Genomic DNA, 115,562 nt, shown 5'->3' with positions numbered 1-115,562 from the left:
AGATAGAGACCGACTGTTAGTAATCCACAATGAAGGTAGATTTACTGTATTTTGTATAGGTCGAGTGTGACCTACCATGATCTGTGTAGGTAGAGGCTGACTGTAAGTAATCTGCAATGAAGGTAGATTTACTGTGTTTTGTATAGGTCGAGTTTGACCTACCATGAACTGAAGGTAAAGGCTGACTGTTAGTAATCCACAATAATGGTAGATTTACGGTATTTTGTACAGGTGTAGTGTGACGTACCATGATCTGTGTTGATAGAGACTGACTGTTAGTAATCCACAATGAAAGTAGATGGACTGTATTTTGTATAGGTCGAGTTTGACCTACCATGATCTGAAGGTAGAGACTGACTGTTAGTAATCCACAATGAAGGTAGATTTACTGTGTTTTGTATAGGTCGAGTTTGACCTACCATGATCTGAAGGTAAAAGCTGACTGTTAGTAATCCATAATAATGGTAGATTTACTGTATTTTGTACAGGTGTAGTGTGACCTACCATGATCTGTGTAGGTAGAGACTGACTGTCAGTAATCCACAATGAAAGTAGATTTACTGTATTTTGTATAGGTCGAGTTTGACCTCCAATGATCTGTATAGGTTAAGGCTGACTTTAAGTTATCCACAATGAAGGTAGATTTACTGTGTTTTGTACAGGTGTAGTGTGAACTACCATGATCTGTGTAGGTAGAGACTGACTGTTAGTAATCCACAATGAAGGTAGATTTACTGTATTTTGTATAGGTCGAGTTTGACCTCCAATGATCTGTATAGGTTAAGGCTGACTTTAAGTTATCCACAATGAAGGTAGATTTACTGTGTTTTGTACAGGTGTGGGGTGACCTACCATGATCTCTGTAGGTAGAGACTGACTGTAAGTAATCCACAACGAAGGTAAATTTACTGTATTTTGTATAGGTCGAGTTTGACCTCCAATGATCTGTATAGGTTAAGGCTGACTTTAAGTTATCCACAATGAAGGTAGATTTACTGTGTTTTGTACAGGTGTAGTGTGACCTACCATGAACTGTGTAGGTAAAGGCTGACTGTTAGTAATCCACAATGAATGTAGATTTACTGTATTTTGTATAGGTCGAGTTTGACCTACCATGATCTATGTAGGTAGAGGCTGAATGTTGGTAATCTGCAATGAAGGTAGATTTACTGTATTTTGTATAGGTCGAGTTTGACCTCTAATGATCTGTATAGGTTAAGGTCGACTTTAAGTTATCTGCAATGAAGGTAGATTTACTGTGTTTTGTACAGGTCGAGTTTGACCTCTACTGATCTGTATAGGTAAAGGCTGACTGTTAGCAATCCACAATGAAGGTAGATTTACTGAGTTTTGTACAGGTTTAGTTTGACCTACCATGATCTAAAGGTAAAGGCTGACTGTTAGTAATCTGCAATGAAGGTATATTTACTGTGTTTTGTACAGGTCGAGTGTGACCTACCATGATCTGTGTAGATAGAGGCTGACTGTAAGTTATCTGCAATGAAGGTAGATTTGCTGTGTTTTGTACAGGTGTAGTGTGACCTACCATGATCTGTGTAGATAAAGGCTGACTGTTAGTAAGCCATAATAATGGTAGATTTACTGTATTTTGTACAGGTGTAGTTTGACCTACCATGATCTGAAGGTAAAGGCTGACTGTTAGTAATCTGCAATGAAGGTAGATTTACTGTATTTTGTACAGGTGTAGTGTGACCTACCATGATCTGTGTAGGTAGAGGCTGACTGTTAGTAATCCACAATGAATGTAGATTTACTGTATTTTGTATAGTCGAGTTTGACCTACCATGATCTGTGTAGGCAGAGGCTGACTGTAGTAATCTGCAATGAAAGTAGATTTACTGTATTTTGTATAGGTCGAGTGTGACCTACCATGATCTGTGTAGGTAGAGGCTGACGGTTAGTAATCCACAATGAAAGTAGATTTACTGTATTTTGTATAGGTCGAGTGTGACCTACCATGATCTGTGTAGGTAGTGGCTGACTGTTAGTTATCCACAATGAATGTAGATTTACTGAGTTTTGTACAGGTCGAGTTTGACCTCTACTGATCTGTATAGGTTAAGGCTGACTGTTAGTTATCCACAATGAATGTAGATTTACTGAGTTTTGTACAGGTGTAGTGTGACGTACCATGATCTGTGTAGATAGAGACTGACGGTTAGTAATCCACAATGAAAGTAGATTGACTGTATTTTGTATAGGTCGAGTTTGACCTACCATGATCTGAAGGTAGAGACTGACTGTTAGTAATCCACAATGAAGGTAGATTTACTGTGTTTTGTAAAGGTCGAGTTTGACCTACCATGATCTGAAGGTAAAGGCTGACTGTTAGTAATCCATAATAATGGTAGATTTACTGTGTTTTGTACAGGTGTAGTGTGACCTACCGTGATCTGTGTAGGTAGAGACTGACTGTTAGTAATCCACAATGAAAGTAGATTTACTGTATTTTGTATAGGTCGAGTGTGACCTACCATGATCTGTGTAGGTAAAGGCTGACTGTAAGTAATCTGCAATGAAGGTAAATTTACTGTGTTTTGTACAGGTCGAGTTTGACCTACCATGATCTGTGTAGATAGAGGCTGACTTTAAGTTATTTGCAATGAAGGTAGATTTACTTTGTTTTGTACAGGTGTAGTGTGACCTACCATGATCTCTGTAGGTAGAGACTGACTGTAAGTAATCCACAATGAAGGTAGATTTACTGTATTTTGTATAGGTCGAGTTTGACCTACCCTAATCTGAAGGTAGAGACTGACTGTTAGTAATCCACAATAAAAGTAGATTTACTGTATTTTGTATAGGTCGAGTTTGACCTACCATGATCTGAAGGTAAAGGCTGACTGTTAGTAACCTGCAATGAAGGTAGATTTACTGAGTTTTGTACAGTTGGAGTTTGCTCTACCATGATATGTGTATGAAGACTGTGACTTTTAGTAATCTGGAATTCAGTAACCACAAAAAGTTGACTTACAGGACTGTGTACAGTTAGAGGTTGGTGACCTGGGTATTTGGTGGCTAAATCAAAGCACCCAGGGCATACAGCAAGCGGGCAGCCATATTTAACCTCTGGATAAGAACTTATCCGAACCCCTAGACACTGGACAAAATGTGTCCATGGTTAAGCTATTTTAACCACTGGACAACTTTTGAACAACATAATTTGTCAAATGGACATGAGTTATCCACTGGATACAGAATTTATCCAGTGGATAACTTTATCCGGCATTTTGAACAACCGGGCCCAGCAAGCAGTTGACCCATAATATTCATATATCACAATTACATGTTGTCGTCTGGCTGTGCTTTTAAGGTGGTACCCAACACTTTCACTAAAATTAATTTGGCTCGTTTAATTTTCATAAAATTTTGACAAAGTATTTACTTTGACCCTTTAACAAGTATATAAAAATTTCAAAAATTTTGAACCAACCGTTTTGTCAGAAAAATTACACTGGTTATGTGCACTTTGACAAACAACAATTTTGATGATTGAGAAGATTAATATTCCTTTTACAACACAACGTAATTAAAACGTTTAGCTGATTTTACAGAGTTATCTCCCTGTAGTGTTAGGTACCACCTTAAGTTGCCGCTGGATGTTACACCCTAACAGCCACCAATGCTTGTACAATGTTCATAAAACATAGTGTAAAAATGGAACTAAAATTATATGTTACGACAGAAGCTTATACTCATGACCGTCACACACTGGTATATATCTCCCAATTGATACGATATTCCCGTGCTTGCATTTCCTATCATGATTTTCTTGATAGAGGGTTGCTGCTCACAAGGAAGCTATTAAACCAAGAGTTCCAAATGGTGAAGTTGAAATCATCCCTTCGTAAATTTTACGGTCGCCATCACGAGTTGGTTGACCGTTATGGAATAACCGTTTCACAAATGATATCGGATATGTTCCTTACGTCGTAACTACAATCCCCTTACCTTTCATGAATGTGACCTACCGAATTAGACTATTCTACCGGATTTGTTATCACATAAGCAACACGACGGGTGCCGCATGTAGAGCAGGATTTGCTTACCCTTCCGGAGCACCTGAGATCACCCCTAGTTTTTTGGTGGGGTTCGTGTTGTTTATTCTTTAGTTTTCTATGTTGTGTCGTGTGTGCTGTTGTTTGTTTGTCTTTTTCAATTTTAGCCATGGCGTTGTCAGTTTGTTTTAGATTTATGAGTTTGACTGTCCCTTTGGTATCTTTCGTCCCTCTTTGATTATCAGAAGTTGTACAATTGTGTGTACGAAAATAGAACAGAGGTTTGAATAAAAGTTTAAATTCGGTTACATGTCAATGTGATATCAAAAAAAAAAAAAAAGAAAGACGACCACACAAATGATTATATTTATGCAATATGACATGCACTTGTTTAACCATGACTTACACATTGGTGAATTAATTTTACAAAGACTATGAAAGACCTACTGGCAAAGCCAGATACTATGAATATCTTGTAACATGTAACTAGCAAACATTCCTTATGATCATTCAGCATGGTAAACCTTTCTCAATCCTACTGGTTTTTTTCTTATTCACAGAGGAATAATCAAAAGCATATGAATAGATCCAAAACCATTATTTGATGAAGGATGGCGTTTTTAAATTAAACATGTGTTTTATCTTCATTCATTTCAACTACAGATTTCAGGAAGGGGAATATTTTTTCCTTACACTACTTTCGTTATTAATTACAGAAAACGCAGAGTATGTAATTCTAGATTTGGAACACAAGATGATTAATTATATACATTACCACATATCTACTTGAAACATATGGTTTCTGGGAAATAGCTGAAACTATAAAATTGTCGCCATTTATGTAAAACTGTTTTCAATTAAGAACTCAAATTGCATTGATCATTTATATTTAATCTTAGGAGAGGGAAGGGGATATGTATTAGTGGAAGAAGAGTAGGGGGAAAGGCAGTATGAGGACTCAAAAAGGACCAAGGGGACAATTCACAAAGATGAAAAGATGATGAGTAGACAATACCAATCAAAACCAAGGAGTAAACAAAGACTCAAAAAACCAAAGCAGTCATAAATAACAAATAAGAAACAACACGAGCTCCACTAAAAACCGGGAGTGAAATCAGGTGCTCCGGAAGGGTAAGCATTTCCTGCACCGTATACGGCACCTGTCGTGTTATTTCTTTGTTCAGTTCGGTAATGAGGGAAGGGTTATTATGACTGAGGAAGAATATCAGATATGATTTCTGACACACTTTTGTTATAATGGCCAATCAACTCATGTTGGCGACCGTTAAATTTCTTGAGTGATGACCTTAATTTGATTGATTCATAGCCCTGTCTTAGCAACTTTTGAGAAAGCAGTAGTCCTCGTTCAACAAAGTCAACGTACTTTGTGCTAGCTCTAAGGTAACGTATCAATTGAGACACATATACTCAATATGCTGGTGCCGCTGTAATGTTGCTACACAGAAATGGAATGTTGACTATAGGAAAATTAAAATCATCGCGTTTGTCATGAATTTTTAGTATTCAACCAACCATCAGTAGTCATTCCGAGAGAAAAAAGGTCTAAATATGAAGCAGATTTATCTGTGTCGGTAGTATCTTCAATTTCAAGTTCACTTGGATATTTTAAATGTAAGTGATCACTGAATCTTTTATTATTAAGAGACAGTACATCATCAATATACCGAAAGGTGAAATTAAAAGACTGGGCTAATTTCTTTTCTCCTTTCTGTTCAAGCCCTTGGATAAATTATGCTTCATAGGAATACAAAAACAAATCTGCAAGTAGAGGAGCGCAATTGGTACCCATTGGGATTCCAATAGTCTGTAGGAAGACCAATCCTCCAAATTCAACAAATATGTCGTCAATTAAAAAGTCCAGCATGGCAGTGATATCCTTTTCGGTGTATTTTTTCCTTGACTGTATGATTTTTCACAAAGTAAGCTGAATTTCTGCCCAAAACTAGATATTTGAAACGTCTAGTGCACTTTTTGTTAAAGTAGGAGTGAACAAGGTACAGGGAGGCATATTTTAATCTTGGCATTCCTATGGGAACGAACTGCGCGCCTCTCCTTGCTGACCTCTTCTTATTTTCATATGAATCGTAGTTCCTTCAGACACTTGTCAAAAACAAGAAGATCAAAGCAGCCAGGTTATTTAATTTCACTTTCAGATATATTGATGATGTTCTTTCCATTAACAATCCGAACTTTTCTGATTGGGTTCCATTAATATATCCACCAGAACTAGAAATTAAAGAGACAACAGACACGGCTTCCTCCGCCTCATTTTTAGACTTATACCTCGAATTTGACATACACAGTCATCTTAGTACCAGAATCTATGACAAACGAGACGATTTCGATTTTGAAATTATCAATTCCCCCCATCTTAGTAGCAATATAACAACTTCACCTGCATATGGAATATACATTTCCCAACTTATTCGGTATTCAAGAGCTTGCAGCTTCTTCTCAGACTTTGTAAAACGTCACCAATGTCTGAGCAGAAAGTTGATGAACCAGGGGGTGTCAAAGAACGTCTCGTACTTTTTCTAAAAAAGTTCATCGGAAGGTACCCAGATCTTGTTGATAAATATTCCGTATCAACTTCACAAATAATACACGATGGTCTTGAAGTATAGATTTTGCGTACTGACGTTGTTTATCATCTTAATAACGTGTTATATTATTCTTTTATTTGTCTTTATTAATATTACTTTTACTGTTAAGTCTGTTTTTTTTAGATATCCTTTTTGACTTAACTCTGTGCTTATGTATCCCATCATACTTTGAACGACAAAATTATTTTATGATGTGACTCTGTACCTATGTATCTTGTCATACTTTGAATGACAAAATTATTTTATTTATTAAAAATACTTTTACTGTTAACCCACTTTTTTGTGATATACATTTGACGTGACTCTGTACTTATGTATCCCGTCATACTTTGAACCACACTTTATTTTATTTATTATTACTTTATACTGTTTAGTCAGTTTTTGTTATATCTATTTTGCGTGACTGTATTTATGCATCCCGTCATACTTTGAACGACAAAATTATTTCATGTCTACCTGTGCGAATTTCAAACGCGCAATTTTACACTAGTACTCAAAACCCTCCTTCCTTGATGGGTGCATTTTACATAGAGAAATAAAATCGTATTATATAATCAAAATGAGGATGTTAATTTGATGTGTGCTTCTTCGTTACATTTGTTGTTTTTATAGTGATTAATATGATAACACAATGTTGACTGCTGTACCCCTATTTTTGACATTTTTAACTATTGTGTCTGTTTGTTTTGTTCAAGCATCGGTGACAATATAATGGAATGTGATACGACTGTCATACAAGTGAGAGGTTTAGCTAGCTATAAAACCAGGTTCAATCCACCATTTTCTACATTTGAAAATGCCTTTACCAAGTCAGGAATATGACAGTTCTTGTCCATTCGTTTTTGATACGTTTTGTTATTTGATTTTGCCATGTGATTATGGACTTTCCGAATTGATTTTCCTCTGAGTTCAGTATTTTTGTGATTTTACTTTTTAATCAAAAGAAACACAGTTGTCTTATCAATATCCAAACCATCATATTTTGCACGACCTGTTCAAGAATTTCCCGAGAAGAGACAATATACCGAGTCTGATTTCGACAAGAATTTGCTTCTGGTCAACATTAAATTGGTCCATGGTATCCCTATCGGTCATAAAACTGGGAAAACAATTCAATCCAAGAACGAGAAATATGATCGTATCGGAAAATCTGATGTCGACCACGACAAAAGATTTCAGAATTAATTAATTGTTTACGGAAGAAAGGCATCGTAGAAAGTTGTAGTGGTATTAAATAAAAACTTATATTTTGGTCCTTATACAGAGACTTAAATGTCATAAAGACTCTTAACAACCATTTTACCTCTCAGAATGCAGATGTACCTGTCTCAACTAAACTTCTTGCAAGAAAATTCGATGAGGTAACAAAGACAACGTTCGGCATTCTCTTGGTTAATCTGAAAACTAGAATGGCGGAATATTTAAGACTTATGACTTATGCTTATGTCTTAAACCGACAGAAGACTCGATATACCCCTATTACAGTCGTAGATTGGAATGCTGATATAAAAAATACGTCGGATACATTAGGATATCTTATTACCGTGAAAATATAAACTTAATATTAAAGCGCTGACGGGATTTTGCTAAATAGCAATGGAAGATTCACAATTGGAAAATTGTCATCTCTTATCGTAAAATTTTGTTCTCAAATACAAGTCAAGACATAAGACAGACGTTACTCCTGTTTCTGTTGTGTCTTTTATTTGATTAATATGTATTTTCGCAATTCATTTATCCATGTATTGGGTACATCATTGAAACAACTAATCATAAAATTGTCTACGTGTTTTGTGTAAATTTATGAAACAGGTAACTGAGGTACTGCATAGACTTTCGGATGATAAATGAAGTCACATTGACAGATGCATTTCCAATTTCAAAAAAAAAAATTCAAAAAGAGGAATCGTTTTATGTCGATCAATACGTTTCGATAACTGAATCAAAGACATCATATAGAGCAATGAGTTTCGATAACTGAATCAAAAGACATCATATCGATCAATGAGTTTCGATAACTGGATAAAAGACATCATATCGATCAATGATTTTTGTAAATGGATCAAAGACATCATATCGATCAATGAATTTGGATAACTGGATCAAAAACATCATATCAAGCAATAAGTTTGGGTAGATGGATAAAGACATCATATCGATCCATAAGTGTGGATAACTGGATCAAAGACATCATATCGATCAATGAGTTTCGTTAACTGGATCAAAGACATCATATCGATCAATAAGTTTGGATAACTTGATCAAAGGCATCATATTGATCAATGAGTTTGGATAACTGGATCAAAGACATCATATCGATCCATGAGTTTGGATAACAGGCCGAAAGACATCATATCGATCAATGAGTTTGGTAACTGGATGAAAGACATAATATCGATCCATGAGTTTGGATGACTGTGTCAAAGACATCATATTGATTGAGTTTGGATAACTGGATCAAAAACATCATATCGATCCATGAGTTTGGTAACTGGATCAGAAAAATCATATCGATCCATGAGTTTGGTAACTGGATCAAAGACATCATATAGCTCCATTAGTTTGGGTAACTGGACTAAAGACATCATATAGATCAATGAGTGTGGATAACTGGATCAAAGACACCATATAGATCAATGAGTTTGAATAACTGGATCAAAGACATCATATAGATCCATGAGTTTTGATAACAGGATGAAAGACATCATATCGATCAATGAGTTTGGTAACTGGATGAAAGACATCATATCGATCCATGAGTTTGGATGACTGGGTCAAAGACATCATATTGATCAATGAGTTTGGATAACTGGATCAAAGACATCATATTGATCAATGAGTTTGGATAACTGGATCAAAGACATCATATTGATACATGAGTTTGGTAACTGGATCAAAAACATTATATTGATCAATGAGTTTCGATAACTGGATCAAAAACATCATATTGATCAATGAGTTTCGATAACTGGATCAAAAACATCATATTGATCAATGAGTTTCGATAACTGGATCAAAAATATCATATCGATCAACGAGTTTGGTCACTGGATCAAAGACATCATATCAATCAATGAGTTTTGATAACTGGATCAAAAACATCATATCCATCCATGAGTTTGGTATCTGGGTGAAAGACATCATATCGATCAATAAATTTTGATAACTGGATCAACAAGAATGTGTCCATAGTACACGGATGCCCCACTCGCACTATCATTTTCTATGTTCAGTGGACCGTGAAATTGGGGTCAAAATTATAATTTGGAATTATAATTAGAAAGATCATATCATAGGGAACATGTGTACTAAGTTTCAAGTCGATGTAACTTTAACTTCATCAAAAACTACCTTGACCAAAAACTTTAACCTGAACTTCGCACTATCATTTTCTATGTTCAGTGGACCATGAAATTGGGGGTCAAAACTATAATTTGGATTTAAAATTAAAAAGATCATATCATGGGGAACATGTGTACTAAGTTTCAAGTTGATTGGACTTCAACTTCTTCAAAAACAACCTTGACCAAAAACTTTAACCTGAAGCGAACGGACGGACGCACAGACGGACGCACGGACGAACGGAGGCACAGACCAGAAAACATAATGCCCCTCTACTATCGTAGGTGGGGCATAAAAACATCATATCGAGCAATGAGTTTGGGTAACTGCATCAAAGACAACATATCGATCTATGAATTTGGATAACTGGATGAAGACATCATATCGATCAATGAGTTTGGATAACTGGATCAAAGACATCATATCGATCCATGAGTTTGGATAACTGGATCAACGGCATCATATCGAGCAATAAGTTTGGGTAACTGGATCAAAGACACCATATCGATCAATAAGTTTCGATAACTAGATCAAAGACATCATATAAATCAATAAATTTTGATAACTGGATGAAAGACATCATATAGATCAATGAGTTTCGATAACTGGATGAAAGACATCATATCGATCCATGAGTTTGTTAACTGGATGAAAGACATCATATCGATCAATGAGTTGGGATAACTGGGTCAAAGACATCATATTGATCAATGAGTTTGGATAACTGGATCAAATACATCATATTGATCCATGAGTTTGGTAACTGGATCAAAAACATCATATCGATCAATGTGTTTCAATAACTGGATCAAAAACATCATATCGATCAATGAGTTTGGATAACTGGATGAAAGACATCATATCGATCAATGAGTTTAGTAACTGGATGAAAGACATCATATCGATCAATGAGTTTGGATAACTGGATCAAAGACATCATATTGATCAATGAGTTTGGATAACTGGATCAAAAACATCATATCGATCCATGAGTTTGTTAACTGGATCAAAGACATCTTATCGATCCATGAGTTTCGATAACTGGACTAGACATCATATTGATCAATGGGTTTGGTCACTGGATCAAAGACATCATATCAATCAATGAGTTTTGATAACTGGATCAAAGACATCATATCGATCCATGAGTTTGGTAACTGGATGAAAGACTCATTGATCAATATTGATTAATGAGTTTGGATAACTGGATCAAAGACATCATATTGATCAATGAGTTTTGTAACTGGATAAAAGACATCATATCGATCCATGAGTTTGGTAACTGGACGAAAGACATCATATTGATTAATGAGTTTGGATAACTGAATGAAAGAAATCATATCGATCAATGAGTTTTGTTAACTGGATAAAAAGTAAAATCACAAAAATACTGAACTGGACTAAAGACATTATATTGGTCAATGAGTTTGGTCACTGGATCAAAGACATCATATCAATCAATGAGTTTTGATAACTGGATCAAAGACATCATATTGATCAATGAGTTTGGTAACTGGATGAAAGACATCATATCGATCCATGAGTTGGGATAACTGGGTCAAAGACATCATATTGATCAATGAGTTTGGATAACTGGGTCAAAGACATCATATTGATCAATGAGTTTGGATAACTGGATCAAAGACATCATATTGATCAATGAGTTTGGTAACTGGATGGAAGACATCATATTGATCAATGAGTTTAGTCACTGGATCAGTCATTGGATCGAAGACATCATATTAATCAATGAATTTTGATAACTGGATCAAAGACATCATATTGATCAATGAGTTTGGTAACTGGATGAAAGACATCATATCGATCCATGAGTTGGGATAACTGGGTCAAAAACATCATATTGATCAATGAGTTTGGATAACTGGATCAACAAGAATGTGTCCACAGTACACGGATGCCCCACTCGCACTATCATTTTCTATGTTTAAAGGACTGTGAAATTGGACTAAATTCTCTAATTTGGCATTAAAATTAGAATGATCTTATCAAAGGGAACATGTATACTAAGTTTCAAGTTGATTGGACTTCTACTTTATCAAAAACTACCTTGACCAAAAACTTTAACCTGAAATTTGCACTATCATTTTCTATGTTCAGTGAACCGTAAAATTGGGGTCAAAACTCTAATTTGGCATTTAAATTAGAAAGATCATATCATAGGGCACATGTATACTAAGTTTCAAGTTGATTGGACTTCAACTTCATCAAAAACTACCTTGACCAAAAACTTTAACCTGAAGCCAAAAACTTTAACCTGAAATTTGCACTATCATTTTCTATGTTCAGTGAACCGTAAAATTGGGGTCAAAACTCTAATTTGGCATTTAAATTAGAAAGATCATATCATAGGGCACATGTATACTAAGTTTCAAGTTGATTGGACTTCAACTTCATCAAAAACTACCTTGACCAAAAACTTTAACCTGAAGCGGGACAGACGGACGAACGAACGAACGAACGAACAGACGGACGGACGAACGGACGCACAGACCAGAAAACATAATGCCCCTCTACTATCGTAGGTGGGGCATAAAAACATCATATTGATCAATGAGTTTGGATAACTGGATCAAAAACATCATATTGATCAATGAGTTTGGATAACTGGATCAAAAACATCATATCGATCAATGAGTTTCAATAACTGGATCAAAAACATCATATCGATCAATGAGTTTGGATAACTGGATGAAACAAATCATATCGATCCCTGAGTTTGGTAACTGGATCAAAAACATCATATCGATCCATGAGTTTGGTAACTGGATGAAAGAAATCATATTGATCAATGAGTTTGGATAACTGGATCAAAAACATCATATTGATCCAGGAGTTTGTTAACTGGATGAAAGACATCATATAGATCAATAAATTTTGATAACTGGATCAAAGACATCATATCAATCAATGAGTTTTGTTAACTGGATGAAAAATAAAATCACAAAAGTACTGAACTTAGAGGAAAATCAATTCGGAAAGTCCATAATCACATGGCAAAATCAAATAATAAAACGAATCAAAAACGAATGGACAAGAACTGTCATATTCCTGACTTGGAACAGGCATTTTCAAATGTAGAAAATGGTGGATTAAACCTGACAGTCTCATCAAATTCAGTTATATTTACATTGAGGCGTTAACTTAACAGACATAATTAATAAAATAGTCAAAATATGGGTACAGCAGTCATCATCGTATAGCAATTTTAAAAGGAACAATTTAACAGAACACAAAAACATCTATCTACAAACACATTCATTGATTTGTGTGTCTGACGTCAGAAAATTTGAAAGACATCATATCGATCCATGAGTTTAGAAAACTGAATGAAAGACATCATATAGATCAATAAGTTTCGATAACTGGATGAATAATTGATATAAAATTCAACAAAATGTAACAGACTTTTATTATATAATTATATATGATCAACAAGACTGACTGTAAATAAATGTCTGTAATAATAAAGTATAAATCAATCACAGATTGTGTATAAATAGACTCAGATGTAAAATTTAACTATAAAATAGATAATACATTCATGTGATTGCTGAAGGCAAGGTTAATGGTAGAGACTTGTGTGAAATAAAAACTTAGTTTGTGTGCAGAAATGATGCAAAACGGTAACATATTGTACATTATTGTTGTAATTAAATTTTATCTTATACATTTTGAGCCGCTAGCTATCTTTACCATAATCTGCAACTTATTTCTGTTAAAATAGCCGTTTTAATTATACAAACCATGTAATTTCTATCAAGTCTAATAACAATTAATGTTTGTTAATATAAAAAAGAAGATGTGGTATGATTTCCAATGAGACAAATATCCACAAAAGACAAAAATGACACAGACATTAACAACTATAGGTCACAGTATGGCCTTCAACAATGAGCAAAGCCCATACCGCATAGTGAGCTATAAAAGGCCCCGATAAGACAATGTAAACTGTTTATATATAACTTGCTAGATCTAAGTCTAACTATTTAATTTATGAGGTAGATTTACATTCTCTAACATATTTAGATCAAAAGTTGGGACGGATTATTTTTCCTTTTACAGTTTAAAAATACAACTCATATCAATAATTTCAATGATGGACGGAAAATATTTAGACAAAAAATATAATTTTCTCATAATGACTAACAGAGAACAAAGAATATATCTGTATAAAAATAGAAAGAAGCTATAATTTGGGATACATTGACCCTTAAATCAAACATCTTATAAAATTCCTCCGATTTGCAGAATAATATGTTGAATATATGAACTTCATTGCAGTTTTGCAAAAAAAGTTTCTATATTAAGTTGGTATAGAGTTCCTGGTTATAGTCATTAAGTAAATTCAATAAAACTTTGACAAAACAAAACATAATGACTGTTTCACTCAAAGATGTTTAGAAATAATGAAGAGAACATCCTTCCACAAAACTTTATTAACACAGACAGTGTAGTTTATTATTATTTGCTCCCTTTTACGAAATCTGTTTTTTTACAGTTGTGCAGCTTTTAAAAAAAGTTCCTAATAATTGCCTATTTTATGTCAATATTTTGTGAATCTCCCAAATAAGGTCACTCAAATTAGATCAGGAGTTTAAGTTAATGCATTTTATTTTATTCCTTAAGGCATTATTTAGGCAAAACGGATAGTTCTCAATCAAAAATAAAATACCACAAAACATGTATGACAAGAATATATAACATATCCAGTTGTGCTATATATTTTCAAATACCCTAGATCAGAATATGTTTTGGTGTAAGGAAATTTGGGAACTCAAGTTTTTGAAATTTGTAGTTATATATATGTAGTTGGTTTGTAAATTAAATTTTTACATATTTGTTTTGACTACAAATAAAATTAAAAAAAACGAGGGAAAGTCTATATCAACTGAACTTCACATATTATAATTTTGCAACAGAAATTTCCTAACAATTCAAAAGGTAATAAATAATAGTTATGCTATGTTAGTTCTTATCATACTTAATGACAACCTTTTTTACCTCTAATATTCTGTAATCATTTCCTTATCTACATTATCATGAAATTTTAATTTAAAAATACAATAGTTATTGATAAATATCAAAATATAATGCTTCATTAGAAATCTCTTTTTTCAGTTCATAGCAATGTATAATAAGGTATTGACTATATAATATGTTCAGATTTGGTGATTCAGACTGCTGCCTGTGTTTTTGATCAAGCAAAGACCCCTCAAACTTTAATTGAGGAATGAATTTTACTTAAAGACATCACTGAGTTACTTCAAAAGTCATATTCTTTTGCAATATTGCTTTAACAAGAATGTGTCCATAGTACACGGATGCCCCACTCCCACTATCATTTTCTATGTTCAGTGGACCGTGAAATTGGGGTCAAAACTTTAATTTGGAATTAAAATTAGAAAGATCATATCATAGGGAACATGTGTACTAAGTTTCAAGTTGATGTAACTTTAACTTCATCAAAAACCACCTTGACCAAAAACTTTAACCTGAACTTTGCACTATCATTTTCTATGTTCAGTGGATTATGAAATTGGGGTCAAAACTATAATTTGGCATTAAAATTAGAAAGATCATATCATGGGGAACATGTGTATTAAGTTTCAAGTTGATTGGACTTCAGCTTCATCAAAAACTACCTCGACCAAAAACTTTAACCGGACGGACGGACGGACGAACGGAGGCACAGACCAGAAAATATAATGCCCCTCTACTATCGTAGGTGGGGCATAAAAATCATGATTTCTGCAGACTCTCACTATATTTGTTTGAGATTTACACATATACATTTTTTTCTTTCTGGATAATAACAAACAAATCTTTTCCAATTCTAGTCATTTCCTCCCCCCAAAAAAACTTCTTCCTGATACAGGAAAGTGGGGTTTTCCATGACAATACAACAAATCATCACAAATTACTAGAAATTACCAGAGGTTCCTGTACATTTTCTGTAAGTGACAAAAAAATATTTCCTGGCTACAAATTTGCTAGTAACAGTATTTACAATAATCAAACTAAACAGAAAATTAACAAACAAAAAGTGTATGAACAGTTCAACATAAGTAAAATAACAATAGGTATATAAATTCTGAATACTTGTGCATATAGGAAAGCTATATATTTATAATACTATACTAACTTATAAATGCAATCATCAAACACGATTGCGTGTATTATATATAATGGGTGTATAAAAATGTGAAGATTGTCATAAATAACAGATTATAAATAATATATTTCTATAGGACACAGTGCACTGCTCACACTTTCACATTTTCATGTTTAGAAAATGAAAATCTTGGTGAAATCCTTAATTTGGCTTATACTCAAAAGTTTCAATTCATAATGTACTATTTTTCAAATTGATGTGCTTCAACTTCATTGAAATCTTCCTTAAAAAACCTTACTTGATAAAGAAGGAGGAACAGACTGTCAGACTGGAAAACAGAATTCCCAGCTTCTGTAAACACCACAAACTGTTGGCCTATTTACAGGACATATTATGTCTAAAATTTAAAACTCTTAAATTTTGGAACCTTTCATTTTTCAAAGGTTTATTTTCTTGAACTATCTTGAACACTTGTTCTTGACCTAATCAATAAGTATAGCATGTGGTAGTTTTAAAATAGAAGAATCATTGATTCAAAACAAACTGATAAACATAAACTTGAACCATCAGAACAGCTGATTTTTCAAGGGAATAATTCATGAAAAATAGCAATCATCATTTAAAACCTGACATGTATTATGCTTAATAAGACTAAAATCCAGCATTGGTACTACAAATCACGACAAACTATTGAAAACATTTGTTTCTCAAACTACAAGCTACCATAGCAACAATTTCCTTTCCTAAATTAGTAGCTGAGAATATGGAAATACAAACTTTTGCAAAAAAAGTCAATTATAAAAAGAATATAAAATGTGTAGACAATATTTTTGATTGTAATTTTCTATCTTGCACCATTATATTGCATCCTTTAAACTGTAATACTGCTTACACAGCTAAATATAAACCTTTAAACTATATTTACACATATCAGCTAAATAAATTATTTCTTTTCACTGGAACTTCAATATATATATAGAAATTTACAGGACAAGTAGTGTTAAAAGAAATTCATAGTGAGTTTTCTGGTCTTCAGAAGAACAAAAATAAACTTTTATTTATAGATTCCACGGAACATTAAAAGATTTGGAGCTGATATGTGCATACACAATTATCTGTTAGGAGCTTACACACATATATACTACTTTATGTTGATTATATTTGAAATATATTATTGAGACTTTTGATTTGTAAAATTAAATCATGTATACGAAGAATAAATAGACATACATTGGTTATACACAATATTTCAAAATGCCCAACACCATTATGACATAAAATAACAAACATGAATGAAAAATACATCTATTAAGAGAAACCTACATGATAAAATCTTGCAATACTAACCTTTCAGGAGGGATAATGGTTATAAGGTATCCTATATTGTTCATTAATGATAAAGTCAGTTAGGACCAAGGAAATATACATCTCAACACTACAGTAACATTAATGAGAAAGTCAGTTAGGACCAATGAAATATACATCTCAACACTACAGTAACATTAATGAGAAAATCAGTTAGGACCAAGGAAATATACATCTCAACATCTCAAGTAGCTGATTCAATAAACTTCAGGATTGTACAAGAACCATTTCTTAGTTTTGACAAAATTAACACTTACCAGGTGAGAAATAAATCTTAAAAACAAAACAGACAATAAAACATTTATGCAAATCAAATTACTTTACAAGATTTAAACTGAACAAGAGTGCACACACTGAAATGTCTCGCCTTCTTTAGTAATCATTGATATTATGTTGATAGTCCTAAGTATAAAGCTTGATTACAACTGTCACATAAACTTAACATTAACCAAGATAGCTAAACAAAGACCAATGAACCATGAAAATGAGGTCAAGGTCAGATGAACCATGCCAGGCAGACATGTACAGCTAACAAAGCTTCCATACAACAAATATAGTTGACCTATTACTTATAGTTTAAGAAAAATAGACCAAAACACAAAAACTTAACACTGTGCAATGAACCATGCAATTGAGGTCATGGTCAAATAAAACCTGCAGGACTGACATATAGATCATAATATATTTCCATACACCAAATATAGTTGACCTTTGGCATATAATATTAGATAAAAAGATCAAAACTTAAAAACTTAACTTTGACCACTGAACCATGAAAATGAGGTCAAGGTCAGATGACATCTGCCCACTAGACATGTACACCTTACAACCATTCCATACAACAAATATAGTAGACCTATTGCATAAAGTATGAGAAAAACAGACCAAAACACAAAAACTTAACTATAACCACTGAACCATGAAAATGAGTCAAGGTCAGATGACACCCTCAGTTGGACAGGTACACCTTCCAGTCCTTCCATACACCAAATATACTAGCCCTATTACTTATAGTATCTGAGATATGGACTTGACCACCAAAACTTAACCTTGTTCACTGATCCATGAAATGAGGTCGAGGTCAAGTGAAAACTGTCTGAAGGGCATGAGGACCTTGCAAGGTACGCACATACCAAATATAGTTATCATATTACTTATAATAAGAGAGAATTCAACATTACAAAAATTTTGAATTCTTTTTCAAGTGGTCACCGAACCATGAAAATGAGGTCAAGGACATTGAACATGTGACTGACGGAAACTTCGTAACATGAGGCATCTATATACAAAGTATGAAGCATCCAGGTCTTTCACCGTCTAAAATATAAACCTTTTAAGAAGTTAGCTAACCCTGCCGCCGCCAGATCACTATCCCTATGTCGAGCTTTCTGCAACAAAAGTTGCAGGCTCGACAAAAACTAAGTAACATTTAATTATTTTATGAATTATACAGCACAAAGAATTATCACAGCTTAAATGATTGAAAGAAGTGGACTCTAATTTCTTGCAGAACACGTCTTTGTAAATCTTTAGTTGTACTCTAATTCCTTGTAGAACATGTCTTTGTTAATCTTTAGTTGTACTCTAATTCCTTGTAGAACATGTCTTTGTTAATCTTTAGTTGTACTCTAATTCCTTGTAGAACACGTCTTTGTTAATCTTTAGTTGTACTCTAATTCCTTGTAGAACATGTCTTTGTTAATCTTTAGTTGTACTCTAATTCCTTGTAGAACACGTCTTTGTTAATCTTTAGTTGTACTCTAATTCCTTGTAGAACATGTCTTTGTTAATCTTTAGTTGTACTCTAATTCCTTGTAGAACACGTCTTTGTTAATCTTTAGTTGTACTCTAATTCCTTGTAGAACACGTCTTTGTTAATCTTTAGTTGTACTCTAATTCCTTGTAGAACATGTGTTTGTAAATCTTTAGTTGTACTCTAATTCCTTGTAGAACATGTCTTTGTAAACTTTTAGTTGAATCCAGCTCATTTAATCTTCACAAAGACAAGTTCAACAATTTAAAAAAACAACTTATGGGTAATGAAAGTTATTTACTATTTCCTGAAATATATTATCCTATTTAGAACTAATATTGAAATATTGCAATTCATATTGAATGTAACATGAGCAGTAACATAGCTCCATTTTTCTGTATATTTAGTTGATTACTGTACAGTGCAGGCAGAGGAATTATTGCTTCCTCCTGACGGAACACTTCCTCCTAATAACGACTCTAAATCAGATATCTGAAAAATAACAATCAAATTATTTTTTGTTTTCATTTGATCACATATGTCCAGATTATAATAAAACTTTGACTTAATCAAGTATTATCTTTTATCATCATAAGACAACCAGTAAATAATATAAAATTTGATTACTTTGTCAGAAAACAACCAGTAATTTCATATCAACATTTCATATCAACATTGATTACTTTGTCAGAAAACAACCAGTAATTTCATACCAACTTTGATTACTTTGTCAGAAAACAACCAGTAATTTCATACCAACTTTGATTACTTTGTCAGAAAACAACCAGTAATTTCATATCAACTTTGATTACTTTGTCAGAAAACAACCAGTAATTTCATACCAACTTTGATTACTTTGTCAGAAAACAACCAGTAATTTCATACCAACTTTGATTACTTTGTCAGAAAACTACCAGTAATTTCATACCAACTTTGATTACTTTGTCAGAAAACAACCAGTAATTTCATATCAATTTTGATTACTTTGTCAGAAAGCAATGAGTAATTTCATATCAACTTTGATTACTTTGTCAGAAAACAACCAGGAATTTCATATCAACTTTAATTACTTTGTCAGAAAAAAACCAGTAATTTCATATCAATTTTGATTACTTTGTCAGAAAACAATGAGTAATTTCATATCAACTTTGATTACTTTGTCAGAAAACAACCAGTAATTTCATATCAACTTTAATTACTTTGTCAGGAAACAACCAGTAATTTCATATCAACTTGATTACTTTGTCAGAAAACAACCAGTAATTTCATATCAACTTGATTACTTTTGACAACTAATAATATTATGTTATCTTTGATTAATTTATGTGTTTGTCTAAGACAGAATGAAAGGTGAAGCACCATGTTTGAAATATGTATACAGGAAAAAGCTAATATGACACCAAAATATGATAATGGACCATTGGATGTTTTCAGCCCTCTTTTCTTTATAAAGACTCTCCGTAATTGTTTAATAAATTACTTACAGAAATTTGGGTAACTCCTTGGTTTTTCTTGTTAGCCAAGAACTGTTGAACCTCAGTCTGTAATAGAGACACATTACTACAATTACATTGTGAAAATATATAGATATAGACAGGTAGACTATATACCTCAATATCAAGTAAATAGGTTAATTGTGATGCAAATTACGAGTAATAAAAGTAATATTCACGGATGGCAGAAATGTTACTGAAGCATTATTATTGCATCCCTAACTCCAAGTGGTCTTAAATTTTGGGAATTCTGTAATCAAATAATGTTCTCTATTTTGCTGTAGAAACTGTTTCAAAAGATTTGAGTAACAATGTTCATGGAGAATTATATGACGGTGGGACAATTTGCCTAACAAAGTCATCGTTTGATATGACAGTGGGACAATATGCCTAAAATAAGACATTGTTTGATATGACGGCTTTCTAGTACTGTAAGTCTGAAACTTACCATTTTCTTTTCTGAGTCAGCAGCTTTCTTCTTGTACATGTTAACCTCATCTGCCATTTTCTTGTTCTGAGTATCATTGTTTGATACAGATGCAGAAGATGCTGCAACAGCAGGCTTGGCTGGTCCTACGTCCTTCTTTGTCTGCTGTTCTTTTTTCTGAATCAAAGTAAGATAGCTTAGTGCATTTTACAATCACATTTAAAATTTCAAAAGGTCAAAATTATGTAAACAAAAGTAATAATACAGAAATTTGATTAAAATTCTTCTTCAAACATAATAAATAATACAAACTTAATCAATGATGAAAACAAAGCATTTGCAGCATATCAGTATATGATAAATAAATCTAACCATGTTGGTAGGTGACAAAATGGTGATAAATAAATCTAACCATGTTGGTAGGTGACAAAATGGTGATAAATAAATCTAACCATGTTGGTAGGTGACAAAATGGTGATAAATAAATCTAACCATGTTGGTAGGTGACAAAATGGTGATAAATAAATCTAACCATGTTGGTAAGTGACAAAATGGCAATGTATAAAAAAAAAAGAGGACCGTTTATTTTATGGAAAATACTGATAAACAAGAATGTGTCCACAGTACACGGATGCCCCACTCGCACTATCATTTTCTATGTTTAAAGGACTGTGAAATTGGAATAAATTCTCTAATTTGGCATTAAAATTAGAATGATCTTATCAAAGGGAACATGTATACTAAGTTTCAAGTTGATTGGACTTCTACTTTATCAAAAACTACCTTGACCAAAAACTTTAACCTGAAATTTGCACTATCATTTTCTATGTTCAGTGAACCGTAAAATTGGGGTCAAAACTCTAATTTGGCATTTAAATTAGAAAGATCATATCATAGGGCACATGTATACTAAGTTTCAAGTTGATTGGACTTCAACTTCATCAGAAACTACCTTGACCAAAAACTTTAACCTGAAGCCAAAAACTTTAACCTAAAATTTGCACTATCATTTTCTATGTTCTATGAACCGTAAAATTGGGGTCAAAACTCTAATTTGGCATTTAAATTAGAAAGATCATATCATAGGGCACATGTATACTAAGTTTCAAGTTGATTGGACTTCAACTTCATCAAAAACTACCTTGACCAAAAACTTTAACCTGAAGCCAAAAACTTTAACCTGAAATTTGCACTATCATTTTCTATGTTCAGTGAACCGTAAAATTGGGGTCAAAACTCTAATTTGGCATTTAAATTAGAAAGATCATATCATAGGGCACATGTATACTAAGTTTCAAGTTGATTGGACTTCAACTTCATCATAAACTACCTCGACCAAAAACTTTAACCTGACATGGGACAGACAGACGGACGAACGAACAGACGGATGGACGAACCGACGGATGGACGCACAGACCAGAAAACATAATGCCCCTACTACTATCGTAGACGGGGCATAAAAATAACACTATATGTTAAAACTGTCTACTGAAACTTTCCCCAACTTAAATTGATTCTTCGTCTGGTGCAGAATATCCTAACTTCCCCTTCAAAATTCAGTCTAACTCAATTCTTACTTTAGCTGGTTTGTTCACCAGTGCAGATGACACATTACTTCTCTATTTATCATTCTTTCTACTTAAACTCTAACCATACCCTAACTTTAGCTGGTTTTTTCACCAGTGTAGATGACACCTTACCTCATATGACACCTTACTTCTCAAGCTATCATTCTATCTACTTAAACTCTAACCATACCCTTACTTTAGCTAGTTTGTTCACCAGTGCAGATGACACCTTACCTCTCAAGCTATCATTCTCACTACTTAAACTCTAACCATACCCTTACTTTAGCTGGTTTGTTCACCAGTGCAGATGACACCTTACCTCAGATGAGACCTTACTTCTCAAGCTATCATTCTGTCTACTTAAACTCTAACCATACCCTTACTTTAGCTGGTTTGTTCACCAGTATTGTTGACACCTTACCTCAGATGACACCTTTCTTCTCTAGTTATCATTCTATCTACTTAAACACTAACCATACCCTTACTTTAGTTGGTTTGTTCACCAGTGCAGATGACACCTTACTTCTCAAGCTATCATTCTCTCTACTTAAACTCTAACCATACCCTTACTTTAGCTGGTTTGTTCACCAGTGTAGATGACACCTTACCTCAGATAACACCTTACTTCTCAAGCTATCATTCTTTCTACTTAAACTCTAACCATAGCATTACTTTAGCTGGTTTGTTCACTAGTGCAGATGACACCTTACCTCAGATGACACTTATTTCTCTAGTTATCATTCTCTCTACTTAAACTCTAACCATACCCTTACTTTAGCTGGTTTGTTCGACAGTGCAGATGACACCTTACCTCAGATGAGACCTTACTTCACTAGTTATCATTCTTTCTACTTAAACTCTAACCATACCCTCACTTTAGCTGGTTTGTTCACTAGTGCAGATGACACCTTACCTCATATGATACCTTACTTCTCAAGTTATTCTTCTCTTTACTAAATCTCTAACCATACCCTTACTTGAGTTTAAGTATGTTCACCAGTGCAGATGCCACCATACTTCTTGAGCCTTCTCTCTGACTTCTTAAACTCTTATCATTCTGGAAATTAAGCAGATTTGCAAGATATCCTTCTTCCTCTTTCTCCTTTCTGTCTCCCCAGCTTTAATCTTACCTCAACTTTTGGTGGTGCTTTAATTGGTGCTGAAGATCCCTTAATTCCTCTTTCTCTTTTCTATCTCCCCCAGCTTTAATCTTACCTCATCTTTTGGTGGTGCTTTGATTGGTACTTTTATTGGTGCTGAAGATCCCTTACTTCCTCTTTCTCCTTTCTTTCTCCCCCAGCTTAAATCTTACCACAATTTTTGCTGGTGCTTTGATTGATGGTATGATTGGTGCTGAAGATCCCTTACTTCCTCCATCTCCTTTCTGTCTCCCCCAGCTTTAATCTTACCTCAATTTTTGCTGGTGCTTTGATTGGTGCTGAAGATCCCTTAATTTCCCCTTCTCCTTTCTGTCTACCATAGCTTTAATCTTACCTCAATTTTTGCTGGTGCTTTGATTGGTGGTTTGGTTGGTGCTGAAGATCCCTTAATTCCCCCTTCTCCTTTCTGTCTCCCCCAGCTTTAATCTTACCTCAATTTTTGCTGGTGCTTTGATTGGTGGTTTGGTTGGTGCTGAAGATCCCTTACTTCCTCCTTCTCCTTTCTGTCTTCCCCAGACTTCTATCACTATGGCTGAATCTTGGAGGTAGCCAACAAGCTATAGAAATACAGGTATGAATTAAAGATTTACGATGGTTACATATGGGAGTAGTTAAGATGCAGCCTTGTTTACCTTCAAAAGACTGTAATTATAAATACAAGAAGATATATTTCCCCTTATATCTATAAGCTACTTTATCTTTTCTACAAAATACTCTATAATCCAATCAATTCAAACATTCAAATTTATTTTCCAAATATTCAATTATTTTCATAAATCATTTTTTTTAATATTTCTCTACTTGTAGACAGTAAATTCATTATACATAAAGAATATTTCAATATAACTAGATGTCTTTAGTCTATAAATGTAGTGTTAGGTTGCTGTCTCATTTAATTTATCCAAGCTATTATTTTAGACGTATTATAAAACCTTGATTCCAGTGAATAATAAATACATGTTCCTATATACTTACTTGCTGAGTGACTGGTTTAAAATGGAAAAGTTTTTCATGAGTGAAGTTTGGATTCATGCTTTCTACTTCTGATGTTTTTACATATTCATTGTCAAGATAAACTTTGTATTGGCAATAACTCTGTAAGAGAAGGTGAAATAAATAAACTTAGTACTGGCAATAACTCTGTAACGGAAGGTGAAATAAATAAACATAGTACTGGCAATAACTCTGTAAGAGAAGGTGAAATAAATAAACTTAGTACTGGCAATAACTCTGTAACGGAAGGTGAAATAAATAAACATAGTACTGGCAATAACTCTGTAAGAGAAGGTGAAATAAATAAACTTAGTACTGGCAATAACTCTGTAAGAGAAGGTGAAATAAATAAACTTAGTACTGGCAATAACTCTGTAACGGAAGGTGAAATAAATAAACATAGTACTGGCAATAACTCTGTAAGAGAAGGTGAAATAAATAAACTTAGTACTGGCAATAACTCTGTAAGGGAAGGTGAAATAAATAAACTTAGTACTGGCAATAACTCTGTAAGAGAAGGTGAAATAAATAAACTTAGTACTGGAAATAACTCTGTAAGAGAAGGCGAAATAAATAAACTTAGTACTGGCAATAACTCTGTAAGGGAAGGTGAAATAAATTCATAATTGTATATAAACTTTGTATTGGCAATAACTCTGTAAGAGAAGGTGAAATAAATCCATAATTATATATAACTTTGTACTGGCAATAACTATGTAAGAGAAGGTGAAATAAATTCATAATTGTATAAAACTTTGTACTGGCAATAACTCTGTAAGAGAAGGTGAAATAAATCCATAATTGTATATGAACTTTGTACTGGCAAAAAAATTGTAAAAGAAGGTGAAATAAATTCACTTCATGGATAAACTTAGTACTGGCAATAACTATGTAAGGGAAGGTGAAATAAATTCATTGTCTAGATAAAGTTTGTACTGGCAATAACTCTGTAAGAGAAGGTGAAATAAATTCACTTTATGGATAAACTTTGTACTGGCAATAACTATGTAAGAGAAGGTGAAATAAATTCACTTTATGGATAAACTTAGTACTGGCAATAAATATGTAAGAGAAGGTGAAATAAATTCACTTTATGGATAAACTTAGTACTGGCAATAAATATGTAAGGGAAGGTGAAATAAATTCACTTTATGGATAAACTTTGTACTGGCAATAACTATGTAAGAGAAGGTGAAATAAATTCACTTTATGGATAAACTTAGTACTGGCAATAAATATGTAAGAGAAGGTGAAATAAATTCACTTTATGGATAAACTTAGTACTGGCAATAAATATGTAAGGGAAGGTGCAATAAATTCACTTTATGGATAAACTTAGTACTGGCAATAACTATATATGTAAGAGAAGGTGAAATAAATTCACTTTATGGATAAACTTAGTACTGGCAATAAATATGTAAGGGAAGGTGAAATAAATTCACTTTATGGATAAACTTTGTACTGGCAATAACTATATATGTAAGAGAAGGTGAAATAAATTCACTTTATGGATAAACTTAGTACTGGCAATAAATCTGTAAGGGAAGGTGAAATAAATTCACTTTATGGAAAAACTTAGTACTGGCAATCAATCTGAGTTGGAAGGTGAAATAAATTCACTTTATGGATAAACTTAGTATTGGCAATAACTATGTAAGAGAAGGTGAAATAAATTCACTTTATGGATAAACTTTGTACTGGCAATAACTATGTAAGAGAAGGTGAAATAAATTCATAATTGTATATAAACTTTGTATTGGCAATAACTCTGTAAGAGAAGGTGAAATAAATCCATAATTATATATAACTTTGTACTGGCAATAACTATGTAAGAGAAGGTGAAATAAATTCATAATTGTATAAAACTTTGTACTGGCAATAACTCTGTAAGAGAAGGTGAAATAAATCCATAATTGTATATGAACTTTGTACTGGCAAAAAAATTGTAAAAGAAGGTGAAATAAATTCACTTCATGGATAAACTTAGTACTGGCAATAACTATGTAAGGGAAGGTGAAATAAATTCATTGTCTAGATAAAGTTTGTACTGGCAATAACTCTGTAAGAGAAGGTGAAATAAATTCACTTTATGGATAAACTTTGTACTGGCAATAACTATGTAAGAGAAGGTGAAATAAATTCACTTTATGGATAAACTTAGTACTGGCAATAAATATGTAAGAGAAGGTGAAATAAATTCACTTTATGGATAAACTTAGTACTGGCAATAAATATGTAAGGGAAGGTGAAATAAATTCACTTTATGGATAAACTTTGTACTGGCAATAACTATGTAAGAGAAGGTGAAATAAATTCACTTTATGGATAAACTTAGTACTGGCAATAAATATGTAAGAGAAGGTGAAATAAATTCACTTTATGGATAAACTTAGTACTGGCAATAAATATGTAAGGGAAGGTGCAATAAATTCACTTTATGGATAAACTTAGTACTGGCAATAACTATATATGTAAGAGAAGGTGAAATAAATTCACTTTATGGATAAACTTAGTACTGGCAATAAATATGTAAGGGAAGGTGAAATAAATTCACTTTATGGATAAACTTTGTACTGGCAATAACTATATATGTAAGAGAAGGTGAAATAAATTCACTTTATGGATAAACTTAGTACTGGCAATAAATCTGTAAGGGAAGGTGAAATAAATTCACTTTATGGAAAAACTTAGTACTGGCAATCAATCTGAGTTGGAAGGTGAAATAAATTCACTTTATGGATAAACTTAGTATTGGCAATAACTATGTAAGAGAAGGTGAAATAAATTCACTTTATGGATAAACTTTGTACTGGCAATAACTATGTAAGAGAAGGTGAAATAAATTCATAATTGTATATAAACTTTGTATTGGCAATAACTCTGTAAGAGAAGGTGAAATAAATCCATAATTATATATAACTTTGTACTGGCAATAACTATGTAAGAGAAGGTGAAATAAATTCATAATTGTATAAAACTTTGTACTGGCAATAACTCTGTAAGAGAAGGTGAAATAAATCCATAATTGTATATGAACTTTGTACTGGCAAAAAAATTGTAAAAGAAGGTGAAATAAATTCACTTCATGGATAAACTTAGTACTGGCAATAACTATGTAAGGGAAGGTGAAATAAATTCATTGTCTAGATAAAGTTTGTACTGGCAATAACTCTGTAAGAGAAGGTGAAATAAATTCACTTTATGGATAAACTTTGTACTGGCAATAACTATGTAAGAGAAGGTGAAATAAATTCACTTTATGGATAAACTTAGTACTGGCAATAAATATGTAAGAGAAGGTGAAATAAATTCACTTTATGGATAAACTTAGTACTGGCAATAAATATGTAAGGGAAGGTGAAATAAATTCACTTTATGGATAAACTTTGTACTGGCAATAACTATGTAAGAGAAGGTGAAATAAATTCACTTTATGGATAAACTTAGTACTGGCAATAAATATGTAAGAGAAGGTGAAATAAATTCACTTTATGGATAAACTTAGTACTGGCAATAAATATGTAAGGGAAGGTGCAATAAATTCACTTTATGGATAAACTTAGTACTGGCAATAACTATATATGTAAGAGAAGGTGAAATAAAATTCACTTTATGGATAAACTTAGTACTGGCAATAAATATGTAAGGGAAGGTGAAATAAATTCACTTTATGGATAAACTTTGTACTGGCAATAACTATATATGTAAGAGAAGGTGAAATAAATTCACTTTATGGATAAACTTAGTACTGGCAATAAATATGTAAGGGAAGGTGAAATAAATTCACTTTATGGATAAACTTAGTATTGGCAATAACTATGTAAGAGAAGGTGAAATAAATTCACTTTATGGATAAACTTAGTACTGGCAATAACTATGTAAGAGAAGGTGAAATAAATTCACTTTATGGATAAACTTTGTACTGGCAATAACTATGTAAGAGAAGGTGAAATAAATTCACTTTATGGATAAACTTAGTACTGGCAATAAATATGTAAGAGAAGGTGAAATAAATTCACTTTATGGATAAACTTAGTACTGGCAATAAATATGTAAGGGAAGGTGAAATAAATTCACTTTATGGAAAAACTTAGTACTGGCAATAAATCTGAGTTGGAAGGTGAAATAAATTCACTTTATGGATAAACTTAGTATTGGCAATAACTATGTAAGAGAAGGTGAAATAAATTCACTTTATGGATAAACTTAGTACTGGCAATAACTATGTAAGAGAAGGTGAAATAAATTCACTTTATGGATAAACTTTGTACTGGCAATAACTATGTAAGAGAAGGTGAAATAAATTCACTTGATGGATAAACTTAGTACTGGCAATAAATATGTAAGGGAAGGTGAAATAAATTCACTTTATGGATAAACTTAGTACTGGCAATAACTCTGTAAGGGAAGGTGAAATAAATTCATAATTGTATATAAACTTTGTATTGGCAATAACTCTGTAAGAGAAGGTGAAATAAATCCATAATTATATATAACTTTGTACTGGCAATAACTATGTAAGAGAAGGTGAAATAAATTCATAATTGTATAAAACTTTGTACTGGCAATAACTATATATGTAAGAGAAGGTGAAATAAATTCACTTTATGGATAAACTTAGTACTGGCAATAAATCTGTAAGGGAAGGTGAAATAAATTCACTTTATGGAAAAACTTAGTACTGGCAATAAATCTGAGTTGGAAGGTGAAATAAATTCACTTGATGGATAAACTTAGTACTGGCAATAAATCTGAGTTGGAAGGTGAAATAAATTCATAATTGTATAAAACTTTGTACTGGCAATAACTATATATGTAAGAGAAGGTGAAATAAATTCACTTTATGGATAAACTTAGTACTGGCAATAAATCTGTAAGGGAAGGTGAAATAAATTCACTTTATGGAAAAACTTAGTACTGGCAATAAATCTGAGTTGGAAGGTGAAATAAATTCACTTGATGGATAAACTTAGTACTGGCAATAACTATGTAAGAGAAGGTGAAATAAATTCACTTTATGGATAAACTTAGTACTGGCAATAACTATGTAAGAGAAGGTGAAATAAATTCACTTTATGGATAAGCTTTGTACTGGCAATAACTATGTAAGAGAAGGTGAAATAAATTATTCACTTTATGGATAAACTTAGTACTGGCAATAAATATGTAAGAGAAGGTGAAATAAATTCACTTTATGGATAAACTTTGTACTGGCAATAACTATGTAAGAGAAGGTGAAATAAATTCACTTTATGGATAAACTTAGTACTGGCAATAAATATGTAAGGGAAGGTGCAATAAATTTACTTTATGGATAAACTTAGTACTGGCAATAACTATGTAAGGGAAGGTGCAATAAATTCACTTTATGGATAAACTTAGTACTGGCAATAACTATATATGTAAGAGAAGGTGAAATAAATTCACTTTATGGATAAACTTAGTACTGGCAATAAATATGTAAGGGAAGGTGAAATAAATTCACTTTATGGATAAACTTTGTACTGGCAATAACTATATATGTAAGAGAAGGTGAAATAAATTCACTTTATGGATAAACTTAGTACTGGCAATAAATATGTAAGGGAAGGTGAAATAAATTCACTTTATGGAAAAACTTAGTACTGGCAATAAATCTGAGTTGGAAGGTGAAATAAATTCACTTTATGGATAAACTTAGTATTGGCAATAACTATGTAAGAGAAGGTGAAATAAATTCACTTTATGGATAAACTTAGTACTGGCAATAAATATGTAAGGGAAGGTGAAATAAATTCACTTTATGGATAAACTTAGTACTGGCAATAAATATGTAAGAGAAGGTGAAATAAATTCACTTTATGGATAAACTTTGTACTGGCAATAACTATGTAAGAGAAGGTGAAATAAATTCACTTTATGGATAAACTTAGTACTGGCAATAAATATGTAAGAGAAGGTGAAATAAATTCACTTTATGGATAAACTTAGTACTGGCAATAAATATGTAAGGGAAGGTGAAATAAATTCACTTTATGGAAAAACTTAGTACTGGCAATAAATCTGAGTTGGAAGGTGAAATAAATTCACTTTATGGATAAACTTAGTATTGGCAATAACTATGTAAGAGAAGGTGAAATAAATTCACTTTATGGATAAACTTAGTACTGGCAATAACTATGTAAGAGAAGGTGAAATAAATTCACTTTATGGATAAACTTTGTACTGGCAATAACTATGTAAGAGAAGGTGAAATAAATTCACTTTATGGATAAACTTAGTACTGGCAATAAATATGTAAGGGAAGGTGAAATAAATTCACTTTATGGATAAACTTAGTACTGGCAATAACTCTGTAAGGGAAGGTGAAATAAATTCATAATTGTATATAAACTTTGTATTGGCAATAACTCTGTAAGAGAAGGTGAAATAAATCCATAATTATATATAACTTTGTACTGGCAATAACTATGTAAGAGAAGGTGAAATAAATTCATAATTGTATAAAACTTTGTACTGGCAATAACTATATATGTAAGAGAAGGTGAAATAAATTCACTTTATGGATAAACTTAGTACTGGCAATAAATCTGTAAGGGAAGGTGAAATAAATTCACTTTATGGAAAAACTTAGTACTGGCAATAAATCTGAGTTGGAAGGTGAAATAAATTCACTTGATGGATAAACTTAGTACTGGCAATAAATCTGAGTTGGAAGGTGAAATAAATTCATAATTGTATAAAACTTTGTACTGGCAATAACTATATATGTAAGAGAAGGTGAAATAAATTCACTTTATGGATAAACTTAGTACTGGCAATAAATCTGTAAGGGAAGGTGAAATAAATTCACTTTATGGAAAAACTTAGTACTGGCAATAAATCTGAGTTGGAAGGTGAAATAAATTCACTTGATGGATAAACTTAGTACTGGCAATAACTATGTAAGAGAAGGTGAAATAAATTCACTTTATGGATAAACTTAGTACTGGCAATAACTATGTAAGAGAAGGTGAAATAAATTCACTTTATGGATAAGCTTTGTACTGGCAATAACTATGTAAGAGAAGGTGAAATAAATTCACTTTATGGATAAACTTAGTACTGGCAATAAATATGTAAGAGAAGGTGAAATAAATTCACTTTATGGATAAACTTTGTACTGGCAATAACTATGTAAGAGAAGGTGAAATAAATTCACTTTATGGATAAACTTAGTACTGGCAATAAATATGTAAGGGAAGGTGCAATAAATTTACTTTATGGATAAACTTAGTACTGGCAATAACTATGTAAGGGAAGGTGCAATAAATTCACTTTATGGATAAACTTAGTACTGGCAATAACTATATATGTAAGAGAAGGTGAAATAAATTCACTTTATGGATAAACTTAGTACTGGCAATAAATATGTAAGGGAAGGTGAAATAAATTCACTTTATGGATAAACTTTGTACTGGCAATAACTATATATGTAAGAGAAGGTGAAATAAATTCACTTTATGGATAAACTTAGTACTGGCAATAAATATGTAAGGGAAGGTGAAATAAATTCACTTTATGGAAAAACTTAGTACTGGCAATAAATCTGAGTTGGAAGGTGAAATAAATTCACTTTATGGATAAACTTAGTATTGGCAATAAATATGTAAGGGAAGGTGAAATAAATTCACTTTATGGATAAACTTTGTACTGGCAATAACTATGTAAGAGAAGGTGAAATAAATTCACTTTATGGATAAACTTAGTACTGGCAATAAATATGTAAGGGAAGGTGAAATAAATTCATAATTGTAGATAAACCAATAAACAGTATCTTTGAAAATTTCATTTTCATTTTTCTATATTTTCCTGAAAAATGGACAGTTAAAGATACGTTCTAATGTTTTAGTTTTTCAATTACCAACAACTTTGTTAAACCTTCGTGGTATTCTACATAAGTTGGACAGAAGTTTTTTAATGACTAAATACAGTACCAAGATATAAATACAGGTCAAGGTCAAATAAAACATGCCAGACTGACATGTACATTGTGAAAACATATTCATACACCAAAAACTATTGCATACAGTATAGAACCAGGTGCTCTGCAGGGCACAGCTTTATACGACCGCAGAGGTCGAACCCTGAACAGTTGGGGCAAGTATGGACAAAACATTCTAGCGTGATACAGCTCTGAATTTGGATTGTGATCAAATTTTTGACATTACATGGTTTTTTTTTACACAAAACAAATGTCAAGATTTTACAAATTTTACAATTAAAGATTTCTTCTTCAAACTTTTTAAATCTAAAATTAAATAGTTGACACAGCATAGGTTTCTGACACAGAATGAATGTGGTCTAATGAACTTAAAAGGTTTTTTTTGCCTTTGAGCAATTCACTATGCTGTTGAATATTAATCCTGTCAAAAAAATGTTTGAAGAAATTTTCTTTTTATTTATGAAATCTGAAATGAGAAAAATTTACCCCCCCCCCTTTTTTCACATCCCCGTTTCCCTTTTTCCAAAACTGATATCAATTCAAATTTCTAATGGAGTTTGCAACAATAACTACTCTTTTAAATACATCATAAAATATTAAAATGTAAAATAAAGTGCTTGTTTTCACTGAATGGTAAAGATTGGTTGGTAGTAAAAGTGAATATACATTGTTTATTGTATAAAACAATAAAAAAAACTTCATCAGCAACATTTTATATTGGCAAATTTCCAATGAAGTTATTTACATAAAGTTATTGGCAAATAAAAATAGAAAATGACATCATAGTCATGTCTGGCAAATGTCCAACATACATTATCTAAAAACATTTTAGATAAGATAAGGAAATAAGATGTAAAAAAACTGCTTGTTATCACTGAATGGTAAAGATTATTTTAATTTATCAGTTGGTAGTAAAAAGTGAATATACATTGTATATTGTATATAACAAAGATTTAAGTTGATTCTGGACAAAGAAAGATAACTCCAATTAAAAAAAAATCTTGCTATTGCACAATATTTTGCAATTAGATATTTCTTGCTTACTATTCTGGACAAAGAAAGATAACTCTAATTAAAAAAAAATTTGCTATTTCACAATATTGTGCAATTAGATATTTCTTGCCATTGCGCAATACTGTGCAATTGAAAAGACTTGCTATTGCACAATACTTAATATAATAATTTTAGATCCTGATTTGGACCAACTTGAAAACTGGGCCCATAATAAAAAATCTAAGTACATTTTTGGATTCAGCATATCAAAGAACCCCAAGATTTCAATTTTTGTTAAAATCAGACTAAGTTTAATTTTGGACCCTTTAGACTTTAGTGTAGACCAATTTGAAAACAGGACCAAAAATGAAGAATCTACATACACAGTTAGATTTGGTATATCAAAGAACCCCATTTATTCAATTTTTGATGAAATCAAACAAAGTTTAATTTTGGACCCCGATTTGGACCAACTTGAAAACTGGGCCAATAATCAAGAATCTAAGTACATTTTTAGATTCAGCATATCAAAGAACCTACACGGGTAGTAAGGTCGTCATATCGAGGAGCGTTTAGTACAGTGATTTTGTCATAGTTTGGATAAGTTTGACATGGTTAATTTATGTTTCTTCCCTAAACTATTGCCTTAGTTCTATTCAAACAAGCTGATAAAAAGCAAATAAGATGCTTGAATCTATATTGTGAGTCAAACTATCTAAATTGTAATTGTTGTTTTTAAGAAATTAACGCAGGATAACCAAAATATCCAAATTGGTATGGTTTGGTTAAGCGATTGAAATGGTTCAGTTAAGAGTCTTGAAATTCGTCATGGTTTTGATTACATTTGTCATGGTTTAGATCCAAATTAATACATATTTGTTGCACCTTAATATTGATAATTTGTTTGAAGACGATTGTACAAAATTAAAGTAACACAATTAACTAATTGACTAAAGAGGGAAAAAAAGCCTTCTGACGAAATTTGGTGGGTGTAATCGGCAAATTGTACATTTTCAATTTGTTTATACCCCTCGTAACGCATTTCGGGGTAAATGGAAATATCAGGTGTCTGTCCTTCCGTCCGTCTGTTTGTGCGTTCATCCAACCGGTCTCGCGTTTACAATTATTGCTTCATTTTTTATGAAACTTATATCATAGTTTGTTAGTAATAATTTGGGCTTGTTTGAAAATCAGTGTCGATTATCCATTTTTAAAAGAGTTATGCCCCTTGGAAACATTAGTCATATTTAAATTGCATTGTTAGCACTCTCAAATGTACAATTCTTGCCAGAATTTTATGAAACTTACATCATAGGTTTATATTAGCAATTTCTTTGACGAATTCAAAAAATTAGTGCCTATCAATTAATTTTAAAAGAGTTGTGTCCCTTATCAATATATAATTATATGGAAAACTTCATTTTAAGCGCTCTCATATGTACAATTCATACCCGAATATTATGAAAGTTAAATCCTAGGTTCATATCTACAAAAGCGTATTTGCGCCACACTTTTTTTTAAATTATTTTTCTTCCTATCTTTGCGTTATAAAGCAAACCTTTGCGTAATAACGCAAACATCTTGATTTTAATTATAATTCATTAAGTTTGGCATATATGTCCGTCTGTCATTCATTTCGGTTGTGATTTACTAGTAGATAAAAAAAAAAGAAACCTAGTTACATACAAGGCAAAATTATTATAATAAATATGCATTGGAATAATGGAATACTTCAAGTGCAATTATACATAAATTAAGACTGTTTGTGCATCAGAAAAGTTTATGATAACATTAACGGTACCCTTTTTTTGCACCAGATGCGCATTTCGACAATACATGTCTCTTCAGTGATGCTCATGGCCAAAATATTTGAAATCCAAAACTTATATCAAACATGAAGAGCTATAATCCAAAAGGTCCAAAAAATATAGCCAAATCCGTGAAAGGAATCAGAGTTCTGCACGAGGGAGAGACATTTCTTAATTTGTAGTAATTTCTAACATTTTGTAACAGTAAATTTAACAAGAAAATAGATATAGTATGGTATATAGGCATATTTAAATTGAAAGATAAAAAATAATGTCATACAATTGTTAAATTTCCAAGTCAAATAGCATGACGATCTTTTTGCTTTAAAATGAATTATTAATTTAAGGAAACATTTATTTTTTAAAGATTCTTTGATAGAAAGTCATAGAATCTTCATTTCAATATAGTGAAGTATTTTTAAGATGCATGGGTAGCAATTTGAATGAAGAGAACATAGTTTTATTAATATTTTCATTTTATACATTTATTGCCAAAGGGTAACTTATTTGAATCTAACCAACTTTACACAGTTCTCAAACGAAAGCTTACAGTACTTTGGAAGTATATTTATATTCGGTTATAGCGATATCAGCAGGGTTGATTTTTTTTCTGCGGTAAAACCTCATTTTACTCAATTATCTTTGTAATATATACACTAGTAGTAACATGGATATCGGTTTTGGGGACCTTTATAGTTTGCTGCTTTGACCTTTGATGGTTTACTTTTACGAATAGTGACTTAGATGGAGAGTTTTCTTATTGGCACTCATGCCACATCTTCTTATATTATTCTGCTCATTATTAGTCAATGATATGTTCTAATTATTCTAGCATTTTACTTTGCAATGACTACAAAGCTGATAAATTTTAATATATACAGCCTCCTCCATTAATAACTGCTGAATTTTAAATAAGAAATTAGATAAAACAAATGTATGCGTTATTACGCCAATTTTTGCGTTATATCGCAAAAGTTTGCGTTATATCGTAAAGGTTTGCTCTATTTCGCAAATGTTTGCATTATAACGCAATGGTTTATAACGCAAACATAGGAAAAAATATTAAAAAAAAGTTGTGTGGCGCTAATACGCTTTCGTACATATCAGCAATGTTTTGGACTATATGAAAATTAGTACCGAAAGATTATTTTTTTACTTTCTCACTGTTACGTTTTGCAACTCTAAGAAGACGTCATTGATAATTTCTCACGATAATTATCCCTGGCAGAGTCCACCTACTTAGAAATGATACCGTCCATGATACAATAACTCATCTATAAAATTATACAAACAATATCCAGAGGACACCATACAGTCTTCAAACATTCACGAACAAACTGTTAAACTAAACAACAGTTTAAGTAAACTGTAAGTGAAATTAACATGAAATTATTAATATGTTGTTCTTAGTACAAGTACATTTAAACTGTGTTCAGTCTCATTTCTATAGTTTGTTGTGCTGTATCCTGTATGCCAAGATTAAGACAAGGGGCTAGTTGTGAGCCCGCAAACATTCAAACCACATCATATTCTGCATGACATTGTATAAAGTCTACAGTCTGTGATGCACTAGCTGTCGTTTTTCTTGTATAACATATTTATGTTTGGCTTATTGTTTTGAACATAAGTCAGACTGTAAGTTTTCTTATTTGAATTGCTGCACCTGAGATCATCCCCCCCCCCCTGTTTTGGTGGGGTTTGTGTTGCTTATTCTTGCGTTTTATATGTTGTGTCATGTGTACTATTGTTTGTCTGTTTGCCTTTTTCATTTTTAGCCATGGCGTGGTCAGTTACTTTTCGATCTATGAGTTTAACTGTCCCTCTGGTATCTTTCATCCCTCTTTGGTCTTTGGTTGATAGTTGTCTCATTGGAAATCATACTGTATTTACTAATTGTATATTACGATATGCTTTCTTGGGTCATATTCGAATTTTGAATACACCAACTTTTACAGAAATTTGCTATGATTGAAATTCATTAATACATTACTCTAGTTATCTCATTATACGTACTTGTTCTATTATTATAATGATAATATCTGAGCTTTACTGTAGACGACTTATTTTCTCGAGCGCCACGGTGTATTTTTGCGAGTAGAAGATCATCGTTAATATGTAAAACTCAGATCTACTCGTCTGGGAGCAAAACAACAACATAAGAAAATAACGACACTATATTGACTCAATATGGGATAGAATGGGTTAAACCCGAAAAAAAGTATCAGCGAAAATATTGTTAAACAATATTTTAATAGTTGTACATAATGTCTGTTTATTTTGATCGTAAACCTTCCATTATCACAACAGGAATCTCATAACTGAACCATGTCGAACATGGACTAAACCATGACACTTATGAACTAAACCATGACACCGAATTTTCTGCAATCTTTAATTGTGTGCAAATGTAGATTTTTGTCGGAATAATTGACGACAGATTCATACCATATCGAAATATGGGATGTAACAGACAGTAAATAAATAACTTTACTTTATGCATTAGCAACGAACAACAACATTTAAATTTTGACATACGCAAGCATTATTCTGTGTCAAATTATAACTATTTGACGAAAAATTTAGTGTACTATCATATTATCAATAAACAAAGATACTTACCAGCTTGAATTTATATTTAGAGGTTACTTTAGCGAAAAATCTGAATGTTTATATTTTGTCATTGATTGTCAATAAAAACTCTTAACACAACCATGTCTAACTTATCCAAACTATGACAAAATCACTGTACTAAACGGCCCTCGATATGACGACCTTACTACCCGTGACCTAACTGATTCATTTTTTGTCAAAATCAAACTAAGTTTAATTTTGGACCCTTTGGGCCTTAATGTAGACCAATTTGAAAACGGGACCAAAAGTTAAGAATCTACATACACAGTCATGACAGTTAGATTCGGCATATCAAAGAACCCCAATTATTCAATTTTGATGAAATCAAACAAAGTTTAATTTTGGACCCTTTGGGCCCCTTATTCTGTTGGGACCAAAACTCCCAAAATCAATACCAACCTTCCTTTTATGGTCATAAACCTTGTGTTTAAATTTCATAGATTTCTATTTACTTATACTAACGTTATGGTGCGAAAACCAAGAAAAATGCTTATTTGGGCCCCTTTTTGGCCCCTAATTCCTAAACTGTTGGGACCTAAACTCCCAAAATCAATACCAACCTTCCTTTTGTAGTCATTAACATTGTGTTTAAATTTCATTGATTTCTATTTACTTAAACTAAAGTTATTGTGCGAAAACCAAGAATAATGCTTATTTGGGCCCTTTTTTGGCCCCTAATTCCTAAACTGTTGAAACCAAAACTCCCAAAATCAATCCCAACCGTTCTTTTGTGGTCATAAACCTTGTGTCAAAATTTCATAGATTTCTATTAACTTGAACTAAAGTTATAGTGCGAAAACCAAGAAAATGCTTATTTGGGCCCTTTTTGGCCCCTAATTCCTAAAATGTTGGGACCAAAACTCCCAAAATCAATACCAACCTTCCTTTTGTGGTCATAAACCTTGTGTTAAAATTTCATAGATTTCCATTCACTTTTACTAAAGTTAGAGTGCGAAAACTAAAAGTATTCGGACGACGACGACGATGACGACGACGCCAACGTGATAGCAATATACGACGAAAAATTTTTCAAATTTTGCGGTCGTATAAAAACTGTCCGACAGACAGGAACAAGGACAATTCAAGGTTTCCGCGTACCAAATAAAGTTATCCTATTACTTATATAGAGAAATTCAAAACTCTAAAAATCTTATCTTTTTTATAAGTAGCCAATGAACCATGAAAATGAGGCCAAGGACAATGAACATATGACAGACAGAAACTTCATGACAAAAGGCATCTTTATATATACATGTATAGTATAAAGGATTTAGGTATCTACCTTCTAAAATATTAAGCTTTTAAGAGTTTTGTAAATATCGCTGATCAAATGACATAGAAGCTAGGGATTCATTGAAGCATGACTGTAGCAGGTCCCCTCTTATGGAAGTCATTTTCCCCCTCCCCCCTTATAAAAAGTTCAGGATCCACCAATGGTTATCAACTATCAAATATAAAAAGATGTGGTGTGGTTGCCAATGAGACAGCTCTTCACAAGAGACCAAAAGACAAAGAAATTAACTAGAGGCTCTAAAGAGCCTGTGTCGCTCACCTTGGTCTATGTGCATATTAAACAAAGGACACAAATGGATTCATGACAAAATTGTATTTTGGTGATGGTGATGTGTTTGAAGTTCTTACTTTACTGAACGATTTTGCTTCTTACAATTATATCTATAATGAACTTTGCCCATTAGTAACAGAGAACTATATTTGGTAAAAATTTACATATATTTACCAAATTAATGAAAATTGTTAAAAATTGACTATAAAGGGCAATAACTCCTTAAGGGGTCAATTGACCATTTAGGTCATGTTGACTTATTTGTAGATCTTACTTTGCTGAACATTATTGCTGTTTACAGTTTATCGCTATCTATAATAGTATTCAAGATAACCAAAAACGGCAAAATTTCTTTAAAAATTACCAATTGGAGGGCAGCAACCCAACAACCAGTTGTCCAATTCATCTGAAAAATTCAGGGCAGATAGATATTGACTTGATTAACAATTTAACTTCTTGTCAGATTTGCTCTAGATGCTTTGAATTCATAGTTATAAGCCAAAAACTGCATTTTACCCCTATGTTCTATTTTTAGCCGTGGCGGCCATCTTGGTTGAATGGCCAGGTCATCGGACACATTTTTCAAACTAGATACCCCAAAGATGATTGTGGCCTAGTAGTTTCAGTGGAGATTTTGTAAAAGATTACTTAGATTTATGAAAAATGGTTAAAGATTGACTATAAAGGGCAATAACTCCTAAAGGGGTCAACTGACCATTTTGGTCATGTTGACTTATTTGTAGATCTTACTTTGCTGAACATTATTGCTGTTTACAATTTATCTCTATCTATAATAATATTCAAGATAATAACCAAAAACAGCAAAATTTCCTCAAAATTACCAATTCAGGGGCAGCAACCCAACAACCGATTGACCGATTCATCTGAAAATTTCAGGGCAGATAGATCTTGACCTGATAAACATTTTTATCCCATGTCAGATTTCCTCAAAATGCTTTGGTTTTTGAGTTATAAGCCAAAAACTGCATTTTACCCCTTTGTTCTATTTTTAGCCGTGGCGGCCATCTTGGTTGGTTGACCAGGTCACGCCACACATTTTTTAAACTAGATACCCCAAAGATGATTGTGGCCAAGTTTGGATTAATTTGGCCCAGTAGTTTCAGAGGAGAAGATTTTTGTAAAAGATTACTTTAATTAACGAAAAATGGTTAAAAATTGACTATAAAGGGCAATAACTCCTAAACGGGTCAACTGACCATTTTGGTCATGTTGACTTATTTGTAGATCTTACTTTGCTGAACATTATTGCTGTTTACAGTTTATCTCTATCTATAATAATATTCAAGATAATAACCAAAAACAGCAAAATTTCCTCAAAATTACCAATTCAGGGGCAGCAACCCAACAACCGATTGACCGATTCATCTGAAAATTTCAGGGCAGATAGATCTTGACCTGATAAACATTTTTACCCCATGTCAGATTTGCTCTAAATGCTTTGGTTTTGGAGTTATAAGCCAAAAACTGCATTTTACCCCTATGTTCTATTTTTAGCCGTGGCGGCCATCTTGGTTGGTTGACCGGGTCACGCCACACATTTTTTAAACTAGATACCCCAATGATGATTGTGGCCAAGTTTGGTTTGATTTGGCCCAGTAGTTTCAGAGGAGAAGATTTTTGTAAAAGTTAACGACGACGGACGACGACGACGACGGACGACGGACGACGACGGACGACGGACGCCAAGTGATGAGAAAAGCTCACTTGGCCCTTCGGGCCAGGTGAGCTAAAAACTATAGATCAATGTACAGCCTTCAACAATGAGCAAAACCCATACCATACCAAAGTTTGTTTAAAATCAGGTAATTAGTTGAAAAACGTTTTTTCTGTTGTCTTTTTGATAATTATGAGACAATGATAGACAAAATATATTTCTTTCATTCTTCATAAATTGGTAAAATTCCGTGTAAAAATAAGAAGATGTGGTATGATAGCTGAAGGTAACTATTCACCAGAGTTTATATGAAGTGAATGTAAGAAATTATTGGCAATTATGGCATGTCATGAAACTTGGATAAAAATTATTGAAGGAAAGTGTTTTTATTTCTATATTTTGTATTTTACTGATAAATGGACTAACCATTTACAATCAACATGACATATTTACACTGACAGCAGCAATAACAAGTGGTACACAGGGTTACACAGTCCTTTACCAATATTTTGTATAAATATTCTAATAAAAAGGCACTTTAGTGTGTGGAACATTGTTATTATCAAATATAAAAGGAGAGCATAAAAATTAAAATATTGAAATGTGAGAGTCTGTTTGTTCCCATCTAGCCCAAATAATCAAAATCCATTTGTCACTGGAAACCCTTAATTTTTTTTACCAAGTACTAATATTCCTATTTTGTAGAGCAATCTGTGAAAGTTCAGTGGAATTATGACTTTTTGGTCAAATTAGCAAATATCTTACTTTGGCAATATTCTGGGGAAGACCTCTGGCATGATTAATTTTCATCTTGAAATGAAGCTCCTGACCAATCTGCAAAATAAAAGTAATATATTAGTTATGTTTATTCTGTACAAAGTGTCTGACCATCTCAATCAATTCAATACAAACTTTAACAAACATGATTGATTACTTACTAATTCATGATAATTGATTACTTACAAATTCATGATAATTGATTACTTACTAATTTATAACTTACTTATTCATGATTTTTGATTACTTCTAATTCATGATAATTGATTACTTTCTAATTCATGATTAATGGTTACTTGCTAATTCATGATAATTTTAAATAACTTATTTATTCATGATAATTGTTTACTTACTAATTCATGAAAATTGATTACTTACTAATTCATTATAATTGATAACTTACTTATTCATGGTAATTGATTACTTGCTAATTCATGATTATTGATTACTTACCAATTCATGATAATTGATTACTTTCTAATTCATGATAATTGATTACTTCCTTATTCAGGATAATTGATTATTTACTCATTCATGATAATTGATTCCTAACATATTCATGATAATTGGTCACTTACTTATTCATGGTAATTGATTACTTACTAATTCATTATTATTGATAACTTACCAATTCATGATAATTGATTACTTACTAATTAATGATAATTGATTACTTACTAATTAATGATAATTGATTATTAACTTATTCATGACAATTGATAACTTACTCATTCATTATAATTGATTACTTACTTATTCATGATAATTTATTACTTTCTTATTCATGATTATTGATTACATACCAATTCAAGATAATTGATTACTTACTAATTAATGATAATTGATTACTTGCTAATTCATGATTATTGATTACTTACCAATTCATGATAATTGATTACTTTCTAATTCATGATAATTGATTACTTACTTATCCAGGATAATTGATTATTTACTCATTCATGATAATTGATTACTAACATATTCATGATAATTGGTCACTTACTTATTCATGATTTTTGATTACTTCTAATTTATGATAATTGATTACTTACTCATTCATGATAATTGATTACTTACTAATTAATGATAATTGATTACTTACTTATTAATGATAATTGATTATTAACTTATTCATGATAATTGGTCACTTACTTATTCATGGTAATTGATTACTTACTAAATCATGATTATTGATTACTTATTATTTCATGATAGTTGATTTCTTATTATTCATAATAATAAATAACTTACCATTTCATGACAATTGATAACTTACTCATTCATTATAATTGATTACTTACTTATTCATGATAATTTATTACTTTCTTATTCATGATTATTGATTACATACCAATTCAAGATAATTGATTACTTACTAATTCATTATTATTGATTACTTACCCATTCTTGATTACTTACCAATTCATGATTATTGATTACTTACTAATTCATGATAATTGATTACTTCTAATTCATGATTATTGATTACTTACTAATTCATGATTTTTGATTACTTACTAATTCATGATAATTGATTACTTACTAATTCATGATAATTGATTACTTACTAATTCATGATAATTGATTACTAACTTATTCATGATAATTGGTCACTTACTTATTCATGGTAATTGATTACTTACTAATTCATGATAATTGATTACTAATGTATTCATGATAATTGGTCACTTACTTATTCATGGTAATTGATTACTTACTAATTCATGATTATTGATTACTTACTAATTCATGATTTTTGATTACTTACCAATTCATGATTATTGATAACTTACCTACTAATTCATGATAATTGATTAGTTACTAATTCATGATAATTGATTAGTTACTAATTCATGATAATTGATTACTTACTAATTCATCAGGACTATCTACAAAATCATCCTCTGGTAATGGTCCTCCTTTATTAGAACAAGGTTCTATAGCACATTCTATATGTCCTGTAAAATTCATCAAATATCTTATTAGTTATCTCTGACATAAAATATGTTTTCTCCATTATCCTACAGAAGAATAAACATTTTAAAAACTTGGTTCTCTGAATAGACTTTAGAAGGGTGTCATCCTAAATAAAAGTTATCACAGCTGTGGCGCTGGAATGGGTAACTTTTTTGTCAAATACATAAATAAGGTGCTGTTTCACAGAGGTCATATACCAATACAGTGCTTTTAACAGAGGTCATATACCAATACAGTGCTGTTTCACAGAGGTCATATACCAATACAGTGCTTTTAACAGAGGTTATATAACCAAAGGATACACATTTATAGTGTTTAGTCATAAATATTCATCTGCTTTAAAGATGACAGTAAAAACTGTTATATATTTATTTAATAATATTCATGATCTGATGTAGTTAACATCTAAATAGGAAGTCATAATAGTTTTTAAATGTAACAACCTATTTTTGCATACATCAATATTTGAATGGAGGGTGTGTGTTTATACCCTAGAAAGGCAATCTGTATTTTGAGACCCTCCCAGTTTAAATTCTGAAAAGATATAACCTGAAAATATTTTGCCAAAACGAGTATACAAAGTTTATAAAAATTTGTAAGGGTTCCGCAGAACCCAGTGTCTCGTATACTTTTGTTATTGTCTATGTTTTCAATATCATAGGGAAATGCACATAATAGATTAACAGTTAATGAAAAAGAACGTTTGAAATATATGAAAAAAGTTATGCTGGGAAAAAATGAATACAGTATGCAATCAAATCTATAGATTTATAAAAGAGTTGAAATGTAAATTTTTTGAATGAACAAAAGAAGATCATTTTAACAAATGAGAAAGAAGATCAGTTTTACAAGTTCCTCTACATACTATTTCTTTTTTATTGTAAGAAGTTTCTGTCCAAGTTTGGTAAAAATCCAGGATGGTTTATGAATCTAATGCATGTTTTAAACAATTTAACTGCAGAATGTATGTACAGTTAACTGAAAAGAAAACTAATAACATTGAGAATGGAAATGGGGAATGTGTCAAAGAGAAAACAACCCGACCATAGAAAAAACAACAGCAGAAGGTCACCAACAAGTCTATTTATAACGAAGTTATATACAGAAAAACAGGAAATACATTTTTTTCTTAATTTCCTTCTAGAAACTAGCTTTTTATCATAAACAAGTATCAGTTCAAGTCTGGAACAAATCCTGGATATTTTAAGTTGTCAAATTCTTTTTTAAACTTTAACCACAGAGCCAATGTAATGTTGTTGCAGAAAAAACTAAGTCCATTTATAAGTAAAATACAGATGATAAGCAGGATTTTTTGTACAAAATTTACTTCTGGATAGTATCTTATGATCATAAACAAGCTTCTGTCTGAGTTTGTTAGAAATCAGGATATTTTAAATAAGTTATCACAATTTTAAAACTTTAACCACAGTAAATGAAATGTTAACTGGCAGAAAAATTACGTCCATTTTAAAGTAAAATACAGATAAACAGTATTTTGTTTTTACAACATTTACTTCTAGATACTACCCTTACAAGTCCCTCACAGATGGAAACATCAGCGACTTGAGCATATTTACCTAGTTCTACACCCTTATAGTTTGTGATGGTAAGAGTCTCCTCAGAGTCTAGCTTATGAGCTACTGACATGAGATGTAGGTGGACTGTACCCAGCAACAATTCTGTGTCAGCTGGTTCCCAGAATGGATCCTTCTCCTGTCATAATTAATTGTGAGGAAAGAATTAAGTTGATGCACAACAATGTTAAGACACAACTTTATTTTCAAAAGAAATGGCTCCCATTCCATTCCATCCCAATCTGAAACAGACCTTAGGCAATGGGGACTACTTTAATTTGTTTGTTTTTAAATGATATAAAAATTAACAAAAATGAAGGCTCTTTTCCTCTTTTAAAGGTTGAACCAGACTTTCCAATACAAAGTTTATGGATTGTACCAGTTATTGTTAAACAACTTATATAACTGGATACTTTATTTCATGTTTAGCCCTTTCTAGCGCAGTTCGCAGCAAATTTATATCAGGATTCTAAAATTTACTTGATGTAGTTAAGTAAGGAAAAATTCAAGTTTTACATATTCATGACCATTTATATTCGCAATATTTTCTAATTGCTAAAGTCATGCAACTTAGTTGGTTTGTTACTCAACTGAAGTAATTTAAATCCTAATCCTAATCTGACATCTTCACTAATAACTCACCTGTGGTAAGTCCCAGTCATCATCTCCCTCAATATAGTTCTGGTACATTTCTTGCATCAGGAACTTTCTGTTGATGAACTTACTTCTATCCCACATCCATTCATTTCCTGTCTGTGGGTTCAACATTTTCACCATAACCTAATGAACAGAAATCTATGATATATCCAAACTTAACTTATCAATACCCTGTATCACATGACTAAACCTATATCACATGACTAAACCTGTATTACACGACTAAACCTATATCACATAACTAAACCTATATCACATGACTAAACCTGTATCACATAACTAAACCTGTATCTCATAATTAAACCTGCATCTCAACGAAACCTGTATCACATAACTAAACCTATATCACATGACTAAACCTGTATCACATGACTAAACCTATATCACACGACTAAACCTGTCTCACATGACTAAACCTGTATCACATGACTAAACCAATATCACAAGACTTAATCAGTATCACATGAATAAACCTTATCACATAACTAAACCTGTATCACATAACTAAACCTATATCACATGACTTAATCAGTATCACTTGACTAAATCTGTATCCCATAACTAAACCTATATTGCATGACTTAACCTGTATCACATAACTAAACCTATATCACATGACTAAACCTGTATCACATGACTAAACCTGTATCACATGACTAAACCTGTATCACATGACTAAACCTGTATGATATGACTTAATCTGCATCTCATGACTTAACCTATATCACATGACTTAATCAGTATCACTTGACTAAATCTGTATCCCATAACTAAACCTGTATCACATAACTAAACTTGTATCACATGACTAAACCTGTATCACATGATTAAACCTGTATATTGTGACTAAACCTGTATCACTTGACTTTACCTGTATCACATGATTAAACCTGAATCACATAACTAAACCTGTATCACATGACTAAACCTGTATACCATGACTAAACTTGTATCTCATAACTAAACCTGTATCACATGACTAAACCTGTATCACATGACTAAACCTATATCTCATAACTAAACCCGTATCACATGACTAAACCCTATATCGCATAACTAAACCTGTATCACATGACTAAACCTATATCACATGACAAAATCTGTATCATATGACTAAACCTGTATCACATGATTAAACCTGTATCACATAACTAAACCTATATTGCATGACTTAACCTGTATCACATAACTAAACCTATATCACGTGACTAAACCTGTATCACATGACTAAACCTGTATCACTCGACTAAACCTATATCACAAGACTAAACCTGTATCACTTGACTAAACCTATATCACATGACTAAACCTGTATCACATAACTAAACCTGTATCACATAACTAAACCTATATCACATGACTTAATCAGTATCACTTGACTAAATCTGTATCACATAACTAAACCTGTATCACATAACTAAACCTATATCACATGATTAAACCTGTATATTGCGACTAAACCTGTATCACTTGACTTTACCTGTATCACATGATTAAACCTGAATCACATAACTAAACCTGTATCACATGACTAAACCTGTATCTCATAACTAAACCTGTATCTCATAACTAAACCTGTATCACATGACTACACCTGTATTCCATGACTTAACCTGTATCTCATAACTTAACCTGTATCACATGACTAAACCTGTATACCATGACTAAACCTGTATCTCATAACTAAACCTGTATCACATGACTTAACCTGTATCACATGACTAAACCTATATCTCATAACTAAACCTGTATCACATGACTAAACCCTATATCGCATAACTAAACCTGTATCACATGACTAAACCTATATCACATGACTAAATCTGTATCATATGACTAAACCTGTATCACATGACTAAACCTGTATCACATGATTAAACCTGTATCACATAACTAAACCTATATTGCATGACTTAACCTGTATCACATAACTAAACCTATATCACATGACTAAACCTGTATCACATGACTAAACCTGTATCACATGACTAAACCTGTATCACATGACTAAACCTGTATGATATAACTTAATCTGCATCTCATGACTTAACCTATATCACATGACTTAATCTGTATCACATGACAGACTGACAGGCTTAACTTAACTGTATTTGGTTTTCAAATACAAGCAACAATATTCTAGCGAGAGACTGTCAGAACATTGAATTTAATGCAAAGACATACTGTTGGTAAAAAAATGAATGTTGTCAAATAATTTCTTATAATTTTAAGTCCAATTATTGTAAATTTAAAACAGTCAAATTCTTTAAAGGTTTGTGATTTTTAAAGATACATAAAAATGTTTTTAAGGATTTTTTGCTGGAATTAGATACTAATTTTTTTTTCTTGGAAAATTAGAAAAATAGATGTGTTATCTGAGAGTCAGTGCAAGAATTGTTTACTAATTTCATAACAATCAATTATTCATTCAGGCCGACAATATTTACTTGACATTTCAGATTTATTTATATGTTACTACAATGCCTTTTAACAATTATGGAGATTCCTAATGAGAACTTATGCAAAAACACACCTTAATATATGCCAGATAGTATTTTCAACCATTGTTTAGGGTAAAATGGACATATTCAATATAACTTAAGAATAAAATGTAAAAGAGGGATGAAAGATACAAGAGGGTCAGTCAAACTCATAATTCGAAAATAAACTGACAACGCCATGGCTAAAAATGAATAAAGACAAACAGATAAACAATAGTACGCATGACATAACATAGAAAACTAAAGAATAAGCAACACGAACCCCACAAAAAACTAGGAGTGATCTCAGGTGCTCTGGAAGGGTAAGCAGATCTTGCTCCACATATGGCACCCATCGTGTTGCTTAAGTGATAACAAATCTGGTAAATAGTCTAATTCAGTAGGTCACATTCATGAAAGGGAAGGGGATTGTAGTTACGATTATAGGAACATATCCGATATCATTTGTAAAACGGTTATTCCATAACGGTCAACCAACTCGTGATGGCGTCCGTAAAATTTACAAAGAGATGATTTCAACTTCACCATTTGGAACTCTTGGTTTAATAGCTTCCTTGTGAGCAGAAACCCTCTATCAAGAAAATCATGATAGGAAATGCAAGCACGAGAATATCGTATCAATTGGGAGATATATACCCTGTATGCAGGTGCTACTGGAATGTTGCTACTTAGAAATGGAAAGTTCACAATTGGAAAGCTGAAATCATCTCTTTTGTCATAAAGTTTTGTTTTCAACCGACCCTCATTGTCAATTTCTAGATGTAAGTCAAGATATGAGGCCAACTTAACTGTATCTGTAGTATCCTTTATCTCTAGTTCGATGGGATAGATGAGTTCAACATAGTCACCAAATTTTGAATTATTTAGTGAAAGAACATCATCTATATAGCGGAAAGTAGAGTTAAAGGATATTGCTAACTTCTTGTAACTGTGAATACAAGTAAGACTTTGACGGATAATGCATGTACCCTGGCTGTTTCAATGGTGTAAATATAAGAAATTTAACAAGAGGAAAATGTTGGGGCCTTAAGCCAACTGAAACTACTTTTCCTTTGTATATATATACACACAGAATTCTTTTTTGTTACTTTCTAGAGGTGTGCCTGAGACTTAGGTTTTATATATACTCCTATATATATACGAATATATGAAAACTGTTGTTTCTTATTTGTGTTTGTAACTATGTATACTTGTTGTTTATTATATTTGTAAAAAAATATTATAACGATATTATATTATGCTCCTTGTGAGCCCATTTGATGGAAATAAAGCATCTTCTTATCTTATATAAAATATTTACCTCTGTTTTGCCATCTTTCAGTCCCCTTGCCTGTGGTGAGATTAGAGCCAGTTCAAACTGTACTTTCTTTTTGAGCTCATCAGACATGGCATTAGCTTCATTAACCATGGGTAATAACTGAACAACCTCTTCTTGTAAAACAACATCCTCTATAAATATACAAATTCTTTTACCAATAAGAAAGTATTATGTCATATAGTCCAAATACCATTGTCAATTCTTGTCGACTCTTCAACAAGACTAAAACCCTTTTCCCAATAGATTTTATTGTCTTTCTGTCAATATGTATAATTATTATCTGTGTTTAGATTAAAGTGCAACTTATTAAGTATTATCTATATATATTCAAAGCATTTAATATCCAAAACAACACATTTATTAAATAAAAGCTCATGATTGATTAATTGTTGTTTGCTTTACGCTGCATTAGCACACAAAGGCTATATTGCGGCGACAAAATCTTATGAAAATTGTGAATCTAATAAAAAGTGCAATGTGCAAATCTAAAATTCAAATAAAATCTTTTCATTATCTTTAACTTTCCTTAATGTACCTTCATGATAACATATTATATCAAATCATAAAGAATAACAAATAAGAAGAGTTCTTAATTATTACAGAAATTAATTTGAATGAGATAAAAACTTTTCATAGAGCATTTAAAGTGTGTTCAAAATATTGAGCTTAAATTTCCAAAACTATGTGCAGAAACACTACTGTGTGCCAGCCACACCATTTTGTAGGCAAAAAAACTCACACTTTATAAACTAAATTTTGATGAGAAAGTCTGATATCTCAAATTACAACTGATGTTAGTAAATTTCAGTGTTTAGTTTTTCATGTTGTGTTATGTGTACTGTTGTTTTTCTGTTTGTATTTCTTGTTTAGCCTTGTCGTTGTGTGTTATGTGTACTGTTGTTTTTCTGTTTAGCCTTGTCGTTGAGTTTGAAGGTCTCTCTGGTATATTGTTTGTATTTCTTGTTTAGCCTTGTCGTTGAGTTTGAATGTCTCTCTGGTATATTGTTTGTATTTCTTGTTTAGCTTTGTCGTTGAGTTTCAATGTCTCTCTGGTATATTGTTTGTATTTCTTGTTTAGCCTTGTCGTTGAGTTTCAACGACAAGGCTAAACAAGAAATACAAACAATATACCAGAGAGACATTGCGTATGAATTCAAATTTGCTAGACCATGAATTAGGGGGAGGGCTAAAAAGAATCCCTTAAATTGATTAGTATTCATAATAATGCAACTTTATCATTGATCTATCGCAGGTAAGTTCTTATCAAAGTCAAGCTGATTTTAGCAGAAACTAAACATTGAAAGTTACTGGATCAATATCTAAGGGGCAGGGCCTCAAAATAGTTGACAAACTTATATGTTCTGATACTGATACTAGTAATGTAACTTTAAAGGAACATCATAGATCTAGATCACAAATAGAACTTATCAAACTAATTTTAGCAGAAATTTAACAATTGGTGATGCCTCTGCCACACTTTTCATGGTTTATGTGACATGCACTTTTTATTTTCATGTTAAATATGAAAATAGCTTTTTATGTTACATGAGACATGTACATATACCCTTACAGATTATGTGACCTGTGTTTTTCTCATTTTTGTGCAATTTACTTTTCTTTTATGTGACATGTTCATTGTCTGATGACAAAATCAATTGGGTTAAACAGAAATAATGTATACAATATAAGTATGATTATTATCACACATTATACAATATAAGTATAATTATTATCACACGTTATACAATATAAGTATGATTATTATCACACATTATACAATATGAGTATGATTATTATCACACATTATACAATATAAGTATGATTATTATCACACATTATACAATATTATTATTACAAAATATTAATAACCTATTAACAAATTTTGATGCCAAACAGCTGATGCAAGATAATGTATGTACTTATACAGAATCGAAGTTAGATTTAAACAAGAATGTGTCCAAAGTACACGGATGCCCCACTTGCACCATCATTTTCCATGTTCAATGGACCGTGAAATCGGGTAAAAATCTAATTTGACATTAAAATTAGAAGGATTGTACTATAGGAAACATGTGTACTAAGCTTCAAGTTGATTGGACTTCAGCTTCATCAAAAAGTACCTTGACAAATAACTTTAACCTGAAACTCCCACTTTCATTTTCTATGATCAGTGGACTGTGAAATTGGGGTCAAAAGTCTAATTTGGCTTTAAAATCAGAAAGATCATAACATAAGCAACAAGAGTACTAAGTTTCAAGTTGATTGGACTTCAGCTTCATCAAAAAGTACCTTGACCAATAACTTTAACCTGAAACTCCCACTATCATTTTCCATGTTCAATGGACAGTGAAATCGGGTAAAAATCTAATTTGACATTAAAATTAGAAGGATTGTACTATAGGAAACATGTGTATTAAGCTTCAATTTGATTGGACTTCAGCTTCATCAAAAAGTGCCTTGACCAATAACTTTAACCTGAAACTCCCACTTTCATTTTCTATGTTCAGTGGACTGTGAAATTGGGGTCAAAAGTCTAATTTGTCTTAAAAATCAGAAAGATCATAACATAAGCAACAAGTGTACTAAGTTTCAAGTTGATTGGACTTCAGCTTCATCAAAACCTACCTTGACCAAAAACTTTAACCTGGAGCAGGACGAACGGACAGACGAACGAACGAACGAACAGACGAACAGAGCCACAGACCAGAAAACATAATACCCCTCTACTATCGTAGATGGGGCATAAAAATATGATTTCAGACAGCATATAATCTATCAATTGAAGCCTATGTATTCCCCACACTGTTAATCACTCTTATATAAAACACATAGTATACTGGAAGCTGATACAACAATTTCACAGGAATATGAAGTCAGAGTTCAAGATAAATACCAGATGCAAAGTAAATAGAAAACTAGAGGCTCTAAAGAGCCTGTGTCGCTCACCTTGGTCTATGTGAATATTCAACAAAGGACACAGATGGATTCATGACAAAATTGTGTTTTGGTGATGGTGATGTGTTTGTAGATCTTACTTTACTGAACATTCTTGCTGCTTACAATTATCTCTATCTATAATGATTGGCCCAGTAGTTTCAGTGGAAAATGTTAGTAAAATTTACAAAGTTTATGAAAATTGTTAAAAATTGACTATAAAGGACAATAACTCCTTAGGGGGTCAATTGACCATTTCAATCATGTTGACTTATTTGTAAATCTTACTTTGCTGAACATTATTGCTGTTTACAGTTTATCCCTATCTATAATAATATTCAAGATAATAACCAAAAACACCAAATTTCCTTAAAATTACCAATTTAGGAGCAGCAACCCAACAATGGGTTGTCCGATTCATCTGAAAATTTCAGGGCAGATAGATCTTGACCTGATTAACAATTTTACCCCTGTCAGATTTGCTCTAAATGCTTCGGTTTTTGAGTTATAAGCCAAAAACTGCATTTTACCCCTATGTTCTATTTTTAGCCGAGGCAGCCATCTTGGTTGGATGGCCAGGTCAACGGACACATTTTTTAAACTAGATACCCCATAGATGATTGTGGCCAAGTTTGGATTAATTTGGCCCAGTAGTTTCAGAGGAGAAGATTTTTGTAAAAGAATAATAAGATTTACGAAATGGTTAAAAATTGACTATAAAGGGAAATAACTCCTAAAGGGGTCAACTGACCATTTTGGTCATGTTGACTTATTTGTAAATCTTACTTTGCTGAACATTATTGCTGTTCACAGTTATCTCTATCTATAATAATATTCAAGATAATAAACAAAAACAGTTAAATTTCCATAAAATTACCAATTCAGGGGCAGCAACCCAACAACGGGTTGTCCGATTCATCTGAAAATTTCAGGGCAGATAGATCTTGACCTGATGAACAATGTAACCCCATGTCAGATTTGCTCTAAATGCTTTGGTTTTTGAGTTATAAGCCAAAAACCACATTTTACCCATATGTTCTATTTTTAGCCATGGCGGCCATCTTGGTTGGTTGACCGGGTCACCGGACACATTTTTTAAACTAGATACCCCAATGATGATTGTGGCCAAGTTTGGTTAAATTTGGCCCAGTAGTTTCAGAGGAGAAGATTTTTGTAAAAGTTAACGCCGGACGCCGGACGCAAGTGATGGGAAAAGCTCACTTGGCCCTTCGGGCCAGGTGAGCTAAAAATGAAAGCAACGAATGTTGTGACAAAGATAATTAAAGAACCTTAGTGAGCACGCTCACATACCCCACGTCCCCACATTGTCATTGGAGAAATTAAATAAGTATAAGAAAAAAAAATTGTATAAGAAAAAATATTGAATAATAATTTCCTGTCAATATACATAGTATGTCCTTATTATCTACAAAATTTCATGAAATTCTGTTGTGTGTTTTCAGAGGAGTTGAGATGACAAACTGTTGCAGAAGTACATTGAAGCAAATAAGTTCAAAGGGGCATAACTCCTAGAAAAAAAATTGATCCGTAATTTCCTGTTGATATGCACATCTACATAGTATGTCCTTATTATCTACAAAGTTTCATGAAATTCTGTTGTGTGGTTTGAGAGGAGTTGCGATGACAAACTGTTGCAGTAGTACATTAAAGTAAATAAGTTCAAAGGGGCGTAACTCCTAGAAAAAAAATTGAATCGCAATTTCCCGTCGATATGCACAACTACATAGTATGTCCTTATTATCTGAAAAGGTTTCGTGAAATTCTGTTGTGTGGTTTGAGAGGAGTTGCGATGACAAACTGTTGCAGTAGTACATTAAAGTAAATAAGTTCAAAGGGGCGTAACTCCTAGAAAAAATATTGAATCGCAATTTCCCGTCGATATGCACAACTACATAGTATGTCCTTATTATCTGAAAAGGTTTCGTGAAATTCTGTTGTGTGGTTTGAGAGGAGTTGCGATGACAAACTGTTGCAGTAGTACATTAAAGTAAATAAGTTCAAAGGGGCGTAACTCCTAGAAAAAAAATTGAATCGCAATTTCCCGTCGATATGCACAACTACATAGTATGTCCTTATTATCTGAAAAGGTTTCGTGAAATTCTGTTGTGTGGTTTGAGAGGAGTTGTGATGACAAACTGTTGCAGTAGTACATTAAAGTAAATAAGTTCAAAGGGGCGTAACTCCTAGAAAAAAAATTGAATCGCAATTTCCCGTCGATATGCACAACTACATAGTATGTCCTTATTATCTGAAAAGGTTTCGTGAAATTCTGTTGTGTGGTTTGAGAGGAGTTGCGATGACAAGAAACAGGACTGACGGACTGACGGACGGACGGACTGACGGACGGACGGATGGACGGGTCAAAAACATTATACCCTCCGCAACTTCGTTGCGTGGGGTATAATAAATAATATTGCAGTGTGCTCAGCTGTAGTTTTGGAAAATTTATCTCCCTTTGTGCTCAGCTATAGTTATTCAAAAGTTATCTCCCTTTGTGCTTAGCTGTAGTTATTCAAAAGTTATCTCCCTTTGTGCTCAGCTGTAGTTTTGGAAAAGTTATCTCCCTTTGTGCTCAGCTATAGTTATTGAACAGTTATCTCCCTTTGTGATCAGCTATAGTTATTATCTCCCTTTGTTCTCAGCTATAGTTATTGAAAAGTTCTCTCCCTTTGTGCTCAGATATAGTTATTGAAAAGTTCTCTCCTTTGTTCTCAGCTATAGTTATTGAAAAGTTATCTACCTTTGTTCTCAGCTATAGTTATTGAAAAGTTATCTCCCTTTGTGCTCAGCTATAGTTATTGAAAAGTTATCTCCCTTTGTGCTCAGCTATAGTTATTGAAAAGTTATCTCCCTTTGTGCTCAGCTATAGTTATTGAAAAGTTATCTACCTTTGTTCTCAGCTATAGTTATTGAAAAGTTCTCTCCCTTTGTGCTCACTATAGTTATTGAAAAGTTATCTCCCTTTGTGCTCAGCTATAGTTATTGAAAAGTTATCTACCTTTGTTCTCAGCTATAGTTATTGAAAAGTTATCTCCCTTTGTGCTCAGCTGTAGTTTTGGAAAAGTTATCTCCCTTTGTGCTCAGCTATAGTTATTGAACAGTTATCTCCCTTTGTGATCAGCTATAGTTATTATCTCCCTTTGTTCTCAGCTATAGTTATTGAAAAGTTCTCTCCCTTTGTGCTCAGCTATAGTTATTGAAAAGTTCTCTCCTTTGTTCTCAGCTATAGTTATTGAAAAGTTATCTACCTTTGTTCTCAGCTATAGTTATTGAAAAGTTATCTCCCTTTGTGCTCAGCTATAGTTATTGAAAAGTTATCTCCCTTTGTGCTCAGCTATAGTTATTGAAAAGTTATCTCCCTTTGTGCTCAGCTATAGTTATTGAAAAGTTATCTACCTTTGTTCTCAGCTATAGTTATTGAAAAGTTCTCTCCCTTTGTGCTCAGCTATAGTTATTGAAAAGTTATCTCCCTTTGTGCTCAGCTATAGTTATTGAAAAGTTATCTACCTTTGTTCTCAGCTATAGTTATTGAAAAGTTATCTCCCTTTGTGCTCAGCTGTAGTTTTGGAAAAGTTATCTCCCTTTGTGCTCAGCTATAGTTATTGAAAAGTTACCTCCCTTTGTACTCAGCTATAGTTATTGAAAAGTTATCTCCCTTTGTGCTCAGCTATAGTTATTGAAAAGTTATCTACCTTTGTTCTCAGCTATAGTTATTGAAAAGTTATCTCCCTTTGTGCTCAGCTGTAGTTTTGGAAAAGTTATCTCCCTTTGTGATCAGCTATAGTTATTGAAAAGTTATCTCCCTTTGTGCTCAGCTATAGTTATTGAAAAGCTATCTCCCTTTATGTTTAGCTATAGTTATTGAAAAGTTATCTCGCTTTGTTCTCAGCTATAGTTATTGAAAAGTTATCTCCCTTTGTGCTCAGCTATAGTTATTGAAAAGTTATCTCGCTTTGTTCTCAGCTATAATTATTGAAAATTTATTTTTCCTTTTGTTCTCAGCTATAGATATTGAAAAGTTATCTCCCTTCTGACAAAGAATATTGACTTTAACTATTTTTTAACAATTGTTGGTTTTTCAATTTACAAAGCCTATTACATATCTGATCAAAAGACAAAAAATGTCAATGTTTTCTCATTTTTAGCTCACCTGGCCCGAAGGGCCAAGTGAGCTTTTCCCATCACTTGGCGTCCGGCGTCCGGCGTCGTCCGTCGTCGTCCGTCATCGTCCGTCGTCGTTAACTTTTACAAAAATCTTCTCCTCTGAAACTACTGGGCCAAATTAAACCAAACTTGACCACAATCATCATTGGGGTATCTAGTTTAAAAATGGGTGGCGTGACCCGGCCAACCAACCAAGATGGCCGCCATGGCTAAAAATAGAACATAGGGGTAAAATGCAGTTTTTGGCTTATAACTCCAAAACCAAAGCATTTAGAGCAAATCTGACAAAGTAGTAATATTGTTCATCAGGTCAAGATCTATCTGCCCTGAAATTTTCAGATGAATCGGACATTCCGTTGTTGGGTTGCTGCCCCTGAAATGGTAATTTTAAGGAAATTTTGCTGTTTTTGGTTATTATCTTGAATATTATTATAGACAGAGATAAACTGTAAACAGCAATAATGTTCAGCAAAGTAAGATCTACAAATAAGTCAACATGACCAAAATGGTCAGTTGAACACTTTAGGAGTTATTGACCTTTATAGTCAATTTTTAACCATTTTTCGTAAATCTTAGTAATCTTTTAGAAAAATCTTCTCCTCTGAAACTACTGGGCCAAATTTAACCAAACTTGGCCATAATCATCATTGGGGTATCTAGTTTAAAAAAATGTGTCCGGTGACCCGCCCAACCAACCAAGATGGCCGCCATGGCTAAAAATAGAACATAGAGGTAAAATGCAGTTTTTGGCTTAAAACTCAAAAACCAAAGCATTTAGAGCAAATCTGACAAAGTAGCAATATTGTTCATCAGGTCAAGTTCTATCTGCCCTGAAATTTTCAGATGAATCGGACATTTCGTTGTTGGGTTGCTGCCCCTGAAAAGGTAATTTTAAGGAAATTTTGCTGATTTTGGTTATTATCTTGAATATTATTATAGATAAGAGATAAACTGTAAACAGCAATAATGTTCATCAAAGTAAGATCTACAAATAAGTCATATGACCAAAATGGTCAGTTGACCACTTTAGGAGTTATTGCCCTTTATAGTCAATTTTTAACCATTTTTCGTAAATCTTAGTGATCTTTTAGAAAAATCTTCTCCTCTGAAACTACTGGGCCAAATTTAACCAAACTTAGCCATAATCATCATTGGGGTATCTAGTTAAAAAATTGTGTCCGGTAACTCGGCCAACAAACCAAGATGGCCGCCATGGCTAAAAAGAGAACATGGGGGTAAAATGCAGTTTTTGGCTTATAACTCAAAAACCAAAGCATTAAGAGCAAATCAGACAGGAAATAAAATTGTTGATCAGGTCACGATCTATCTGCCCTGGAATTTTCAGATGAATCGGATAATCGGTTGTTAGGTTGCTGCCCCTGAATTGGTAATTTTGAGGAAATTTTGCTGTTTTTTTGTTATTATCTTGAATATTATTATAGATAGAGATAAACTGTAAACAGCAATAATGTACAGCAAAGTAAGAACTAAAAATAAGTCACTATGACCAAAATAGTCAATTGACCCCCTAAGGAGTTATAGCCCTTCATAGTCAATTTTTAACCATTTTTCGTAAATCTTAGTAATCTTTTAGAAAAATCTTCTCCTCTGAAACTACTGAGCCAAATTTAACCAAACTTGGCCATAATCATCATTGGGGTATCTAGTTTAAAAAATGTGTCCGGTGACCAGCCCAACCAACCAAGATGGCCGCCATGGCTAAAAATAGAACATAGGGGTAAAATGCAGTTTTTGGCTTAAAACTCAAAAACCAAAGCATTTAGAGCAAATCTGACAAAGTAGTAATATTGTTCATCAGGTCAAGATCTATCTGCCCTGAAATTTTCAGATGAATCGGACATTCCGTTGTTGGGTTGCTGCCCCTGAAATGGTAATTTTAAGGAAATTTTGCTGTTTTTGGTTATTATCTTGAATATTATTATAGATAGAGATAAACTGTAAACAGCAATAATGTTCAGCAAAGTAAGATCTACAAATAAGTCAACATGACCAAAATGGTCAGTTGAACACTTTAGGAGTTATTGCTCTTTATAGTCAATTTTTAACCATTTTTCGTAAATCTTAGTAATCTTTTAGAAAAATCTTCTCCTCTGAAACTACTGGGCCAAATTTAACCAAACTTGGCCATAATCATCATTGGGGTATCTAGTTTAAAAAATGTGTCCGGTGACCCGCCCAACCAACCAAGATGGCCGCCATGGCTAAAAATAGAACATAGGGGTAAAATGCAGTTTTTGGCTTATAACTCAAAAACCAAAGCATTAAGAGCAAATCTGACATGGGTAAAATTGTTCATCAGGTCAAGTTCTATCTGCCCTGAAATTTTCAGATGAATCGGACATTTCGTTGTTGGGTTGCTGCCCCTGAAATGGTAATTTTAAGGAAATTTTGTTGTTTTTGGTTATTATCTTGAATATTATTATAGATAGAGATAAACTGTAAACAGCAATAATGTTCATCAAAGTAAGATCTACAAATAAGTCATTATGACCAAAATGGTCAGTTGACCACTTTAGGAGTTATTGCCCTTTATAGTCAATTTTTAACCATTTTTCGTAAATCTTAGTGATCTTTTAGAAAAATCTTCTCCTCTGAAACTACTGGGCCAAATTTAACCAAACTTAGCCATAATCATCATTGGGGTATCTAGTTAAAAAAATGTGTCCGGTAACTCGGCCAACAAACCAAGATGGCCGCCATGGCTAAAAATAGAACATGGGGGTAAAATGCAGTTTTTGGCTTATAACTCAAAAACCAAAGCATTAAGAGCAAATCAGACAGGAAATAAAATTGTTGATCAGGTCACAATCTATCTGCCCTGGAATTTTCAGATGAATCGGATAATCGGTTGTTAGGTTGCTGCCCCTGAATTGGTAATTTTGAGGAAATTTTGCTGTTTTTTTGTTATTATCTTGAATATTATTATAGATAGAGATAAACTGTAAACAGCAATAATGTACAGCAAAGTAAGAACTAAAAATAAGTCACTATGACCAAAATAGTCAATTGACCCCCTAAGGAGTTAATTATAGCCCTTCATAGTCAATTTTTAACAATTTTCTTAAAATTTGAAGATTTTCAATAACATTTTCCACAGAAAGTACTGTTATAGATAGAGATAATTGTAAGCAGCAAGAATGTTTAGTAAAGTAAGATCTACAAACACATCACCATCACCAAAACACAATTTTGTCATGGATCCATATGTGTCCATTGTTTAATATTCACATAGACCAAGGTGAGCGACACAGGCTCTTTAGAGCCTCTAGTTTCTTAATAAGTTCAATAGAAGAGTATGTTTGACAATTAAAAGAAATGTTTTAGCAACTTTTAGAAAAACATATGAATAGTCATATTAACTGATATTATTCAATATATATTTGATGTATTTATATCTAATTACTACCCTGAGTGGATTGTAACAGGGAACATCAGGAGGAGCTAGGACTCCTGACAGCTATTTTAAGAAGCCAATATTTGAAATAAATATTTAATTATGTTGTTAAAAAAAAAAAAAAAAAAAACTAGAGGCTCTAAAGAGCCTGTGTCGCTCACCTTGGTCTATGTGAATATTAAAGGAAGCAGATGGATTCATGACAAAATTGTTTTTTGGTGATGGTGATGTGTTTGTACATCTTACTTTACTGAACACACTTGCTGCTTAAAATTATCTCTATCTATAATGAACTTGGCCCATTAGTTTCAGTGGAAAATGTTAGTAAAAATTTACAAATTTTATGAAAATTGTTAAAAATTGACTATAAAGAACAATAACTCCTAAGGGGGTCAATTGACCATTTCGGTCATGTTGACTTATTTGTAAATCTTACTTTGCTGAACATTATTGTTGTTTACAGTTTATCTCTATCAATAATAATATTCAAGATAATGACCAAAAACAGCAAAATTTCCTTAAAACTAACAATTCAGGGTCAGCAACCCAACAACGGGTTGTCCGATTCATCTAAAAATTTCAGGACAGATAGATCTTGACCTGATAAACAATTTTACTCCTGTCAGATTTGCTCTAAATGCTTTTGGTTGGATGGCCGGGTCACCGGACACATTTTTCAAACTACTAACCCAAAAGATGATTGTGGCCAAGTTTGGATTAATTTGGCCAAGTAGTTTCAGAGGAGAAGATTTTTGTAAAAGATTACTAAGATTTACGAAAAATGGTTAAAAATTGACTATAAAGGGCAATAACTCCTAAAGGGGTCAACTGACCATTTCAGTCATGTGACTTATTTGTAAATCTTACTTTGGTGAACATTATTGCTGTAAATAGTTTATCTCTATCTATAATAATATTCAAGATAATAACCAAAAAGAGCAAAATTTCCTTAAAATTACCAATTCAGGGCCAGCAAACCCACAACAGGTTGTCCGATTCATCTGAAAATTTCAGGGCAGATAGATCTTGAACTGATAAACAATTTACCCCTGTCAGATTTGCTCTAAATGCTTTGGGTTTTGAGTTATAAGCCAAAAACTGCATTTTACCCCATGTTCTATTTTTAGCCATGGCGGCCATCTTGGTTTGATGGCCGGTTCACCGGACACATTTTTCAAACTACTAACCCAAAAGATGATTGTGGCCAAGTTTGGATTAATTTGGCCAAGTAGTTTCAGAGGAGAAGATTTTTGTAAAATATTACTAAGATTTACGAAAAATGGTTAAAAATTGACTATAAAGGGCAATAACTCCTAAAGGGGTCAACTGACCATTTCAGTCATGTTGACTTATTTGTAAATCTTACTTTGCTGAACATTATTGCTGTTTACTGTTTATCTCTATCTATAATAATATTCAAGATAATAACCAAAAACAGCAAAATTTCCTTAAAATTACTAATTCAGGGGCAGCAACCCAACAACGGGTTATCTGATTCATCTGAAAATTTCAGGGCAGATAGAACTTCACCTGTTTAACAATTTAACCCCCATGTCAGATTTGCTCTAAATGCTTTGGTTTTTGAGTTATAAGCCAAAAACTGCATTTTACCCCTATGTTCTATTTTTAGCCATGGCGGCCATCTTGGATGGTTGGCCGGGTCACCGGACACATTTTTTAAACTAGATACCTCAATGATGATTGTGGCCAAGTTTGGTTTAATTTGGCCCAGTAGTTTCAGAGGAGAAGATTTTTGTAAAAGTTAACGACGACGACGGACGACGAACGCCGGACGCCAAGTGATGAGAAAAATCATTCTTCAGAACCTTTTGTTTTTTAGCTCACCTGGCCTAAAAGGCCAAGTGAGCTAAAAAACAAAAGGTTCTGAAGAATGATTAATTTTTTCTTTTCCCATTCCTTTTTCCATTTTTATAGTTACCCTCCTCTTCCTAGAGGGAGTTTAATATCTTTGTAAAAAACAGAATCATAGTGAGGCCAATTATTTTGTCCTTTTCAGGTTTTTTTCCACTTATAGTTTTCAGATGTATTATATAGACTAACAATACTGTCAAACTATTTCTTTATTAAGACTGACGTCAAACTATTTCTATCTATTTCATCCTCCAACAGTTGTTTATTTAAAAATGTTACAACAAAAAAAGTAAGTTATAAGCCAAAAACATCAAACTTGGTGGTGTAGCTCTTTCTCCTCAATATAAGGTTGTATAATGTCACACACACACAAATACACCTAACAATACATAAAACCAAGTACACAAAAGCTGAAAGTAAAAACTTGACAACTAGTGATATTACGATATATATAGTTACCACCTCTGTTTACTAATTACCTGAAACTGAGCAAATACACACCAATAAAACACTCATTTACACTAATAGTATCATGTCTAAGGTAGCTTGGATGTCTTCCTCCATCTACGATTTTGAAACTGTAGATAAGTCAGTCTAGATATTTCATAAAATGTGCAAATTGCTAGAGTAGTAGGAAAATTCTTTTTTTTTTAAAGACTTTTCATGTTCATACATAAAATTATGTGTTTTATCATATTTATTGTTGTATTTTGTGTTTCATCTTTGCCAAATTATGGTTTTTTAAAGTAATGATAAATCTGTAAAGTTTATGATAAATCTGTACTTACCTGTCTGAAAAACATTTGCAATTACCCCTTGGTAACCCCTTGCAATCGCTAACTTTTAAATTATCTCCCTTTCACGATCTCCCGAATAGAAGATCACTTTACCTGAGGCGGAAATAACTATATACATTATATAAAACTTAACTTCCTCAGGTGGGGAGGTGGGCAGGGTCAGACAGGTAAGTACAGATTTATCATAAACAAAGTTTTTACTTTAAAAAACCATAGTTTATATCAAAATCTGTACTTACCTGTCTGAAAAACATTTGCAAAGAATTTGCAGCATAAACCTAAAGGTGGTGGGTAAGAGGAAGAAAGTAACTAGTAAATAAAAAATATCTACCTTAATACTTCTTCTGTCTTCTGTTAGCCGTATGCAAAATTGCAGCTTTTGCAAACCGAGATTCCAAATCTGGTACATCCTTCAAGTAATATGAGGTGAATGTTGTCTCATTTGACCAATGAGCTGCTCTTAAAATTTCTTGAGAGGAAAGTCCATTGAATAAAGCCCAAGAAGTTGAGAGCTTTCTTGTATCATGAGCTCTCACAAACTGAAGTGTGTCTGTATCTGCATGTTCATATGCATATTTAACCGTGTTCACAATCCATCGAGCAATGGAATTCTTAGAAGCCTCTACATGATGATTCTTTTGATATGTTACAAAGAGTCTTTGTGATTTGCGCAAAACTTCAGTTCTTTTAATATAAGCTAGTAGTGCTCTACAAGGGCACAGCAGTAAATCGTTTGGATCTGTAGCATAGTTTTCAAATTTGGGAATGAATACTGGTTCCCATGGTTTATTCAAAGTTTGAGTTTTAGCAAGAAATTGCATATTTGGCAACAACCGTATACCTCTTTGCTCTTTCCTGAAATGTTTGTCATTAATAGTGAAACTGTGTAATTCACTGACTCTTGCAGCAGAAGCTAATGCCATAAGAAAAACTGTCTTTAAGGTTAAATATTTCAATTCTGCTTCTTCTAGTGGTTCAAAAGGTGTCTTTGTCAACACTAGCAAAACCAACGGCAAATCCCAATTTGGCGCCAACTGCCTTATTGGTGGATTAATGTTGTACAATCCTTTAATTAAATTACGCAAATCCATGTTAATAGAAATTCTATCTTTAGATGAATGTATTAAAGCTATTGCTGACTTGTAACTAGCTAAAGTGCTTGGCTTACAATTCTTTACAGTATGTAAGAACATAAGAAATTCAGCTATTTCTGGCACAGTTGCCGTACTGGGATTGATACTCCGTTCTTGACACCAGCTGTCAAATAGCTTGAGTCTTGCATTATAAACTGTCTGTGTTGATTGTTTTCGTGCATTGGAAATAATTGAAGCAATTTTTGGTGAAAATCCTTTTGCAGTGTAAGATCTTTTGACACTTTCCAAGCTACAAGATTTAGAACACTTGGATTTGGATGAAAAATTCCATTTTGACTTAATAGATTTTGTTGTACAGGCAGTTGTATTGGAAAGTCTATTAACAGGTTGAGAAGTTGACTGTACCACGACTGTCTCGGCCACATTGGCGCTATCAGTAAAATTACACAGTCCTCTCTGTATTTTTTGTAATACTCTGTTTAGAATGATCGGTGGCGGGAATGCATAAGCAAATAGATTTGTCCATTTCATTGACAGTGCATCTATTGACACTGCTGTTTCTTCCGGCCAAGGAGAGCAAAACACTGGCAGCTTCTTGTTCATTGAAGTCGCAAACAGATCTATTACTGGTGTTCCTAGCTGAAGGAACAACAAATTCACTATTGTCATATTTAATGCCCATTCTGTCAAACGAATGGTCATTTTCCCCCTTGACAGGGTATCTGCTATAATATTCTTTTTTCCCGGAATATGAACAGCTTGGATTTTGACATTGTGATTTATACACCATTTCAAAAGATCCCATGCCAAGTAACAAAGGTCTGGGGATCGCGTACCTCCCTGTTTGTTCAGATAACTGTCGACAGTTGCATTGTCTGTTCTCACTAGCACACTTTTGAATTGTACTTTTATCAGAAATGTTTGCAGTGCTAACTGCACAGCTTTGAGTTCTAGCCAATTGATGTGTTTTACTTTGTACTGAGGCGACCAAACACCTGCTATCTGATAATTGTTTATATGAGCTCCCCATCCCGACTGTGACGCATCTGTCACTAGAGTCACCTGAGCAGATTCCTGTTCTAATAGCACTCCCTTGAAAAAATTTCTTCGGTTTAGCCACCAGAATAGATGTTCCTGGAGTGGTTGATACAGTGGAATCAAATGATTTAAACTGTGTAGAGCTGGTCTCCACCAAGCTAGAAGATAAAGCTGAAGTGGTCTCATGTGCAGTCGGGCCCATGGAACTAAATCTATGCATGAAGCCATTAGACCAAGTAGTCTCAACATTACACGTGCCTCTACTGTTTGTGAATTTAGGAACATTTGAATCATCTGACTTATATTTTTGAATCTCTCTAGAGACGGAAACACAAGACCTTCTTTTAAGTGAATCACTGCTCCTAGATACTCTATTATTTGAGTCGGAACTAAACAAGATTTTTTCACATTGATTATCAAACCCAGATTTTTCAACAATTCTTGAGTGTACTGTAATTGTTTTGTCAGCTTTACTTTGCTGCTGTTTTTTAACATCCAATCGTCCAGGTACATAAATATGTGAATCATTTGTTTTCGCAGAAACGCACCTACTACTGCCATCACTTTTGTGAAAATCCTTGGAGCCGATCGTAGACCGAATGGTAGAGCTCGGTATTGATACTTTTTTCCCAAAATGCTGAAGCGGAGAAATTTTCTGTAATGTTTGTGAATGGGTATATGGAAATATGCATCTTGCAAATCCAGTTTTACTGCCCAGTCCCCAATTTTCAGACTTTTTAGAATCGATCGGAGGGTTTCCATTTTGAAGTGATGAGGTATGACAAACTGGTTTAGTGGTTTTAAATTTAGAATTGGTCTGAGACCTCATTGTCTTTTTGGTACCATGAATATTGTACTGTAATAACCCTGATTTTCTGCACTTGTCGGGACAGGCTCTATAGCATGTTTTTCTAACAAAGAATTTACCTCTTCTAATATAGAAGACCTTTTTGTACCTACTCTGGGTACAACTGTCTCTTTTACTCCTGTAAAAGCTGGAAGACTTATGAAATCTAAAATTAAACCGTTCTTCACTATCTGAAGTACTAACTTGTCTTGAGTTATTTGAAACCACTGACTGTGGTAATGTAACAATCGTGCTCCTACCTGGAGACTTACCGCAGACAAATAATTGTTTATTTCTTGAAATTTTTCTGGGAGGAATTTTTCCATAAAAAAGATCCTTTTCCTCCTTGTTTTGCTGGCAAGGCACGAAAATTAGACAAGTGTCAGTGCCACGACGGTCATTAAAATCCTGCTTATCATATCTTGATGTTTTTGCAGGTTTGTTGTAGGATACATTAGAAGTTTCTTGAGATTTTCTTTTTCTAGATCCTTCATCAAATTTTTGCCCTCCAGGAACAAATGAAGAACGATAAACATTTTGTGTTTCTTTAGCATCTCTTATATTTTCAGCTGAGGAATGCAAAGTATCAAAATATTTAACGCCAAAAAGTTGTGCGCCATTCAAAGGTAAATTCAACAATTTAGCTGATGTGGCTTTGCTAGTAAAATCAACATTTTTTAAGAAAATTTTTCTTCTGTTTATAACAGAATTAGCAACTATACGTGAAGTCATATCTGCCATAGACTAGAAACATGCTACTAAAGCTGAACATGCTTCTACCCTTTCTTCCTCTGAATCAGCAACATCAATATAGCTTGCTATCAAAGAGCCATATGAAACACTTCTTAACAATGTCCTAGCTGAGTTGTCAACCTTTTTAAATTCAGCATCCATTTCCTTATGGAAGGAAGGTAAAGAGTGTGAAAACTTTTTACGGTCTACAAAACCTTTTTTCTTATTGCCCATAGTAGATGACAAACCCTCCTCAATATTATCATCAAGCCTTGGAGGGGAACAAAATTCTGTGAAATATTTTTTCGACACCATAAAAGCCTTATCATCTCTTAGACGAACTGACCTATTTTTAAGTCTACCAGACATAGCTTCCTTTTCAACATTCTTGAAAACTTCAACTGTAGTACCCTCTAAAGGTAATTTGAAATTAGTTGATTTATTTGAATTGCCAGGATTTAGTCTTGAAGGCAAATAGGAAGTTCTGACTGAATCTACTTCAGTTTCCTCTGAACAATCTATTTTTAATTTGGTTGTCAATTTATGGAGAAAATTATTCCATTGAACTGGATCGGTAGATCCTGGTGCTCCTTCACTAAACAGAGAAAAGTCTTTTTCATGAGAATGTTGTGACTGAGAGTGGGCATCATTATTATTTTCATCACTTGCAATAAGGCCTTGTGTCTGTACCTGTGGTAACAACTTTTTCAATTGCATTTGCACTTGATCTACTATAAATTTGTTAAATTCAACTGTACTCCCGTACCTTGAGTTTCACGATCATCTGCACTATGATCAGTTCGAACTTTTGATAGTTTGTCATGCTTTGCCGGCGACGCCAATTCACTCAGCTTTGCCGTTTCAAGTTTCTTGCCTGCCTCCTGCACAGAAGGATAAACGGCACTTGAAGAAAGAGAAAGCTTCGACCTCGCTTTCTCCAACATTTTATCAACTAGCGATCGCTTCTCGTCATCCCATTCCCGGCAAATATTGCACGGGAAAGCCTTGTGACAAATACGATGTCTATAGCATTCCTCATGCGTATCTAACACGTTCATACGTGAGGTACACTTTACACAGTTCTTATACTTGTCTCCCATCGCTTCCAATTCACTCGATGTCTATTCTTACCTAATATAATAATAACGATTGCTTTTAAACCAAATACGATCAGGCTGTAGCCATTTTCGCTGAAGGTAAAGTGATCTTCTATTCGGGAGATCGTGAAAGGAAGATAATTTAAAAGTTAGTGATTGCAAGGGGTTACCAAGGGGTAATTGCAAATGTTTTTCAGACAGGTAAGTACAGATTTTGATATAAACAAGTGGAGATAACTGGCTGGCAGACCAAGTCAATGGACATATTGTTTTAAGCTAGCTACCCCAATGATGATTGGCTTTCAACAAATATTTATCATTTTTTGTTTTTAATTGAATTTTGTATGTACACGATTGTTATATTGTTTAAGGAAAATTAAATGGTTTTTAACGAATTAAAAAAAATCTCAATCATTGGAATTTAAGTTTAATTTTCAAGGTAATTTCTAAAGGAACTGTTTCTACATAAATATAAATTTTACAAAACAAAAACAGGTGAAGAAATTTCTATTGATGAATAGAATTGATTAAGTCTAGATTGAATGAAGTAGATTATATATGTCGTAAGTAAGAAAAACATATCATATTTATAGAATAAAATAATCTGAATACCGAGGAAAATGTTAAAAAAGAACCGAAGAATAAGGGGAGACAATTTTACCTGAAGTTGCCCCATCATGTCTGACTAGACCAGCTTTCTCTGCTATTTCCTCATTAGCTGAGTCAAATGTGGGGGTTTCTTCTGATTTTCCTTCTTTCATATTCTTTGATGCATCTTTTGGATGATGAAATACATACAAATGGTTTGGTCCAAACAGTACTCTGAGAATTACATAGGATGAAAAACATTAGTTCCATCTTTACATATTGAATATGAATAAAAGTGTATTACAACCAAACCATGGTATGTCACATATGGTAGCATATGAAAAAAGGTTGACTTTAGCGTATAGAGGCATCAGACTTAAGCACAGACCATCACATTTTAGCGTGACCATATAGACTCAAAAATTCAACTATATCTGGTTATATTATAAAAAATCAAAACCCATACCATATGCATACCTTTAATATATGTACTAGAAGCCAAAGTGTAAACTTCCTTTGTAGGATAAGTTAATCTGGAATAAGCTATATGATGACCTGTAGTTGTTAATTGCTGTGTTATTGTGAAGAGTTGCCTCATTGGCAATCATACCACATCCTCTTTTTTTATATAGACTACCTGGATGAGTTAACTGGAATAAGCTATAGACTATATAACTACTTACCTATCATTGTGATGTAACTGGACACCTTTCGCTATTTTCTGACCATTGACTAAGATTTTAGCTCCAGAGCATGGTTCTAAGGTGACATTCATTCCCTTGTTAGTCACAATGGCATGCTGTTTCTGTATACTGTATACAAATATAAGTTATTTCTATTAAAACATGGTAGAAACAGACTAAAAGTAAATGTTACTATCCTTTGTTGAGAGTCTAAATTAAGAATGAGGAAATGGCAAATTCAGCAATTTTTCCATCTATAAAGCAACATAACTCAAGACTACAGTGACTGTGAACATTCAACTTAGTCTGCGTTTGGTAGCAATTAGCCTTGTGTATAAGTTTTCTTCCATTCTTTCAATTGATGCAGACAGACAAACAAATGTATATACATACATGCCTTGCAGCAGGGGCATAAAAACTGACAATAATTTAGGGCAATAATTCTATGGAAAGTATATCATTAAAAGAAACATTATCAGTTACTTGTCATCATACAAGGGTGTTTAAACAAACTTGACAACCATGAGGGATTCTATGGGTTCAGCCTTATAACAAACTTTTTTGTAAAAACCAAGCACTTAAACAGATTTGTTAAAAGAGGGACGAATTGTTCAATATATAAGGAGTCTCTAATTCTACCTGAGTCCATTTATCTGGATATTGGGAGGTGGTTGGGCATTCTTTGTACCAATGGTGGATTTCCCTGAAAAAATATCAAAATAGGGATATATATATTATCATGTAGTCTAAAATCTTCTACATTAATGTCAAAAATTTGTAAGGGTTCCGCGGAACCCAGTGTCTCGCCTACTTTTGCTGTTAATCACACACTCATCAAAAATAATGAAAAAAATCAATAAAATTATTCCTCTCGATACTATCTTTTTATTGTCAGAAGCTTCTGTCCAAGTTTGGTAAAAATCCAGGCTAGTTTAAGAATCTTAAAAATGTTTTAAATACTTTAACTGCAGACTGTATGTAATGTTAGCTGGAAGAAAAACTAAGTCCATTTATAAGTAAAATACGGGAAAAATGGAATTTTATTTTTACAAAATTTACATCTGGATACTATCTTCTGATCATAAACAAGCTTCTGGCCAAGTTTCTTACAATTCCAGGATAGTTTAAGAAAGTTATTAAAATTTTAAAAACTTTAACCACAGAGTCAATGTAATGTTTCCTGGCTGAAAAACTAAGTCCATTTATAAGTAAAATACGGAAAAAATGGAATTTTATTTTTACAAAATTTACTTCTGGATACTATCTCCTGATCATAAACAAGCTTCTGGCCAAGTTTTGTACATTTCCAGGATAGTTTAAGAAAGTTATTAAAATTTTAAAAATTTAAACCACAGAGTGAATGTAATGTTTCCCCGCAGAAAAAACTAAGTCCATTTATAAGTAAAATACGGAAAAAATGGAATTTTATTTTTACAAAATTTACTTCTGGATACTATCTCCTGATCATAAACAAGCTTCTGTCAAAGTTTCGTACAATTCAAGGATAGTTTAAGAAAGTTATTAAAATTTCAAAAACTTTAACCACAGAGTGAATATTTGTGGACGCCGCCGACGACGACGACGCCGACGACGACGGAATGTAGGATCGCTATGTCTCGCTTTTTCGACTAAAGTCGAAGGCTCGACAAAAATGTCCTGGCTTGAAACATGTGTACCCATTTTTTAAGGATATTTTTATAAATGCAGTACAACTGGTAATGACATTTTTTTATGTCATATGCTTTAAAAAAGAATTATGAATCCATTACTTTTGAGATGTCCCTACAAATTCTTCCTATCTGTAGTCTACATTAATATGCGTAAGACATTCATCAGTCAGTTGTGCAGGATGGCAGCAATTAGAACAAAAAATCAGGGACTGCAAATTTTGAAAACATTTCAGTACAACTTGTAATTAAGTTTGATCATAACATGTTTGCAAAAAGAGCAAAACAATATTTATAGGTCTACTGTGGAAATATGACAATTTTCCTACCATCATTACAAAAGTGTATAACCATTGCAGTCAAAGCTGGATCCTCATTCAGATTCCAGAAATGTGGGATTACTTTCCTATCTTCATTTTTCTTTTTATCTTCTTCTAATTTTCCCTGAAATAAATTTAAGAATGTCAATTGTATCATTATCTTTGTTCCCTTTCAAACTTAGTCACTCACCAAGTTTACACTTTCTGACTCAGTCACTAACCAAGTTTACCTGTTCTGACTTAGTCACTCACCAAGTTTACCTGTTTTGACTCAGTAAATCACCAAAGTTTACCTGTTCTGACTCAGTCACTCACCAAGTTTACCTGTTCTGACTTAGTCACTCACTAAGTTTACATGTTCTGATCCAGCCACTCATCAATTTTACATGTTCTGACTCAGTCACTCACCAAGTTTACTTGTTTTGACTCAGTAACTCACCAAGTTTACATGTTCTGACTCAGTCACTCATCAAGTTTACTTGTTCTGACTCAGTCACTCGTCAAGTTTACTTGTTCTGACTCAGTCACTCACCAAGTTTACATGTTCTGACTCAGTCACTCACCAAGTTTTCTTGTTCTGACTCTGCTAGTTTTTGCTGCCATGATTTTTTCATTTGTTCCATTTCTGACTGGTTTTGATTTAGCTGTTCCTGCAGTTGTCTTTTCATTTCCTCCACCTCTGTAAAACACAATCAAACAAACATAATAAAACAGTTAAATAAATAACATAACAAATATTATCCTCTGTAAAACAATCAAACTTACTTGATAGTTAATGAACATATAAAGTGGTATCTTTAAAGAGATATCTGACACAGTCAAATTGGAGCATTTGAAAATGTATAACACAAAAAAAACCAGTTTTTAATAGTGAAGAAATGTCATTGAAAATGATAAAAAGATGAATTTGTTTATTATAGCTGCCAACCCTTTCAGGCCAAGGTGAAATAAAAATAAGATAACAAATCTGTTGACAAAAAAATCATATTTGTGAAATATATATAATGACATTTTTTTCAAGTATGAAATGTTGCACCTAAGACTATTTATAAATCAATTCATAATTACTTTATAAATATGAAATTGAAAGTTTCCCTGGAACAAATTTACGCTCATCTCAATATTTTTATAATGTTTATCTGAATGTTTTCATCTGAAAGTGTCCATCCATAGTTTTGACAGTTTTGTATTTACCATACATCTTTATTCGTTGGTCTGAACATTCACATTCCCACAAACCCCACAAAAAATACTGCATGGACATAGTATTCTAGTATAGTTTGTTCTAAATTCTAAAGTTGTCAATTTACTTATCATGTTAAGACATATGGGATGTGTGAGAGAGAAATATGTAAATTACTACCAATCCACTTGGAACTTATTGTTGATCTTAAATCTTCAAGTAAAAGACTGAAATACCTGACCACTGATGAGTCATGGGGTTCTGGTCATATGTTAGTAGATATTCCTTATAACCACTCAATGTACACAATCAAGTATATTAAAATAAGAGATGTGGTATGATTTCTTATAGACAATTACCCACCAGAGACCAAATAAAGTTAAATTTAAGCAATTATAGGCCCCTGAAAGGCCAACAACAATGAGAAATAAACAATACTGTATAGTTGGCTATAAAAAAGCCCTGATATGAAAAAAGTGCAACAATTCTAGTGAGAAAACTAAAGGTCTTAATCATAACAAAACAATTTACCAAAAAGAAATAGGACCATTAAATAAATTTATAAAGCTATGAAATAATTTTTTGAGCTAACACACTACAAATATTTGATAACATATATATAGGTGAAAATGGGAATACCCTTAAAAAGGTTCTTACAACTTGTCAAACATTTCATCACCAAAAATAAAAGTCTTCTAGTCCTCAGTGATATAATACTGAAATTTCAAAACAGTTTAGACAAAAAATCTTTTAATCTCTTTAAAACAAATATACTGACAAGATTCTACTGTAACTTAATAAATCAATTACAAACACCAGTATCAAGATTCTACTGTATCTTAATAAATCAATTACAATTTTCTATTTTTTTAGTAAATATATAAAAGACTTTCATGCATGTTAGTACAGGAAGTAAAGGCTATCAAATATTTAAAATATATGCTGTTTGTAAAAAGACAGAAAGATCATGTCAATTAAGACATTTTCTAAATTAAATTCAACATAAGCACTGTTTATCAGAAATCTGTAAAAAAAAAGTTACTATATACTGTTATCTGTCACTATGAATGAGTAAAGGAAAATTTTCAAAATGTTATTTCAAGTATCTTTTAACAAGAGTGCACACGCTGAAATGTCTCGCCTTCTATACTAATCATTGATATTATGTTGATAGTCCTAAGTATAAAGCTAAGCTTTATTACAACTGTCACATAAACTTAACATTAACCAAGATAACTAAACAAAGACCAATGAACCTTGAAAATGAGGTCAAGGTCAGATGAACCATGCCAGGCAGACATGTACAGCTAACAATGCTTCTATACAACATATATAGTTGACCTATTACTTATAGTTTAAGAAAAATAGACCAAAAAACAAAAACTTAACATTGTGCAATGAACCGTGAAAATGAGGTCAAATAAAACCTGCACGACTGACATAAAGATCATAAAATATTTCCATACCCCGAATATAGTTGACCGATGGCATATAGTATTAGAAAAAAGACCAAAAACTCAAAAACTTAACTTTGACAACTGAACCATGAAAATGAGGTCAAGGTCACATGACATCTGCCCGCTAGACATGTACACCTTACAATCATTCCATACAACAAATATAGTAGACCTATTGCATATAGTATGAGAAAAACCGAACAAAACACAAAAATTTAACTATAACCACTGAACCATGAAAATGAGGTCAAGGTCAGATGACACCTGCCAGTTAGACATGTACACCTTACAGTCCTTCCATACACCGAATATACTAGCCCTATTGCTTATAGTATCTGAGATATGGACTTGACCACAAAAACTTAACCTTGTTCACTGATCCATGAAATGAGGTCGAGGTCAAGTGAAAACTGTCTGACAGACTTGAGGACCTTGCAAGATACGCAGATATCAAATATAGTTATCCTATTACTTATAATAAGAGAGAATTCAACATTACAAAAAATCTGAACTTTTTTTTCAAGTGGTCACTGAACCATGAAAATGAGGTCAAGGACATTGGACATGTGACTGACAGAAACTTCGTAACATGAGGCATCTATATACAAATTATGAAGCATCCAGGTCTTCCACCTTCTAAAATATAAAGCTTTTAAGAAGTTAGCTAACGCCGCGGCCGTCGCCGCCAGATCACTATCCCTATGTCGAGCTTTCTGCAACAAAAGTTGCAGGCTCAACAAAAATGCTATTCCATATCAGTCAGGGTCCCTGAATGATCAGTATATTAAGTCTAAACATACAGAAGATGGTATGTGGGATACTTAAAAGTATGTACCCTTTTATCATGTTTATAAAAAAACTTAACCTATCTAACCTTTTACCAACTTCTAATTTGGCTGAAGAAGAATTTGCCCCCAAGTCAAGGATCTTACCTCATTCAGTATTTGGATGCCCCCAATAATTGTACATGCACCATAAAATCAGGTCAGTCTCAACAAAATAATTATACCTTAAAATCAGGTCAGTCTCAACAAACATTTTGAATGTCAAGATGGCATCCATAAAATTTATGGAGGGTTAATTTCAGTTTCAACACTTGGAACTCTTAGTTCAATAGCTTCCTTGTGGGCAACAATCTTTTACCAGGGCAATCATGACAGGACATAAAAGCCCTGGCTAAAGTCAGAAGTATCACTTGTAGTGGGCAGCAACTCTCTACCACGGCAATCATGACAGGACATAAAAACCCAGGCTAAAGTCAGAAGTATCACTGTTGTTCAGAGCTGAGATTGCGTATGTAATGTTTACTAATGTCTTCACATATAACAAGTAATGGGATTGACTTAATTGACCTTATCGTATATTTCTGATTATTTCCCCACCTATTTACATATGTTAATCTGGACAATGTGACCTATTTAAGAGGCACTTCCCATCACCTTGTATATAGGAAACTTCAAGTGGCCTCCCAAAAAGTGACAATGGAAAGAATAAAGAAACACAATCTATAAATACTAAGGGACATATAAAGTACAGGTTACAGCTGCTCTTCACCCACACACTAGTGTTTCTTGTGTAACTCATGCTATATACTATAGTAATGCAGATGTGCAAATCACAGAATTGTCATGGTCACATTCAAGAAGATAATTAACTTATAGTAAAGGAAAGTTAATAACAAATGTTTACAAGGTTAATAAACATATTGAAAGCTGTAGATGTTTTTCAAACATGAACGATAGTAACATTTTAGAAAATATCACTTCTATTTCATACCATCTTGTTTTGTCTATTTGATGTTTAATAAGAGTCATCTAACTACAAAGTGTATTTGATAAAGATTTTCTACATAAACATGCCCATGTCATACTTTCCACACAGGCAATATATCATGCCAAATACAAGTACCTTGTTCTGAAATATATAGTAAAATTCATTCCTTAATAACAAACAAAATCGTATACTTCAAGAGAATGAAAAATCAAAAACATTTTTTTTTAACAACACTTATAATTTTTTGCCTATATCTATTTTTATGTTATAAAACCCCAGTAAAAACACCTCATTTTTAAGACTTTGCTAGTAAACTTTAATCAAAACTTTTTCCCTAATCCATGGTTAAAATACATTAATTAATGAATATCATGTTACTGTTAGTTTACAAAGTTATCTATTATATTAATTATGTAACTTTGTTATTGCATAAAATATTCACATGATTTAAACATTCCAATTATATAATATTAATAGTTTAAATCATGACTATAATGATACATTTGAATAATTAATAAAGTATATACATCATTATTGCTATTTGAGCATTTTTCCTTAGATCTTTTTTGTGATAATTTTCATATCATGCTACTCGCTTGAGATGGAAAATTGTCGCTAGAAACTAAGGAGGCATGCGGCGTTGCTAACGAAATTGACATGAATTTGACAACGTCATCATAGGTAAAATAGCGATAAACAGATTATCATTGTTCATCTTAACTCGATTGCCTTTCTCGCTTTCACCGTCCCTGCTCAAGCAAGAAATCAATCTCGTTGAGATGATCAACAATAATCTATAATTACAAGAAATTTATTGTGTTGAATACCAATAACATTAAAATTATATACATAATGAATTGTTGACACAGAGATATGTCTTTGATGTCAACAGAAAAAGACAAACAGATTGCTTCAATTCAAAGTCACTGGACCATGACCTAGGGGGCAGGGACTCATAATAGTCTTCAATCTGATATGTACTGATAGTAATGTAACTTTACACAAAATATCATTGATCTATCACAAAGCAGATCCTATCCAACTAACTTAAAACAAACCATTTAATTGAGGCAAAGTAAAGTTTTAGGACAGAAACTTTCCATTTTTTTCCATTTGAAAATAAACAGAACATTGAGAGAAGTGAAACTTAATATGTATCTTATGGTAATAAGCTGTGTGTGTAAGTTTCAAAACATTTTAAAGTTTGAGAATGGAATCAATTATAGAACGTAAGGACAGACAAACAGCATACAAGGGTATACCTTAATGCAAGTTTTACCTAGAGGAAAAGGGGTGTGGGGGTGTGTGGGGGTGGGAGGGGTAAATACTTTCTCAACACAACCAGAACCAGAAAATAAACCTGTAAAAATCAATTCTCATATCAAATTTATCAAAGTTGGATGATAACCCAGGAACTTATATACTATGGCTGTAAAGGGACATAACTCAGGAACTTATATACTATGGCTGTAAAGGGACATAACTCAGGAACTTATATACTATGACTGTAAAGGGACATAAGCTGTCAATTCATGCTCACTGATTTGACTCAAATTCTCATATTTTATTAATTACATACTAAAAAGTACATCCAAATTACAAAATATAAATAAATAAATAGAGTGCATGAATTTTCTATAATGCATCAGCATTTCCTGCATTTTATAGATTTATATGTCATCTAATTGTCCATGGAGATGTACACTGAAGACTGCCAACAATCATTTAACCCAATTAAAACATTAATACAAATAACACGAATGTGTCCCCAGTACACGGATGCTGCATCCGCACTTTCATTTTCTATGTTCAGTGGACCATGAAAATGGGATAAAATCTCTAATTTGGGATTAAAATTAGAAAGATCATATCATAGGGAACATGTTTACTAAGTTTCATGTTGATTGGATTTCAATACATCAAAAACTACCTTGACCAAAAACTTTTAACCTGAAGCGGGACAAACGGATGGACAAACAGACAGACTCACAGACCAGAAAACATAATGCCCATAAATGGGGCATAAAAAGAACAGTTTTCCAATGTTCCCTGCGCTGCACATATTTTATATTTCCAAGGGGCATAAAAACAAAAAAAATCAGTTGTCTACCATTATACAATTTGTCAGAGATATTGCTGTTATTAAGTTTCATGAAATACGGATTCAAATAAGTTGAATTATTGAATTGCAATTCAATAAAACACTGAGTTTTTCAGCTATTTTGACAACATAGAACAATACTGAATTTAAATTGCAAAATTTTATCCAGTTTAATATTGCGTTTTTAAAAATGCATGTTTATATAATTAAGGATAAAAAATCAATAACTTATATTTTTGTCAAATTCATAGCTTAAACCCTTTAAAAAAAGATCTGTAGAGATTCTAACATTCAACAACAACTTCAGGGTAACGTTTCACCATTTCAGATAATACATTTTTAGTGTAAAAAGAACAAGCTTTCCAAAAATTTAAAATTTTTCAATTTCAAATATCTATCAATGCATCAGATAAGCAATTTTTAAACAACTCATATGCAAATATGATGCTCTTACCCAAAAACCTACACAAAAAAATTCATAACAGCAAAATTAATGGAAAAGTCAAAACCAAGAAGTATAATTGTAGTTTTAACCAATGGAGAACTGGGAATAAGTGAAATAAATGATTTATTATCACACTAATTTTTAGATCGTTGACAATCCAGTTATATGTAACTTACCATCGGTCGTGTAGCCTCCTCCACCGCCACCTATTGGTAAGGTTATCCCGCCAGATTTAATCATCTCCATCAGTTTGGCATTCTCCTCTCGTAATTCCCGAATCAATTTATCTGTAGGACTTTCATTGACAGTTGCAGTAGTCTTTATAGCCTTGGCTCTGTCAGCTAAAACAATCACCTTGTTATTTATTTGTTTTTATTTTTTAGAGCATGATGACAATAAAGAGCTGCACCATGAGCCTATTACATGCCCCTAGCCCTATAGCTGGTCTTAATGCTTAAAATGACTGTTAGTACTGCTAAATGCCCCCATAAAAAAAAAAGAAGAAAAAAGGAGCTTATCTCAAGAGATATAAACAATTTACTAAAGTTTTCAGGGAAACTAGTGAATACATTTTTGAAATATCTTCAGAAGTGTTGATGCTCATGGTGCTAAGAATATATCAGACAAATTATAATAAGTTGTTTTCCAGGGTTGGTGTATCAAAATAAATACATATATTTGTACTATAAGCAAATTTTATTGCAAAAATGAAATAAATCATTAAGAATATAAGATACTAGAACACACCAGTGATATCGCGGGTCCGTGACTGAATTAAAGTTTTCTCTGCTTTCAAAATCTTTCTGTTTGAACCCGTCGACCTGGAACTTATCAATTATTGGTAATATTAATTATTTGGAAAACAAAAGGTCCTGGAATGGAGTATTTTTCAATCAACAGCATTGTCATTAATTATAAATAAAGTTGAATTCTTTGATTTTACGTCATGCCCGCTAACAAATTGAAAACTGTACCTATTACGCCTTATTTTAAGTCCAGACTTTTAGTATTCGTATTGTTATCTTAGAAAGTCTTACTGATTAAAATACTACAATAGATAGCAATTTGACAATTATTGAATTTAGTAGTGTCAACCCTGTGATTATGGCCGTGTCATGTGTATATAGCAAAATCCTTATTACACCGTTTGGTGGTGCGCCTGTCAGGTGCGGAACGCACAGATAAAATAATAGGTAACAGGTGAATATACTATTGGTATTGGTATCGGATTTGATCCGGAACTTGTTAATTATTGGCAATATTAATTATGTGGAAAACAAAAGGGTCTGGAGTGGTGTAATTTTTAATCTACACCATTGTCCTATATTAACTAAATATAAAGTTGAATTCTTTGATTTGTTGTTTTTGCCCGATGACGGCTGACAAATTGGACCTCGTTATTTTAGTATTGTTATCAGAAGATTTTAGCTTTTAATGTGAAATAAATCATAAATAAGTGTTTTTTTGTGGTAAAATTTCAGATACTAAATCTTATTTCAACCAGCAACCTACCAAATCTGAGTGTAGAAAGTGTTTCTTCATAATTAATATCAGCAGGACTCAAAGCTGCAATCTACAAAATAAGGCAAATTAATTTCTGATTAATATACCAGGACTAAGACCAATTAATTCCTGATTAATATACCAGGACTAAGACCAATTAATTTCTGATTAATATACCAGGACTAAGACCAATTAATTTCTGATTAATATACCAGGACTAAGACCAATTAATTCCTGAATTCCAGGACTAAGACCAATTAATTCCTGAATTCCAGGACTAAGACCGTTATCTCACTTGGACATTTAGATTTATTTAAAATGGAACAATTCACTTTACATGGATTTAAAAAAATCTAATGTGAACAGATTCAATCAATCTTGAATTGGTTAAAACTAAAAACAATGAACAAGGTAGTTTAGTTTGAATCCATCTAAAGTGAACCAATCTAACTTTAAGTGTGAATGCAGTCATCTATACTTCTATGATTTAATCGAAATTAATTTGTGCACAAGTATGGTGGTAAAAATACACATGGAATTCATTACATGTTCAAAATGGATGACCAACATAAAAGAGCTGATACAGGGATCAAGGATAAAACGTCCTTTTCAACAAACTGCTACATTTTGAACCTTAGGAAGCTGGGTTAATACAGATAAAGTTAACAAATTTACTGTTAAACTAATTCTAAACTCAACCCTCCCTTCCTTAGGAAGCTGGGTTAATACAGTTAAAGTTACTGTTAAACTAATTCTAAACTCAACCCTCCCTACCTTATATTAGGAAGCTGGGTTAATACAGTTAAAGTTACTGTTAAGCTAATTCTAAACTCAACCCTCCCTACCTTAGGAAGCTGGGTTAATACAGTTAAAGTTACTGTTAAACTAATTCTAAACTCAACCCTCCCTACCTTAGGAAGCTGGGTTAATACAGTTAAAGTTACTGTTAAACTAATTCTAAACTTAACCCTCCCTACCTTAGGAAGCTGGGTTAATACAGTTAAAGTTAACAAATTTATTTTTAAACTAATTCTAAACTCAACCCTCCCTACCTTATATTAGGAAGCTGGGTTAATACAGTTAAAGTTAATAAATTTATTTTTAAACTAATTCTTAACTCAACCCTCCCTACCTTATATTAGGAAGCTGGGTTAATACAGTTAAAGTTAGTAAATTTATTTTTAAACTAATTCTTAACTCAACCCTCCCTACCTTATATTAGGAAGCTGGGTTAATACAGTTAAAGTTAGTAAATTTATTTTTAAACTAATTCTTAACTCAACCCTCCCTACCTTATATTAGGAAGCTGGGTTAATACAGTTAAAGTTAATAAATTTATTTTTAAACTAATTCTTAACTCAACCCTCCCTACCTTATATTAGGAAGCTGGGTTAATACAGTTAAAGTTAGTAAATTTATTTTTAAACTAATTCTTAACTCAACCCTCCCTACCTTATATTAGGAAGCTGGGTTAATACAGTTAAAGTTAGTAAATTTATTTTTAAACTAATTCTTAACTCAACCCTCCCTACCTTATATTAGGAAGCTGGGTTAATACAGTTAAAGTTAATAAATTTATTTTTAAACTAATTCTTAACTCAACCCTCCCTACCTTAGGAAGCTGGGTTAATACAGTTAAAGTTACTGTTAAACTAATTCTTAACTCAACCCTCCCTACCTTATATTAGGAAGCTGGGTTAATACAGTTAAAGTTAATAAATTTATTTTTAAACTAATTCTTAACTCAACCCTCCCTACCTTAGGAAGCTGGGTTAATACAGTTAAAGTTACTGTTAAACTAATTCTTAACTCAACCCTCCCTACCTTAGGAAGCTGGGTTAATACAGTTAAAGTTACTGTTAAACTAATTCTTAACTCAACCCTCCCTACCTTATATTAGGAAGCTGGGTTAATACAGTTAAAGTTAATAAATTTATTTTTAAACTAATTCTTAACTCAACCCTCCCTACCTTAGGAAGCTGGGTTAATACAGTTAAAGTTACTGTTAAACTAATTCTTAACTCAACCCTCCCTACCTTATATTAGGAAGCTGGGTTAATACAGTTAAAGTTAATAAATTTATTTTTAAACTAATTCTTAACTCAACCCTCCCTACCTTAGGAAGCTGGGTTAATACAGTTAAAGTTACTGTTAAACTAATTCTTAACTCAACCCTCCCTACCTTATATTAGGAAGCTGGGTTAATACAGTTAAAGTTAATAAATTTATTTTTAAACTAATTCTTAACTCAACCCTCCCTACCTTAGGAAGCTGGGTTAATACAGTTAAAGTTACTGTTAAACTAATTCTTAACTCAACCCTCCCTACCTTAGGAAGCTGGGTTAATACAGATAAAGTCAACAAATTTATTTTTAAACTAATTCTTAACTCAACCCTCCCTACCTTAGGAAGCTGGGTTAATACAGATAAAGTCAACAAATTTATTTTTAAACTAATTCTTAACTCAACCCTCCCTACCTTAGGAAGCTGGGTTAATACAGATAAAGTCAACAAATTTATTTTTAAACTAATTCTTAACTTAACCCTCCCTACCTTAGGAAGCTGGGTTAATACAGTTAAAGTTAACAAATTTATTTTTAAACTAATTCTTAACTTAACCCTCCCTTCCTTAGGAAGCTGGGTTAATACAGATAAAGTCAACAAATTTATTTTTAAACTAATTCTTAACTTAACCCTCCCTACCTTAGGAAGCTGGGTTAATACAGTTAAAGTTAACAAATTTATTTTTAAACTAATTCTTAACTTAACCCTCCCTTCCTTAGGAAGCTGGGTTAATACAGATAAAGTCAACAAATTTATTTTTAAACTAATTCTTAACTTAACCCTCCCTACCTTAGGAAGCTGGGTTAATACAGTTAAAGTTAACAAATTTATTTTTAAACTAATTCTTTACTTAATCCTCCCTTCCTTAGGAAGCTGGGTTAATACAGTTAAAGTTACTGTTAAACTAATTCTTAACTCAACCCTCCCTACCTTAGGAAGCTGGGTTAATACAGTTTATACAGATGTAAAGTACACTGTATAGCTAACTGTAATTCAAAATGAAGTTTCAAATGTTTTCTTTTATTGCAAACATTTATTTCTATGCAGCTTTCTTGAAATTGCAATAAATAATCTCACGTTTAAGTCTATTGTTCAAAACAAAAGCAAAAATGAATGCTTACAAAAATTTATGAATTTACATTATAGAAAAATATTTATGACAACACTATAATTAATACCAATATTTGCATATTGCAGCAATGTTATTAAAACTGGTTTCTTAAACTTACCATTATAGTTTTACTGTTACCCCCAAGTGCATTCTGTAGAAGTTTAGTAAGTGTTGAATCTCTATAAGGCACTGTAAAAAAGCACAGGTAGTTATATGCAAAAGCCATTCACATCTAAATATAGATTAAGATCTTATCATCAAATTGTGCTAAAAATTAAATAAGCAAATAAAATATAACAAGAGGCTCTTAGCAGCCGGAATTGCTCACCTGTAGGTTTTTGCTTAAGTCTGTCATCAATGATTATTTTTGCTTTTCAACATATATTAATGAGCGGATTCAAATGCCCTTTAAATGTTCTTTGTATCTGTCATATTTTCTTTAAAAGCAAAAAAAACATGTTAACCTAAAAAAATGCCAAATTTCCTTAAAATCATAAGTTCAGGGGCAATTACCCAAAAGGCAGATACCAGATTTGGCTGATAATTTCAGGTTAGGCGAATACAACTTCTTGTCTGATTTGCTCTAAATGCTTTAAGTCAAAGATTGCATTTTTACTCTATGTTATAATTTTAGTCATGGCGACCATGTTTTCAGAGGAAACAGAAAATAAAACACAAATTGTTTCCTAAGAATCATTCAGCTTAAGTTTGGTTTTAATTTGGTTCAGTAGTTTCAGATGAAAAGATTTTTTAATCATTTGTACCATATTTTATGAACAAATCACTGATGAATTAAAAAAACAAAATTAATGTAAAGCAAAAAATGTATTTTTTTTCTAAAAGCACGAAAATTTAATAACTAATTTTCTATTTTTTTTCTAATTATTTGAGCATTTTTATATTAAAACTAAAGGATAGAGAAAAAAGTATACCACTGTTCGAAATGTTAAAAAAAGAAAAGAAGAAATTTAAGTAAAATATGAACTTTTTACTTTATCTCAAAAGAAGCACATGAATTAAGAAAGTGTCATTCTAATTATATATTTGATTTAACAAGGTTGAAAATAGCTTGTGTGTTCATCAAAATAAAAGAAGAATGTGTCTGAGGACAGCAATGTTCCTGCTAAGCTTGTCTACAATATGTGGGAAAAAACTGGAGTGAGAGTGCAGAAACAAACAATAAAATTGGCATTTTTGAAATAAGTTATAAAGGGGCATAACTCTAGAACGGTAGGAGAATCAATGCCCAAATTAAATAAACTGTTATCACAGAGATATGACTCGCCTATTTGTAATTTTGATAATGCAAATGTTGAAATTAAAACAGCAATAGCATGACTAAAGGAATATGGGTAAACAATCTCTTTGGGATGAGAAGTGCTAATGCTTATACAACTGAATACCAATTAATATTAGCTTATCACTAACAGTTCCCCTTGAACTGACCTAATCACAAACTAAAATATGTAAACTAAGCAAAATTTTCAGTCAATAGACAATGCCTAAGGAGGCCGAGCCAAATATTCTTCATGTAAATGTGATATGCCAATGCATATTCAACTGCATACCAAATATCATTTACCTTTCACTAGTGGTTTCCCCTAAACGGACCTAATCACAAACTAATGCAGGTACAGGTAAACTAAGTAAAGTTTCAAAGTCATTAGACCATGAATGAGGGGGCAGGGCAAAATAATCTCCATGGAAATGAGATGTGCCAATGCTTATACAACTGCATACCAAATGTCATTGACCTACCACTTGTGGTTAACTATTAACTAGACCTAATCACAAACTAATACATTGTTGACCCCACCAACACCTTTTATTCAGGAAACAGCATACCTATGTCTTGCATTTTGACTCCATCAAGGCAAGACAAAAATGGGAAGGAAAGAAGGACAGTCAATTGTAACACTAAATGCTTCCTTGGCCCAGCGGATGGGGGAATTATCTGAACTGACAAATTATTCACATCATTAAAGTCCAAGGAACAATGGATAACATTTGAGCCGTAAGTACTAACCAACCACTTTTTTGTTTCCAGTTGATTGGTCTGCTAAAGCTTTGATGACATTTCCCAGGGTGCTAAGTGACTTATTAATGGCCGATCCTTCCTTCAGTCTGTCACCTGTTGCACCAGTAGAGTCTGCTCTCTCACTGAGAAACAATAAATCATGGCATTAAACATTCATTGGTTAAACTGCAGATGTTATTACTGTATAAACAAGTCCTGATAGGTTATCAGGGTTAACTTTGTCTTACAGGTCATTAAGATTTACCTGTTTGTCTCACACATAAACTAGTACTGGGTAGTGGTCAATCTTTTTTAAAGTTATTTCTCATGTTTAACCATTTTGTCTCAAAATAGTTTTAGCAAAAATTATTTAGTTACTTAAACTGATAAAAAGAAAAAAGTTTTTTGAGTGAAAACATTTGGTTTACCCTTGTAATTCTAATTCAAGTTCTAGAAAGAGCACACAGGGACAACTGAATTAGGCATCTGAAAGATTTCAAGTTCTAGAAAGGGCACACAGGGACAACTGAATTAGGCATCTGAAAGATTTCAAGTTCTAGAAAGAGCACACAGTGACAACTAAATTAGGCATCTGAAAGATTTAAAAATGTAAACAGTTAAACCAGTCATTTTAAATTTGTCTCAAATATTTGTTTTAAGATAAATAGTTCAACTGAAGATTTTACTAATAACATACACAGATTTCATAGACACCACCTTTTTTTCTCAGCTTCATTGATGTCAATTGAACATACAGTCGAACCTCGTTGTGTCGAACTCGGTTGTGTCGAAAACTCGGATGAGTCGAAGTAAATTCTCGGTCCCGGCATAATTCCCGTTTGATCAATGCATTTTAACCTCTGATGAGTCGAACTCGGATGATTCGAATTCTCGGTTAAGTCGAGGTAATTCTTAAGTCCCGTCGATGTAAAATTGATGTAAATTAACCCCGATGTCTCGAAGTTCAAAAGTAAAAAAAATGTCGAAAGAAATAAAAACTATGAAAATTAATTTACGGATGTTTTTCTTGTTTAACCTATTCATTTCCATAAGTGATTAAAGCTGTGTAAACATACTTGTTTGTATAACAGTTAAAATGACATGTTTATGGTGACCGTCAATCAACACCTTTGTTGATCGTCCAAGCAGAACTTGAATGTGCTGAACCTGTTTCACTTGGTATAAAAACGAAACGAATTTTAATGACCCAAGCTGAGATTAAATTAACCATTAGAATAAGAACAATAATTAAAAGGATTAAAATAGTTTATTAATCATTATGAGTCGGTTTTTTAATCTATGAACACTGTTCACGTTCTTTAAAGATAAGTTATGAAAATATTTTTACTTTGTTTCGCAAGTGATTCCATAATTTATAGTGTTTGACCTTTGTAAATATATGTGTATTGATTTTATTTTCTCAGTAAAGAATAAACTACGTTAACTGTGTTTACATTTTTATTTATAGAAAGAAAAAATACGGAATAAATACACAATCATATATTATCATATCGAAAAAAGCACAATGATCAATAAATACGTATCTAGTTTACAGAAATCACATATCGTTATTTTAAACATTTCAAACATATGACGTCACACTCGACCTCGGATGAGTCGAACCTCGGATGAGTCGAATACTTTCGTCTGGTCCCTTCGACTTCGACACAACGAGGTTCGACTGTACTATATTAGAAATTATGTGCTTTAAACATCAATAAACTCACTTATCAGAGTCTTATCACATTAATAAACAGCACAACTATAGCACCTTACATAACTTCAGAGAATGGTTTATCCATTTACTTAAAAAAATCCATACCTGCCAGCAAGATCCACCAAGTTTACTATAGATGTACGTGTCATGCTTTCTCCAACATCATTAGGACATTTCTGGGTAAAATTTATTCCAATAATGGTGTGTGCTCGACTGAAAAAAAAACACTTAAAAAATATTATCTTCAAAAATTTTGCACAAAACATTTGAATCCTTGAAACTCTTCATGCTTAATTCAACCATACGAGATTGGCAAGATGTTTTCCTACTGAGGACGTCTGCATCTCAAACTTAATTAAAATGATTATTGTTAACGGAAAGCCAAAGCAATGTTCATATGGCTCTAGATTCTGGGACATTTATTCTGACTGGCTGCATATAATGTGTGTCTAAAATTTGACCTGCTGTCCAGCCAGTGACTTCTGTCCCAGAAAGCTCAACATAGGGATATATATATATAGTGATCAGAGGGCATCTTTAACTAATTGCTTTAAAGCTTTATATTTTAGAAGGTTGAACACTTGGATGCTTCAATCTTTGTATATATCAATTCTACTAAAGAGGGGGGTAGGACCTTTATCGGGACTCCAGGATCGGATGTTTTTAACCTCAGGATTTCAGGACTGACCCTTTCAGGATCCGGGAATTCTTTATTCTAATTTCGGGATGTTGGGATTAAAATTTATTTAATTTATTTAAATTCGAAACCTCAGGATTTTGTGTTTTTAAGCCCGGAATTTCAGGATCAGGACCCCTCCTACTCCACCTCATTTCATTGAGCCTCATCTGCTCTGAAACCATACAAAGACGGAAATACTTGTGATATGACATATGCACGTATGAATGAATAACCCATTTCCAAGACATAATTTCTTTGGTTCAATGACTACTTGAAAAACAAGTTAAGATTTATTGTAATGCTAATTTCTCTCTTACTATGAGTAATGGGATAACTATACTTAGTATGTGTGTACTTTACAAGGTGCTAATGCCAGTCAGACAGTTTTCATCTTGAAATGCTAATTTCTGTCTTACTATGAGTAATGGGATAACTATACTTAGTATGTGTGTACTTTACAAGGTTCTCATGCCTGTCAGACAGCCTTCATCTGACCTCAACCTCATTTAATGGAACAGACAACAAGGTAAGTTTTCTTGGGTTAGTCCATATCTCAGATACTATAACCAATAGGTCTACTATATTTTGTATATGGAATGATTGTAAGATGTATATGTCAAACTGGCAGGTGTAATCTGACCTTGACCTCTCATTTTCATGGTTAAGTGGTTACAGATCAGTTTTTGCATTTTGGTTTCTTTTTTAATACTATGTGCATTAGGTCAACTTAATTTTGGTGTATGGAAATATTTTACAATGTACATGTCAGTCTGGCAGATTACATTTGACCATGACTTCATTTTTACAGTTCATCACCCACTGTTAAGTTTTTGTTTTGGTTTGGGTTTTTTAAACTAAAAGCAAGAGTTCAACTTCATTTTGTGTATGGAATAATTGTATGGTGTATATATGTCTGTCTAGCAGGTATCACCTGGCCTTGACCTCATTTTCATGGTTCATTGATCAATGCTAAGTTTTCATTGTTAACTTTGTTTATTAGAAACTAGAAGCAATATGTCAACTATATGTAATGCATAGACTGATTGAAATGTGTACATGTCTGTCTGGGAGGTTTATCTGACCTTGACTTCATTCTCATGGCTCATTGTTCAATGTTAAGTTTTCTTGGTGAAGTTCCTTTCTGAGAATCTAAATCTAAACAGGTAAACTACAAGTATATTTGGTATATGGAATGATTGTAAGGTGTACATGTATTTCCAGTTTGGTTTATCTGACCTTGAACTAATTTTTTTGAATAATTATAACTTTTATGTGATACTTGTGGTTAAGCTTTAGTTTCCGGACTATCAATATAAAATCAAGTCAGTAAAGCAGGTGAGACATTTCAGTGTGTGCACTCTTGTTTTTAAAGATTTCAAAGTCATATTCCACTGTTCATTACCTTACCTGCTAGTGGCATTGATATTGGTAGATGCCACTGTTCATTACCTTACCTGCTAGTGGCATTGATATTGGTAGATGCCACTGTTCATTACCTTACTTGCTAGTGGCATTGATATTGGTAGATGCCACTGTTCATTACCTTACCTGCTAGTGGCATTGATATTGGTAGATGCCACTGTTCATTACCTTACCTGCTAGTGGCATTGATATTGGTTGATGCCATTGTTCTTAACCTACATGCTAGTGGCATTCATATTGGTAGATGCCACTGTTCTTAACCTACATGCTAGTGGCATTCATATTGGCAGATGCCACTGTTCATTACCTTAGCTGCTAGTGGCATTCATATTGGCAGATGCCACTGTTCATTACCTTAGCTGCTAGTGGCATTCATATGGGTAGATGCCACTGTTCTTTACCTACCTGCTAGTGGCATTCATACTGGTAGATGCCACTGTTCTTAACCTACATGCTAGTGGCATTTATATTGGTAGATGCCACTGTTCTTGATCTTACCTGCTAGTGGCATTCATGTTGGTAGATGCCACTGTTCTGTTTCTTGTTCCTTCATTAATTTTAGAATCTATTTCTTCATAACTGTTCACTTGTTTTAATGTCATTTGCTCAACTAAGAAATAAAGTTAAAAAAGTATCAACAAAATATAATAAGATATCAATTTCATACAGGCTTTAGAATATCTATTGGACCGTTGGTTTTCCCATTTGAATGGTTTTACACTAGTAATTTTGGGGCCCTTTATAGCTTGTTGTTCGGTGTGAGCCAAGGCTCTGTGTTGAAGGCCGTACATTGACCTATAATGGTTTATTTTTTAAATTGTTATTTGGATGGAGAGTTGTCTCATTGGCACTCACACCACATCTTCCTATATCTAATGACCCCAAAGATAATTAAAGATTGGCCTGTTACATGAGAACCCTTCAGACAGGAATGTGCCAGATCCTTCCACACTAAAGATTCTTGACATGACATGCATGACTTGTTGCTAGAGACAATTTTTGCCCCTCTGATTTGTACAAAAAATCTGTACAACATTACAACTTGTACACTACATATACAAATCGTTCAAAAATGGCTGATGGGCACTGACTTTCTACCTCGTCTGAAATATATATAGGTGATAAAAAAAATTGTGAAATGAATTTTATAAAAATCTGACCAGAATTGTATTAATGAGAGTGCTTATAAGACTCATTGACTGGCCAGAATTGTACTCATGAGAGTGCTTATAAGATAGATACATAGAAGTTATTTCTATGTCCCTTCAAAGTGTAGCACAGGGGTCAAAAATAGCTGCCCAAAGTTGAGTTATGCTGAACTCGTAGCACAGGGGTCAATAATAACTGTCTAATGTTGAGTTATGCTGAACTTGTAACACAGGGGTCAACAATAACCGTGAAATATGCTGAACTTGAAATAGTTGAATAACATATTATAACAAATATACACAGAGTTCAGTCTAGGTAGCTCAAGTATCACTGCAGATAGTAATAATTAAACTTAAAAAGACAAAAATAAATAAAACAAATACCATAAAATCCCTTCTTTGGATCCTGTCTAACTTTTAACCCTCCTTTAATTGCTATGGTCTTAGGGTTCAAAAGGTCACGGACCTGTTCATTGTAAATCTCTAACATGCTCAACGAAACCTATAAATAAATAATCTAACAACATTAATTCAATTTCATCAAATAAAAGTCCTGAAGATGATACGCTGAGCCTCTGTTTTCAACATATTAGTAAGTTCGTTCCAATAAAAATAAAATCATGATTTTTTTGTGGGATCTTATCAATATAAAATACATGTACTATTCTTTTGACAATTGATTGGTAACAGTCTTTAATGTAGTAATTACCATGGTGACGGTTAATTCTACTTGGTTTAAAATTACAATTGCAAAACAATTATAGGGTTGTTTCTTGAATAACAGCTTTCAGCTAGCTTCACACTTAGAATTTTTAATATAGTCCAGCAACTAATATTGTTTAGCCAAAGTGAGTCACAAATTCTGACCATCCTCTTTTTAAGGCTTAACCTGCTATGAGGGGACTTTTCTTCTTATTTCAGATACAATTTTACTATGAGATTTAAAGTTAGCTACTTTCAGAGACATTGACCATGACATAAATTAATACAACTCATACTTTAGGTTTCATTTATACTTTTGATAAAGCTCAGTGGCAGACATAGGTAAGGACAGTGCCCCCCTTTTCATAGAGCTTTATATTTGGTGATGCATCAGCTATTTACATGTACCACTCCAAACAGCTCAAAATCTAAAAGGTTCCTTTATTGTGCAGAGCTCTAGCCTCTAGGTATGATACAACTGACTACCATGCATAGAATGCCTTTTTTAAATTATTAAAAAAAAGTGATTCACAGAGTCTATATAGCTCACTTAACACTTTTGTCAAAACTAGATTCTAATAGCTATAGATAAAATGCAACAAGATTATTTTCTGATTATAAGGGAGATAAATATTGAAAATCTGAGCAATTTTACCAACATCAGATTTTCTTTTGTCCATTTTGGTTTAAAGATAATCTTCAATTTCATTTGCATCAAAATTATTAATAATCTCAATGTTAATAGGATTGAATATGTTTTAATTAAGAAGTGTATACAATTTTGGAATGATAATCTTTATCAGAATGCTACAGTTAAACCCGATGCTCTGCATGGTGCAGCTTTATACAACCGCAGAGGTCAAACCCTGAGCAGTTGGGGCAAGTATGGACACAGTGTTCTCCCCAGAAATTTTGGATAGCATCACATTTGGCGTAAAAAAAAATGTATTTTTTTCAATGTAATTTGTCGCGTCGTGGCAATGCTCTATTTCCATTATGATATATGCGTTATTGTTTATTACAAAATGTATTATATTGTTTGTATGCTATAGGTCCTTATTTGGTGAATAAAATATTCTATTCAACCCTATTCTTTGTGTCAATATTGTTGAATTCATGACTGAGAATACAATTAAACTATAACCATGATAACAGTATTTTCAGTTTATGTTTTCTATATTCATTTATAGTTCCAGAATTATTTTTTCCTCTTGGGCCAAATTATAAAAATATATGTGTGGTTCCAGTTACCCTACCTACCCAGTTAAAAAAAAAATCTTTATCATGTCTATGAATTAAATATATTGGTTCATGGTATTCAATGATTCAGTCCCAGTTGTTTCTTTTTATCAAAATGATATATATTCTTAACAAAGTTATCTAACAAATAGTCTGTTAATGCTTAGTTTTCTCTTGGTACCGTATCATTGTTTTCTGTCTACTGTGCCATTTGTGCAAATGTAGTTATTATCGTAAAATACAGATTTTTGTCATATCTGGTCCGGTTCCGATCAGTAGTTTACACTAAAATATTAAATGGCGGCCGAAAGCAATGAAAAATACGAAAATAACAATGTTTGACAAGAGATTTGGAATGAATATGGCGTTTTTAATGCATTAAATGGATGAAACATAAACTAAAGCCAATTATGATCACTTTCTAAAGAAAGACCAAAACTTATTTAGCTCATAATAAAAATTTTCACTCTCGATTTACAAAAAGTGATAGGAAGAGAAAGAAAGTAAATTACTACTGTAATATTTTTCAGACCACCTGGTATTAATCATGCCACAAGTGACAGCTTGGGGTATTCCTATCCAAACAGTTATCCCCCAAAGGGCAATTAACACCTATTTAATCACTCTTAATTGTCTATTGTCCGACTTCAAGGGATTAAAGGTGATATATTTTTTATGATCATAAGCGGTAATTAGATGAAAGTTCAAAATTAAGGACATGGCTTTGCCATATAGAAACGAGAAAAAATAACATCCTGAAAATAATTATAGCGTTGCAGGAAGAAAATATAGCTTCGCGGTACTGCGACGCTAAAATGGCCAGGGGAGAACACTGGTATGGTCACAACATTCAAGCTTGATATAGCTCTGAAATTGGATTGTAATTAAATAGTTGACACAGCAGAGGTTTCTGACACAGAATGAAAGTGGTCTAATGAAAATTAAAAATTAAATTTACCTATTATGGTCCAATATCCAAAATCTAAATACATGGCCATGGATTGATTCAGCATATCAAAGAATCCCAAGAATTCAATTTTTGATGAAATCAAACAAAGTTTAATTGTGGACCCTTTTGACCTATATGTGGACCAATTTGATAACAGGGCCCAAAAATCAAAAATCTAAATACATGGTTAGATTTAGCATATCAAAGAACCCCATACATTCATTTTTTGTTGAAATCAAGCAAAGTTAGATTTTGGACCCTTAGAACTCCTTGTGGACCAATTTGATAAAGGGTTTTCAATGAAGAGAAAAACTACCTCACCCCGAGGAGTCCTTCAGCTAGCCCCTAAACAAATATGTATACTAGTTCAGTGATAATGGACGTCATACTAAACTCTGAATTTTACACGAGAAAATAAAATTAACCAGGTGCTCCGCAGGGCGCAGCTTTATACAACCGCAGAGGTCGAACCCTGAACAGTTGGGGCAAGTATGGACAAAACATTCAAGCGTGATACAGCTCTGAATTTGGATTGTGATCAAATTTTTGACATTACATGGTTTTTTTTTACACAAAACAAATGTCAAGATTTTACAAATTTTACAATTAAAGATTTCTTCTTCAAACTTTTTAAATCTAAAATTAAATAGTTGACACAGCATAGGTTTCTGACACAGAATGAATGTGGTCTAATGAACTTAAAAGTTTGTTTTTGCCTTTTAGCAATTCACTATGCTGTTGAATATTAATCCTCTCAAAAAAATGTTTGAAGAAATTTTCTTTTTATTTATGAAATCTGAAATGAGAAAAATTTAACCCCCCCCTTTTTTTCACATCCCTGTTTCCCTTTTTCCAAAACTGATATCAATTCAAATTTCTAATGGAGTTTGCAACAATAACTACTCTTTTAAATACATCATAAAATATTAAAATGTAAAATAAATTTGTGCTTGTTATCACTGAATGGTAAAGATTGGTTGGTAGTAAAAGTGAATATACATTGTTTATTGTATAAAACAATAAAAAAAACTTCATCAACGACATTTTATATTGGCAAATTTCCAATGAAGTTATTTACATAAAGTTATTGGCAAATAAAAATAGAAAATGACATCATAGTCATGTCTGGCAAATGTCCAACATACATTATCTAAAAACATTTTAGATAAGATAAAAGGAAAAAAAGCTTCATCAGCAACATTTTATATTGGCAAATTTCCAATGAAGTTATTTACATAAAGTTATTGGCAAATAAAAATAGAAAATGACATCATAGTCATGTCTGGCAAATTTCCAACATATATTATCAACTACTATTCTATACAAAGAAAGATAACTCCAATTGAAAATTAATTGCTATTGCACAATATTGTGCAATTAGATATTTCTTGCTATTGTGCAATACTGTGCAATTGAAAATTTCTTGCTATTGCACAATACTTGATATGGAATCCAGATTTGGACCAACTTGAAAACTGGGCCCATAATCAAAAATCAAAGTACATATATAGATAAAGCATATCAAATAAGCCCAAGAATTTAATTTTTGTTAAAATCAAACTTAGTTTAATTTTGGACCCTTTGGACCTTAATGTAGACCAATTTGAAAACTGGACCAAAAATTAAGAATCTATACATACACAGTTAGATTTGGCATATCAAAGAACCCCAATTATTCAATTTTTGATGAAATCACACAAAGTTCAATTTTGGACCCTTTGGGCCCCTTATTCCTAAACTGTAAGGACCAAAACTCCCAAAATCAAACCCAACCTTCCTTTTATGGTCATAAACCTTGTGTTTAAATTTCATAGATTTCTATTTACTTATACTAAAGTTATGGTGCAAAAATAATGCTTATTTGGGCCCCTTTTTGGCCCCTAGTTCATAAACTGTTGTGACCTCAACTCCAAAAATCAATCCCAACCTTCCTTTTGTGGTCATAAACCTTGTGTTAAAATTTCATTGATTTCTATTTACTTATACTAAAGTTATTGTGCGAAAACCAAGAATAATGCTTATTTGGGCCCTTTTTTGGCCCTTAATTCCTAAACTGTTGGAACCAAAACTCCCAAAATCAATCCCAACCTTCCTTTTGTGGTCATAAAACTTGTGTCAAAATTTCATAGATTTCTATTCACTTAAACTAAAGTTATAGTGCGAAAACCAAGAAAATGCTTATTTGGGCCCTTTTTGGCCCCTAATTCCTAAAATGTTGGGACCAAAACTCCCAAAATCAATCCCAACCTTCCTTTTGTGGTCATAAACCTTGTGTTAAAATTTCATTGATTTCTATTCACTTTTACTAAAGTTAGAGTGCGAAAACTAAAAGTATTCGGACGACGACGACGACGACGACGCCAACGTGATAGCAATATACGACCAAAAAATTAAAATTTTTGCGGTCGTATAAAAATCATACAAGACTAACAAAGGCCAGAGGCTCCTTACTTTGGACAGGCACAAAAATGCGGTGAGTATTCGTATTTGTATTTGCATAAGAAAATTCATGCATTTCACCATCATTTTTTCTAACCCAATCATAAAATCTAAAACAATATCTATAATGTTCTATTTTTTTATCTTTATTCCACAGATCTGTGCATTAGTCATGTTATTGGTGACTGGACCAAAATAAAAATCAGTATATTAAATATCAGACTATAAGACAGACAGGACAAAAAAGGATTTAAGATAATCAACTTCTTTTATGTTGAATCATGTTTAACTATAACACTTCCGTGATCAGGGTGTTTGAGTTTTGATAAATCTTTAAATCAAACAAAGGTGAAAGTGATATATATAACTCTGAGTGAGATTTACAATAGAGATCATGACTGTTTACTTTGTATCCGAGGTAAACAATCACTCGAATGTTTAACATATTTAGACCATGTCATGCATAGATTATAAATAACTACAATCACAACCTGGACTTTAAATGTTTAATATATTTTAAATCATGTCATATATATATTGATTATAAATAACTGCAAGAAAAGTGAGGACTTCGTTTAAATGCTGATACATTTTTATTATAATTTCAAACAAATAAAAGTATTTTTTTTCTGGATAAGTCATGGAAGTAAATGCATATATCATGTATTAAACCAAACATAAAGCTGTTAAGCTGAATAAAATTAAGGCAAACTAGACATCATTGAGATGTTAGCCATCCCTGTATGCTCCCCTGTAAATAACCTGTATCTTATAAGATTCTTCAATTTATATACTTTTAAGAGTGTATCAAAACTACAGCAAGATCCAGGAACTTTTTATTTTAGGGAAATACCAAACTAAGTCAACTAAAGAATCCAAAATTATTTTCAGTTTATGCTTGTGCTACGAGCACAGGAAAGGCAGTTTCTCTACTGGTAATGAACACTGCAAGTCTTAATGAAGTCAAATGTCAATCTAAAATGTTTAATTACAATGTGTGACACTTCTTAATTCTAACTTGGTGGTTTCTCTTTCAATCACAATTTTTATTGGACAATTTTACAATAGACCAGTTTCACATAAGCTACTAATCAACGCTGATCTCGAAATCTTCTGCGCGTTTGAGTTTAAATCTCGCGATATCATACGTGACAGGGGGCTACTGATATTTAGCAACCCAATAATAAATCAACCGCTTATAATTACTGCGTTATGTACATTGCTGTATGTCAGTTTGATTTTTCGTGAAAAGAGAAAAATATTTTGATAAAGAGAAAACAGCCTAAACATCAGAAATTCATTTAATTTCAGTTCTGTTCCAGTTTTTCTTAAATATTTTTTACATCTTCTTCACATGCATGTAAAGGGTTTTTACGGTCTACATATAGGTTTAGTATCATAGACTCGAACTTTTAATTTTCTTTTAAAAAAATACAGGTTACTGTTATGGTGACTTTTGCATGAAATTTTATGGGTACAAAGACATGATACCGGCACTACTAAATAATCGAAATTTCCAATAATGGTAGTACAATGTAGGGGAGTATAATATATAATGTTCAACGAAAATTGATAGAATTTTTCCTTACATACTCTTGTCAAAGATGTAGTACATAATTATTGTGATATGCTAACATTATGAAAAACACAATGATAGGTCACCGAGTGTTTTCAAGCTATACGCTGTGAAAATATGAAGCATTTTGTATGGATTAAACAGAGGCATTTTTAAGGTAAAAGTATCATTATATGAATATTTGAAGGTAAAACAAATGATAGAATTCCAAAGTAAAATGTGAGAAAATAGCTCTTATAAAATGCGTTCAGAAAACAACAGAAAAAATGGAGTCACCATGCGTTTTATCCTGTTTAGCGTACATGGCATATAACATTAATAGAACACTTTCCTATTGATTGTAATAGACACCTAGTAAACAGGGCCCTGGTACCGTGTTGAAGACCGTACATTGACCTATAGTTGTTAAACTTTTGATACATTGTGACATGGACTGATCGACAGTTGAATCATTGGCACTCATACCACATCTGCTTATTTGTATGTACATTTGTTTCAAATATTTCTGTGTCAATGATGTTTTAGACGGCCATGATGTAAATGAAGTGAGATATAAGGCAGTTTTAAAATACGTATCAGAAATACAGGTTCATCTTCAATTTTCAAAGATCGGACTATAATACAATGCATTCAATATCATTTTAATTTCTAAGCTATGTTCATGATCGATTTCGTCTAAGCAGAGGTTCAGTGCCAGCGGGGCGAGTAATTTTCTACATATTGTCAACTTTATCATTTTTCGTGCCATTAAAAGTAATTGAATATCCTGTATTTACAACAAGCGATGTATGCCTTAAATTAAGATCAAATGCTGAATGACCCCCTCCTAAATTATTAAAATATTCCCAGTGGCATTAACAACACTGGCCATGATATCTCAGTGTTAATAAGGTACCAGGGTTAACATTTTAAACATCTGTACTAGGGGATGACAATTTGATTTTCAGGAGGGGGGGGGGGTAGAAAAATATTATTCTTAGACTAATTTCCTAATAAATAAATATGACCTAGGCAGGATGGAAAAGAATGATCTGCAACGCAAACAACAGGAAATAATTGTGTACAAAAGTTAAATGAATTATGAAACGGTCGCCCTTTTTCAGTAACTGTTTATACAGAAAAGCTTACGTTTTATCAATTTTCACCTGGTGAGATTATACAAGGTGAAACGAGGATTCCACATGGCCAAGGTGTTAATTGTCTTCTTAATTTATGACCTTATACTATGTATATGAAGTGAGCCCCGCTTATTTATCTAATTTATTCTTCCCGTTAGGTGAACGATCTCAGCGTGAATTCGTGACATTTAAAGGTACAATTAATATAAAGCCAGGCGGCATATCAGATCGTATATAATACTGCAATCAACAACACAGCAGTAGTCCGTTTTAAAATCTTTTATTGTGTCAATTGTTAATAATTAAAGTTGTCTGGTCAATATAAATTTTATATTTTGATTCAAATGATGCTCATGTTGTTAGAAATGACCCAAATGTAAACGCAAACACTCAATCAGATGCTTGTTTTTCCAAGTCTTAATGGTCACTGCTTACAACCGTTAGCCCCCAGTTGATAAACTCTCGAGAATTATCGCATGATTTCATAGTTTTGCTAATTAGATTAGACATGCGCAGTTAAATGTGAAACTGGTGTATTGTTTACATTGTTTACTTAATTAAGCTTATAATGTAATAAAGGATTATTCTTCAATAGCTTATTAAAATATTGACAGTTGGTTTAATTATTAAAATGAACAAAAGTTATTTAAAATTAGATAAAATATACAAGAATGTAATTTAAAATCATTATGTGTACTTTGTTATTTTAGTAGATTTTCTTCCCCTTGAGAGTTCGTTGATGTTTGTTAGTTGTATAAATATGCTTGCCAAAATGATTAACATTTAAACTAACATAGTATTACTAGAAAAATGTAAAAAATCCTAAACTTTTCAACAAATGGCAGTAAACTAGAGGCTCCATGGAGCCTGTGTCCCTCACATGATATTTTTATTTAAAATTGATGTATGAAATAATGCAACCATTATACTTTTGCTCTATTTTCAGAAAAAAAAGTCAAAAACTGCATTTTCCCCACTATGTTCTATTTTTAGCAATATTAATGTCAGCCATGTTGGATACATTTTTAAAAACTAAAAACCCTAATGGTTATTTGTGGTTAAGTTTGGTTAAATTTGTCTCAGTTGTTTCAGGAAAAAACTTTTGCAAAGATTACAAAAAATTACAAAAATTGTAAAATTTTGACTTTAAAGGGCAATAACTCCTTATGAGTCAATTGACTATTTTGATCATGTGTGGCTTATTTGTAGATCTTACTTTGCTGAACCTTATTGCTGATCAAGTTTATCTCTATCTATAATAATATTCAAGATAATAACCAACCAGGTGCTCCACAGGGAGCAGCTTTATACGACCGCAGAGGTCGAACCCTGAACAGTTGGGGCAAGTATAGACAAAACATTCAAGCTTGATACAGCTCTGAATTGGGATTGTGATCAAATTTTTGACATTACATGGGTTTCTTACACAGAACAAATGTTAAGATCTTACAAATCAATTAAAGATTTCTTCTTCAAACTTTTAAAAAAAAATTGAAATTTGAGAAATTTGAAAAAAAACATTGAAAACTACTACCACTCTCCTTTTTTTCAATTAGTCCATAACCTGACATTTCTTTATACATAATTAACAAGTAGTATAAGGGAGGTAAATCTGAACATACCCAACATTGTATGTTAAATGTTTATGAATTACCTCCCTTACACTGCTTTTAAATTGTCTTAATTGTACATTGACCAGAAAAACCTAGTTTTCCCCCTTTTTTGCCCCTTATTCCAAAATATTTTTAGCCATAACCCCCCAAAGTCAATTCTAACTATCCCTCTATGGTATGGAAACTTGTGGTATAATTTCAGAGAGATTCCCACACTTACACACAAGTTATTGTTTGAAAACTACATGAATGCTTATTTTGGGCCCCCTTTTTGGCCCCTAAATCAATCCCAACCTTCCTATAGTGGTATTGAACCTTCTGGTAAAATTTTGTAAAGATCCAATCACTAAAACTTAAGTTATTGTCCGGAAACTAAATCTGTCTTCGGACAACGACGACAACATGATAGCATTATACGATGCCAAAAAAAATTTTGCGGTCGTATAAAAACTACAAAATTTTGTTAAAACAAGCATTCTGAGAGTATTGCATGGCAATACATAGTCCCCTACCGGGTCAAAATAACATTATACTGGAACAAAATGCTAACTTGATCTATAACTTGTCATGGTGTAAACAAAAAGTAAATATCAAGTCATTATATGTAAGCATGACTAAAAACAGTGTGAATAACTGATTATATGAGTGAATTTTTCAAGTCCAAGGACCATAACATGCAGAAAATTATCAGACCAAAACAAAAATTTGAATTTGATCTGGAACTTGCCATGATAAAACTATATACCAATTATCAATCAATATCTTCAAGCATAATGAAAAAAAGTGTGGAAAACACTCTTAACATTGGATATGATTAATAGTTCTCTAAAATTAGATATGATGTAATACAATTTCTCTAATTCTTCGTGAATTTATCCCTTTCTGCACCCATTGTATAAAAAAATTTAATCAACGTGTGGTTTGTTTGATCTCAGTTCATCATTGGTTAAAATCCGATTTCCTCTGAATTTCCTATTGTGACGGCATGAAAAAAGGCAACCATGCCTGATGACGTCACATAGAAAGAACACATCTTTTTGCAGATCGTTCGTAAAGAAGGAATAAGTTTGCCTGCATATTGTTTGAAAATCATTAGAGAAACGGATTCCACCACCAAATCTTGTGTAATACGATATTTATCCACTCTCGACAGTTAAATTTTAAATATTTAAAACGCTCTGTGAGCCTCGCGTTTTAAATTTGAAAATTTAACTGTTTTGAGTGGATAAATATTGTATCACACTCGATGCAGTGGTAGAATCTCTATATCTCTATGTATATCTTTTTTCAAATTATAATCAAATATAATTAATAGTTCCAACTATTTTTTCTTTCATTTGTCACAAACTAATATAGATTTGAAACTTATCTATAAAATGTCAACAACTTTTATATACACAATGAAATATATACCTTAATAGTTAAAGGATTTCACTTAATAACATTTATATATATATATATAGCATTCAGAAAATTACTTATTACAAAATAACAAACAAACAAACTGGCACAAATTTTTCAAACAATTTACTAATTCATCTGAAAATAGACTTATAGATCTTGACCTGTTAACAATTTAACCCCATGTCAGATTTGCTCTAAATGCTTTGGTTTTTGAGATATAAGCCAAAATCTACATTTTACTCCTGTGTTCTGTTTTTAGCCATGGCGGCTATCTTGGTTGGTTGGCTGTGTCATTCTTTAATCAATGGAAATCTCTTTATCTGTAAATTATAATTTTAACCATTTTCTTTAAGGATTGACTGAATATTTTTTCTGTCTATGAAGAAATGAAATAAAAAATGTGGTGCACACTGAATAACCTGTGTAGTTGGTTATTTAAAAGTGTGCACCACATTTTTCAGGCTATTTTGTATAGTCAGAAAAAAATATTACAATCCTTCCTTTATAATTTTATTTATGATTTGGTTGGATGGAGGAATGTAGCATGTAACACAATTTTGAGGTTGGTTATTTTCTCACCTGATATTCTTCATTTTCTCCAGCTGTTGATCTTTTCTTTTCAATTCCATCAAACAAGTCATCACAGAACAATGGTACAATTCCCTGGTTTTTGCCATATCCCACCACAGAGTAAGACTTTCCACTTCCAGTTTGTCCATAGGCAAACAGTGAACAATTATAACCCTTCCAAGCATTGTCTATTATTCCTTTTCCTAAATCATTGAACACGGTTTGCTGAAATAAGTTTACAATAGTGGAATCAAAGCATATAATAAATGTGAATTAGCTAAAACTGTAATATAAAGAGTATTATACAAAACTAGACAAAGTGATGAGATATTCTTCCACACGTGCATTGATATTAATGATCACTTATATACATATAACAAAACATTTTTATATTATTTATTTATCTTCTTTTTAAAACTAGAATGTGTCCATAGTACACGGATGCCCCACTCGCACTATCATTTTCCATGTTTAGTGGACCGTGAAATGGGGGGTCACAATTCTAATTCGGCATTTAAATTAGAAAGATCATATCATAGGGAACATGTGTACTTAGTTTCAAGTTGATTGAACTTCAACTTCATCAAAAACTACCTTGACCAAAAACTTTAACCTGAACTTCGCACTATCATTTCTATGTTCAGTGGACCGTGAAATTGGGGTCAAAACTTCAATTTGGCATTAAAATTAGAAAGATCATATCATAGGGATCATGTGTACTAAGTTTAAAGTTGATTGGACTTCATCTTTATCAAAAACTACCTTAACCAAAAACTTTAACCTGAATCCTGGCGAACGGACGTACAGACCAGAAAACATAATGCCCCTCTACTATCGTAGGTGGGGCATAAAAAGTATTTGATGGGTGTTAATTGAAGAAATGAATTTATAACAAGCTATGTAAAGGAATAATACTTTGCACTTGATGATGTCTACGTATTCATCATATTGATAGATTGGCCAAAAACCCAAAACGAATATTACGTAATGGAAATCTAGGCGATAGCAATACACCAGAATGCCCTAAGGTCATCCCCTGTAAAAATCAGGTGAAAAAGGTTAAACTCACCAGATGAAAACATAGAAATACATCTAGTAGAACAAAAACAAAGAGTGCATCAGGTACTTGTACATCCCAACAACAAAAAGATAGTCAGTACTGATCAACGAGTAATCCCTGTTACTGACAGCTAGTTCAAAGACAAAAACAACAAATAAAAAATTTATGCATCTAAGACTAAATATCTATCAGATGACAGAACACATTCAAATCCAGGCATTGTCCGATCCTGACTTATATAGTTTTACATACAAATCAGTACTTTATTGATACTATAATGAACTATACCTGATCAGCATATTTTGTTCCCGTTGGTTCTAAATATCCATCAGGTCGCTCTTTAAACTCAGTACTTTATTAATACTATTATGAACTACACCTGATCAGCATATTTTGTTCCCGTTGGTTCTAAATATCCATCAGGTCGCTCTTTAAACTCAGTACTTTATTAATACTATTATATACCTGATCAGCATATTTTGTTCCCGTTGGTTCTAAATATCCATCAGGTCGCTCTTTAAACTCAGTACTTTATTGATACTATAATGAACTATACCTGATCAGCATATTTTGTTCCCGTTGGTTCTAGGTATCCATCAGGTTGCTCTTTAAACTCAGTACTTTATTAATACTATTATATACTTGATCAGCATATTTTGTTCCCGTTGTTTCTAAATATCCATCAGGTCGCTCTTTAAACTCAGTACTTTATTAATACTATTATATACCTGATCAGCATATTTTGTTCCCGTTGGTTCTAAATATCCATCAGGTCGCTCTTTAAACTCAGTACTTTATTAATACTATTATATACCTGATCAGCATATTTTGTTCCCGTTGGTTCTAAATATCCATCAGGTCGCTCTTTAAACTCAGTACTTTATTAATACTATAATGAACTATACCTGATCAGCATATTTTGTTCCCGTTGGTTCTAGGTATCCATCAGGTTGCTCTTTAAACTCAGTACTTTATTAATACTATTATATACCTGATCAGCATATTTTGTTCCCGTTGGTTCTAGGTATCCATCAGGTCGCTCTTTAAACTCAGTACTTTATTAATACTATTATGAACTATACCTGATCAGCATATTTTGTTCCCGTTGGTTCTAAATATCCATCAGGTCGTTCTTTAAACTCAGTACTTTATTAATACTATTATGAACTATACCTGATCAGCATATTTTGTTCCCGTTGGTTCTAAATATCCATCAGGTCGCTCTTTAAACTCAGTACTTTATTAATACTATTATATACCTGATCAGCATATTTTGTTCCTGTTGGTTCTAAATATCCACCAGGTCGTTCTTTAAACTCAGTACTTTATTGATACTATTATATACCTGATCAGCATATTTTGTTCCCGTTGGTTCTAAATATCCATCAGGTCGCTCTTTAAACTCAGTACTTTATTAATACTATTATATACCTGATCAGCATATTTTGTTCCCGTTGGTTCTAAATATCCATCAGGTCGCTCTTTAAACTCAGTACTTTATTGATACTATAATGAACTATACCTGATCAGTATATTTTGTTCCCGTTGGTTCTAGGTATCCATCAGGTCGCTCTTTAAACTCAGTACTTTATTAATACTATTATATACCTGATCAGCATATTTTGTTCCCGTCGGTTCTAGGTATCCATCAGGTCGCTCTTTAAACTCATCATGGGACCAGTAAGAGAAGTCAAAGCTGAACCTGCGGGGGTCGGCTGACAAGTTTTCTGGGTCCTTAATTTCAGTCTGGTTCCCTACCATGTTAATGATAACTGTAGAATTTCTGTTCTTCTCACGATCATTGTATGGATGGTTAAGGAATATTTGTTATTGCTTTTATCATTACTGAAAATAGGTGAGTTGCAAATTGGGGATAGTACTGTGTCCTACATGTGCATTGAAAAATAAGGTTCAAAAGTATGTATATCACCCAAAACACAATTTATTATACAATTCAGCATGAGATACATTGAATTAGTTTAAACATGCATGTTTTTTATTTGCTTAATTAAAAAAAAATGGATTAGACAAAACAAAATCTTACTTATGAAGTTTTCTCCATTTAAGGAATGACTGCAATATTTAAAATGTGGTGCACACTGAATAACCTGTGTAGCGGGGTTTTTTAAAGTGTGCACCATATTTTTTATGTTATTTTCAATAGACAGAACAAATATTACAGTCATTTCTTATAATTTAATTCTAAATTCCATTTAAAACGGAGTAAACCATGAAAACACATTGATGACGTCACGGTCACATGACAAAATTATGTCTACAAACATGTATGAGCTGATAAACAAAACAATGTCAGCCAATCAGAAGACATGTTACATCCAAAATCAAATTATAATACAATATAAACAAATACAGTAATAGTTTAATGAGCATAAAATTAAAATTGAGAATTATGTGATCATAAGATTAAATTTGAGAATTAATTGAGCATAATTGAGAATTATGTGAGCATAAGATTAAAATTGAGAATTATGTGATCATAAGATTAAAATTGAGAATTATGTGAACATAAGATAAATCAAATGATAGAATTGTAAAATAAAATACCAGGAAGACAGTTTTTAGAAAATGCTTTCAGAAAATGAAACGAAAATATTATATAGGGTCACCATTCCTGTTTCTTGCATAAAATAGCAAATTTCATGCAGATTCCACGAGAAAATGTACTACTTTCAGAGTAACCACCTTTAATACCCTAATTTAAAAAAAAATGAAAATCAAACAAAAATGATCTCATTTGTAAAAATATTAGTATTTACAAGATGTACAAGTTAAAATCTTATAAATTTGTCCATTAAAATGAAAAATGGCATTAATTGAGGAAATTAAAAGTGGTCAAACCAGGATCTAAAAATCTAGTGCGTGGTTCATACATGTATTATAAAACATTACAAGGTCCAAAAGAAAATTGGTCCAATCATACATGTTGTACCAATGAAATTTTTTTAAATTTTAAGTTAATAACTACATTATGTTTTATCCAGTTATCATGGTTATTAGGAACTACTATAGCAAAACATGATTTTATTAGGCCATTTTCAAACATTACCACTTTAATCTTTTTTAAATACAGCAATTATGAATAAAAGATAAACTAAAAAAAAACAGTGATTATGCATAAAAGACGTGTTTACAATTAGAATAAATACAAAATACTGTAATTAATTTTACATGCTATATATATATATATATATATAATTTGGATGACTTCTACAGTGTCATAATTAACCTGACCATGTTACATGTAGACCATAGATGTCATACCTGCCAACTGTCACTATTTGGAGGGATTTCCCCCATGAAGGCTCCCAAATGGAAATTTTGAAAGAGCAATTTTGTCCACAATTTAAACAAAACAATAAATTTTACAATGCAGGCTATAGGCTTGTAATAGTGTATGAAGAAGCCAAAAAATAACACTAAAATATATTTGAAGCCCCCTTGATGGTTTTGTAGAACTATAGGATCCATCTTGCATGTAAAACCCTCATGAGCATTTTGAAAAGTTGGCAGGTATGAGATGTATTAAATATATATGTGTAGACGAAAGACTGATTTGTTACCAGTATCAGAACTTTATCATAAATAAATATCTTCAATTCATGTATAATAGAGTTCTGATTCTGGTAAACCACATAATTAATAATATTCAACAAATACTGTAAATTCAGAAATTATTGTAAGGTTTTTATTGTTGCGAAAAATGCAACAGAGACGTAAACGCAATAATTGAAACTCACATTTTGAAATATTTTATATCAATTTAACAAGATTTTTCACAAAATCATAAAAAATTAAAATCGCATTGTAGTCATGTTAGTCTAAAATGCCAAAATCACAATAATAAATGCATGCAATCATTTCTGAATTTACAGGATACAATGAATTGATACATTTTGTGGTAAAGTAGATATATTTTGTCATAACAGGATATTATTTCAATGTGGAATTATTTTTAATCATGGAATTTGCATTATTTTTTGTGCTTAAAATTTTTAATAAATTCCATGTTTATTCTGTATTTTAATGTTTTTTTGAGTTGGGCATAATACTGATAATCATGATTATGTGTTGTATTGTTATAAAGGTCTTGTATATCTGTTAAAAGCTCTAATCATGATTATGTGTTGTATTGTTATAAAGGTCTTGTATATCGGTTAAAAGCTCATTTGAGCTTATGTTGTCTCTGTTTGTATACCTTGCCATCTCTAAATAAAGCTTATTTATTATCATTATTTTCATTTAAGTTTTTAACCCTTGTCATGTATCTTTGAGAGGGGGTAGGAGGGGTCCTGATCATGAAATCCTGAGCTTAAAAACACGAAATCCAGAGGCCCCGAAATTCCAAAAAAGAATTCCCTGATCCCGAAATACTGTGCTTAAAAACAACCGATCCTGCAGCGATAAAGGTCCTATCCCCCCTCATCATTTGACATATCATTTTTAAATGCAAAAAATAAATCCTTTTTCATTAATATTATTCAGTAAGTCGATAAAAATTTGATTAATGTCATTTCATATTTATTATGTTTTGCCTCTAAAATATTTTTGATTTCAAACTGTTGTCTGTTTTGATTACTTACACGTAATTTGTTGAACTTTCTTCAAAAAGGATATAAAAGGTCGGACTCGGACTGCCACTTTCACGCTTTCTGCCATCCTGTCAGTTTTGTTCTACCACAGAAATTAACAAAAATCTCTGCAAAATGAGGTTAAATGTCCTATTACCAGTAATCGTGCTGTGTTTACCAATCTTGTGTATACTGACCGGCGTTTACATTGACGTTCTCATCTTTTAACATACTCCTGCGTGTGGTTTTTTTTTCTTGGCGATTTGACAGCAATCACTTAATGCATGTACTTTTTTAGATCCTCACTAGTATCGCAAGAAAATATCAAGTTTATAGAATAATGAGGTACGGTAAACAAACAAGAAAGATGAACAGTATTAATATTGGGAGAAAAATGTACGTGGGAGGCACGTCAAACAGCTAGATGTCAACAACGGTAACATCCGTAAATAAAAGAGAGATAACTACTTTATTTTTGCGATTCAATCACCAAGTTGCACATGGTGTTCTCAGGGAGGTCCGCGCCTATGCCAATAATTATTTTTTATTTTGGCCGTGGCTATTTTGCCGGCTCTATTAGGCTAGGCGCTATTTTACCGAAGCCGGCAAAATAGCGATCTATTTAGAGTTTGGCTTTTGCCGGTCTAAATTAAGATTTTCTGTATATAAATTAAGAATAGAAAAGAATACAGAAAAATACACTTTGATAAGAATATCTTTAAAGGACAAATATGTCTTTTTTGTAACTTTAGACAGAACGTGTATATTAAAATTGATACTCTCTACGTATTAACAGTCTCTAAAAACCAAGATACAAATTCTTGTAAAAACTATAACGTAACGGTACCCAAATTGCACCGAGTACCCAAATTGCACCTATTTATCAAAAATAGCAGCGAAAATCTAACAAGATTTCCTAGAGACTAAAAAAATGGTATTTTTATGATTTGAAACTATGCACGTCTTTCAACATAGGTAAAAATATTTAGATATACACAAAACGTTTACAATATTAATCAACAGATGAAGTGTTTACTGAAAAAGCAAAATGTACTGAAACTTCGCCATGCGACGTCATCAAAACGTCATCTTTTTAAAATTAACAAATACAATACGTTTCAAGTATCCATTTCTTAAAAAATGAAGAGTAAGCATGGACAAATATCCAATTGTTCAAAACATTTGAAAAAAATAAACAAAAGCTCTGTTATTCGACTTTGCGAATTTAAGCATGGATGCAATTTGGGTACTCCTCATTACAGAATCTCAAATTGGTGTACCTTTATAATAAAGAAGGATACGGCTACAAAATAAACACAAAATGGAAATTTTTGTCTTGATCATAAAAAAACTTAGTTGAAAAAACTGTCAAAATAGGTGCAATTTGGGTACCGTTAGGTATTTTTTTTAATGTTTTTTTTTTTAAACTTTTAAAAAACATAAATATTGAAATTGATATTTAAAATAATAATAACCCGGTAGAAGTCCGTTGGTGAATTTATCTTCCAGACCTCCAACGGATGTATAACGGACACGTAACGGATACAAAACGGAAACGAAACGGACGAGTACCGTACAAAACGGACGCCTAACGGACGTTCAACGGACATTTTATCCGTTGGACGTCCGTTCAAAGTTTTGAACATGCTCAAAATTTTCCACCGGACAGAACGGACGTCGACGGATAAAACGTACGCCTAACGGACATGCAACGGATATGGACGGACGTCTATCGGAAAAGAACGGACGCCTAACGGACATGAACGAATTGAAAAAAAAGTTATCCGTTAGTCGTCCGTTCGAGCTATCCGGTAAGGTGTGACCGAGGCTTTATGCATTCGTTACGCGTCCGTTTTATTTGGTCCGTACATCAACGGACTCCCAACGGATAACAATTTTCTCAACGGACAACTTTTATTTTCATCCGTTAGGCGTCCGTTCGTGCTATCCGGTAAGGTGTGACCGAGGATTTAGTCTTGCACACGAAAGATGCTGCCACTGCAGACATTTACTGCACATGACACTTGTCAAGTTTCTTTTGAGTCTGCATCACTTTTACAAAAATTGTAGATATATAAATTTTATTCAACTTTCATACAATAAATGATGTCGATCGATTTCCAAACATCTTCTGTGCAATATTTCTTTATTAATCTTATATTAACTAGTTTGTCTAAACATAAAGTTGAAACACTTTCAGGGCAAATTTCTACGTGTTCCTCTTCTATCACAAGACCGTCATCAACCGCTGACTTTGCTTATTTTTCCAACAAACCATTCTAATATAATCACACATTTAGCCCTATATCCAATTTGTATTTAAATAATTTCATAGAAATATTTTTTATTTCAAACAGTCTGATTAAAAATCTGAAACAGGACCGGCACAATAGCCACTGCTTATTATTTTATATATCCTCAGATATCCGCCGATGTATTTTTTCTGGCAGGACTAATTATCGTGATGAACATTTTCTTTTAGAGATTTTAACCAATTTTATACATTTAACTATTTTGAAAAGTTTAGTAGGTCCAGGAACATATATATTGATACTAGATATACTGTTCCCATGTAGGACACATTATATATTGATACTAGATATACTGTTCCCATGTAGGACACATTATATATTGATACTAGATATACTGTTCCAAGGTAGAACACATTATATCTTGATACTAGATATACTGTTCCCAGGTAGGACACATTATATATTGATACTAGATATACTGTTCCCATGTAGGACCCATTATATATTGATACTAGATATACTGTTCCCATGTAGGACACATTATATATTGATACTAGATATACTGTTCCCAGGTAGGACCCATTATATATTGATACTAGATATACTGTTCCCAGGTAGGACCCATTATATATTGATACTAGATAGACTGTTCCCAGGTAGGACACGTTATATATTGATACTAGATATACTGTTCCCAGGTAGGACACATTATATATTTATACTAGATATACTGTTCCCATGTAGGACACATTATATATTGATACTAGATATACTGTTCCCATGTAGGACACATTATATATTGATACTAGATATACTGTTCCCAGGTATAGGACACAATGCACCAGTCTTTTATAGTTAGATAGTTTATGTTTAGGATACAGCATTTTGAACCATTAGAATCTGAAATCAAAAAAGTTACAGTGTTTATTTTCAAACAATTCAATTAGCAGTCAAAAAAATCTATGAGTTATGTGTCAAATGATAATTTCTCGGGAATCATCAATGGTGCTTTTATTTAGTATATATCATCTTCGCTAGCCAAGGGCACGCGAAGAGAGCGGGAGTGGATCGTAACCCTTGTTTAGCGAAGATGAGTATATATATGTCTCTGCCAATATCAATCATTTCTATTTTATATGCTCTATATATCTAAATCCTTAATAACTTTACCGATATCAGCAAAAAATACGCTTACATCTAGTGATTAATTGTTAAATTATATGATAGAAAGGTGTAACACAAGGTATGTACCTTCATCCCAAATAAAAACACCCAGAAAAAATCCAAGATTTCCCGATTGGAATTCCAACAATAGACACAAATATTAATACAATTGACTAAGAAAATATGTCAACAAAATGTCCATCACTAAACTTGAACTTGTTTTCAACAATTTTGGGAAAAGCCTAACTGGTAAAAAATAACTATTTATATAATGCCTCTTATTTCTTATGCTTTACATTATTTTTTGTTAATTATCTGGCATTTCTGAAGCGAGCATTAAAATTGAAAAGACCGGATATGGAGCCCTGTTTACTTTATAGGGATTCAAACAGCACATATTATGATGAAGGATTTACTAGTAAAATAAAAACTACCATCTTTAGAAGTAAGCTAATTCTGAACAACTTGATGACAATAGAGGTTAATATTTAGGACAGTAAATCAGGACTTTTCAACACTCTTACATAATTTGATTAACATTTAATAAACAAAAACGACCTTCAACAATAAGCAAAACCCATACCGCTTAAGAGGCCCCGAAATGACAAATAAAAAAAAATCAATCAAGAAGACTATACTTCGACTATGATACATCATTGTTTGACCAGATCTAGAAGTGTAAAGAGCTATATATATATATATATAAAAAGAAAGATGTGGTATGATTGCCAATGAGACAACTATCCACTAGAGACCAAATGACACAGAAATTAACAACTATAGGTCACCGTACGGCATTTTACCACGTGTAAAGCCCATACCGCTTAGTAAGCTATAGAAGGCCCCGAAATGACAAATATAAAACAATTCAAACGAAAAAACCACAGCCTAATTTATGTACAAAAAATGAACAAAAACAAATATGTAACACATCAACAAGTGACAACCACTGAGTTACAGCCTCCTGACTTGGAACAGGCACATGCGTACAGAATGCGGCGGAGTTAAACATGTAAGCGGGATCCCAACCCTCCACCTAACCTGTGACAGGGGTGTAGCAGTACAACATAAGAAAGAACTATAAAAATCAGTTAACAAAGGCTTATTTAAAATTTCTGTGTTATTTTGGTGTCTTGTTGAGAGTTGTTGCATTGGCAATCATACCATATCTTCTTTTTTTATATTAACTCATCAGATGGATACAAAAAGAAATACATTTAACAAAAACAGAGTGGACGTAGCAATTGCTGTAATAGATTACATACTTTAACCGTAAAAAATGTATAACAATGATAGATTTGAACAGTGCCAAAACAGCTTAAAAGAATTATGAATGTAAACTCAAACGTAGTTCTAAACGACAAGAAGGCTATATGTTGTGTAACCAATAGAAAGACAATACAAGAAAATGTTATTTATAATTTAGAAACAAAATCAGAGGAAATTCAATGTAAACATTATGACCTTTTTCCATTTTTTTCAAACCTATTACTTACAATAGACCTGAAGCGAGTAATAACGACTATGTTTTTGATGAGTAAGATGCAGATTACTGCTGATTAGATTTTTAAAGTCAGTTCTGGAACTTGAAGGTGACAAAAACCATGGTCCATACTGTTTGCTGAATGCATTTGATCATTGAATACCAGCCATATGTATGTACTATTTTTAATGCAGTATTAAACAGTGGATATTTCCCATCAGCATGGTCAAAAGCTCTCCTCATACCTTTTATCAAATCTGTAGGAGATAACAAGCATGGTCAAAAGCTCTCTCGATTCCTTTTATCAAATCTGTAGAAGCTAACAAGCATGGTCAAAAGCTCTCCTGATACCTTTTATCAAATCTACCAACAAGCATGGTCAAAAATTCTCCTGATACCTTTTATCAAATCTATAGAAGATAACAAGCATGGTCAAAAGCTCTCCTCATGCCTTTTATCAAATCTGTAGAATCTAACAAGCATGGCCGAAAGCTCTCCTCATACCTTTTATCAAATCTAAAGAAGCTAACAAGCATGGTCAAAAGCTCTCCTGGTACCTTTTATCCAATCTGTAGGAGCTAACAAGCATGGTCAAAAGCTCTCCTGATACCTTTTATCAAATCTGTAGAAGCTAACAAGTATGTTCAAAAGCCCTCCTGGTACCTTTTACCAAATCTGTAGAAGCTAACAAGCATGGTCAAAAGCTCATGATACCTTTTATCAAATCTGTAGAAGCTAACAAGCATGGCCAAAAGCCCTCCAGATACCTATTATCAAATCTATAGAAGCTAACAAGCATGGTCAAAAGCTCCCCTCATACCATTAATCAAATCTATAGAAGCTAACAAGCATGGTCAAAAGCTGTCCTGATACCTTTTATCAAATCTATAGAAGCTAACAAGCATGGTCAAAAGCTCTCCTCATACCTTTAATCAAATCTATAGAAGCTAACAAGCATGGTCAAAAGCTCTCCTCATACCTTTAATCAAATCTATAGAAGCTAACAAGCATGGTCAAAAGCTCTCCTCATACCTTTTATCAAATCTACTAACAAGCATGGTCAAAAGCTCTCCTGATACCTTTTATCAAATCTGTAGAGGCTAACAAGCATGGTCAAAAGCTCATGATACCTTTTATCAAATCTGTAGAAGCTAACAAGCATGACCAAAAGCCCTCCTGATACCTATTATCAAATCTATAGAAGCTAACAAGCATGGTCAAAAGCTCCCCTCATACCATTAATCAAATCTATAGAAGCTAACAAGCATGGTCAAAAGCTGTCCTGATACCTATTATCAAATCTGTAGGAGCTGACAAGCATGATCAAAAGCTCTCCTGATACCTTTTATCAAATCTGTAGAAGCTAACAAGCATGGCCAAAAGCTCTCCTCATACCTTTAATCAAATCTATAGAAACTAACAAGCATAGTCAAAAGCTCTCCTCATACCTTTTATCAAATCTACTTACAAGCATGGTCAAAAGCTCTCCTGATACCTTTTATCAAATCTATAGAAGCTAACAAGCATGGTCAAAAGCTCTCCTCATACCTTTAATCAAATCTATAGAAGCTAACAAGCATGGTCAAAAGCTCTCCTCATACCTTTAATCAAATCTATAGAAGCTAACAAGCATGGTCAAAAGCTCTCCTCATACCTTTTATCAAATCTACTAACAAGCATGGTCAAAAGCTCTCCTGATACCTTTTATCAAATCTATAGAAGCTAATAAGCATGGTCAAAAGCTCTCCCGATACCTTTTATCAAATCTACCAACAAGCATGGTCAAAAGCTCTCCTCATACCTTTTATCAAATCTACTAACAAGCATGGTCAAAAGCTCTCCTGGTACCTTTTATTAAATCTATAGAAGCTAACAAGCATGGTCAAAAGCTCTCCTCATGTCTTTAATCTAATCTGTAGAAGCTAACAAGCATGGTCAAAAGTTCTCCTGATACCTTTTATCCAATCTGTAGAAGCTTACAAGCATGGTCAAAAGCTCTCCTGATACCTTTTATAAAATCTATAGAAGATAACAAGCATGGTCAAAAGCTCTCCTGATACCTTTTATCAAAGATCGTATCGTAAAGATATTTTGCAAACATGACTCTTGCGACGTCACCTATTGTTTTTTTTTTTGGTACATATTGTTTTTTAATATACCATATGCATATACATTACACTGATGAGCCATAAGTTAATAAAGAATTTGAATATTCATAAGATATTCGGCATACAATACGCAGTGCCCTCCGATGATTAACAATTACAGTTTGGAACATGTTGTTCAGTCGTTGTCAATTGTTTGTGAGATTCATAGGTTTTCTTTTTTTTCTCTTTTTTTATGTAGATTATGTCTTCTTTGACTGTTAATGACGTTAACATACTAAATCCCTGCGATGTGTTTTATAGATATAGGAAGATGTGGTGTGAGTGCCAATGAGATAACTCAATTCAAATAACAATTTACAAAAGTATTTAGTTGATTTTAGTCTCTGATGCATGATTTTTTTTTTATCATAATTGTTTTTGGCCTTTTAAATAGGTGTCAGTAACTGCGAGAATTCTCAAATCGTACTTTCTTGATCATTTGACCTGTTGATGATACTTGTAATTGCATTTTAGTTTTTTTTTTAATGTTTACGTATTCCTGGTTATATCTGGTCTAAATACCAGCTTTGATAAGTGTTGGTATTACTATAAATAGACACTTCTTCGTACTACGAACATCAAAATTATTTATTTTATAAACATATTTCTTTCTCCATTTAAACTGTTTACCTAACAACAAAATTATTTTCATTTACCTGCCTCGTTGTGAATGAAAGAGCATAGTCGCAAGAAAATTCTGAGAGGAAGATTCGAAAGAAAATTTTAGATTTTATTCGTCGTCACCACACCACAACTCATTCTTTTAGTGCAAAAACATTTACACATTGTATATACACAAAACTCATCCAATAATTATTCCTGGAAACGTGTTAAACTATGGTGTTCTTCACATAACATTTTTCCCATAGACCGTCAACCATTCCGCCATCTTTGCTTGCTGAAAAAAACTCAACAAATATTCCTTCAACTCCAATAAACAATCATATTTGTGAATCAACAACAACTGTACATCAACTATTATCTACCTATAGATATATTATATTATAATATATAAACTATTCTTGCCAATCTCGCCATCCGACGAATTACGGA

The 115,562-nt window shown here is 32.6% G+C and overlaps 1 protein-coding gene across 3 annotated transcripts; it reads right to left on the bottom strand.

The window, feature by feature from the left end:
• Positions 1 to 13,398: 13,398 nt before the first annotated feature.
• LOC143066892 (kinesin-like protein KIF28) lies at positions 13,399 to 107,808 on the bottom strand. Of its 3 annotated transcripts, XM_076239711.1 has the most exons (25): positions 107,510 to 107,800; positions 104,483 to 104,677; positions 101,824 to 102,039; positions 90,589 to 90,706; positions 89,555 to 89,666; positions 87,061 to 87,168; positions 85,248 to 85,381; positions 83,340 to 83,410; positions 80,056 to 80,116; positions 78,720 to 78,884; positions 72,148 to 72,263; positions 71,594 to 71,708; positions 70,237 to 70,300; positions 69,598 to 69,726; positions 68,988 to 69,148; positions 50,298 to 50,446; positions 46,482 to 46,619; positions 45,843 to 45,978; positions 44,161 to 44,246; positions 42,277 to 42,345; positions 24,860 to 24,979; positions 24,316 to 24,441; positions 21,178 to 21,333; positions 20,721 to 20,777; positions 13,399 to 19,728 (listed from the first exon to the last, which is right to left on the bottom strand). In XM_076239711.1, exons 1-25 carry the CDS (start codon positions 107,549 to 107,551, stop codon positions 19,648 to 19,650), a joined length of 2,925 nt encoding a protein of 974 aa, XP_076095826.1. In that variant the 5' UTR covers positions 107,552 to 107,800; the 3' UTR covers positions 13,399 to 19,647. The 3 variants fall into 3 exon arrangements, with proteins under 3 accessions (XP_076095826.1, XP_076095828.1, XP_076095829.1); XM_076239713.1 differs by lacking the exons at positions 104,483 to 104,677; positions 107,510 to 107,800 and adding an exon at positions 103,163 to 103,265; XM_076239714.1 differs by lacking the exons at positions 13,399 to 19,728; positions 20,721 to 20,777; positions 21,178 to 21,333; positions 24,316 to 24,441; positions 24,860 to 24,979 and adding an exon at positions 32,524 to 32,560 and having other exon boundaries at positions 107,510 to 107,808.
• Positions 107,809 to 115,562: the final 7,754 nt, after the last annotated feature.

The sequence above is a fragment of the Mytilus galloprovincialis genome, chromosome 3 (assembly GCF_965363235.1).
Source record: "Mytilus galloprovincialis chromosome 3, xbMytGall1.hap1.1, whole genome shotgun sequence".
Classification (NCBI taxonomy): domain Eukaryota; kingdom Metazoa; phylum Mollusca; class Bivalvia; order Mytilida; family Mytilidae; genus Mytilus; species Mytilus galloprovincialis.
Note: the sequence above shows the minus strand (reverse complement) of the source record. Positions and strands in the feature narration are given on the sequence as shown.

What these genes read in the sequence shown, in the direction of transcription:
- LOC143066892 (XM_076239711.1), bottom strand. Translation starts at nt 107,551, where the DNA reads ATGGCAGAAAGCGTGAAAGTGGCAGTCCGAGTCCGACCTTTT. An exon ending in TGGAAACAAAAAAGTGGTTG is followed by an intron (nt 83,411 to 85,247) that starts GTTAGTACTTAC and finishes GCTTTTTTACAG; the next exon opens with TGCCTTATAGAGATTCAACA. An exon ending in ACTTTCTACACTCAGATTTG is followed by an intron (nt 78,885 to 80,055) that starts GTAGGTTGCTGG and finishes TGATTGTTTTAG; the next exon opens with CTGACAGAGCCAAGGCTATA.